This window comes from Pinus tabuliformis, chromosome 8 (assembly GCF_031772625.1).
Source record: "Pinus tabuliformis cultivar Carrire ecotype Pingquan chromosome 8, CPIR1, whole genome shotgun sequence".
NCBI classification, from domain to species: domain Eukaryota; kingdom Viridiplantae; phylum Streptophyta; class Pinopsida; order Pinales; family Pinaceae; genus Pinus; species Pinus tabuliformis.
This window is the reverse complement of record NC_142294.1, coordinates 318,191,242-318,335,420: the sequence shown is the minus strand read 5'-3', so window position 1 is coordinate 318,335,420 and position 144,179 is coordinate 318,191,242. Positions and strand designations below refer to the sequence as shown.

The 144,179-nt window shown below is 37.6% G+C and overlaps 2 protein-coding genes across 2 annotated transcripts; one reads left to right on the top strand and one right to left on the bottom strand.

Annotated features, from left to right (window-relative positions):
• Nucleotides 1–37,312: 37,312 nt before the first annotated feature.
• On the top strand, nt 37,313–40,184 carry LOC149235416 (uncharacterized). Its single transcript, XM_089461388.1, has 5 exons — nt 37,313–37,441; nt 37,621–37,892; nt 38,093–38,370; nt 38,744–39,082; nt 39,461–40,184. The coding sequence occupies exons 2-5, from the start codon at nt 37,736–37,738 to the stop codon at nt 39,887–39,889; spliced, it is 1,203 nt and encodes a 400-aa protein (XP_089317514.1). The 5' UTR covers nt 37,313–37,441; nt 37,621–37,735; the 3' UTR covers nt 39,890–40,184.
• A 14,328-nt stretch (nt 40,185–54,512) lies between these two features.
• Nucleotides 54,513–124,334, bottom strand: LOC149235415 (glycerophosphodiester phosphodiesterase GDPDL1-like). Its single transcript, XM_089368543.1, has 8 exons — nt 124,223–124,334; nt 56,930–57,286; nt 56,688–56,729; nt 56,221–56,535; nt 55,860–55,972; nt 55,323–55,744; nt 55,040–55,119; nt 54,513–54,631 (listed from the first exon to the last, which is right to left on the bottom strand). The coding sequence occupies exons 1-8, from the start codon at nt 124,332–124,334 to the stop codon at nt 54,513–54,515; spliced, it is 1,560 nt and encodes a 519-aa protein (XP_089224669.1).
• Nucleotides 124,335–144,179: the final 19,845 nt, after the last annotated feature.

The following is a 144,179-nucleotide window of genomic DNA, read 5'->3' as shown; positions in this document are numbered from 1 at the left end:
GGTGGGAAGGCAAGACACAAAAAGATCTCCAAAAACATGGTAAAAACATTTCAACTTGGAATGAATTTGTTTTTGCTATTAAAAATAAATTTTATCCATTGGCTTATATGCAACAAGCAATGATGAGCTGGAAAACACTATGTCAATTAAAACATCAAAGTGTTCAAAGTTATACTCAGGAATTCCGTAAGAGAGCTTTAACACTAGGCATTTAATTGGACTCACCAGAGACATTATTGAAATACATAGGTGGTCTTCATAGTTATTTGAGGCATTCCATACTTATTTTTAATCCATCTAGCTTAGATGATGTATCATTTCAAGCAACTCATCTAGAAGCTAGAGGTAAAAATGTAACCCCAGATGTTGGGAAATCATCCAAACCAATTGAAAGCAAGAATAAAGGCAAGAAGAAACTTAAGTGGAAGGAGAAGAGAACAAATACTTTGAAGAAAGATAAACCTTCATGCACTCATTATAAGAAGGAAGGACACGATGAGGCACACTGCTGGTCATTGCATCCGGAATTGGAGCCTAAGAAGTTTGGGAGTAAAGAGTGAAAGAATTTTGCTGCTATTCAAAAGGACTTGGGATCAAGTTCAGGTGACGAGACAATGGTTACAACTACAGGTATAAAAGGTAAATATTTTAAAGCATCTACAAGTACTTCTTCACATTTTGTTGATAATGATAATGATGAGAGGAAAAGAAATGAGCTATTTCACATAAGAGTCAATTCCAATCATACTAAAATTGATACTTTATTTGATAGTGGATCACAAGTTAATTTGATTTCCGAAGCAATTGTAAAGAAGTTGGGTCTAGAAACAAAACCTCATAAAAATCCATATCCGTTAGGTTGGGTGTGTGATAAAACTAAGCTACAAGTTACGAAACAATGTAAACTTTGTTTTGCTATTGGGTCAAAGTTTGTAGATGAGGTTGAGTTAGACATAGTCCCATTGGACATATGTGGAATTGTATTAGGAAGTCCATACTTGTACGATAGAAATTCTATCTTCTATCGAACTAAAAATAAGTATCAACTCACTGAGGATGGAATTGAATATATTGTAAGGGCTCATAAACTCAAAGATAGTTTCTCTCTCATAAATTCAGGACAGATGAAAAGAATTGTAAATGCAAGCAAACAATTTTTACTTATGATTGTAAAAGCAAAGGATATTCATAAATCCCATGCATTCTAAGGCTGTAATCCTAAATAGAAAGCAGATCTAGTTAAAGTTGTTTCCAATTATCATATTTTGTTTCAAGAGCCTAAAGGGCTTCCACCCAAGCGAGAGATAGAACATGAGATCTATTTGCAGCAAGATGCTCCACTACCTAACATTGGAATGTATAGGTTATCAACTCTAGAGAATGCAGAGATAGGGATGAAGGTACAGGAGTTGCTCGATTAAGGGTTTATTTGACCAAGAAAATCACCGTGCAGATCACCTATTGTGTTAGTGCGAAAGAAAGACGGTTCGTGGAGAATGTGAATTGATTTTTGATCATTAAATAAAATCACAGTAAAGAACCATTATCCTCTTCCTCATATTGATGATTTGTTAGATCAGTTAAAAGATGCAGTTTTCTTCTCTAAATTGGACTTGCGAAGTAGCTAACATCAGATCAGAGTTGCAGAACAGGATGTATGGAATACTACTTTCAAAATGAAGCAGGGACTCTATGAATGGATGGTTATGCCTTTTGGCTTAACTAACACTCCAACTACATTCATGCAAGTCATGAATGATGTATTTAGGCCATTCATTGATGATTTTGTAATAGTCTATTTAGATGACATTCTTGTTTTCAGTAGAACATGGGATGAACATGTAAAGCATGTAAAGTAGATTCTAGATGTTTTGAAAAGAGAAAATCTCTATGCAAAATTGTCAAAATGTGAATTTGGCAGAACATCTTTAAATTATTTTGGTTATATTGTAGGGGGTGGTGAATTGAAGATAGATCCCTCTAAGTTCGAAGTAATTATAAATTGGCCCAAACCCAATACTGCTACAGAAGTTAGAAGTTTCTTAGGGGCAGCGTAGTATTCGAGAAAGTTTATTGCTAACTTTTCTTTGGTTGCAGCTCCTTTACATGCTTTGACAAGTGTGAAACAATTGTTTCAATAGGGAGGAAAATAGCAAAAAGCCTTCGACACAGTGAAAGAAAGGATTAGTACAGCGCTAATACAAGTACTACCAGATCTTCAACATCCATTTTAGATCGAGACAGATATAAGTGAATATGCCATGGGGGCGGTGTTAATGCAACACGGAAAGCCTATAAGCTTTCATTCTAAGACATTCACATCAATAGTAGTTAACTATCCTACATATGATAAAGAATTATTTGCTTTAGTTCAGACTGTTAGAAAGTGGAAACATTACATAATGGGTAAAGAAACAACCATACATACAGATCATCAACCACTTCAATATTTACACTCACAAACTAAATTACAAAAATCACAACATTACAAGCGGATGGGTTTTCTACAACAATTTCATCTTGTTATCAGATATAAGAAGGGAAAACATAATAAGGTTGCAGACATGTTATCAAGACCAATCATAAATGCATCCACAATACTTAAGCATAATTCGGTAATTCATGAAAATTACATTGAACAATATGCTCAAGACATGGATTTTAAGGATGTATATGCAAATTTAAGTCATGGAAAGCGGGTAGAAGAATTGGATTATTTCATAAAGGACAAACTCTTATGTCATTTGGGAAAGTTATGCATTCCACAAACTGAAATAGTTAATATAATTTGAGAAGCACATACTTCTGTCATATTAGGTCATTTTGGTGTAAGAAAAATAGTTGCACAATTACAAAGATTTTGCTATTGGCCACGAATGAATGAGACAATTTCTAGATATATTAAAGGATGTACTATGTGTGCTACAAGTAAGCCAAGTAATAGAAAATTAGGCTTGTATACTCCATTGCCAATTCCTTCTCGTCCTTGGCAAAGTGTTTCCATTGATTTTGTTGGGGGATTGACAAAGTCTAGAAAGAGTCATGATTATTTTTATCTAGTTGTGGATAGGTTTAGTAAAATGTGTATTTTGACACCATGTAATAAACAGGTCAGAGCTGAACAAACTGCAAAGTTGTTCTTTCAAAATGTATGGGTTCATTTTGGGTTACCCACTTCTATTATATCCGATTGAGATTCTCGATTTGTCGGGAAATTTTGGTCAAGTCTATGGGAGTTAATGGACACAAAGTTAAAGAAGAGCACGACATTTCATCCACAAATAGATGGTCAGATAGAAGTGATCACCAAGAAAGTGATACAGTTTCTTCGAAGATATTACAACAAGCATCCCAAACTTTGTGATGAGCATTTATGTTATGTGCAACATGCTTACAACCATGCAAAACATTCTTCTACTCAAAGATCTCCTTTTCAAACTTGTTTTTGTTTTATACCGAAGTATCCCTTGGAGTTTTTCATTGGTAAAGACATAGCAGTTAATGGACACAGTGATGTGGAAAAAGCGACCAAGTTCATTGAACAAATCCAGGAAATTCACCAGGCAGTACAGGAACAGCTGGAAAAAAGTCAAGAAAAGTATAAGGGGCGACATGATAAGAGTCAAGTTGAGCATAGTTTTCAAGTTGGTGATCAAGTCTGGTTGTACATCAGCAAAGAAATACTATAAGGGGAAGCTAAAAAGTTTAAACCAATTAGATATGGTCCTTTCAAAATACTTGATAAAATTGGTGAAAATGCATTCCGCCTAGATCTACCAGCTTATATGCAGATCTATTCCATCGCAAATGTTGAAAACATGAAATTATATGAACCTTCATTGATTGGAGATCCCGAAGAGCAAGTTCAGCTGCCTTCCATTGAAGATATTCTACCCAAGTATCTCAAGGAGCTACAACAGGACACAGTTCTTGACAGGAGGATAAGGACTTCACGACAGGTAAATGTTGAGTATATTTGAGTTGGACTCAAAGGTGCAAATCCAAGTAAAGCACGATGGATATAGATTGGAAAAGTGAAGGAAGTTTATCCTCACTTACTCAACAGCTAAAACCAACTTTTGGTGGTCCAAAAGCTTCTAGTGGGGAGGAGTGATCCAAAATGGATTCAGTTTCACCTCTGGATCAAAGTCTTCAAATTCAGTTAAAAGTTGAATCAAATCGAAGTGCTCGTTAATACGATTCCAATAGTGTGAATGACATGTAAATCTGAGTATAGATGAAGATGTTAAGGCCAATCAAAGTTTCAAGGAAAACTAGGGCAAAAGAGGAAAAGTCAAAAGTCGAAGGAAAGTCAAAATCAATAGGTCAACAGTCAATGCTTACGTCAGCAGGACACGTGTCATCTCGGGAATACGCCATATGTCTTCAATGATGTCAGCAGAGAAGGTGACGTGGCAGTTTTTGATTGGTTCACATGGGCCAATCTGGTGCTGACACGTGGCAGCCTGGATTTGCCCAATATTGGCATGAAATCCCAAAATTTGGGGCTCAGGGAGGATCAAACCCCTAACCTCCCGGAATGCTTAAGATTTCACCGGCTTCTGCTCACCGGATGAGCTATGTTATCGCTTATTTGTAATGCTGCGAATATGGTATTAATGGTGAATAGGATGCATTGACGGAAAAGGGTTGGATGGTTGGGGTCAACCCCACAACTGTTGGACCCTTAACATTTATTATCGTCATAACCGTTGGACTGATAACATTTCATGGCACTGAAACCGTAACCATATCGCACCAAATATCAACATATATATGGCATATAATATATGTGTCAGTGCATATAACTCAACCAAAGGTAGAAGGGTAGGGCGAAGGTTTCGAACCTCTGACCTCCCAAACCATATATATACAACGTTTTCACACAAGTCTGCTAGCCAACATACCAGGCAGTGGAGCTTGGTATTCAAGACGCCCAAAGGTTATTTATGTTTATGCAGGTGTAGAACCAACCAAACCCATCAGCAGACTTTGGCAAGGGGTTTTTGATTGCAAAGATTGGTTTTCTTGCAGGAAGAGGTGGTTTTTGTAGGTACAGAGGTAGTTTTTGACTTTCCAGGGGGTCTGGAGGTCACTGTGGCCAAACATGGTTGAGTTTCTTCTTGTTTGACTCAAAATTTCGAGTTGGACGTAGTGGTGATGTCCATTTTCTAATTTGAGACTCTGTTTTCGAGATCATACCTATAACATCATTTTGAAGACAAAATAAAGAGGTTAGCACTGGAAGTGAAAGGACCAAGAGATGTATCCAGAAAGTCTGGTAAACTCCTTTATTTAATTTGGCTATGTTGATGTGTTTAATTGTGTTTTCAAATTGTTCATGTGTTTATGTTATTCACAATCTTTTCAATCTATTGCACTAAGTAACATAAGCGAATTCACACATAGTCTATAATACCTTTTTCATTAACGGATCAAGGAGGTAGAGCACATAGAGAGGATATGTGCACTGTAGCAGCCCATAGGCCACATGCATTACTTCTTTGTACATACAACTATATTTCAAAATAGAGAAAGAGATCAAAGTGACCTCACCATCCAGTTGGGTGTTCCCCCAAAAGGGTTTCATAGAGAGAATATCTTATGTCTTATGTGCGTGTGAGCTTATTTTGTAATTCTCTATTTTTGTTCTTAATTTCCTTTTACATGCATGCACTAATTAAAGTAAAAGCTACATATCTAGTAATTAAAAAAATTGTAATAGTGTAGAATCTCAAATTGATAATATAATATTATCATATTGATTGCTACGAACTGTCAAGTGGAATATCCATGGCAGTTTATGGATAATTTTGTATCAAAGTAGGTTTCTTTGGGTATTTTCTGGATATTGCAAGGATCTAGATAGACAAGGCTGAAAATCGTAAAAAGCTAATCATGGGCGACGAATTTGTAAAGAAACCTCGTGATCCTAGAGGTGAGGTTTCCGTAGCTTCAACAACAAGTCACAGACATAAACCACAATGTAAGCCTCCTCATGGAGGCCCTAAGAGATAAGTCGAGATACTTGGAGAAGATGGGGGTTTGAATGCAGAGGACAAATCAGAAGGGTGTTTGGGAGATAAGGAAGACATGGAAAACTGGCCGATGAAAGAACCCGAAAAAGATCAACCCAGTTCAAGTGCCATGAATCCATCTCTGTTTAAAGTGGAAGAAAAATTCAATATCAAGTCATACCATGGTGAGATCGATGCTGTGAAGTAGAACCATTGGTTGTAGTAACTGGAATTTTATTTTAGTGTCCCTCAGATCGAGGAGGGGAAGAAGATCTCATTCACATGGCTAAAATTGGAGGGCCATGCACTGACTTGGTGGGAAAGCCACAAGAAAACACTGAGGCATAACCTCCAATGACTAAGTGGGAGGATTTCAAAACCCTCATTATGTAACAGTTTTATCCCATAGGGTATGTGGAGGACCAGTGGATCTGGTGGCATTACTTTAGGCAAAAACCATGCCAAAGGATGTAGGAGTACACCACCGAATTCAAAAATATGGCTCTAATGTTGGGTATCTCTCCAAAGAACCCAAATTTTCTCCTCAAGTATTTAGGGGGTTTGAACTGACATCTGTGTGAGCAAATGATGTTGTTCAAGCCCAAATCGATGGACAAGGCTTTCGTACATGCACAATACCTGGAAAAATAGGCCTAAAAAGAGCGCAATCATGTGGCTTGAATTAGAAGGAGAAATAGGAATCTTCTAAGGGGAAGATGAAGAAAAAAGGAAGAAAAGATAAAATGACGATAGCCACAACACACCATTTCGAAGATCCTAGTAACCACTGGAACCACTACAACATTGATTTCCATACAGACGTGAAGTGTTGGAAGTTGCATCCAGAGCTAAACGTGAGGAATAAGAAGAAGAATTTCATGGCCACTGATTCGAGCAACCAAGTTGAAAGAATCTGAAACGTGGATGAGAATATCATTTGTACATTAGTGCAGAATGAGGTGAATCTGAGAAGCCTTTAGCAACAAGAATAGAAAGAAATGAAAAGACTCTTCCATATAAAGATACACATCAAGAAGACAAAGATTGATGCTCTCTTTGACTCAGGATAATAGAAAAATCTCATTGCAGCAAATGTAGTCGAGAAGTTGGGGATGTAAGTTCGTGATCATCGAAACCCATATCCACTGGGATGGGTAAATAAGGATGCAGAGCTGAAGGTAACAAAATAGTGAAAAATTATATATGCTATGAGTTTTGATTTTATTAATGAAATAGATATGGATGTGGTTCCCCTTGATTTATGTATATTCATGTTTGGGAGTCCATACATGCACAAGCATGATGCAATATTCATGAGGATAGCTAAGTAGTACCAGCTCATCAAGGATGGAAAATCATTCATCATGAACGCTGACAAAGGAAAGTAAAAAAATTCAATCGTAAGGGCCAACCAAGCTAATAAATTGATCAGCTCCAGAAAGAAGTATGTTTTTATTGTTTTGAAGAGAAAGTCAATCTAAAGAGGAGCTAATAATATGAAACTCATCCTTTGAGGGGTGTACTAAGAAACATAAACAAAAATGGAAGGAGTTATTACAAGCATACAAGGATGTGTTACAAGGGCCCAAAGGGTTACCACCTAAGAGAGAAGTGGATCACGAGATCCAACTATTGTTAGACTACCCATTTCTAAATATTGGATTGTACATGGAGTTTGTTAAAGAAGAAAGTGAGGTGAAGAAATAGTTGCAGCAGTTGTTGGAATAGGATGCCATTCGACCAAGTACATCACCAGGTGGGTCACCCATCATCAGTGTGCCAAAGAAGGATGGGAATTGGAGGATGCGTATAGATTACAGGGCATTGAATAATCCTCTATCTTATAATGGTCACATTAACTGTATAATATTGATAAATAGTCCTATTGGAGGTATTGATAATATTAATAAAAGATTAGTAAAATATAATGAAATAAAGTATTTTATTTTGGATCATTCCTAACAATAGTTTTCAACCAAATACATATTGAATAAGTCACCCCTAAATAATAATAATTTTTTTTCGTTAAGCTTGACAGGTCCATTCCATTTTCTATTATATTAGGAAAATTTACACCACGCAAATTAACCAGGTGGACTCAACTTGCCCTGAGGGGAAACCAGGTCTGTTGTCCACTGATCAGCATTATAAGCCATCCAAAAACAAAACTGTTTCATTCTTTCTAGCCAAGATAGATAAGTCTCAATCTCATGTCTAGGTACTACAAAACTGTGAAAAATATCATATGTAATAGGGAAATTAAAAGCTAACCGCATAAACCAAAATTATGCATGGGGGTATATAGTCTTTATGGTCCTTAGAGGAATATGCAACAGGAGCAGGATCTTCAGCAGTAGCCCTTGGCATTACATACAACTCTAGAATGCGAGGGATGTGGCAATCAATCCTATCCATCCTAATGTTAGGTTTGTGCAGTTGGAAGAGAATTTTCTCCATATATTTTTTGTAATTCATCAGGCCCTGGACTGTAACAGCCATCCCCACATAGATTTGTTCCATCACCTTTCCAAGAAGGCTCTTCATTAAGTAATAGAGGTAGAGAGTATGTTTAAACTGAGTAATTCTCCCACGAGTATTCCCTGGACCTGGTTCCAACAACCTCCAATTGTCAAGCTCATCCTCTGATTCACTTTCTTGCTTAATCTTTGCTTCCCAGTCTTCCATCAACTTCTGAATTCCCTCGTCCGTCCCGTCTCGGTATGCCATTGCTACCTCTATGATGAGATGCTCTATAGATTTACTACCCCTGCGAGCTTCCGACATGCTTAGCCCCTTGTTTGCCCGAGGGGTCGGGCCTCTCCTACTGCGCCTACATCCTCACGCTACTCAGGCCATAACCTATGCAGTAGAGCACTATTGACACCCAAACAAAGTTAGATTCATCGAACTTTTCTCAACACACCACCTTTTCCATTCATGCATTTCCTCTCTTCCATACTTCTCTGACTGAGTGTAAGGGTAACCCAGAACCCGCATCTGCCTGAGCGGGGTGGGTTTCAGACTCTTCTTCTAGGGCCCATCGTAGTACCCCTCCCCCTTTCTATGTATTATATGTCGGATGTCTTGTTGTGTCTCAAGACGAGCCCACAGGCCCTTCCAGAGCTTGGAAGGATGCCTGCAATTACTCCATCTTCTTGCACCCTCAGCCAGTAGATGAGAGTCATGGCTTCGCTTGCCCCTCCAATCCGTTTGCCAAACAGGGTTGCTATCTTTTCCTTCAATGCCATGTGGGTTTCCATTCTCCCAAAGGTTTCTCTAAATCCTACTGCCATGGTTGTAATCCCATCCCCCTGCAATCGACTCTTTCTTGCCTCTCTCTTCAGCTCCCAACCCCCCTGGAATTGCAATATCGTTATCCCTTGTCCCCTGGCCCTAGAAACTAAGCATAGAACCGCATAGCTTCACAGGCCGCCCTTACCCACTCTGCATCCATGGTTCTCGCTCAATTAGGAGAGAATAAAAATGCAGAACCAGGCCATGGCATGCCCTTGGCGCCACCATTGCCACCCATACAACCCCTAACTAATAATATTATAATTAGTTATTTTTAGGTATTATTATTATAGAAATTGATAATTAATTTATAATATTGCATTTAATATATTAAATTATTACATAACAACTAATTTTCAACCAAATATATATTAATAGGTCAACCCATATTAAATAATATTATATAAATTAATTATTTTTAATATTATTATATAAAGTAATAATTTATTATATCAAAATAACAGCTAGTTTGAAACCAAATTTATATTGAATAGGTAAACCCTAGCAAATAATATTATATAAATTAATTATTCTTAGATAATATTATTATATAAATTGATAAATAATTTATAATATTGATAAAAAAATATTTAATTATTTCATAAGCGCTAGTTTCTAAGTAAATATTAAATGATTTAACAAACATCTCTTTATCACTTATTCTTAAAAACAAATTTTCTTTTCTGAGTAATGATTTCACCAACAGCTAACCCTAAACAATGATGCATCCCCGCAATTTATTCTCTGAGATCGATTTATTTCTCAACTTGCCGTGAGGATGAACCACATTAGTTGGTTTGAAATGTCAACCCAATCCTACCAATGTGATTAATTCGAAAGACTAATTTCTACCTTGAGTCATATTTGATTGTTGATTTTTCCATGGCATTTTAGCAAGAAAACAAAGTGATTTAGCTTGGCTTGTTCCAGCCTCATCCTAAAATACAACTTGAAGACTAGGTATTGAAGGGAATTACTTTGTATTATGATTTTGAGAAAATATGACACAAACTTCTATACTATCAAGGGGACATTATCTCAAGGCATATTTTTTCCTACATCCAAGACATAAAATAGATAATGCAACATTCTCAAATTTTTGCTTGTTTTATACCTTAAGAGTATCTAGTTTCTCACTATGACTCCCACAGATATTTTTTTGAAATCATCAAGAAAAATTCCTATTTTAGCTCTACTTACTATTCCAGTTGCAGATTTACTAATTTTGGACATAACAAGGTCTCTTGGATTTTGGCCAGCTCTAGCCTTGCCCCTTGAAATTTGTTCACACAAATTTCACCAAATGAAAGTTGAGAAACATTTCCTCTTCCCATTAAATTGATAATATCAATCCATTCATCTTTGATGGATTTCAACAAAAGAAATTCTAATGTTTCATCATCTAAGTCATGCATCCTACCCCTTTTAACATTATAGGAAAATATTTCAACTAACTCTTCAAGGATTTCATCCCCTTTTTCCATCATCTTCAAGACTTCAACATTAAGGTTATGGGGTATGTAATAATACTTATATTTTTCTAAGCACACCCTTTTGATTCCCATGTCGTAATAGTATGTGTTCCTAGTCCCATGAACCATTTAAGTTCCCCATCTTTAAGAGTAGCTGGAAATAATTTCAATTTCTAAGGATCAAGTAAGTAGTCATAAGATCAACATAAAACTTCAAATTCAAAATGAATTGTTTCTGAATCCTCATTTCTTAAACCATTTAAGTCAGGGAGGATATAGGGTGAAATGTTTTTCATTGTGGTTGTGGTTTCTTCATAAAAAAAAGAAAATCCACAAGGATTTGGTTCTTCTCTACCACCTATACCACCCCATCCTCCACGTCCTCTATTTCCTCCTCTGCCTCTTCCTGCTCCATTCATAAGTTCACCATTTACATTATGTACTTCTCCTTCTCCTTCCCCTGACATTGTAGATTTCTTAGAGCTAATATGAAGTTCTATAATATGATTATCTATATCTTCTTCTGGTTCCTATACTAATGGTATATTAAAATAATTTTCCTCTTCTTCTTCACTAGGAACCTCTAATTCTAGTGGTAAAATTTGTTCTCCCGTCGAAGAGAGAAATACTACTCCTTCTATTGGGGATGTACGTTCTTTAATTACAACTTCAGTAGAAGAAGTTGGTGAATCTCTTAGTTGGATTCCATACCTATGCATCTCATGGAGACTATGTGTACCTACAAATCATGGGGTGTGAGTTTCAGTGGATGGTGTGGCACTACAAGGTCGAGCAGGGGTGAGTGGCGATGTCAGAATTGGAATTGTACCTCTACTTTCAAATCTACAAGTAGAATCCCTTTCTCTATGCATAAATGATATTTATCATGCTTTAATTATTCATCTATAAAATCAAAGTTGATTTCACTTAAAATGATATGGAAACCAAGAATGGAATCCTATATACACCTCCCAGACAACAACGCCAAAATGTTGGGTAATTTAATTTCCCTTAAATTACTTCATTAATTCTCAACCAAGTTTTGTGTACTTGTGAAGCATATGTGCACCATATATGCTAAGGAATTATACCTTTAGATGAAATTTATATAAGTAGGGATAGATATTATATGAAACTAAAGAGTTTCCATGCACATGTTCTTTCCACTAAAGATACATCGAAAAGAAATACCAAGTTGTATTGAAAATTAATCTATAACTTGAAATATCAATTTATTCTAGTTGCAGAATTGAACATCCATTTCTAATTTCATAAAGGAAATATTAATTCTGATTGCATAAAGGATCTCCTAATACTAATTTGCAGAATTGAAAGTTTAATACAACTTCGCAAAAGGAAATTGATGGGACCAGCCTAACACTTTATACACTCGTCATAAATGGAATGATTGATAATGTTTATTTGGTTCATTTAATCACATGGTAATGGCAACAAAGCAATTCAAATATTTTGGATTTTGGTTGATGTGCATTTAATTGTGTAATAATGTAAGGTACTTGCCTAGATGTTTGCGCTTCCCGCTCAACTCTTTGCTTGTTCCCTTCACTCGTTGGTATTCTCGGTCATTTGTTTTTGTCTGTCGAGGGTTTCCTCCTCAGAGTTCTGCAAGGTTCCGTGGGCAGCTATGCTACAGGTCCTGGTTATGCTTCTGGTGGCTCGTTGCTATGACTGTATTGGTCCTTGTTCCTTGGTTCGTAGCTGGTTGTGATTCGTCCTGTAGTTGCCTGGGTAAGACCTCTGTTGTGTTCGGTTTCTTTCTGCCGTGGGCTTTCAGGCCACCGTATGTTAACTCATGCACTGATATTTCTCGTCCGGTTTGGCAACTTAACGTCTATTTACTTTCAGGCTTGGCTCGATGGCTTTCTTCCATCTCCAGCATGCACAGGTAATCTATCCTTCTCTGTTTTCAACTTATGAGCCTCCTTCTGCGGTTCCTGACCTGGATCGCTCCTTGTTCTCCTCAGTCCATCGGCGCTGTCACTGGAACACTGGTCTCTGGCCTCACTGCGAACCCTCAGGTATCCGTTGGCATTCTTAACGGTTTAGTTGTTCTTTCTAGCTCTATAATTCCACTTCTGTTGCAAGATATCACTAACACCTATGTATTCTCAGCTGTGTAGGTGTTAGGGTTTGTTATTGGAGGGTTTGGTGTCACACACCTCGGTTTGTCTAGTAGGCTTTGCCTCTTCTAACTTTTGTTAGTTCTTCGTCTTGGTCTTTTTAACTCTGTTCTTCGAGTGGGAAGGGTGTGTCAAATGCTCACTATGAGAGATGCTCTATTTCGTTGGAACTCTAGTTTCCACCATATAATGATTGAAATTCCTTGTTTGTAATTGCGATTCCTTCCTAAACCCTCACCTAGGGTTTACTATTCAGGGTCTGTGTATTTATGTCGTGTTTGAATATTTTTTATTGAAACCCTCACCTAGGGTTTATGGATCAGGTTTTGAGCATACACGGCTTGGACCTTACAGTTCTGTTGTGAAATTTTTAATACACTGGACTTTGCAATATTTGGAAAGAAATGCTTCCGGGAAAATGTAATGATATTGGATTTGTATTACCAAGTTATATACATTGTTTGTTTTCTCGGAAGTTCATGGTTAGAACTATTGTCATGCACCTTCGGTTTGCTTGAAGTATAATGTATAATTTTATATGAACCCTGTAACTTTGCTGGCAATGTAATATGGTTGTCTCTTGAATTATAATGCGGAAACTGTCACTTGGCCTATAGGTGTTTGGCCTGTCTGAAGTCCCGGTTTACTTCCATTATCTGCTTCAACGAATTTCAAACCCTTGTATTGAGTCTGCTCTTTGGTCTCGCTGTATACGCTGGTTCTTTCCCTCCAGAAATGTAAGGAATTATTTGTTTTCAAGAATCTGTGAATGGTTAGCTGTGTATTCAAGCATTCATAAATCGAAAAACATAATAACTCACAATAGGCATACAGATGGACAAAACTTTGATTTCTCTGTTGTTATTTCTTAATTGAGTGCGAGAGGTATTGGACTGAACCCCTCCATGATTTTGTCCTGTTACATTTATAGCTTCTTTGTTCCAGTTAATGAAATTGTACAGTTTCTTTTCAGTTACAGACCTTTACAGTTATTTGGTTACTAGTCATTCGTTTCATATTATGACAAGATTTTCTCTTCAGGTACATTTGTCTTTTTCTTTTTAAAATAAAAGGATAATCATGACTTGTTAACAACAGATCAACATATGACTATAACTGTTCAACTACCCTTAACTAACATAAAATGAAATAATAATAAAAGTCCTACCTACTTTCCTGTCAAACAACAAAAAGACCAGTAAAAGTAAATTCAACTTTTCTTTGACCTGGCAGAGACTTCACCTGGTCATGGTGAGCTGGATGCTCTTGCATCAGGCTCTCAGGGCAAAAATAAATCATGGCTCTAGTCCATGAGCTTCTTGACTGAAGAACCTGTCCGTTCAATCTGCCTAGCGTCAAGCCACGAACTGTCCTCAATAGGACAGTTCTTCCACTTGACTAGGTATTGCAGATATTCCTTCCCGCGAGTTTGTTTAGCCACCTGAGTGTCGAGAATGCTTTCAATATTGAGAGGTTGAATGTAAGGCATCTATCTCTTCCAAGCTTCTCCTCTATCCTGGGTGTTCCGCGTGGGTCGCGTGGTTCCATCTTCTTCCTTCTCTTCTAGGTCAGCCGTGTAGGGAAACATGTCTGCTACATTAAAGATAGGCGAAATGTCTATTCCGGGTGGCAACTAGATCTCATAGGCATTTGATGAAAATTTCCGAAGAACTTTGCAGGGTCCTATCTTCTTGTACTTCAATTTATTGTATGTACCTTTAGGGAAGCATTCCTTGTGCAAATGCGCGAGGACTTTGTCTCCTACATTAAATTGTACTTCGCTTCTCTTCAAATCTGCCTGTTGTTTACACTTTAGAATGTTGTCCTATAATTTGATTTTTACCTGTTCATGCAAATCCCTCATCGCATTAGCGAAATCTTCTCCATCTACACTTCGCCTTTCTTGCAGTCCAAGATCCCGCAGTTCATGCACTTCGCGAGGATGTATGCTGTACAGGATTTGAAAAGCGCTGAAGCTTGTGCTGTGGTTGGGCAAATCTTTATAAGCCAATTCTGCCTATACCAACACTTGATCCCACATCCACGAATTCTCTCCAACCAGACTTCGTAGCAGATTCCCTAAACTCTTGTTTACAACTTCTGTTTGTCCGTCCATTTGTGGATGTTAAGCAGAACTGTAACTCAGTTGTGTATCCATTTTCTTCCACAGGGTTTTCCAAAAGTGTCCTATAACCTTCACATCCCTGTCCGACAAAGTGGACTTAGGCAACCATGTAACCTGACAATCTCTGTGAAAAACAAGTGGGCCATGTGGGTGGCATCACTAGTTTTCCTGCAAGGAATGAAATGCGCCATTTTCGAGAACCTATCCACTACTACCATCACCGAGTCAGAACCTCTCAGTGTCTTAGGTAGACCTAGGATGAAATCCAAGCTGACTGAATCCCACGGTTTGCCTGGAATAGGTAACAGTGTGTACAGTCCTGTGTTTTGACTGTGACCCTTCACCAACTGGCACACTTTACATCTGGCCACAAATCGTTGCACATCCCTCCTCATCTTTGGCCAAAAGTAGAAATGTCTGAGCTGCTCGAGTGTCTTGTCCATGCCGAAATGTCCGGCCAAACCTCCACTATGCTTCTCTCGAATAATATTCTCCCTCATCGAGCAGTCAGGTATGCACAACTGTCCTCCCTTAAACAGCAGTTTCTCCTATATGTTGTAGTCCAACCATGGACTGTTATCTCTCACCAAGGGATTTTGACACGCCTCGTAGGCTTCCTTAAAATCTGTATCCGTCTGGTATAAGTCTTTTAAGTGCTCAAAACCCAGCACTTGCACAGTACTTTCTTGCAGAAGTAAAGCTCTCCTACTTAGTGCATCCACCACCTTGTTGGCTTGTCCGCTAATATGCTTCAATACGAAGTTGAAGCTCTGCAAATACTCCACCCATTTGGCATGTTTCTGGTTCAACTTGTGCTGTTGCATTACATACTGTAGTGCAGAATTATCTGAGAACAACACAAATTCGTTTCCCAACAGATAATGCCTCGAGTGTTTTAATGCCTGTATAACTTCATAGAATTCCTTATCATACGATGAATATTTCTATTGACTTTCATTCAGCTTCCCACTGAAAAATGCTACAGGCTTATCCTCGTGACTGAGTACAGCTCCAATTGTTGTCCCGCTAGCATCACAGCAAACCTGAAATAGTTTCTTGAAATCTGGCAATCTCAGGATGGGCCTCTCAGTAATTTTCTTCTTTAACAACTGGAAACTCCTCTTTGCTGCATCTATCCATCAAAAAGGCTGACTAGCCTTTTTAATGGTGTCCAACATTGGTGCACAAATTTTTCTAAAATTCCTTATGAATTTCCTGTAAAAACTCTCTAACCCATGAAAGCTACGTACCTCGAATAATTTTTTCGGAGATGGAAAATTAACTATCACCGCCACCTTCTCCGAATCCATCTTCAGTTCATTCTCTGCTATTACAAAGCCCAAATATACCAATTCCTTCTACAAAAAAGTATATTTCTTCAAGTTTATTAGCATTCTATTCTGTTGTAATTTTTCCAGCACCTTACGCACATGTTGAAGGTGTTCTTCCCTTGTCTTGCTGAAAATTAGTATGTCATCCAGGTATACGATCACAAATTTCCCAATGTACTCCTTCAGCATCTCATTCATCACCCTCATAAATCTACTGGGCACATTTCTCAGTCCAAAGGGCATGACTAGCCATTCGTACAACCCCTCATTCGTCTTAAAAGTTGTCTTCCATTCGTCCCCCTCTCATATCTGAATTTGATGGTACCCACTCTTCAATTCTATCTTAGAGAAAGACACTACCCTGCTTAAACAATCCATCATGTCATCCGTCCGTGGTAGTGGAAACCTGTACCGGATGGTGATCTTGATGATGACCCTTGAGTCAGTGCTCATCCACCACTCTCCTCCCTTCTAGGGGGCGAGAACCGTTGGGACTACACAAGGGCTCAAGCTTTCTCTTATCAATCCCTTGTCTAAGAAGTCTTGCACCTGCTTTCTAATATCTTCATTTTCCTTAGGGCTCATTCAATATGCCGCTTTGTTTGGAAAACTGGCTTCGGATATGAAGTCAATATGATGACTTATGCTCCTTTTGGGGGGTAATTTGTCTAGCAAGTCATCTACCACTATATCTATAAACTCCTGCAACATCTCCTGGATTTCCACAGGTAAATCTGATACCTCCGTATGCAACAATATTGTCCTTGCTTTCTTTACTACTGCGTAACCCATCTCACTATCCTCAATTTGTTTCAAAAACTGTTTTCCACTAACCAACAATGCCCTTGGTTCACTTGTCCATGTTGTCCCTTCTTCCTTGATGGGCACAAGTGTATGCTTGATTCCATCCTTAACAAATTTATAACAGTTCGTCAATCCATCGTGTACCACTTTCCTGTCGTACTGCCAAGGCCTGCCCAGTAGTATGTGACATACATCCATTGGCATGATGTCACAAACAACTTTGTCCTTATATCTACCTATTTGAAACTCCACCTCGCACTGTTCATCCACTAGCAACTGATGGCCCTTTTGCAGCCATGAAACTCTGTAAGGGTTGGGATGTTTCAAATGCTTCAACTCCAACTTTTCTACCATCTCTATGGACACTAAATTATTAGTACTACCACTGTCAATAATTAATTTACAACACTTACCTCGTGACTTACAAACTGTTCTAAATAAAGCCTTTCGCTGTGTATGTTCGATGACCTCCTTGACTGGTTTAACAACACCTTGTGCAACACTAAAGCTTCCCGAGTGTCTAGAGTATTTTCTGCTTCTTGGGGAGGTGCCGTTGCCTCTTCTGGTTGTGCAACATATGCACCCCGCTGTCTAGCTTATTCTGCTTCCAAACATGCAAACGATCTGTGTCCCCATTTATGACACCTATAACATTGGTAACCAGTCCCTCTTCCATGGCCATTTCCTCGGCCCCGCTGTGATGACCTACCACCTCTTGCACTATCACCTCTGTCCGCTAATCCAGAAGCTCTAGAACTGCTACCTTCCTCATTATTACTAGCAGTCTGCCCTCTACCATATGACTAGCCTTTTCCCCTACCGGCTCCTCGTCCTCTCTGGGCATTCCGCCTTCTAGTAATTTTTTCTTCAGCTTTCATCGCACTCTGATACACTTCCCCTGTGTTCTTTGGGGATAAAATGTTGATTTCATCCAAAATTTCTAATATTAACCCATTCACATACCTGGTTGTTCTTTCCGAAGTATACTCTATATATCAGGCTCGCAAATTCACTCGATAGAACTCCTTCATGTACTCCCTTACCATCAATCCTTTCTGTTTCAGATTCTGCACCTGTCTATGCAGTGCAATCTGATAGTCCTTCAGCAGAAATCTGCGCTTTAACTTCGCCACAATCCTTGACCAGGTTCTAATCGGCAAATTTTTCAATCTTCTCCTCTCGTTTTGGACACTATCCCACCACAGGGCTGCGTGTCCCTTCAATTTCGTCACAGAAAACCTAACCCTGTTGTCTTCACTGATTTCCTGGCACTCGAAATACTTATCCATCTCGCTGATCCAATCCAATAAAACCTCAATAGACAGACTGCCATCATAGGTTGGGAGTTCTGGTTTGGGTTTACTGCTTGCTACTAAAATAGATCTCAACAATCTCACTTCTGGGCTCTCACCTTCTAGTCCACCTGCTGCTGCTTCAGGTTCCTCCTTGCTCTCATCACCTATCTCTGGGTCTCTTCTTCTCCCCGCCTCCAATGCCTCCAAATGGGCAGCTAGAATTCGAATCTCCTCTCTCAATCCTTCCTCTGCCAACCTTCGAGCACCTCTACCACAGCTTCACCTTCCTACTTCCATATCTTCAGTCAATTTAACCTACTCTGATACCACTTTGATGGGACCAGCCCAACACTTTATACACTCGTCGTAAAGGGAATGATTGATAATGTTTATTTGGTTGATTTAATCACACGGTAATGGCAACAAAGCAATTCGGATATTTTCGATTTCGATTGATGTGCATTTAATTGTGTAATAATGTAAGGTACTTGCCTGGATGTTTGCACTTCCCGCTCAAATCTTTGCCTGTTCCCTTCACTCGTTGGTATTCTCGGTCATTTATTTTTGTCTGTCGAGGGCTTCCTCCTCAGGGTTCTGCAAGGTTCCGTGGGCAGCTATGTTGCAGGTCTTCGTTATGCCTCTATGGCTCGTTGCTATGATCATATTGGTCCTTGTTCCTTGGTTCGTAGCTGGTTGTGATTCGTCTTGTAGTTTCCTGTGTAAGACCTCTATTGTGTTTGGTTTATTTTGCTTCGGGATTTCAAGTCGCCGTATGTTAACTCATGCACTAATATTTTTCGTCCAATTTGGCAACTTAATGTCTATTTACTTTCAGGCTCGGCTCGATGGCTTTCTTCCATCTCCGGCGCGCACAGGTAATCTATCCTTCTCTATTTTCAACTTATGAGCCTCCTTCTGCGGTTCCTGACCTGGATCGCTCCTTGTTCTCCTCAGTCCGTCGGCGCTGTCACTAGAACGCTGGTCTCTGGCCTCACTGCGAACCCTCAGGTATCTGTTGGCATTCTTAACGGTTTAGTTGTTCTTTCCAGCTCTATAATTCCACTTCTATTGCAAGATATCGCTAACACCTGTGTATTCTCGGCTGTGCAGGTGTTAGGGTTTGCTGTTGGAGGGTTTGGTGTCACACGCCTCGGTTTTGTCTGGTAGGCTCTGCCTCTTCTAACTTCTGTTAGTTCTTCGTCTTGGTCTTTTTAACTCTGTTCTTCGAGTGGGAAGGGTTTGTCAAATGCTCACTATGAGAGATGCTCTATTTCATCGGAACTCTGGTTTCCACCGTATAATGACTGAAATTCCTTGTTTGTAATTGTGGCTCCTTCCTAAACCCTCACCTAGGGTTTATTGTTCAGGGTCTGTGTATTTATGTCGTGTTTGAATATTTTTGGTTGAAACCCTCGCCTAGGGTTTATGGCTCAGGGTTTGAGCGTACACGGCCTGGGCCTTACAGTTCTGTTGTGAAATTTTTAATACACTGGACTTTGCAATATTTGGAAAGAAATGCTTCCAGGAAAATGTAATGATATTGGATTTGAATTACCTGGTTATATACGCTGTTTGTTTTCTCGGAATTTCGTGGTTAGAACTGTTGTCATGCGCCTTCGGTTTGCCTGAAGTATAATGTATAATTTTATACAAACCCTGTAACTTTGCTGGCAATGTAATATGGCTGTCTCTTGAATTATAATGTGGAAACTGTCACTCGGCCTGTAGGTGTTTGGCCTGTATGAAGTCTCGGTTTACTTCTGTTATCTGCTTCAACGAATTTCAAACCCTTGTATTGAGTCTGCTCTTTGGTCTCGCTATATATGCTAGTTCTTTCCCTCTAGAAACGTAAGGAATTATTTGTTTTCAAGAATCTGTGAATGGTTAGCTGTGTATTCAAGCATTCATAGATCGAAAAACATAATAACTCACAATAGGCATACAGATGGACAAAACTTTGATTTCTCTATTGTTATTTGTTAATTGAGTGTGAAAGTTATTGGACTGAACCCCTCCATGATTTTGTCCTATTAGATTTATAGCTTCTTTGTTCCAGTTAATGAAACTGTACAGTTTCTTTTCAGTTACAGACCTTTACAGTTATTTGGTTACTAGTCATTTGTTTCATATTATGATAAGATTTTCTATTCAGGTACATTTGTCTTTTTCTTTTTAAAATAAAAGGATAATCATGACTTGTTAACAATAAATCAACATATGACTATAATTGTTCAACTACCCTTAATTAACATAAAATGAAATAATAAAAGTCCTACCTACTTTCCTGTCATGGTGAGCTGGATGCTCCTGCATCAAAAATATTAACACTATTTGCAGAAAAGGAAACTTAATGCAGAAAAGGAAATTCTAACTCTAAATTATAGAAAAAAACACTAATGCTACTTGTTTGTAGAAGGAACTAAATTCGAATGAATTGTAGCTTCAAGTCATTACTAATGTGCACTAATAGTATGAAAATTCATCAACTCATCATCGACAAGATTTAACTAAGTCGTAAAACTAAATTTCTTGAACAAGATACATTCTAGAAACAAATATCAATGTATTTTACGTTTTTATGAGCTCTTTGAAATAAAACAACATGTGATTACAAAATAACTAAAATGTAACTATTCATATTGAGAGAGAAAAATATATATAAGAATTTATAATTAGATGTAAACTATCTACGAGAAATTTCAAAGTAAATAGAAACTAAATATCCTTACAACTCTTGAGGGGGACCTCCCACAAGTGCAAGTTCGTCACTGATCAAATGATTTCTCAACCACGCATCTTAAAATAGGAACAAATTATTATATTAATCCGCAAACGTTTCTTCAACAAATCTTGCAAATACTGAAATAAACAATGACTAATCATTTTATCGGTCTTGCTTCACGACTTTTATACAATTATTTGTGAAATTGATCCAAGATTCCAATGTCGATAGGAAATTAAACTTGTCTTCCATCTAAGAAGTAAACGTAAATGAAAAGTCTATCTCCTCATGCTTTGCTACTAGAAGAGAAAATCATGAGGGATTCTTCTCGAACATGTCTTCTCATTCGAAGAAATAATCTCCACGCTCGCCATTATCTCCTGCTAAACTTTGCTTGACTGTTGAAACATCATAGCTAGAGTTTGAATTTTGATTTAATTTTTAGATCGTTCGACCTCTATATCTTGGTAGATGATGACGGTAGGTGGAAATCTATGTGCCATTTTGTTTTCATCTACATGTACCTTTCATTCCTTCATTTATGCATTGAAACATGTCTACCCATGGAGATGGCTTGCAAAATTTGCTATTAGCTACAGAATGAGCAAGATTATGTATCTGTAGAGATGTTTTAACTATATTCCACAAAGAAACAATAGATTTTAAAACATGTATGATTAATACCTTTTATATGCTTAATTGAGTATGTGATGACCTTGATTGAGCAAGATGGTCACAAAAAGGTAAACGAGAGGGAAAAATAGTAGTAAAAAAGAGAACAATTTCGAAATTGAACAGCACCCCCCCCTCGAAAAAAAAGGGGGAAAACTTGGTGAAAAGAATAAAAAAAAGATTATCTTAACTAGAAATGTTGGTTAGAGAGAAAGACCACACATTCTAGTTGAAACTCAGATAAATACTGATTTTGAACCTGGAAATCTGCATGACTTTTCTCAGGGTTCAGTGGGTGATACAACAAAGTCTTTTTGCTAAAAAAAGATTTACTCGCTATAATTCTATATCCTGTTAGTCACAGGAAAAGTGGAGGGGTAGCCAGTGAGGAAGTTGACTTACGATTGGGTGGAAAATAATAGTTCTTTATGCATTTCCATAGAAAAATAGATAAGTTCTCTATTAAGTCTTCCTAATGATGAACAATTATTGGAGATAGGACACAAAAGAAATTATAAAAAATAAAAAATAAAAAAATGGATAAAAATAATAGTAGAGTTCTTGCTTCGTTTCAAAAAAAAAAGAAGAAGCTAACTAGTCTTACAGGAAAGAGTCCAACTTCAACATTGAGAAGGGAAAACTCAGGTAAGATATTTGAATTTCACGGACATAATGGTCTTTATTATCTACTTTTTAAGCAAAATACTAATGAAAAGCTTTCTTGAATTAATACCATGAGCATGTATCACACTTCCATTCTTCTTTGTATGTATCTGTTGGGGTAACATTTTTAGAAAATTTAGTATCGATATATTATACTTTAAGTAATTGCATAAAATAAAGTTAGAATTGGGTTAGCTGCCATACGCAGAGAAAAATATGTTATTGACACCAGTTCCGAAGCTACCACATTAGGAATAGGAAAAGCCCATAACAAATATTTCCGTGTCCACATGTAGGTGGAAATGATGTATAAAAGATATTTTTTTTAAATAACGACTGAAAATTATTTTCAATTAAAAAAAAAATACTCGAGATCAGGGAATATATCACTAAAGAACATTACAATAAAAAAGGAGAGTTTTTATTTTATTTGGAGTTGTCACATTAGCAGTCTTAGAAAATAATAATAATATCTCGCGCACCAAAACCTTAGAAGCATAAAATGGCATTAATGATAAAAGAACAATTGTGCCAAGAAAACTTTCTATTATGCAAAATAACCGAAAGTGACATTTCCTTTAACTATTAAAAGTGGGTTTGAAAAACTCAAGAACAACCACAATGTTGATATTAATAACAGGTGAAGAGAATAAACATGAAACTCAAATAGACATGTTTCATGCTACGTGGAAGTAGAAAAATAAGATCACTATATAACTTCCATAATATCTATATAGACATAAAGGAGTTTCAAAATGATCTACTTCCTTTAATGCCAAAAACAAAATTAAATGTAATTTTCTAGACATAAGTTACAATGTATCATCGTCATTCCTAAAAGAAAGGAGATAATAACAAAATTCAGGATGAACCAAAAATGGTTTTGTCGAGATAAATTAAATATTTCTAATTACAGATACAGTGATAGGCTTCAACCACCTTTCCTTTCTATTGGAAATAGTCTGAAGACATTCTTTTAACATCCTGATAACCATTATTTACAAAGTCAGGGACCCATGGGAAAAGGTTGATTCAAGAGATTAAAAGGAAAAACCTAACAGAGGAGAAAAGTTAGGGTTAGGAACGAAATTATTGTGCGGAAATACTGGCTAAGAGTAAACTATTGAGAAACCCTTTATTTCATCAAACGAAGTTTCTCACTTCCAGGTTTTATCGTTTATGTATAGAACAAAGAAAGGGAAAATTAAATTAGTAGGGATTATCATAAACCTTATGCAGATAAACAACAAAAGAAGATTTCCGCTCATAATGACTCAAAGGAAGAAATTACCTCAAGGCACACCTTGTCCACCCCTGTGCTCGACATGAAAGGATTGGAAAAAAAGAAAGAAAGTGAAAAGCCCTTTAGACTCAAGCTGGAGAAGTTAAAATAAATTAGTGGCAATTATAAGCCAAGCAAGAAAATTCACCATTTAAATTGGAAATCTGGAAGGAACGGTGAAAAATAGATAAAGAAAATGAAAACGATAAAGTGAAAACCTCGAAAGAATGCTGTGAAAAAATGAGAAAAGATTACAATCAAAAGGGGAAACCCTAGTAGAAAAAAGGTTTAAATTTGCGGTTGAAACCTTAAGGGCGAGAGAAAAGGAAAATTTCTAAAACAAAATGCAGGTTAGGGATCTGGTAAGCTTAAAGAAAAATCTATACAATACCAGAAAAATGTTAAGAAAATTCGTTCGAGTCCTTACCCTTACGAGAGTGAACAAACTTTGGAACAACAAACCTAGCAATGATGTGACAGATATTGGGTAAGGGATCTTTTGAGCGTTAATTATCAGAAGCAATAATAAATAGAAACTGGGTCAAAACTTTAAAGTTTAGAGCAACTAAAATTTTAAGAATGGAAAATTATATTGAAGTTTAAAAATATTGGCGAATTTCACTTGTTTCTAATATGAAAACTATAAAATATTTATTGATATATTTGTAAAATTATTCAAATTTATAATAATTTTATATATAGTCTCTATATAATATTGGTGATTTTTAAAGTAAACCACCTGCAATATTAGCCACTAAAAATTTTCCATAGTTCCAAGCAATACTAAAAAAAGGAAATAATGAATGGGCTCGTCGTCGTGAGAGAGACTGGGTGGTTAGTAACTAAACTAGAAAATTTGTGACCGTCGATCTCTTTGCCAAAATCAAATATCATGGATCGTATGACATGTTGCATTACCATTTCCGAGGGTGTCAGATCAGGGAGAGAGCCAAGAGATACGTACCCATTCAACAGAAAAATGTTGGAGAGTTATGTGACTACCGTTGCTATGTATAGTATAAAAATAACAAGTTTATTAAATCTCATGTAGTTTGTGTATATGTATCCAAGCCCAAAGTTTGCCATAGACATAGGTATGCAACAAAGAATTTGGTACCAGAGAAATAAAAAAATAATTACAAATTAAACATAAAGCACAATTATATAGTAATCGACATATGGTTTGAACAAGAATGTTGTCACATACACCCTCAGTACAATAGCACAATTTCGTATTGTACAATTTCGTTCTATGCTTTGCTGGATTTACGATGTGGATTTTTAGATTCAATTAATAGACTTACGTTCCAGATAATCTCTCAAGCATAAATTGTATTGTACAATTTTGTTCTATGTTTTGCTGGATTTATGATGTGGATTTTTAGATTCAATTAATAGATTTAAGTTCCAGATCATCTCTCAAGCATAAATTACAACTTGGATAACAGAATAAACCATGGAATTCAATCAATAAGATTTGAACATCGAGACTTCATTTCTATGAGGATTCAACAAAAGCATTAATGCAATGTTATCATGAATATTTTGTAACTAGCATTGCCATAATCATGATCATAGTCCTATTGGCATAGTTGAAAGTATTACTTATGCAATATGAATAATTATCTAAACAAGCCTCAGCAGATGCAATTCACCTCATGAATAGTAATGCATAGCATAAACAACCTGAACACAGACTATACAGTGTCACACCTTAAACACATAATTACTCCTACATAGTTGTATCATGCATAATTATTCACCATTATTCCATCATCTCAAGAACAAAGATTATTCATGCATCATACACTCACAAATTTGACAACATCAAGAGTAATGAATCATAAGATGGCACATGCAATTGTACTCATAAGTTTAAAGATGAGACAACAAAAAGAGTAAGGGGCCACATACAATACATCCCAAGCAATTGAAGTAAACTAGCTTAGCTGAAGAGAGTCACTTGGAAAACCGAGCACCGCCACCCAACCTAGAACTAACTTCCTCCAGTTCACCCCCGAGCCGAGAGTTCTTGCCATGGATCAACTACCTCTTGTTGATATCTTCAATGGGTATTTAATATCCTCTTTCATAATATTGTTTACATTAGCGATGTCCTGCTTTTATGGATCATTTTATCTATTTTCCTAGGATTTTCACATAAACGCTTGCCTTATCTCTCGTGAGTCTTTTCCTCATAAAATCTTTTCTTTCTCTCCCACAAGGCTTTTACATTTTTCTCAACTTAGCACCTTTCTCCAGCTAAGTAGTTTAATGGATATTTATCTCCAATTCATTATGCTTATGTAGAATTGGATCTAGAAATCTTATCATGAAATAATTACCCTTTCCCATTCACCAATGGGATTTGGCAAGAAATCTCATCTCTTGGTGTCTCGCTTTCCCAAGTGGTGAAATTATTTTATTTATTTAATAAAGTATTTACTTTTTTTGTTACACATCAGAACTATCTTTTCTTAGCTTAGGTTAGCAGAGTTTTACATATAATGAAGGGGTGTTACAAAATGATGGCGCCCAGCCCAAACGCCCCTTGCAATTATATGATAGGTAATATGTTTTGGTGGTTTGACAAATATGTATGGAAATGATTTATGCAATCGTTATATGGGTGATTAAAACAATCAATTGAATGGACACGCGTATGAAATGCACGGGTTATACTTTGCATTTGGTATGACAATTAATGAAAACTTTAATACAGTCCTTGCCTGGGTAAATGTAATTCCCGCTCGTCTCTAGACTCTTCTCCCGGTTTGTCTGCTCGTTGGGTCATTTTTCATTGTTGGCTATGAATTTGTTGCCGAGCTCTGCAAGTCGGGATGCTGTGGTCATGCGTTAAGCTGTGGTTCTGTTTGTCTGTCTCGGCGTGCATGCGGTTACTCGTTCCTCGGTCCGTGGCTTGTTTTATTCCACCAAGCAGTGGTCTGGTGAGTTCTCTGTCGGATGTTGGTTCCTCTCTGTTACAACATTTTCAGGTGGTGCATGCGAATTTCGACAGTGGCATTCTTACTCCAGTTGGCTTCTCCAACGATGGCTTGTCCTCAGGTTGGCGCTATGGTTCCCTTCGACCTTCCAGCTCAGTCTTCAGGTAAATTATCCGGTCCCTGTTTCAATTTCCAATGCCTTCTTCTTCAGTTTTTAACCCGGCTCGCCCCTTGTTCGTTACAGTCGATGGTTGCTATTCTGGGATTGTTTTTCCTCGCTGCTCCTGCGAGCTCTCAGGTATGGTCACGTCCCTGGCTCGTCCTCTGTATTTGTTTTCCTTCCAGTCGATGTTTATTTTAACTTTGGGTGTATGCTGTCCCTGCAGGTATTGTGGGCTTCAATAGGAGGGCTCGTCCAAGACTCTTTCCGGCCCTATCCGGTAGGCTCTGTCACTATGTGTCTGTTGGCTCCTTGTATGACTCTGTCAACTATTTCCTTAGTCTGTGTCAGTTAGGCCTTCAAACCCTCGCCTAGGGTTTCACCGTTCTTGCTCGGTGCTTGCCTTGTTGTATTGGTTAGTCGAACTTGGAACCCTCCTCCAGGGTTTGCAAACTATGGCCTTGCGCTTATACAGCCTTCGGTACCTTGTTCGGCTGTAACTCTTTTTTGTGATTCTGGAAAGGTTGGTCGAAATCGAAAACCCACTTCCAGGGTTTGCAAACTATGGTCTTATGCTTGTATGGCCTTCGGTATGTTGTTCAGCTGTAACTCTTTTTGTGATTCTGGAAATGAAAAATGACATTTACGATGTAACATTACATAAATATGATTACCTAAGTTTTCTGTGACTCGTATTCATCATTCCGTCACTGTAGCTATTATTGAATATCGTTGGCTTATTTAATTAAGTTGTTTGGACTCGTTCTCCTAAACGTTGTTGACGTGTTACCAATAGAATGATACTCTGGATTGTTTTCTTATCCGGTAACGGCTCTGCTCGTATCTATGGTTTCTGTCCCGTAGCCGCAACCTCTTTTTTTTTGGGACTATTCTTAACGCAATTAAACAAAATGTTTGTTTCTCCTGGTTAACACAACCGAAAAGATTTGATTTACAGAACCTGTAGCTAATGGTTATTCATGCATAGATTATCCTCAGTCAGATTTCTTAACAAATAGAAATAACATATAGATGGACAACTGCTTGGATTTCTTCTGTTAATATTTTTTTTTTTATTAGAGTGTGAGTGGTCTTCAACTGAACCCCTCTTTTGTCTTGCTCCGTTACATTTATAGCTACTCAGTTCCAGTTAATGAAACTGTATGCCTGTTCTTTCAGTTGAGTTTTTACAGTTATATGGTTATTAATCAGTTGCTCTATACTACGGCAAGATTTGTTTTTCAGTACATATGTCTTTTCTTTTCCTGCTAAAACAAAAAGATAACCCTGATTTGCTAACAACAGACAACACCAGATCCTAACTATGTAACCATTTTTAACTAAATGAGAGTAAATAAAAGTAACAATCCTACCTAATTTCCTGTTGACCATCATAAAAAAAGACTAGTAAAAGTAAATTCACTGTCCTTCGACCTGGCTGAGACTTCACCCGGTCATGGTGAGCTAGATGCTCCTGCATCAGGCTCCCGAGGCAAAAAGAAATCATGGCTCCGGTCCATGAGCTTCTCGACAGAAGTACCCGTCTGTTCGATCTGCCTGGGATCAAGCCACGAACTGTCCTCAATTGGACGGTTCCTCCACTTGAGCAGGTACTGTAAGTACTCCTTCCGCTGAGTTCGTTTCGCCACCTGAGTGTCGAGAATGCTCTCGATCTCGGGAGGTGGAGCGTAAGGCATCTGTCTCTTCCAAGCTCCTCCTTCGTCCTGAGTGCCTTGTGTGGGTCGCGTGGTTCCTTCATCTTTCTTCTCTTCTGGGTTGGCCGTATAGGGAAACAAGTCTGCTACATTAAAAATAGGCGAAATGCCTATTCCTGGTGGCAACTGGATCTCATAGGCATTTGCTGAAAACTTCTGAAGAATTTTGTAGGGTCCTATTTTCTTGTACTTCAACTTATTGTACGTACCTTTAGGAAAATGTTCCTTGCGCAAATGTGCGAGGACTTCGTCTCCTACTTCATACTGTACCTCCTTTCTCCGCAAGTCTGCTTGTTGTTTGTACTTTAAACTGCTATCCTGCAACTTAAGTTTCACCTGTTCATGCAAATCCCTCATCGCATTAGCGAAATCTTCTCCGTCCGCGCTTCGCCGTTCTTGCAGTCCAAGATCCCGCAATTCATGCACCCCGCGAGGATGCATGTCGTACAGGATTTGGAAAGGGCTCAAGCCTGGGCTGCGGTTAGGTGAATCGTTGTAAGCAAATTCTCCCTGCGCTAGCACTCGATCGCACATCCGCGTGTTCTCTCCCACTGGACTTCGCAGCAGATTCCTTAAGCTGTTGTTTACAACTTCTGTCTATCCATTCGTCTGAGGATGGTAAGAAGAAATGTAACTCAGCTGAGCATTCATCTTTTTCGACAGGGTACGCCAAAAATGTCCCGTGAATTTCACATCCCTGTCTGACAGGATGGATTTAGGTAATCCATGTAACCTGACAATCTCGTCAAAAAACAAGTGGGCCACGTGAGTGGCATCACTAGTTTTCCTGCAAGGAATAAAATGTGCCATTTTCAAAAATCTATCCACCACTACCATTACCGAGTCGTACCCTCGCTGTGTCTTAGGTAGGCCTAAGACGAAGTCCAAGCTGACGGAGTCCCATGGTCTGCCTGGAACAGGTAACGGTGTATACAGTCCTGCGTTCTGACTGTGCCCCTTTGCTAATTGGCACACTTTGCATCTGGCTACGAATCTCCACACATCTCTCTGCATCCTTGGCCAAAAATAAAAGTGTTTGAGCTGCTCGAGTGTTTTATCCACGCCGAAATGTCCGGCCAAGCCTCCGCTATGCTTTTCTCGAACAATGTTCTCCCTCATCGAGCAGTCTGGTATGCACAGTTGTCTGCCCTTGAACAACAATTTCTCCTGTAAACTGTAGTCTAACGAAGGGCTATTATTCCTCACCAAGGGGTTCTGGCATGCCTCATAGGCCTCCTTAAAGTCTGCATCTACCTGGTACAAATCCCATAAGTGCTCAAACCCTAGCACCTGCACAGTGCTTTCCTGCAGAAGTAGAGCTTTCCTACTCAGCGCATCTGCTACTTTATTAGCTTGCCCGCTAATGTGTTTCAATACGAAATTAAAGCTCTATAGGTACTCCTCCCATTTGGCATGCTTGTGGTTCAGTTTGTGCTACTGCATTATGCACTGTAATGTAGAGTTATCTGAGAACAACACAAACTCATTTCCTAACAAGTAGTGCCTCCAGTGTTTTAGTGCCTGTACGACCGCATAAAACTCCTTATCATATGATGAGTATTTCTGTCTACTCTCATTCAGCTTTTCGCTGAAAAATGCTATAGGCTTATCCTCTTGACTGAGAACAGCTCCAATTTCTGTCTCGGTGGCATCACAACAAACCTGAAATAACTTCTGGAAATCTGGTAACCTTAGGATTGGCCCTTCAGTAATATTTTTCTTTAACAACTGGAAGCTCCTCTCTGCTGCTTGTGTCCACCGAAAAGGTTGGCTGGCCTTCTTAATAGTATCCAGCATTGGCGCACAAATCTCGCTGAAATTTCATATGAACTTCCTATAAAAACTTGCTAATCCATGGAAGCTACGTACCTCAAACAAGTTTTTCGGAGATGGCCAATTCACTATCGCCGCCACCTTCTCCAGATCCATCTTCAATTCATTCTCCGCTATTACAAACCCCAGGTAAATCAATTCCTTCTGCAGAAAGGTACATTTCTTTAAGTTTATCAGCAGTTTATTCTGTTGTAATTTCTCCAGCACCTTATGCACATGTTGAAGGTGTTCTGCTCTTGTCCTGCTAAAGATAAGTATGTCATCCAAATAAACTATCACAAACTTCCCAATATACTCCTTCAGCATCTCATTCATTAGTCTCATGAATGTACTGGACGCATTGCTCAGCCCAAATGGCATGACCAGCCATTCGTACAACCCCTCATTCGTCTTAAAGGTTGTCTTCCATTCGTCCCCCTCGCGTATTCGTATCTGATGATACCCGCTCTTTAAATCTGTCTTGGAGAAATACGCAACCCCGCTTAAACAATCCATCATATCATCCATTTGGGGTAGTGGAAACCTGTACGGAATGGTGATCTTGTTGATGGCCCTTGAGTCAATGCACATCCACCACTCTCCTCCTTTCTTGGGGGTGAGGACTGTCAGAATAGCGTAAGGACTTAAGCTCTCTCTTATCAATCCCTTGTCCAACAGTTCTTGCACCTGCTTCCTGATTTCTTCATTGTCCTTGGGGCTCATTCGGTATGCCGCTTTGTTCGGCAAACTAGCTCTGGGTATGAAGTCAATGTGATGACTTATGCTCCTTCTGGGGGGTAACTTGTCTGGCAAGTCATCTACAACTATGTCCATAAACTCCTCCAACATTTGTTGGATCTCCATAGGTAAATCTGTTATCTCTGTATGCAATAACACTGTCCTGGCCTTCTTCACCACTGCGTAACCTATCTCGCTGTCCTCAACCTGTTTTAGGAACTGTTTTCCACTCACCAGCAATGCTCTAGTTTCACTTGTCTCAGCTACCCCTTCTTCTTCTTTGATGGGTACAAGCGTATGCTTGATTCCATCCTTCACGAATTTATAACAGTTCGTCACTCCATCGTGTGTCACTTTCTGATCGTATTGGCAAGGTTTTCCCAACAGGATGTGACAGACATCCATTGGGATGATGTTGCAGACAACCTTGTCCTTGTATTTACCTATTTGAAATTCCACTTCGCTCTGTTCATCCACTAGTAACTGATGGCCTTTTTGTAGCCACGAAACCCTGTAGGGATTGGGATGCTTCAAACGTTTCAATTCCAGCTTTTCTACCATCTCTGTAGATACTAAATTGGCGGTACTACCGCTATCTATAATTAATTTACAACACTTACCTCACAATTTACAAACTGTTCTAAATAAAGACTTCCGTTGTGTCTGGTCGGTGACCTCTTTAACTGGTTTTAACAACACTTTATGTAGTACTAAAGCTTCCCCTGTCTCTGGAACATTCTCCGCTTCTTGGGGAGGCGTTGTCGCTTCTTCTGGTTATGCCATGTATGCACCCCGCTGTCCAGCTTGCTCTGCTTCCGGACACTCAAACGATCTATGTCCCCATTTATGACACCGATAACATTGGTAACCAGCCCCTCTTCCTCGGCCGTTACCTCTGCCCCGCTGGGATGACCTTCCACCCCTCATATTATCACCTTTGTCTGCTGAACCAGAAGCTCTGGAACTGCTGCCTTCTTCATTACTACTAGCAGTCCACCCTCTTCCATAGGACTGACCTTTCCCTCTGTTGGCCCCTCGTCCTCTCCGGGCATTCTGTCTTCTGGTGATTTTCTCCTCAGCCTTCATTGCACTCTAATACACTTCCTCAGTGTTATTTAGTGATAAAATGTTGATTTCATCCAAAATATCCAACCTTAATCCATTAACATACCTAGTTGTCCTTTCTGTTGTATCTTCTGTATATCCAGCCCGCAAATTCACCCGATAGAACTCCTCAGTATATTCCCTTACCGTCAACCCTTTCTGCCTCAGATTCTGCACCTGCCTGTGCAGCACAATCTGATAGTCCCTTGGCAAAAATCTGCCTTTTAACTTGGCCACCATCCTTGACCAGGTCTTAATCGGCAATTTGTTCATTCTTTTCCTCTCGTTTTGGACACTGTCCCACCATAGGACTGCGTGTCCTTTCAATTTTGTCACACCGAACAAAACCCTGTGGTCATCGCTGACTTCCTCACACTCAAAATACTTGTCCATCTCACTAATCCAATCCAGTAAGACTTCAATAGACAGGCTGCCATCATATGTCGGAAGTTCCGATTTGGGCTTACTACTCGCCACTAGAACAGACTTCAACAATTTCACTTCTGCCGACTCACCGTCCTGTCCATCTGCTGCTGCTTCAAGTTCTTCCTCACTCTCATCGCCCATCTCAGGGTCTCGTCGTCTACCTGCTTCTACTGCCTCCAAACGGGCAGCAAGAATTCGAATCTCCTCTCTCAATCCGTCTTCTGCTAATCTGCGAGCACCTCTGCCACCTCGGCCACGATCTTGTCACCCCACTTCCATATCTTCAATCAACCTTGCCTGCTCTGATACCACTTTGATGGCACCCAGCCCAAACGCCCCTTGCAATTATATGATAGGTAATATGTTTTGGTGGTTTGACAAATATGTGTGGAATTGATTTATGCAATCATTATATGGGTGATTAAAACAATCAATTGAATGGACACGCATATGAAATGAACAGGTTATACTTTGCGTTTGGTATGATAATTAATGAAAACTTTAATACAGTCCTTGCCTCGATAAATGTAATTCCCGCTCATCTCTAGACACTTCTCCCAGTTTGTCTACTCGTTGGGTCATTCTTCATTATTGGTTGTGAATTTGTTGCTGAGCTCTGCAAGTCGAGATGATGTGGTCATGTGTTAAGCTGTGGTTCTTTTTGTCTGTCTCGGCGTGCATGCGGTTACTCGTTCCTCGGTCCGTCGCTTGTTTTATTCCACCAAGCAGTGGTCTGGTGAGCTCTCTATCGGATGTTGGTTCCTCTCTGTTACAACATTTTCAGGTGGTGAATGTGAATTTTGAAAGTGGCATTCTTACTCCAGTTGGCTTCTCCAACGATGGCTTGTCCTTAGGTTGGCGCTATGGTTCCCTTCGACCTTCCAGCTCAGTCTTCAGGTAAATTACCCGGTCCCTGTTTCAATTTCCAATGCCTTCTTCTTCAGTTTTTAACCCAGCTCGCCCCTTGTTTGTTACGGTCGATGGTTGTTGTTCTGGGATTGTTTTTCCTCACTGCTCCTGCGAGCTCTCAGGTATGGTCATGTCCCTGGCTCGTCCTCTCTATTTGTTTTCCTTCTAGTCGATGTTTATTTTAACATTGGGTGTATGCTATCCCTGCAGGTATTGTGGGATTCAACAGGAGGGCCTGTCTAAGACTCTTTCTGGCCCTATCCGATAGGCTCAGTTACTATGTGTCTGTTGGCTCCTTGTATGACTCTGTCAACTATTTCCTTAGTCTGTGTCAGTTAGGCCTTCAAACCCTTGCCTAGGGTTTCACCGTTCTTGCTCGGTGCTTGCCTTGTTGTATTGGTTAGTCAAACTTGGAACCCTCCTCCAGGGTTTGCAAACTATGGCCTTGCGCTTATACAGCCTTCGGTACCTTGTTTGGTTGTAACTCTCTTTTGTGATTATGGAAAGGTTGGTCGAAATTGAAAACCCACTTCCAGGGTTTGCAAACTATGGTCTTATGCTTGTATGGCCTTCGATATGTTGTTCGGCTATAACTCTTTTTGTGATTCTCGAAATGAAAAAATGACATTTACAATGTAACGTTACATAAATATGATTACCTGAGTTTTCTGTGACTCCTATTCACCATTCCGTCACTGTAGCTGTTATTGTATATCGTTGGCTTGTTTAATTAAGTTGTTTGGACTCGTTCTCCTGAACGTTGTTGACGTGTTATCAATAGAATGATACTCTGGCTTGTTTTCTTAGCCGGTAATGGCTCTGCTCGTATCTGTGGTTTCTGTCCCGTAGCCGCAACCTCTTTTTGTTTGGGACTGTTCTTAACGCAATTAAAAAAAATGTTTGTTTCTCCTGGTTAACACAACCGAAAAGATTTGATTTACAGAACCTGTAGCTAATGGTTATTCATGCACAGATTATCCTTAGTCAGATTTCTTAACAAATAGAAATAACATACAGATGGACAGCTACTTGTATTTCTTCTGTTAATATATTTTTTTTATTAGAGTGTGAGTGGTCTTCAAATGAACCCCTCTTTTGTCTTGCTCCATTAAATTTATAACTACCTAGTTCCAGTTAATGAAACTGTATGCCTATTCTTTCAGTTGAGTTTTTATAGTTATATGGTTATTAATCAGTTGCTATATACTATGGCAAGATTTGTTTTTCAGTACATATGTCTTTTCTTTTCCTGCTAAAACAAAAAGATAACCCTGATTTGCTAACAACAGACAACACCAGATCCTAACTATGTAACCATTTTTAACTAAATGACAGTAAATAAAAGTAACAATCCTAACTAATTTCCTATTGACCATCATAAAAAAAAAACTAGTAAAAGTAAATTCATTGTCGTTCGACTTGGCTGAGACTTCACCCGGTCATTGTGAGCTAGATGCTCGTGCATCACAAAAGTCCTAAAAATCCCTCCAGAAGGAGAGAGTCAAATATGTTAGAGAGAGAAATTTTGTGATGAAGCTTAGGGAAGCAAAATTTCCATGTTGGGCATAGAAACATTTACAAAAAATTATAAAACAAAATACATTATAGGTTATGATATCCCAACCTTGTTTTCCTTGTATTTTCTTTAGAATGGAAAGTTTTTGTTGCCAATTTCCGATACAAAGTGAGTCTAATAGTAACTCACGTTGAAGGAATTATGGTGTATTTTCATTTGTTGTTCAATAACTTGTTATGGATAAAAAGTAGTGGATTTAAATGTGTTGTTGTTGGAGCCTTATAGTCAACTTTTCTTTAGTGTGAGTTGTGAGTATCTCAATTTCAAGATGTTCATTCTTCTTTAGTATGAGTATAGTTTCATGATGTTCATTGTCAAGGATAAGGGGCACAAACCACTTGAATTACATAATGTCCAATTGGCACCGATGAGAAATAGCATGTAGACTTCCCAAAAGCTAATTCCTAAGTTCAAGTTCCTAATCAAAAATAGAACACATAACTAATGAAGAATTTGCCACAATGAATGATGAATTTCAAGCTTGGTTTCATGATAACTTTCATTTGACTTGACTAAAAAGATTCCCGTTTCTAAATGCTAGAGTTCACCATGCCTTAATGCTACAATCAAATAAAGACAAAGATACCTTTTATGTTGATTTTTGTCTCAATTATCCTATCACAATTGTAATTTATCAAAAAAAAAAAATTATTAGAAAAAGGACTACATAAATATGTAACATAATGAAAAAGCCTTTTTGGCATTTTCAACCCTACATAAACATGTAACCTAATGAACCAGCCTTTTTGGCATTATCCTTGATATGTGAGAAGAGGTTGATATGTGCCCAACCATTTTCGATAGTGATTCATCGCCAAGTAGATTGTTTGATATTGAATGTCGTATTAAGAGATAAGATAGAACATCTCCCTTTTTTGTTAATAATTAAAGTCCCAAATATTTTCTTAGTTGTCATATTAGCTTTTGAATAAGTCACATAAGTGTGCTTCCAAAGAACATGAAACCATTAGACGATTTCAAATGTGCCATAAGTGTCTCAAATCTTTTCCAAGATAGAGACTAGACCAATGTCTAATAAAACCGTGTGTGAAAACATATGTTTTATGAGAATACTGAGTCTCCGATCACTATCAAATTTATCAAAATTTTCATACATAACATGATAAGTAATTTTAAACCATATAATAAAACATAAGCTTCTATTGTATTATTAATTATGAATCTAGAACTCCATACACATTATATCTATTCACTTAAATATATAAATAAACACTTCTCCACTTACGACAGTAAAATGTGGATATTTTAATAAGAGATGAAAGTTATATCAACGTTAAGACATTGAACCTCTATGCCAAAAAAGGGTTCTATAATCCCTTTACAACTTATTATTCCTCATTGTCATTCTTGAAAGTGATGATATGCTAGGTTGAAAATAAAATAGGGTTTCACACGATTGTCCCTTGCGAGCTTCAAGGATGCACTATCTATAAAAGGATAAAGTTTTGATAAAAGAAAATAAGGTAGGTGGCCTAAGATTGAATAAAAGGAAATAAGGTAGGTACCCACAGAAACATGGGAAGTAACCTTAAAGGTGTTTTAAAGCAATTTTCTATGACTATTCTTTTGCGTTGCTCACATGCAAACATGCCGGCCACACGGGCCGTTCGCCCTTTTTCATGAGCATTAAAAAAGAAATTGATCCTAACCACGTATCACTTTTAGTCATCTTAATCATTAAGAATACTAACATACAATGATATAAAACAAGGCGTGTGATATAGGGCCATGTAAATGATAGTTTTAACGTCACTGAAAAGATGAAATTTGATTTTTCCAAAGAACAGAAACAAGTCACCTTATTCCAGCCGGCTATTTGAGACGCTTTCGGGCCACATTACGGCCAAAAGCCCCATATTTTGACCACGCTCCCTGGAGAAACCTCTTTCACACTGCAGAAATATATGAAATGACTATGACGATACGTAAGACCATGCGAGTCCATCCATCCTTGCGTTCTTTCGAAAAACCCATACATGATCTACCCGGAGTATGTACGTCTATGTGCCAAAGTTTCCCAGCGAATGTATTAGGGTTTGCGAAAGGTATAAAGAGTGGCATAGAGTGCTTCAAACCCCACAGCCTCGACACATTCCACATCTCTCCTGTATAATAACTAACTGCGAATTCCGCAATAACGAGATATTCTTCATATTTGGTTCTCGTTACTTCGGCCTTGTATTGGCCTTATTTTTTCAGGACCTTCAGCTCATTTTGGTAAGTTATTTCGTATTCTGCTTGATATCAACATCATTTCAATTTCATTTTAGAATTCTTGTACAAAAGCTGTTTCGTTTCTTCGCAGGCGAAAAAACTCAAGGAACTAGAAGTATTTGTCGCGTTTTTTTTAAATGTTTAATATGCTAAAACATTAGAGATCTGTCGATGTTTTTCAGAATCAAAAGAAGTCCGGCCAAATCTAGCTGAAAAATCCATAGCCTCTACCTGGTTCCGTTCCTTCTTGCATTTTTGTCGGGTGAAACAGTGAACTTTGGTTAAGATTTCGCTGTAATGGCCGCGAAGTCTTTGCCTCCAGGGTTTAGATTTCATCCCACGGACGAAGAACTAGTAGGTTATTATTTGAAACGGAAAGTTCATGCTTGGAAGATAGAGCTTGACATTATTCCCGAGGTTGATCTATACAAGTGTGAGCCGTGGGACTTGCCTGGTAAGTTAGATTATAATCGTTGTTAACTGCGAATTGCATTCTGAAGATTTAGACATGCCTGTTCAGCAACGAACAACCATAAAGAAATTAAGATTATTGGGTTCAAAAATCTGTTAATTAGTTTGCTAAATATGACCTTCATTAAGTCACAGCTCTAAAATATTTAACTTACTATTCACCCTGCGATTTTTTGAATGCAGACAAATCCTTTCTGCCTGGACGTGATCTTGAGTGGTATTTTTTTTCCCTAAGGGACAAGAAGTATCCAAACGGATTAAGGAAAAACAGAGCCACGGAAGCTGGTTACTGGAAGGCTACAGGGAAAGATCGTAAAGTTATCTCTCATATGCGTTTAGTTGGAATGAAGAAAACGCTTGTTTTTCACACAGGACGGGCTCCTCATGGCTCTCGAACAGACTGGGTTATGCATGAATATCGTCTAGAAGAGACCGAATGCGAAGCCTCAACTTCGTTTCAGGTACCTCAAATATTATGAATGTTTAACTTTTTCTTTTTGTAGAGACAACTTGATTGTGAATATTTCCCAAACCATTACTTTTACAGTTTCAATAAGGATATTTCCATTTCTCATGTTTTGCATGCTAAACTCTCTTTGATAGGCTAATTATTGCACTAAGAGATCCCCTTTTACTTTCCTTAAGAAGATTAGACTCGGGAGCACGAATTTGTTGACCAGATATTTTGGGCCGAGCAATTTACTCTACCATTTGTCATAATTTGACTTTTGGTGAACAGTGAATAATTATATAATATATGATAGGTGTATCATCTCTATTTCTTGACGTATACGTAATATTGTCGGAATCTTTGATTTGATGTAAAATTCGCAGGAAGGTTATGCTTTATGTCGTGTTTTTAAGAAAAGAGGGCTCGGGCGAAGGATTGGAGTACAATACAGTGCACTTCCTGATAATGATTTCTCAAGTGGGCAAAGTAATACGTGTAATAAAAGCTTGCTTTTATCGGTGGAAGAGCAGTCCGAAGAGAAGGCGTCGCTATCATCACCGGGAGATGACGAGGATCAAACCAACTCAAGAGAAGCATCATCCGAAGCTATAAACACCATGAATGTGGATGATGGAGTTTGGAAGAGATGGCTGCAACCAGTGAATGATGATGCTGCTACCTGCAATTTCTCCAGACTCAATGAGTCCATAAGCCATCCCAAGGTTTGAAACCCATTATCATCGATCCAAGAAATTGTTTGACTTTTGTGGGGAAAACGTTTTTCAATGTCTACCTGTTGGAGAATCTAATCCCAACAACTTGTTAGGTGTTACAATTGTCTATTTCAAGTGTTATGGTCTGTTTTAGTCAGATTTGTGGAATTAGGTATTACAATTGCCTATGCAAGTGTCATAATCTATTTTAATTAATCTGGTTCTTGAATTCAGTTCAGTGTCACTATAGTCATTTATTATGGTTGTCTCCCCTGTAATCTTATTCAACTAATTATTTAATATTGAAGAAAGCAACTTCTGCTCCGCGGTTTTCCTTTCTTGAACACTTCGGTCTTTATTGATATGTTTGATCTTTCGTTTTCGCAGGTTGACCATAACGAAACATCAGGCTCACCCTTGAAGGATGGTGGCTTTCCTCATATTAAAAGCTGTCTAAGCCTTTCTGACTCGACAACGCTCAGCGCGTATTTACTTGGAGAGCATGTTCATCTGTCTGTGAAAGAAGCAGTAATAATAGGGCAACATCATCGATATGAGCAGAATACTGATATACCAAAAAATGAAGATTATCTTCAAGATGATGATTTTGTCCCGGGGTGGAACATACAAAGCGATCATAAAAACCCTAGCAATTATAATGCACAAGAAGAAACTGATCTATTTCTATTGAGTAGCTCTGTTTCACAAAACTGTAATATGGAGAGTTTCTATGAGCAACAAGAACAGCTTCTCTTCTTTAACCATTTTCTGAGGCAAAATTCAAACCCTGAAAATTTAGCGTTCATGCTAACATAATCTTGTAAAGGCTAGAACATTTATGGCAAAAACTTGCCAAATTTAGTGTTCACTGTGAATTGTAAATTATTGGTGTATGATGAAAATTTTGGCCAATTCATTGATGTCAAGATACATCGAATTGTGTCCGTGATCAAGAGAATATAAATACGATGTATGGAGTACAGAACGACTGAAAAGCTTTGTATTGGAAGTTCTTCTAAGATGAATAAGCTCTTCCATAGATGATATGCTTCTAAAATTGCATGCTTCAGTTGCACCTTGCACATAACAAGCTCTTCCATAGATGATATGCTTCTAAAATTGCATGCTTCAGTTGCACCTTGCACATAACAAGCGAAATATAGTTTTCATATATTCATGTCTGTGTCGTAATTATAAGCTTACCTGCTAAGCATTTAAACATTTGTCATTGAAATATTTGCAGTGCGTATAAAGATTCGAGGAACAACTTTGTAAAAGTCCCATGTCGTGTTTGTTCGCTTCATTTCACTGTTTATTCATCTTGGTCGGAGGATTTGTGCTGCTGTTTAGAAAAGATCCTTGTTGGAATATGTAAGTTCTATGTTTGTGGAAAGCATTTTTGGTTGCGATAAGTAATCTGTGTGTGGAAAGCATTTTTGGTTGCGATAATTAATCTGTGTGGCTTAAGTGTGATTATGTTTCGTAGATTATAAAGATTATTAATAATTGCTTAAGATATTATTATTTAACAAGTTTGTAATTAATGCATATAGAATTTGATAAATATTTTCAAATTAATAAATATATAAATAAATTAGCATAATCAAACCACGTTTACAACAACAATAACATTATATATTTATATGCTTATTATATTAATATTATTTATATTATATTAATATTAGTATTATTTTATATTATATTAATATGTTAATAGTCATATTTAAACTATAACATAATTAACCTATAATATAATATCAACGATCATATGATTATTATTAATAATAATTATTTATCTTTCACCATATTATACATATCTTACTTTGACATTTTATTTTCCAGGCTATATTCATCTTGTAACATTCTTCATGTATATTGTTTGTCGTAAACATAAATATGCCTTCTACAAGTGGATGATGGAAAGTTGCCACCTTAACTTATATAAGCAATATGTTACTTTGACATTTTATTTTCCTGGCTATATTCATCTTGTAACATTCTTCGTATATATTGTTTACTTTGACATTTTATTTTCCAGGCTATATTCATCTTGTAACATTCTTCATATATATTGTTTGTCCTAAACATGCATATGCCTTCTACTAGTGAATGATGGAAAGTTGCCACCTCGACTTATATAAGCAAGTTCTTTAGTATAAAATTTGTGTTCCATTTGAAACATTGCTGTATCTTTATTTAACGTTATTTCTTCCACCTGTATCAACTTATTCTAAATGAACATTTTACTTGACGTTTACTATTGTTCTACAATGTAGCCGATAATTCCATGGCGCACCTATAATTTACACTCCGCTTATGTCACATGCTCATGTAATACACTACTCTTTGGTCTAGCTTTAATAATGCATTCGACTTTGTATGTTTTGACTTAGTTTGTCGTCCTTTTATTGCCTGGGTTTTCAGAAATGGCGCATGTGTGGGATAAGAGGGACTTGCTTAAGGTTATTTTTTGGCATATGATTACACTCGGCGACCTCAGAATGGCCACGCGACTGTTGTCCATGTGAAGCTGGTACTGGGTCTTCTCCAACGGTAGAGATCAACTTGGGTTCATCCAACCTTTGAAATTCAAGTTGGACAAACCCTAATCATATGGCCTCATTTCCCTTGCTTCATTTGACCCTTTTGTCTCTCTCATTCCACAGGGCAGCGCCTTGGGGTTTGGAAGTGTTTACACTGCATATATTTCATTTTGCAGAGGCCATTTGGGCCCCTCCTACACTCGTAACTTTTATACTGTGGCGTTAATCATCTACAAGAGGAAGTAGGTATGCTTGCATAGGTATTAATTTAGCATTTCTTTCATACATACGTTGTATTTCTTGTCAAATTTAGCTTCCCCATCTGCCCTAAGCTTAATTAATTTTTTCGAGTGACTTGCAGATTTTGAGTCGTGGTATTAATTGCATTGATGAATCTAAAAGGAGTTACAACCCTGGGTAGTTATGTGGCTTTGGGTTTGAGTTTCGGCGTTTCCACCACTGACCACAGAGGTAATTCTTGAAATCATTGTGGCCTTTTATGGTAACTTCATTCAAATATTAACTCAAGAGTTGGTAGTCCCCAGCTTAAATTTTACCATTCTCAATTTGTTTCAGATGTTTGGCGAAGGTTAGCTTGGAGGTTGACTTCACCATTAACACGGGTAAAGAAAGAGGGTTTTTTTTAAAGCTTTTGTAACACCCCAGTGAAAAGTAAATATTTTGTTTACTTTTATAACATAAATTTGGTAAATCATGGGCTAAGTGGATTAGCCTAATGGAAAGTTTTAATCTTTAAAATTTTAATTGTATTCTCAAAAGGTTATGACAAGTTTTGGAATTCATAGGGAAAAGACCCTAGATGAAAATATTCATTTACCATACAGTTAGAGGATAATTACTTCCTTCCCTTGAGATAAATCATCTTAGTGGGAAAAATGAATGCCAAGGAAGGCCAAAGAAAAAAAGTTGGAGGCGCCTTGAAAGAAGCTAGAAGACATCGAAAACCATGAACAAGAGGTTGTTAAGGTGAGGCAAGACGCTGCCAAAAGAAGGGTATTCTTGAGCTAAGCTCGACTAAGAGTGAGTGGAAGCCCTAAAACAAACTTGGGAGTCTATGGGTTCTTAGATGCACTAGGTAGTCTTGATGTGAGAGAACGAACCTTGTTAGTTCATTGTCCATCTACTATTCTAGAATTAAAAGGGATAGGGGGGAGAATTGGATGTAATTTCCATGCCTATTGGCTGGGAGGTGTGGTCTTTCCCCTAGTTGAATTCCTTGATTGTCTAAATTGAAACAATACGGATAAGTGTAACTTTATCTCTGTAAAACTGATGAAGTTTCTGCAAATAATGTAGGAAATGTGTTTCTATGAATCTTACAGGATATATGAATGAAATTGAATGAGATCGTAGTCTGTAATTGAATGGCATATGTACTGTGCAAAAGGAATTGTTACTTGGTATTTTATTTTCTTGAAGTTGTAATAGTAAGGAAAGAAATAAAGAAAGTTATGGAACATGTGGAAAAACAAGATGTATACAAATAGTACGAAAGTGGTGGCAAATGTACTACCTAAAACTAAGGTTAGTCCCAAGGGATAACTATTTCCTTTTCCCGGACCAATCCTTATTCTATCAATTAATAGAAGTTTGGTTACAACGACAAGTTCCTCAAAACCCCAAAAATTAATATTGTTACTTACATGCGAAAAAATAGTTTTCCATTGCTGGGGTAAGAACTATCAAAAAAAATTTATTGGAACACATAAGAGTGAGGAAATTACTATAATCTATGACCATATTGTATGCAAGAAAATAACCAAAAAAATGACTGTATAAGCCTACTTATCAACATAATATAAAACATAACGCAAACGTTCTTGTTAGAATTTAAACTATACAAATATATATATATTTTTTTATAGAAATTCCTCAGGAAAATAACAATAACTCTAATTCACTCAAGAGTAATAATAATAATATTACATTTAATAAATTTAGGTGGACTTAATAACTAGAAGAAAATCCCCCTAAAGAAAAGTTGGAGGGAAATGTAACCTTGTTGCGTGTAATCAAAATGTTGCCAAGAACTAATCAAAACTGCGGTTTTATACAAAATCATTTAACAACTCTGATTAGCCTGGGGCACCGTATCAAGTTCTGGGTTTGCTCGATTCTCTTTCAAGAAACGCATAGAAGGGTAGAAGACCGTAGGAGCTGTATTAATATTTGCAACTAAAATTGAGATTACGTGGGTGGAAGCTTCAAAATACGAGGCAAACCAAAATTGAGGTTTGTTGTCACAAATCTCAAAGCATCTGTTAAGGTACCAACCTGGAAAGGCACCATAGAGTCAATCTAACCGAAATTGTAGGAATTGAACTTATACCTAGAAACCCTAAGGAAACAAAATATACATGAATTATTAAGAGTCACCCAGTGCGCTGAAATGCATGTATATCACTAGAATGAGAAAGGGAATAAGAGAAGTGTGAACTAAGTTACAGAAATATATAGTATATTTTGGGGTTACATTAACCTATGAAAAGGAAAGAAGACTAAAGGATTCCAATACCTGGTTCTTTAAGAGAGCTAGCCCAAACCGAGGAATTGATGAAGTCCAGTCAAAAGGGAACCACGGAAAACCCTTTCTGCTTTCGTTTTTTTTGTCCGAGTAAAAGGGTCTCTAGGGTTACATGAAGACATGTAAGATTGAGGTTAGAATAACATAAACAAAATGATTGCAAGTTAAAAGAAAAATGAAAAAGTAAATCATTAAATGGGTAAAGTGAAACTGGAGCAATATTTTTACTCCAATAACCATAAAAAGGGAAAAATAAATAAATGGAAACTATGTTTCAGAATCGGCTGGGGAAGCCCTACTGTAGCAACCTAGTCTAATAAGTGAACTGAGCCGACCCACCAAGAGGTTTAGGAACTAGCCTAACTCATGGTGGCTGATTTTCTCGGGCACTCAAGCTCCTCCGTCTAGAGGCAACGACGAGAATGAGGGTGTAGGGCGACTATAGTAATGGTTGGTTACCCTACATGCCCCTGACGATATCCTCATCGTAGATATCATGCGAAGCTCATTCACCGTCATATCTCTACCCAATAACGTATGGAAAATAGTTTGCATATGAAACCACCTGGGAACAGTAAGTGGGATGTACATTTAATATCATAAGGTAATTACAACATGTTTAATGGCATCGAACCGGAAGCATTAAAACATTCCAGTAAGCCTAGAACCTGTTGACTCATGTATACATGTAATGCTTAGTGCAAGAATGGTGAACAACTAATCATGTGTCATAATGAGATTGCGCATAAGTGAAAAAATAACATGCGGAAAGGTATCAACGCTGAAGGGTTCAACATTGTGGCCTGTTTAAGGGCATAAGGAGAAAAAAAATGCTATGAGTACTTCCACTACGTGAATTAAGATATCAAATATTTGTTACTCATAGTACCCTTAACTATAGGAACTAATACGTTGAAGAGAAAACAGTTGTGTGGTCGATCTAAGTATTAACATTTGTTAGGTACCAAATCATGTGGCGTGACTTTGGGATAATGAATAGAGAAGAAATGTATGGTCTCTACTAAAAATAAGTATATGGCTAAAATGTACATATGTGTGTAAATTAAGCATGGTATCATCCTATACGGATAGATAATAACCAATTATCAAATGTACTTGTGAGCAGGAGGGGTGTTGCCCCTGAATGGCTTAGAGTTATTAGTATAATGACTACATGTTTAGCTGCAAGACCCCTTCGATGAGTTGTAATAATTGTGTTTTGATCCATAAATAATAATATTAAAAAAAATATGTCAACGTGTTTTAAAGTTAAGTATATAGCATGGATTGTTGAAGAAAAAGAATACAGATATAAAAGAAGGAAAGAGATTCGTGCAACATTGTAAAACCCTCACCCTAGTAAATACACTTTATGTTAAAAGAAATATTGGAACCCATTATAGGATAATAAAAAAATTGATATTTATAATCGATTGAAAAAGAGGGAATCATATATAGAAATTAAAACTTAAAAGAGTTGATAACCCTCCACTACATAAAAGAAAAATATAGTGTAGTGGTATACTCACGGAGGTCGATTGGCATAATTAAAGATAACTCTCGTAAACAATGGATGGAGATACATAGTGTTCAAAATTAAAAGATAATGCATATGTATGAATCAATGTTGAGTGATGGAGGGGGTTGAAACCATGTCACTAAATTTTAAAAACTAATACTGTAGATGTTAACAGTAGTGACAATAAAAGAATAAAATAAATCTATATGTGCACAGAATACCTTAGGTGTAAATAAGTCCAATGCAGCGATACTCGTTGGTACAAACCTCTTGATTGAAAAAAAATTGTCTAAACTTATAAAGAAGTAAATGAACTCTTACATTGAAAACTTCTATAATAAAGGGAGGCATAATAGAGTGATTGACACGACCCATCAATAGAAAGGATTGTGACAATCAAGTGAGCGTGAACTATAATGAAACTGCTAAATAGAATATATGATCAAGGACCATTGAAATAGAGATAAGTTGTGACAAATGGTGAAAGAAGGTTAGTCTCAGAAACAATAAAGTAAATAGTATGATTGAGGTTTTTGTCAGAAGCAACTTGGCAATTGTATCTAGGTTATTCCCCAACACGAAATAGATATGGAAGCACATCATAATAGTACTACTAAGACCCATAAAGATACATGTTGAGCAAGTGTAAAGTGAGTAAGATAAGAACTGATTTCAAGAATATGAAATGTACTATAGAAAGAGAGTAATGGCCGTAAAACATAGGAAGAAATCCAGATATTTTTTTCTTTTTGAAAAATTTTGTACCTTGTTACAAGCTCATAATATTGAACCATAGAATTATTCACTCAAATTTGAACAAATCATTCAAGGGAAGATAACAAGGGAAAAAAAGATAATTTATTTTTTCCTCGCAATTGGAAAGGTTAAGTATGATGGAAAAGAAGATAACAAGGGAATTTTGATTGATCAAAATGATTGTTAATTTGATTTATGGTACCTAGGGAGTTGAGATAAGTTGATGTGATAAGATGAACCGGATTTGTTGCACACTAAATTTCATGGTTAAATTAGTAGAACTGCAGAATATATATATATATAAAAGTGTTAAAGCCACATAATACAATTGCAAGCTACAAGGGAGAACTCTTAACCTAGTTGTCGCTGATTCTATGCCTTCCCTTTAAAGTTTTGGAAGATAACAAATGTTAGAAAAGGATAACATATGAAATATGCTTGATAACATAATATACGACAATGGATGTGGATATTAATACTATGAGAAGGTTGTTCCCTAGTGTGAATGGCAGGATTGACAGTGGTTACAAGTAAAAACAAGAAATGGGGTCATTAGAAATACATAGATGATTCAGTAAGTAGCTCAGAAAATGTGGTATAACAAAAAAAACTATGTTAAAAGAATTTTGGTATGCTTTTGGGAAGGGCAACATGATATCACTCAAGGGTACCCTAGAAAAGTACCTTAGAGAACTTCGAAATGACTTTTACAGGCACAAATGAAGTCTTATAAAAGGATTTATTAGAAATAACATATGCATACAAACTCATTACGTCAAGAACACCACAGTAACATGATATATTGGAGTTACTGAAAGACACAAAAGATTAAAAGGGGGGATAGGACCCCACGTAACCTACAGACACCTTAATCAGTAATTTACCGAATAAGAATGGATGTAAACCTCAAAGAGAGAGTTGAAAGGAAATCATGGGTAACGTGTGTTAAGTACCGAATAAGAATGGATGTAAACCTCACAGAGAGAGTTGAAAGGAAATCATGGGTAACATGTGTTAAGTACCGCTGTAAGGTTGGTGATGTAAAATTCATGTTATCTTTTATTGATTTTAAAACATGTATGTATTACTCTAGGGTATTCCCTTGAAATTTCATAGTAGTTCTCTTAGTATTACCTTGTGCTCTAAGCCTCAATGGTTTATTGGTAAAAGAAAAAAAGAAAAGGAATTAAATTAAAAGAAAAAAGAGGGAACTGAGTCATAAAACCTTGATTTTGAATTCTACGTAGAAATATTAACAAAGTGGACAGGATGAGATCTACTTGAATATGGACAAAAATAGTATTTTTCGTAGAAGAGATAAGTTGTTGCGGCATGTTTGATAATGTAAAATTATGATAATACCTAAAGAATAGATCATTGTTTTGTGAGAAAGCATGGAGACAAGTAGGAAAATCTTTCTTGAACCAACTATTAAAAAGGGGAAGAAGGAAGAGATTACTGTATGAATGGTACAATAAGATAATTGGCTATTCTTAAGTTGGGATAAAATTGTTGTTATTAACCTTCAAAGGACCTTAATTGTTAAATTTATTACAGTAAGATGCTTTTAAAAAAATATAATATATGAATAAGACACTGTAAACCATGATGTAGGAAAGGAAAAATCCTATTGATGAAGTTGGGATAGTCAATATGCCTATGAGCGAAAGGGGAAGAGAATTTTGACTGCACACAAAAGTAAATTTACATAGAAATTTCATTAATAACCTGTCATAAACTGTAATGGAATATGGAAAGGGCCAAAATTATAGCAATGTTGCAAAGTCGGGCTCTTGGTTTTTCCAAACAAATAATAATAATAATATAGTAAAATTATGAGCAAACAACCCAAAATGGGCATAAATGAGCTAATTTGGACCCATAAATAACAATATAACCACCTTGAATAAGGCAGCGACAAGGAAGTTATCATAAACTTACTAGTTTATGCATGATGAATGCATATGTAACATTTGAAATCAAGATGAAGGACATAATAATGCTACTAAGTATGATAATGCACTAGCTACAATTTATCATGAGAATGAATAGTTGGTGGTCACTAAAACATTATTATCTTTATGTAAATAAGTGAAAATGGAATTTGTATGAGCATGGTCTAGAATTTACAGTAGAACCACACTCTAGCATTTTTTTCGAGTAACATACCCATTGGTAAGTAAAAAGGATTTATTACTACGGTAGATAAGGTTGTAATGATTTTGCTAACTCCTATGGATGCAGGGTGTAGTCATTACTAGCTTTCATGGGGTGTGGTTGTTGATCCTTGTTGGTTTGTGATGCATATTGATAAGCATTGTTGCGTACATAAATAATTGTTGGTGCCTATTGTGAAGTGTAAAATGACTATGTATATGCTTTTTAAATGACGATTGATGGATAATTAATGACATATTTAAGATGGTGAATGTAGGTCAAACTGGATGAAGCAATCCTGGTTGAACCTTGATGCATTTTAGATCAAAAAAATAATTCTACAAAAGTAAGTCGTTGCCCTTGTTTCGAAGCACTTCAAGAATGAGAGGCCATCTCAGAAAATAAGGATAAATAATTTATGCACAAAGCATATTCAAGACTATTATAAAAATGAAAAAAAACATAGAGGACATTATCTCACTTGAGCGCCGGGAAGATGTAACACCTTTGATTGAAAAGTAATTATTTTATTTACTTTTGCAACAAAAATTTGGTAAATCATGGGCTAAGTGGAAAATTTTAATGTTTAGAATTTCATTTTAATTTTATTCGAGGCAATCCTTGGAATTCACAAGGAAAAAACCCTAGATGACAATTTTCATTTACTAAACAATTAGAGGGCAGTTACTTCCTTCCCTAAAGATAAATCTTCTAAGTTGGAAAAGGGAGTTCCAAGGAAGGATGGATAGAAAACGTTGGAGGCATTTTGAAGGAAGGTAGAAGACATCTTCAACCTTGAACAGGATGTTGTTAAGGTGAGGTGGGATGCTGCCAGAAAGAGCGTAAGAATCTAAGTTGGAAAAGGGAGTTCCAAGGAAGGATGGATAGAAAACGTTGGAGGCATTTTGAAGGAAGGTAGAAGACATCTTCAACCTTGAAGAGGATGTTGTTAAGGTGAGGTGGGATGCTGCCAGAAAGAGGGTATTCTTACGCTGTGGAAGCCCTGAAACAGACTTGGGAGTCTGTGGGTTCTTGGCTGGATTGGATAGTATTGATGCAAGAAAATAAAACTTGGTATGTCAATGTCCATCTATTGTTCTAGAATTAAAAAAGCTCAAGGGGAGAATTGGATGCGATTTCCATTCTCAAGAGCTGGAGGAATGGTATTTCCCCTATTCGAATTCCCTAATTGTCTAAGATAAAAAATACATACCTTTATGTTTCGAGAACTCATGAAGTTTCTGCGAATAATGTAGGAAATGTGTTTCTATGAATATTGCGAATAATGTAGGAAATGTGTTTCTATGAATATTACCAGATATATAAATGAAAGTGAATGAGATAGTAGTTTATAATTGAACGAAATATGTACTTGGCAGAAGGAATTTTGAGTTATAATTTTATTTGCTTGAAGTTGTAATAGTGAGGGAAGAAATAAAGAAAGCTATGGGATATGCTGTGTAAAACAATATGTATACAAATAGTATGAAACTAGTAGGAAATGTACTACCTGAAATAGGGTTAGTGCCATGGGATAACTAGTTCCTTTCCCGAGAACAATCCCTATTCTATCAATTAAAAGAAGTCTGGTTACAACGATAAGCTCCTCAAAACCCCATAAATTAATATTGTTACTTACATGGGAGAAATAAGTTCTCCTTGGATTGCGTAAGAACTATCAGAAAAATTACTGTAACACGTAAGAGATGGAGGAAATTACTATAATATGTAACCATACTACACGCAAGAAAATAACGAACAAATGACGGTATAAGCTTAGTTATCAACATAATATAAAACAGAACTCGAACGTCACTACTAGAATTTAAACTGTAGAATAATACTATTTTTATTATAGAAATTGCTAAGGAAAATAAAAAATAAGTCTAAGTCACTCGGGAGTAATTACAATATTACATTTAATAGATTTACGAAGACTTAATAACTGGAAGAAAATCCCCTAAATGAAACTTAGAGTGAAATGTAACCTTGTTGCGTGTAATCGAAACACCGTCGAGATCTAATCAAAACCGTGCGTTTATACAACATCATTTAACGACCCTGACTAGACTAAGGCACTGTATCAAGTTCTAGTTATGTTCGACCCTCTTTCCAACAATGCAGGGAATGGTAGCAGACCCTAGGAGTTGCATTAACATTTGAAACTAATACTTAGATTACATTGCTGGAACCCTCAACATATGAGGCAAACCAAGATTGGAGTCTGTCGTCCTAAATACCAAGAATCGGTAAAGGTACCAACTTTGAAAGGCACCATAGGGCTAGAATTAATGCTATTATTAGAGTTTCTAGTAAGAATTTTTCCTGGTAAGAGAAACCTTGAAAACATACTTGGTGGAAAAACAATACTATGAAGGAATTAGCAGGTGGATTCAATCCAACCCAAATCATAGGAATTGACCTTATACCTCGAAACCGTAAAGAAACAAAAAATACTTGAATGATTAGCAGCAACCTGGTGCACAGAGATACTTGTATATCACCGGAATCAGAAAGAGAATAAGAGAACTATGAACTAAGTTACATAAAGAGAATAGATTTAGGGGTTACATTAACCTATGAAAAGGAAAGAAGAGTAAAAGAATTCCAATACCTACTTCTTTAGGAAATCTAGCCCCAACTGCAAAATTGATGAAGTCAAGTCGAAAGGGAACGATGGAAAACCCTCATTGTTATTTTTTTCTATCCAAATAAAACGGTCCCAATGGTTACAGGAATACGGGTAAGAGTGAGGCTAGAATAAAATATAAGAAAAGATTGCAAGTTAAAGAAACATGTATAAGTAAATCATTAAATGGGTAAAGTGAAACTAGAGCAATATTTTTCCTACAATAACGCTAAAAAGGGAAAAAAATAATTAGAAATGGTACTTATGTTTCATAACCGATTTTCGAAGCCAACCTGTCGCAACCTAGTCTAATAAATGAATCATTCAGACCGCCGAGAGGTTCAAGAACTAGGCTCAACTCATTGCAATCGATTTTCACAGGCGCCTGAGCTGCTCTGTCCAGAGGCAACGATGAGAATCAGAGTGCAATGCGGTCATGGGGATGGCTGGTTACCCTAACTGTGCTCGAGGATATCTTCATTGTAGATCTCATGGGAAGCTCACTCACCATCGGATCTCTGCCCATTAAGGTATGGAAAATAGTTGGTAAATGAAACCACCTAAGAGGAATAAGTGGGATGTATATTTAATATGTAAGGTAATTACAACATGTTTAATGTCATCAAACTTCCCAGTAATCCTAGAACCGGTTAACTCATGTATACATGTAATCATTAGCGCAAGAATGGTGAACATCTAATTGTGCATTATAATAAGATTTCGTATAAGTGAAAATGTAACATGTGGGAATGAAAATTTAAGTGTTTTCATATATGTTTTCCTTCATAATTCTTTTTCATCTTTATTACTTAATGTTTTTACCTTTGCTAGTATAGTTGTCCATGGGAGTTGTTACATATTTCCACTTTTGGTTGATTAAGTCATTGCTTTTGTATACACATACACTCTGTGTAAGGGTGTTAAGTAAAATAAACATCGTGTGACTACAATCATGATTTGCAGTGAAATTTCCTTCCATTCTTCTATCCAATAATGAATTCATTTTAGCACCAATGGTTTCTTAAGTACCTTGTTGCCACCTTGTTTCTGGCCTCATTTTATTTTCTTGGGTTTTCCTTAAAATCCTCATTTTATGCTTGTGAAACACCACTCGAATTGTTCTGAGCTCTATTGTGTGTAGGGTTTGAACGTCGATCGATTTTCCTTATGACATGTATAGCATACTCTTCCTCTCTTATGAAAAATGTAATTTTTTTTACTTGTTTTTCACTAGAGATTTCTAATCACCTCTCCATGTATGAAATTAAAAGTATATTTTCGGTTCAAAGGGTGCATTTCTCACTGGCGTTTCACTTCGCCTTCCAGTTCTAACATTCACTCACTACGCTACAGGTCGGTTACTTCAAGTGTTCATCCCCCGGGTACATAAGAAAATATTCCACGAATTTCTAAATTATATTTTCCAACCAGATCAGGATTTCTTCAATTTCATTTGAGCATACCTTACGAGGGTCTTAATTCCAATTATACAATGGATATATTTTCAACTATTTTTACTTTTATGGCCTTAGGCCTCCACTTCAATGGAATATTTTCGATTGGATTTGAGTTAATAATTATATGAAAGTTAATTTCAATATGGTTACTATTCTTTGCGTGAATGTTCTGTGTATCTAATCCTTTCTATTATTATTTAAGATATTGAGGGTTTATGGTCTCAAAATTATAATTGTAGGTTACAACTCCTTATAAGTAAATCATGGGAACTTCCTTTATTGGCTTATTTCTAGAAAAACAAGGGCAGCTGCGAGGCAGCGAGTCCCTGCATCAAGTTAACATTTAAGGTCTACTGACTCCCGGGCACATGAGATCTGCATGCTTAATCAAGGACATGTTGAGCAGCGTGTTTTCTATAGAGACGTCTGCCTGAAATCCCGTCTGAGCCATGTGGGCATGGACGCGTTTACCATCTGCAAGGGCTTAGCAAAGAAGTATAAACAGAGGAGTCACACTGGGTTAACATTTAAGGTCTACTGACTCCCGGGCACATGAGATCTGCATGCTTAATCAAGGACATGTTGAGCAGCGTGTTTTCTATAGAGACGTCTGCCTGAAATCCCGTCTGAGCCATGTGGGCATGGACGCGTTTACCATCTGCAAGGGCTTAGCAAAGAAGTATAAACAGAGGAGTCACACTGGTCAATAGTATTGAGAATTTGCAGCGCTTCATTGCACGCTGCTCTTAGTTCCTCACTCATTGATGATGAGAGTTGCGTTGCCATTGGTTTTAAGAGAAGCTGTGAAAGCAGTTGAAACAAGCAACTTATATTGATATCATATATGGTCATAGTAATGGGATTTATACATAACCAATACACGTGAACAAGTATAACACATGAGTAACCATGATGATTACAAGAAGCGGGCATACTTCCAAAGCTAATGTAATCTTCAAGCTCAATGTTTGACTAAAAGGATAAACTGACTGAAGCAACAGACAACAGCTGTCGAGCTTGAAGCAGATTTGGTCTAATCTTAACACGGTAACAGTGTGATGCCTGGTAGTTAATGACATTTGAAAATCTCATTTATGACATTTGTTTAATATTGCATGAAAGCCAAAATGGAGTAAAATGCCGATTATTGCATGATCAAACTAATGGAAGGAGACACGAGTAACATGATAACTAACAGAATCCAGGTCTCTAATAAACCCAAAAGAAAACAAGAAAAGCAATGGAATTCTAACTTACTGTGTCGAGGTCCCATGAACTCCACATAGAAATTATTGCTTGAATCCTCTACATTCTTCATTTTAAAGCCTTTCATCATACTGCCCATTGACCAACACTTTCCAGTTAGCCAACGCACAACGAACTTCGTATGATTTCATGTAAAAAATGTTATGAAACCCCAAGAATTTCATAAAGCTTGTAGTATCTTATGAAGGAGAAGGGAGAAAACCATGATATGGCATTACTTTACAGTAACTCCAAGCCATAACAGATTCCCAGATGAACAAAGAAAAAGATATATCATATATTATGGGATTGGCTTTGAAACTTACAGCTTCATGATATCTCTATTCCTGCGGTTGCCTGGTCGACTGGACATGGTATTCAATTGAATTCAAAACCCAACTGTGCCTTTCTGAGGTATTAAAGATTTAGTTGGGGCATGCAGCCTATAATCCACCACAGCGTTCCAAAAGATCCTTTCCGCTTACAATAACATTTTCTTCAATACGTGACCAAAAAATTAAGAAGCACAGAACTTTAAAGCAGAACAAATGAAATTATTGACTAAATTATATATGAAGTGGCAAAATACTACATCTCAGCAATGTTGGGATGGTAGATCCTATTCATAAAACGAATAGCTGGTGGTGTGAATGGATAAGCAGTTGATAATTCCACATAAACCGTCCACACTCCATCTTGGTAAAGACCTAATTAGATCATGACAAACAGTGAATTGACAACGCCATTAAGACTTAACAATAAGTAAATTCATATATGAACTCAGGGATTGAGACAAAAGCCGAAGCAAACAACCTACATGCAAAATGGCAATGGGTTGTGCCAGCGCTAAGAGATATGTACAAATTTTCCAATCTTTTCAACTGGGAAAACTTTAGCAATGTAATTTTTTCTTGAAGTAGCTCAGCTTGTCACCTAGAATAATTCGAGAGAAAAAGAAAACAGTTAACTCTCAGTTCATTGTAGCTTCAATACAATGTAACCTAATTTACTAAATTATTTTCCCTGGCGTGGGGTATTTCCTATTATAACTAACAGAATCCAGGTCTCTAATAAACCCAAAAGAAAACAAGAAAAGCAATGGAATTCTAACTTACTGTGTCGAGGTCCCATGAACTCCACATAGAAATTATTGCTTGAATCCTCTACATTCTTCATTTTAAAGCCTTTCATCATACTGCCCATTGACCAACACTTTCCAGTTAGCCAACGCACAACGAACTTCGTATGATTTCATGTAAAAAATGTTATGAAACAGAAAACTCTGTTCAGATTCTCGGATGCATGATGAATTGTTTGTGTTGCCTCCCATACATATATACAGTAAAGTATAAACCATAGACTAAAAGGATAGACTGACTGAAGCAAAAGACAACAGACTGCACAAGAATGAATTTGAAATCCACAGTCAATGCACACTTAAGCAGGAATAGAGGAATGGAAGCCAGCCAGAGAAGAAAGACGAAAACTGACATATTATAGAGGTGCAGTCGCTGGACAATATCTGTGTACCCTACAAGAAATGACTGAGAAGCCGGGAAAATCACATTCCTCATTAATACTACGGCATGAGAAAATGTTTTCATCTCATCAATGGTAGAATCTGGAATGCTGATAGCAGTTTCGTCCACAACATAAACAAGCTTAAATTTTGTAAGTTGATTGAACTCTGTTAGCACAACACTTTCATCAGATTGTATCATGATTCTATTGGTCATGTTGTTGTAACCACTCTTAGTTAGAGCTGAAATAATGGGCTCCATGATACTAAGATTCCTTTTCAATGATATAGCTCGTGCATTCTGTGAAAAAAAGCAAGAAACAAGATACACTTTATAGTATCATGAGTTAACATTTATTTCATGAGCTAGTTTATATTTAACTCTTCAGATTTCTAATCAGATTGAAGAACTGTACCTCTATGTTGATGATAACATGAACATTTCCTTGACTCTCTGCAAACTCTAAAAAGGCAGACAGATTTCTTAGAAGATTATAACCCTCTATATTAAACAGGCTGTAAATGTTTGCTGCACAGTACAAGAAATTCATATCACAGTATTACATCAGTTGCCCTCTGAAATACTAAACCTGTTATATTTTAGCAGAGTTAAAGTTCTCCATTATTATTGATAAAAAGAGGGAGAAGTTAGCAATGTACTATCATTTGAGGAACAATTCAAATGATTACACTTTTGAAACTTTGGAAATTAACAGGTGTGCGAGGAAGAGATTTTCTATTATTTTGACTGTTTCAGCCAACATGGATCAGACTTACGTGTCAAGCTTTGAATTTCATTCCATGTGAGATCAAACGTGAAGATGCCTGGCCGGTTATTTGGGGTATCTAGCACCATTTTGTTGATGCCTGGTACGGTTGTTAAGCGAGATGGATAAAACACTGAATTTGATACGATATTTGTTCCTATCATAAGGTCTGGTGATTCCCTACAGATAGGAACACCATCTTTTGTTATTTGAACAGAGCAATCAATGTAGTCATCTCCATCTCTTATTGCAGCCTGATAGGCAATATCCGTACAACCTGGGTAGTCACCGCTAGCTCCATTGTGAGAAATTATTAATGGTTTTCCTGGAACCACCAGTTGAAGCACAGTTAATGTTAGCAGTCCATGTACAGTACTCCAGAATTTCAATATTTCCAGCAGCAACTATATCAGAGAGCTAAACGACGCAGTTAAAAAATGGCTAAAAGGCAAGCAGGATATGAAGTGAACTGTGCACCTACGTTGGAGGATGTACTGACATTGCTCTGAGCATAGCAAGCTGTATTGTCATTAATCCACAGAAATCCAGTGAGTTTATAGTTTTAAGAATCTTGATCAACAAAGAAATATATTCAGAAAGAGATACATACTTATTATTATAAAAACATTCTGGCCTTGAAAGACATAAGAAGAATTATAGCCCTACATGGGTAGGGGATTGTACAAATTGATGGAGGTTAAGTAGCAAGAAAGCCATACCTATAGCCTCTGACGTTGTTACAGAGAAATCGGTTAGGATGCCATCAACTGTGAAATTCTTGTTGTCCACGAACTGAAGATATTCCCTTATTGGATCATAGCTATAATTGTAGCTCATGCCATATTCATCATTGGCAAAATTAGCAGCAAATATTTCCAGCCCTGCAGAGTGTGCATCTTGTACAATACTTGTAGGTGCTTGTAAATATAAGTTTGTACCGATAGGCCAAATGTAGTCCTTTGGAACCATGATTCCAGCAGCAAATGTCTTCACAAATGTTAAATTTTTTACGAGGGAACCATATGTTGCATTTGTTGATGGGTCCACATCTTCTTTGCCCAGAAGCATCAGTATTACTCAGATGTAATGGCAATTAGCTGTCTTTTATCACGATCTGCCACTAAAAGATGAGTTTTCTAACCTAAAATGATTATCATATGTATTATCTCACCCTATTTCAATGTCCGTGATAATGTTATGAAAAGCAATATAATATTGAAAAGCAATAAATCATGTTATTGAAAAGCAATATATCAGTCATATATAAAATAATAATATTATTACAAATAGTAACATATGATATATTTTGATAATATAAAGTTATAACACGTGAAACGAGATCTTCTAAGTGATTTATTGATAGAACAACCACGTGTACCGAAATTTCTTCGCCAGATGCCTAACACATTCATTTCTATGCTAACACATTCATTTCTATGTGTCCATAGGATCTTGGCTTGTTCTTCATATAAGTTGTTAGTACAATAGCATAGAAAAGACAATAGCTACAGTCCACGAGCGCTTACGCATTAAGTGAAATAAAAAACGCTGGGAGAAGAGGTGGGCTAGGATAAATACCTGAAATTTCATTACTTATGTGCTTCGTGTTTGCTCGCTAAACAAACACGACTGTGCAACTCATTCATCCCCTCCAGCCATTCATCTTTCGAATCTGCAAAAACTGAATGAAGTCGGGCTCCTGGCAAGGAGCAGTATAAGGTTCATTATGAGCCTTTCATTGGCCTTCCATTGGGTACTTGTGAAGTTGCTAAGGTCTCTGTGAAAGGGAGTGGTGCTGTTAAGAAGCAGCAGAAGAAATGTGTGAAGCGGAATAGGAAGCCGGGTGCAGCGTCAGCTAAAAGATGAGCTTATGTTTATGGAGAATGATGAGGCTGGTTTCATTGAGAATAGTCTCAAATTGATTAAGGGTGCAGCCTTGGGGAGTGGTGTTGTTAAGAAGCAGCAGAAGAAATGTTCTGCTTTGCTACTGTTAAGAAGCAGTAGAAGAAAAGTAGAAGAAATGTGTGAAGTAGAATAGGAAGCCGAAATGTGTGAAGAGGAACAGGAATTCCCCTGTAGTATCAGCGAAAAGATGAGCTTATGCTTATGGTGAATGATGAGGCAGCTAAAAGATGAGCTTATGCTTATGGAGAATGATGAGGCTGGTTTCGTTGAGAACAGTCTCAAATTGATTAAGGGGCCAGACTTGGTGGAGAATACGCATAAGCATAAGCTGATGGAGCCGCACTGAATGCCAATGGAGCTGTAAAATTCAGTAAGTACCAGCAACCCCAAAAAATTTAAGATGTTTTGTTTACAGTTTTGAAATTTTGATGCTTTCAACAAATATGTAAACTTATGTAAACTTCTGAATGGAAATTGATCATTCTGCAGAAAATTAGAATTCAAAATGTTGTGAATTAATATCCTGAAAAAATGAGATGAGATATATTACATGTAGAAGGTCAAAAATACTGATTAGTAATTTCACCTTAAGAAGCAGGCCTCCATCCAGGAAGCAGACCTGCGTCTTGGAGAGTGGTTAATCTCATAGGCAGAACGTCTTCGACCAACGTCTTGGACAGTGGTTAATATCACAGGCAAAACGACTTTGACCAAACGTCTTGGACAGTGGATCTCCTCCCTCAAAGCAAACCTGCATCTTAAGTGCCATGGGTTATTCTCCTCCCTCACAGGGCGAAACAGGTTTGATGAATAGTTCTGGTAAAGACAGTGGAAATAGGTTTGATGAACAGAACAGTTTCGATATTAGTTTGCCACTTGTATCCTCATGCATAACCATGCCACTTGTTTTATTTTCTGTATATCTATGAGATCACTGAAAAAGCAATATTAATCTCTAGCATTTGTACCTATCGAATTAATGTTAACATTAAAACAAGCCCGTTGACGGTTAGCGAGAATGCAGCAGGCGTAAAACCAATTTAAGCTATGCTCGAGCCTCTTCCGCCTCGGGAAGAGGCCAAATAAGATCGCAAAGTCTCAGGTGGAAATGGAACTTAGGTTATCTGGGCACATCGGCGCACAGGGCATTTGCAAACCTTAGCATAATCACCGAATAACCCTCAACAGCGACTAAGAACTAATGCTATATCCCACCCGAACGATTACTATAGTCCCTACCGAATCCCAGATGGCAGGGACTAATAATACAAGATTTTATCATGACATAAGGGTATCGGAAAAATAATACAAGATTTTATTAGGACATAAGGGTATCCGATTTTGGTGTAATTGTGACTATATTTTTGGTTCTCTTCCACCATCTTTTGGAATGTTAGCTCGTACTATAACTATTAAGTGGCTTTTTTCTTGAGTTTTATGGTGATCAATATTTAGGTATGCTTCTTACAGTGTTCCCATTCGTATTTATATGTATGTCCTTGCATTCGTGCAATCTTTGCGCATTACTATTATATAAATAACATATATATCCTACACAATTTATTTAGAGTTCGTGGAAGGATAAGCTATGAGCTATTTCGCGTTAACTAGGATTATAATGCCTTCCATACATTATTTAGGGTAACTTTGTTTATCCTTGACTACAGGATTCATTCCATAGTGATATACCCACTCTATATATCGATACAAATTTAATACAGGTTTTGTTCCTTTATATCTTGAAAGCTGAGTTTTAATTTATTTGTAAAATCTATATACGAATCTACTAGAGGGTCTTGACTTTTCTAAATATTGTATACCATATTTTCTGGATATATAGAAAATCGTTGTTGTTATTGTCAAGAACATTAACTTAGTATATTTAGAGTTTATCTCTCTTATCGATTTCTAATGAATCGTCTAGTCATGTGTGAGGTTGTTCCTATATTTTTTATAGTATTGAGGGGAGTTGTGAACCTTGTCGACCATACACAATTATGTAAACTAGTTTAACTAACGTGTAATAGACCCGTGTACACAATCTTATACAATTACAGGGTTAATATAAGCTTGTGTTATCTTCCATTTATCTCTATAGCTAATTTACAAATAGAATGTTCCATATTTACACATAAAAGAAAACTTAAGGATTTGGTAGATTATCTTTCTGTTATGATTACGTATGTGCTCTATATGACATAAAAAATTATAACATGGCTTCTATAAATTTGATAATGATAACAAATTCCACCTTATTTGTGTTCCTAACGTTCTTTTATCCTTTTCGGGTAACCTTTCCTAAAATTGAATGCATCTCATTCATGCATATAGGTTCAACAATGAAGATAATTTTTTTACAAGGATGCATGTCTATGCTTTCAATCTAGTTTTATCAACACATAAAAATTGAATAGAGGATAAATTAAATATGAATTTACAATATAATTTTATTTTATTCTTATAACTACATAGGCGATACCAAATTCACAATTCTACCTTATGAAAACAAGATAATGTCTCATGCAAACTTATTCCTCCAAAACTCTAGTGTTTACATAATCACTTACGTGCATGCATAACAATTTTTTTGTTTGGTAATTAATGATTATATTCTCCACTTTCCATGTAGACATTAGCATAAATTTCATACAGTTATTATTAATAGAATAGAAATTTTTTATACTAAGACTGCAAAACATGACATATAAATATGCTAGAGACATGCATTTCTTTCATTAAAATACAACCTCCATATCATTTACAATTTTACGTCGATAATAGAACATAACGATGAATTCTAACCATATTTAATTCTTGGAAAATACTCGGGCACTGAGCATGTTCCTCCAGACCATGAACTGGTTCTGCTACTTCCCCCCGGAGCTAAGATATTCTTGCCACAAGAGTCAATGACCACCTTAATTCATAGGCAATTTCCTTTTATAATTTTCTTCTTAGCAAAGTTTTAACAACTTCCCATGTTAAGGCATGCAAACCTTTTTTCCTAGCCTTTTTTTCTAATATTATTTTCCTTTTTGTTTAAAGCCTTCCTTTTTCTCCTACAACGCTTTATTCCACCCTACTTAGTATCTTTCTCCAACTAAGTGATTTGACATGATTTTTCTCTCCCATGATGTTAAATCAATTTCTTTCTAATTATCTTCTCCTAGTGATTTTTAGGAGATTTTATGGAAGTTCCATCACATAGAATTTACCACCAACATCTTTCTCCAAGTTGGTAAGAAATCTTCTAACACTGATGCTCTTTCCAGAATTTTCTAAAATAATTTATTTATTATATAAACAATAATTAAAATAATTACATTACATCATCACAAAAGTCTAAACATGTCTTCCATGTCCATTCAATCCAATAATAGATCCATGTCTAAAATTGTCAATATTAAAAGGAAAAAGTGTAGAGGTGTTACATCTCCCCCCACTGTTTATTAAACATCGTCCTCAGTGTTTGTCCTTAGTTCTTTCCTTTTTGGAATGGGGCTAGAAAAGCTTTTCACATCTTTTCATCCATCTCCCAAGTGGCCTCCTCTAGGCTAAAGTATTTCCATTTCACCATAACCTAGGAATGGATCAATTTCAAAGGAAAGTTTCTCTCCAATCTAATATTTGAAGTGGTTCTACCTATAAATATCCTTCTAGTTCCACCTGTATCAAATTCAAATCAATAATATGAGATTTATCCTGAACGTATTCCTTTAAAAAATATACATGAAGAAAATTGTGTACTTTTATATGGTTAGGAAATGCCAGTCGGTATGCTACTGGGCCGACTCTATCTAGGATTTCAACATGACCACAAAACAAGGACACTAATTTGTCACAAGTTCATAGTATTAGAGTGCCATTTCTTGGTTTAACTTTTACATACACATGTTTTCCTACTTGAAACTCCATGCTTTTATCTTTTGGTCAACATAATTTGTCTTTCTATCCTATCAAATTGTTAGTTTATGTATAATTTATCTCAGCACTTGTTCCATTTCCTATAGTGCATCCTGTCCTAGGATCAAACTATATTTTAGTTGACTCCAGCTGAGGGGAGTATGGTGATTTCTTCCATACACATACTCAAACTCATTTTTATAGAACCTTGGTAACTTTTATTACAAGAAAACTCTGCTAATTGTAAGAAGTCCTTCCACTTGGTAGGTTGGTCCATGACATACATTCTTAACATGTCTTCTAGAATCTAATTAGTTCTTTCTATTTTTCCATCAGTTTGGGGGTGATATGCAGTACTAAAATTAAGTTGGCTTCCCATTCCTCCAAAAAAGGTTTTCCAAAACTTGGAGGTGAATTTAGTGTCCCTATTAGATATTATCATTTTCGGTATCCTAGATAACTAAAAAATTTCCCACATGAAAATGCCTGCAATTTGTGTTGTTCCAAATGTAGAATGTATTAGTATAAAATGTGTTTCCTTGCTTAGCTTTTCTACAACCACCATAATAGAGTCATGTTGCCTTCCTTTTCTTAGTAGTCTTGTAATAAAGTATCGAGAGGTCACTTCCCATTTCCACTCTGGAATGGGTAGTCAATTTTACAGTCCAAGTAGGTGTTGGTGTTCTACCTTTACCTGCTGACAATATACACACTTATACAAATATTCTTCCACTTATTTCTTCAAGCATGCCAATAAAAAAAAAATCTTAGTGCTAAGATCATTTTTTGATATCTAATATGTCCTGCATACGATTTCTTCTAAGGCTCATTTAAGATAAGGTTTTTCAAAACATTTTCATTTAGGATGTAAAGTCTATTTTTGTGGGTCAATAATTTTTCTGAATTTCCTACATAACATGGGACTTCTGTTTGTTGAAATTTTTTCTAAATTTTCTGATAAATTTCATCTTCCTGTATTGAATTTCTGATATGTTCAACAAAATTTGTTTTAATGTTTCTAATAGAAATTTCCATTAGTTAATTTGCATGTGTACTTAAATAATATTCTAATTTATTTTCTTTACCCATAATGTGTTTTATATCAAATTCAAATTCACTAATGAAGGTCATCCATCTAACTTGTCTACTATTTAGATCAGATTCGCTAAAAAATATTTCAAGCTAATGTGGTCTGTGACAAGTGTGAACATTCTACATAGTAAGTAGTTCCTGCACATTTTTAAAGCATGTATGACAATAAATAACTCTAAATCATATATTGCATAGTTTTTCCATGTGTTTGTAGTTTCCTCGACTCATAGGCCTCTACACAATTGTACTCCATTAGAACACCACCTAGTCCTTCCAGACATGCATCAATACACACTGCAAACTCCTTTTCCAGATATGAAATCTTACAAATTGGTGCTACCACCAATATATGTTTTAGTTTGTCAAAACAATATTGAAACTTAGTTGTCCACTCAAATTTTGTCCCTCTATTCTATAAGGAATTCATAGGATAGGCAAAATTTTAAAAACCCTCAATGAATCTTCTGTAATATCTTGTAATTCCCATGAAGGCTCTAACATCTGGCTCATCTTTATGTATGGGCTATTTGAAAATTTCATTGACCTTTTCAATAGCTAAATATATTCATGCTTTTGAAATGTCAAGACCCAGATATTGTATTCTATCTTTGTAAAATTCACACTTACTAAATTTTCCATATAATTGATGTTCTTTCAAGGTTTGCAGTACCATTCTTAGGTGTTTTTCATGTTCCTCTTCATTTTTGGAATAGATTAAAATTGCATCTATGAAAACTAGCACAAATTTATGTATGTACTTACTAAACACACTTTTTGTTAAACACTTTAATGTTGCAAGTGCATTTGTAATACCAAATGGTAGTACTACAAATTTGTAGTGACCATATCTAGTTCGAAAATTTGTTTTGTGAATATCTTCGTCATTTATTCATAACTGGCGATACCTTGTTTACAAATCAACTTTTGAGAATATAGTTTCCCCCTTCACTTGATCAATCAAATCATCAATGTGGGGTAGAAGGTATTTATTTTTTATATTCAATTTGTTTAGTTGTCTATATTATATGCACATTGTAAATAAGCCATCTTCCTTTTTAACAAATAACATTAAGGCTACCTAAGGTGAAACAATGGGTCTAATGTAACCTTTATTGAGCAATTCTTGTATCTACATTTTCAGATATAATAATTTTGGAACACTCATTCAGCAAGGATCCCTAGACATCGGGGTGGCTCCAGGTACTAAATCAATAGAGAAAATGATGTCTATGTGGGGATATAGTCCTGGAATTTCTTCCAATCATACTTCTTTAAACTCCTTGATTATCGGTAATTCATATAATGGTTTACTTTCTATCATCTAATTATTTTGTTCAATATGGATAGTAAAGTGTTGATGTCCTCTTATTGCACTTCTTTTCAACTGGAATGTTGAATTTTGTCTTACTAACATAGGTTTGGTACGCTTTTTATCAGTTATATTATCCCTTGTTTATTGACACAACTCATTGTCTTTTCTAAATATTTTACTACTACTCCATGCTTTTCTATCCAATCCATACCTATCAATAAACCATACGAACCTAAATGAAATGTGTTTAATTTCACTTCAGTTATACAACCATTTAAATTTACTGAACACTATTTTACATGGTCAATTACTTTCCCTTTTGTACCCATTGCTAGTGTACTAAACATGCATTCTTAAAAAAATTAGCCTTTCAATTTCACTTTTACACTATCTGGGGACTAATATATCTAAGACTAGCCCTTGGATCAATAGTACAAACAAAGGATGCTTCAATATATTACCTTCAATCTTAATCATGGTGGATTGGTTCTACACTTATGTATCTTCCAGTGTTGCACTTATCTTTGGGATATTTCTTGTAATATCATTCACTGTTGTTGCTTTACAGACAACTTGTATATTTTCAAGAGATATCATGTTATGTGGATAATCGCTCAATAGGTGAGGCCCTCCACATCTCCCAAAATTTAAAGGGTCTATCACTTTAACACCACATATATTTTTATTATTCAACTCCATTGGTTTTGACTTGGTTTGAGATTGAGTAGATTGGGGTGGATTATTTCTACTAAACTTTTTCCCTTCGTGACGCCTTCCAAAATTCTTCAAATATGTAGGCTTTTGTCTCTTCATTCCACTTGCCAATTTATTTTTGTCCTTACTTTGTCAATATTTGGACCCTCTTCCTCTATTTTTAAATTGTTGATAGCACAATCTTACTTTCCTCACTACTTCATCCATTATTTTAAGATTATCGCACTCAATCCTTTCTTTATAAGATACTTGCAAGAAGTTTAAAAATATCTATACATTGGCTTTCTCTTGCTTGATTTAGGTGACAGCACATAATATAATGGTGAGTTTTGAAACAAATTCATCCATAGTTAGTTGTCCCAGCCTAAAATCTTGGGACACCTTTTCCTTATCATCATAGTATTGTTCATTTAAGTGTTTAGACTTAAATTGTTTTTGTAATTCCTCCCATGAAACTTTCTTCTCCTTTAGGCCATGCATTATTTTGACCTACTCGTACTAGAGAGAAACTTTCCCCTGCAACTCATAAATTTTGAATTTGGCCTCAATTTCTATCATAATCATAGAATTGGAAGTACTTTATCGTATTGAGAAGCCACAATTCTACATCCTCCTCTTTTTCACCATAAAATGTGGGGGGTTTATTTTCTTAAATTACCGTTGTAACTCCATTTTCCTTTTCATTTTTTATTTATGTGCCTTTGGTAGGTTTCATTAGATTCATTACCACTTTCAGAATTTTTTTTTATGATTCAATGCTTTTCCTTTTTAGGGGATCTACCATATCTCCATCCTGCATTGTCCCCATAGGCTTATGCTCTTGACTTTTCAGTCAACTCCCTTATCAACTTTTCATGTTCCTTGCTAGCCTTAAGTAATCATTTGTGACTCATTCTAATATTGACCAATTCTTGCTATAAACTTATCACAATATCCATGGATTGTGTTGCTCGAGGTGTATTCTCTCCTCTGAATTCCACATAAATTCCCCCTCCTTCCCCAAGAGGTGGATTTGGAGATTTTTCCATCTGTCTTGCAATGTTGATTTACTTATGTACCTTATTATCAACAACAAGACCAGTTAGTTTTCATTCATTTCATATAATATTATATATAATCCCATACATGTCGTTCTCTTGCAGTGGTTCTACATAAGACTAGTTTTGAACCTACAACTCTAATACCATATGTCACAAAACTCACTTTCCCGTTTTTATTCTAGTCTATATTTACTAATCTTGTAAAAATTTTCATGTATACTATTATGTCATAAAATATCATATTCCCTCTAATAGTGAATGATGGAAAGTTTCCGTCTTGACTCATATAAGCAATTTATTTAGTATAAAATGTGTGTTCCATTTGCAACATTATTGTATATGATTTTAATGTTATTTCTTTCATTATATCTACTTGTTTTATTGAACATTTTACATCATTTTTACCATAGATCTACTGTCGGGTCGATAATCCACAGTGCACCGATAATTTACAGTTTTCCTATGTCAAAATCTCATGTAATAGAATACTTTTGGGTCTAGCTTTAATAATGCATTTGAATTTGTATCCTTTTATTTGGTTTCTAGTCTTTGTATTGCCTAGGTTCTTAAGAAGTAGTGCATGTGTGGGATAGAAGGGACATTCCAAAGATTATTTTACAGTATATGATATCATTTGGAAACCTCAGAATCGCCATGTGACATTTTTCCATGTGAATACCATGTGAAGGTTGTACTAGGTCTTCTCCAATGGTAGAGATCAACATGCATTAATCAAAGGGTTGAAATTGAAGTTGGAAAAGCCCTAACCATATGTCCTCATTTTCCTTGGATCATTCGCCCTTTTATTTTGTCTTTCCATAAGGCATTTCCTTAGGGTTGTGAAGTGTTTACACTCCATCTATTTATTTTTTCAAAGGCCATTTGGCCCCTCCTACACCTATAAATTTTCTACCATGGAAATCATCATCTAATGTAAGAAGTAGGTAGGCTCACGCAAGTATTAATTTGAAATTTCTTCTGTACATATGTTGTATTTCTTGTCCCATTAAGTTTCATTGTCTACCTTAAGTTTATTTTTCTTTTGGGTGACTTGCAGGTTCCGAATTGTTGTACTAATCACATGGAGGATTCTAAAAGGATTTACAACCCTGGGTGGGTCTAAGGTTTTGCATTCAAGTTTGGGATTTCCACTAGAGACCCCAAAGGTAACCTCTTGAAATCATTGTCGCATTCTACAGTCACTTCATTACAATATTAATTCTCAAGTTCATAGTCCATAACTTGAATTTTACCATCCTCAATTTTTTACAGATTTTTGTTGAATGTTGGTTTGGAGGGTGGATTTAGCGCAAACAAAGTTAAAGAAAGAGGGTTTTGCCTCATCTTTCCCCCTTTTGGTTGAGAAATTCATGGCTTTTGTATACACATATGTTCTCTCTAAGGGCGTTAAGGAAAATAACCCTTGTGTGACTATAGACATCATGTTGTGTGAAATTTCCTTCGATTCTTCTCCGTAATAAGAACTTTATTTTAGCACTTATGGTTTCTTAAGTACCCTTGCGTCCACCTTGTTTATGGCCTCTTTTTTCATAGGTTTTCCTTAATACCCTCATTTTATGCTTATGCAATGTTACTCTAATAGTTCTAAACTCTATTGGGCAGAGGGTTGGAACACAGTTGAAAATAATTAATATTATTTTGTATTAATGGAGAAAATGGTTACAAAGTTGTAACGTATCTCCCTAGTTTAGGATTAGTTCCTAGAGTTTAGAAGTTTGATTACAACTTCCTAATTCCTAGTATTGTATTTAATGATGTAATCTTTCACTGATGAATAATAGAGTGTACGAGAGTGATCTCTCTGTTCTAAGTGTAGTCTCCAGGTGCAGGCCTCACCTGTGAGCTACATCTCCTTCTTTTTCAATTCTGTTCACAATTTATCTTGGTATCGGAGCTAAGATTGGGTGAACATGATCTTGCATCACCTCTTGTGACTGATGTGACTTTGTGGCCAGCTTGCCTTGTGGCAGAATTGCCTGTGTGGTGTGAGGTGCCTCTGTGGCCATGTGTACACAAGGAGCTTTGTGCTCAATTGAGCGGGTGGACTGCAGAACACCTGGATCCGACTCGGATGTTTTTTTTTTTCTGAGTAGAATGGAATTGGTGCGCTTTTCGTGCTGATAGTAGTGCCAGGAAGCGGAATTAGCGCGACTGTTCAACTATTAATCGTGCCAGAGCGCCAAAATACCCGATTGGCACGGAATTTCACGGATTAATCACTTGGGAACGCGCCAATATGCTTGGGGATGCACCAATCCACCTTCAAGGAGATCTGCAGGAAGCCTCATCTTCGTTTGGCAATTTACAAAGGCAGCGGATTGGAGAAGTTGCAGATCTATCCGGGAGAGGCAGATCCGTTCAGTTTTTTATCAGATCGATTTTTTGGCTGTATTGAGAAACAACGGATTTGCTCATCGGAGCGCGACTGATTTTGCTGAGTTGTCAAATATTGGCGAATCTGAATCGGTGACAGATCGATTTGACAAGTATCGATTTTTTGTTACTGTTGGGTAGATTCATTTCTTAAATCTGATCAAAATGAGTAATACGATGGAATATTACCTCCACGAGTCTAGCAAACTCGATGGATCTAACTTCACGAACTGGAAGTTTAAGATCCAGACCTTGCTTGAAGGTGCGAATGCTTGGTCCATAGTTATAGGTGATGAGCAAAGGGTGAATGTGGGACGTAGGAGCAAGACTGGGATAAGTGAGAGAACAATGCGAAAGTTTTGCTGAAAATGTCCATGAAGGACAATGTTATCCCGCACATTAGAAGTTCGCGGAGATCTAGACGACCATCAAAAATCCGTATCAGAACCAGAACACAAGCCGAGTTATGGCACTTAAAAGCAAGCTATTTTCAATGAGGACGAACGAAAATGAGACTTTTTCTGCATTTGTTGCGTGAATCAAAGATGTGAAAGATGCATTGGGGAACATTGGATAGGCGGTGTCTGACTCTGATCTTGTCTCATTCACACTGAATGGGATGCCAGATGAATTTCAAATGTTCATCACTGGTTTGGCAGCAAGGGAGAAAGCACCCACATTTGATGATCTGACAGGGGTCTTGCTGCAAGAGGAGGAGCGGCGGTAGAACTTGAACCCCCAGAGTGATGATCTTGCACTGATGGCGAAACGACAGTCATTCAGAGGGAAGCAACCACAGCAACAATCACAACAGAAAGGAGGAACATCGAAGAAGCATTCACATAAAGGTATGATTTCAAATGATTCCGTAAAGAAATGTTATTATTGTGGAAATAAGGGCCATATAGAGAGTGTATGCTTTAAGAAGCAGGTTGATGATGCAAAGAGGAAGCAGAAAAAGCACAGAGGATACTTTGTTGAATATGTTGAAGAAGATAAAGATTTCAGTCATGAATTTCGACTGTTCATAGTCAACCATGCCCTTTCAGCATCTGATGAGGACGATATATGGTATGTTGATTCCAGAGCATCCTCTCACATGACAGGTAAAAAGGAATTTTTTGATAGTCTTGAAGAAAGTACATATAGATCAAAAATCTATTTAGGTGATGATAGTGGATACGAGATTAAAGGTTATGGGGTTATTCCAGTCATGTTACCAAATGGAAAAATTAGTCATCTTCAGAATGTTTTATATGTTCCTGGAATTAAGAAAAATCTGATATCTGTATCCAAGATAACTGATCAAGATATGCAAGTCGAGTTCTTCAAGACTCATTGTGTGATAAAGAATTGCAGGGAAGAAATAGTTGCAACAGGCGTACGTGTTGGAAACCTATACAGACTAGATGTATAGACTATATCAAAGTGAGCCATGGTTGCAGGAGGATCGACAGCCGAACAACTCTGGCATCAGAGATTCGGTCACTTGAATTTGCAGGAGCTCATGCTATTGCAGAGAAAAGGTATGGTTGAGGGGCTCCCTATCTTTCGTAATATTCAGTTAAATTGTGATGGATGTGCCTTAGGTAAAATGCATAGAGAACAGTTTCCCATGCATGATAGGAGGAAGGAAACAGATATTTTAGAACTAGTGCATGCTGATATATGCAGACCTACGCAGACAAGGTTGCTAGGTGGAGCATATTATTTTTTATTATTTACTGATGACTGCACTAAATATTCATGGGTTTATTTTCTGAGTAAGAAGAGTCAGACTTTCCAGTGCTTTAGAGAATTTAAAACCTCGGTGGAAAAAAAATTTGGTAAGAGTATAAAAATTCTCCAATCCAATCACGGGGGAGAATACAAACTAGGGGAATTCATGAAATTCTGCAAATCTCACGGGATTTTTCAGTAGTTTACAGTGCCACACACACCACAGTAGAATGGAGTCGTAGAATGCAAAAACAGAACCTTAGTGGAGTGCGCAAGGAGCATGTTACAAGGTAAGGATCTATCTAAAAGCTTTTGGGCAGAGGCTTTGAACACTGCTGTATATTTGAAGAACAGAAGTCCTACTAGGTATCTTAGCTTCAAAACCCCTTTTGAAGCTCTATATTGATTCAAACCAGCAGTAAATTATCTAAGAGTATTTGGGTCAAAAGCATTTTCCCATATACCCAAAGCTGATAGGAAGAAATTAGATCCCAAAGCTACGAAATGCATCTTTGTTAGTTATGGCACAGAATTTAAAGCATATAAATTGTTCAATCGTGAGACTCATAAGATATTTGCAAGCAGGGATGTAGTGTTTCATGAATAGGTACAGGAAGGAGAAGATGACATTGTGATGATTGGCACATTCCATTGTTGATGGATGAAAGTAGCGAGGATGAAAGAGAGCAAGAGCAGAAAGAAGAACAGGAAAAAGGTGATAAAGCAAGCCCATTTAGAGCTGACAAATTTGAGGTAAGTCTCCTACCAAGGAGATCTAGTAGGAAGACTCAATTACCATAAAAATTGAGAGACTATGCTTTGATGTCAAATGTTTTGAGCATTGTAGAGCCCACTAATTTCAAAGAAGCTAGTCAATTTAAGGAGTGGAGAGCTGCAATGAATGAAGAGATGGAATCAATTCTTAGAAATGATACTTGGGATTTAGTTGAACTGCCTAAGAATAAAACATCCATAGGATGTAAATGGTTTTTTAAACCAAAAATGAATGCAGATGGAAGTATAGAGAAATTAAAAGCTAGGCTGGTTGCAAAAGGATATTCATAGCAGGAAGGTATAGATTTTGATGATACTTTTGCACCTGTAGCAAAGTTAAGTACAATCATAATTCTTATTGCTTTAGCTACTAAATATAATTGGGAGCTACACGAGCTTGATTTGAAATCTGCATTTTTAAATGGTGAATTAAAAGAGGAAATTTACTTAGTACAACTAGAAAGGTTTGTAAAGCAGGGGTAGGAACATCTTGTTTGTAGATTGAAAAAGGCTTTATATGGTTTAAAACAAGCACCCAGGCCTTGGTATGAAAAGGTTGATTCTTTCTTTTTAGAGTATGGCTTTCATAGAAGTTTGAATGACCCAAATTTGTATACCAAGTACAATAAGCAGGGCCATATTATTCTGATTTCTTTGTATGTAGATGACATGATTATAACAGGAGATGCAAATGATTTAATCAGAGGAATGAAAAGGCTTATGGCACAAGTTTTTGAGATGAAAGATCTTGGAAGACTTCATTACTGTTTGGGATTAGAAGTATGCAAAGATACTGGGCAAAATTTTCTTACCCAAGGGAAGTATGCCAGAAATCTATTAGAAAAGTTTGGTATGGATCAGTGTAGATCAACAACGACACCTTTGGAGCAGAATCTGAAGTTGAGCAGTGACGATGGCACTAAAGAAGTTGATGCTACAATGTATAGACAACTCGTTTGCAACTTGATATATTGTACAACAACCAGACCTGACTTAGCATACTTTGTTAGTGTGTTGAGCCAATTCGTGTCAAAACCGCTTGAAAGTCATTGGGTAGCAGCAAAAAGTGTGTTGAGGTATCTTTATGGTACTTTTAATTATGGCATTTTATACACTGATGCATCTGATGTTATTCTAGCAGGTTTTTCAGATTCAGATTGGGCAGGTAACTTGGATGATCGAAGATCCATCACAAGTTACGCATTCAGCATAGGATCCGGGGTCATAGCATGGAGCAGCAAGAATCAGAGTACTGTAAACATCATGTTGTGTGAAATTTCCTTCGATTCTTCTCCGTAATAAGAACTTTATTTTAGCACTTATGGTTTCTTAAATACCCTTGTGTCCACCTTGTTTATGGCCTCTTTTTTCATAGGTTTTCCCTAATACCCTCTTTTTATGCTTATGCAATGTTACTCTAATAGTTCTAAACTCTATTGGGCAGAGGGTTAGAACACTGGTCGATTTTCCTTATGAAAGGTCTACCATACTGTTCCCCTCCTACAAACAATGTAGTCTTTTCTCTTTTTCACCGGAGATTTCTAACGCACTCTCCATGTCTGAAATTACAGGTATATTTTTCGTTCAAAAGGTAAATTTCTGACTTAGGTTTCACTTTGTTCTCAATCCCTAACAGTCGCTTGCTTTTCTACAATTCAGTTACTTCCATTGTTCATCCCGTGGGTACATAAGCTAAGACTATGAAAATTTCCAAATTCTTTTTTCCAGCATTATCACAGTTTCTTCAATTTCGACTGAGCATACCTTACGATGGTTTTAATGCGAATTGTACCATCGATATGCTTTCCACTATTTTTACTTTTATGGCCTTAGGCCTCCACTTCTATGGAATATTCTCGACTGGGTTGGAGTTTAAAATTATACGAAAGCTCATTTCAAATTCGTGGTTACTATGCTTTGCGTGAAAGTTTTGTGCATCTATTACATTTGATTATTATTTAAGATGCTAAGGGTTTATGGTTTCAAAATTCTGGTGGTAGGTTACAATTCCTTATAAGTAAATCATGGCCACTTCCCTTATTCTCTTATTCCCAGAGAAAACATATAGAAGTTTATTATCGTAGAAGGGTACCTAGTTTTGGTGTAATCGTGACTATGTTTTTGGTTCTCTTCCACCATCATTTGGAATGTTGGCTCGTCTTATACCTATAATTAATGGGTTTTATTTTCTTGAGTTTTATGGTAGTCGATGTTTACGTATGCTTCTTACAATGTTTCTATTATTATTTATATGTATTTTCTTGCATTTGTACAAATCTCTGCACATTACTGGTATATAAATTATGTATATACCCTACACAATTTGTTTAAAGTTCTTAGTAGAATAAGCATGAGTTATTTCGTGTTAACTAAAATTATAATGATTTCCTTGCACTATTTAAGGTTGCCTTGTTTATCCTTGACTACTACATCCATTCCATAGTTATACGTCCACTCTATATATCCATACGAATTTAATACAGGTTTCGGTCGTTTATTTCTTGAAACCTAAGTTTACAATTTTGTATAAAACGTATATACAAATCTACTAGAGGATCTTGTTTTGTTTAAATACTATATACCTTCTTTTCTCAATATATCCTAGCTCCTTCTTGTTATTGTCAAGAACGTTAACGTAGTAAATTTAAAATTCATTACATTTATCAATTTCCAATTAATCGTCGAATCATTTGTGAGGTCGTTCCTAATTCTTTTATGGTATTGAGGGGAGTTATGAACCCTTTCAACCATACAGAATTACGTCAACTAGCTTAACTAACAGGTAAAAGACCCTTGTAAAAAATCCCGTATAATTACAGGATTAATATAAGGTTGTGCTATCTGTCTTTTATCTCTATACCTAATTTACAGATAAAATGTCCCATATTTGGTAGGTTATCATTATGTTAGGACTAGGTACATGCTCTATAAGTCATGCAGACTTATATCAAGACTTCAACATTCCTTCTATAACTTCGATAATGATAACAACTTCCTTTTTCTTCATGTTGCTAATTTTTTTTTATCGTTTTCTGATAATGTTTCCTAAAATTAAATTCATCTGGTTAACGCATATTGGTTCAACAATGAAGATAAATGTTTCATAAGGATTCCCGTCTATATTTGCAATCTAGTTTTATCAATACATATAAACATTGAAGAGAGGATAACTTAAATATGCATGTACAATATACTTCTCTTATTCTTATAACTACGTAAGCGATGCCAAATTCACGAATCGACCTTACGAAAATAAGATGTTCTCTAATGAAAATTTATTCCTACAAGACTCTTGTGACTACGTAAGCGATGCCAAATTCACGAATCTACTTACGAAAATAAGATGATCTCTAATGAAAAGTTATTCCTACCAGACTCTTGTGTTTGCATAATCCCTTATTTTCATGAATAAAGAATTTCATATCTAATTAATGATTATATGCTTCGTTTTCCATGAAGGCATTAAGGCAATTTTCATATGATTATTATTAATAGAATATAAAATCTTTATATTAGGAATGTAGAACTAAACATATACATATGCGAGATACATGCATTTCTTTCATTAAACTACAATCCTCATATCACTTACCGTTTACACCGATAATAAAACATAATCGAGAATTCTAACCATATTTACAACTCGCAAAACACTCAGGGACTCAGCACGTTCTTCGTGACCATGAAGTTACTGTACGAGTTCCTCCTAAGCTAAGATCTTCTTGCCACAAGAATCAACAACGCCCCTAATTCTTCCCACAAGAATCAACAACCCCCCTAATTCATAGGTAGTTTATTTTTATAATTTTCTTCTCAGCAAATCCTTAGCAGGGTATTTCTTTAAAGTATGTCAACTTTTTTTCCTAGGATTTTTATTTTAGTTTTTTTTGAAAAATATTATTTTATTTTTTCTTTAAAGCATGCATTTTTCTTCCGTAGTGCTTTATTCCACTCTAATTAGTATCTTTCTCCAACTAAGTGATTTGACATGATATTTTTCTCTCATCATGTTAAATCAATTTCTTTGTAATTATCTTTTGCTAGGTATTTTTAGGAGATTTTAAGGAAGGTCCATCACATGGATTTCACCACCAACAATTTTTTCCAAGCTAGCAAGAAATATTCCAACTCTAGTGTTATTTTCTGAATTTTCCAAAATAATTCATTTATTATATCAACAATAATTAAAACAATTACATCACATCATTACAAAATTCTAAATGTGGCTTCCATAGTTGTTCAATCCAATAATAGATCACTGTCTAAAAATAGTCAATATTAAAAAGCAGAAATGAAAGGGTGTTACAAATTTTTAGTGCGCGCGCACACACTCATATATAATTAATCATTATTATTGCTAAACATAGGTATATATTTATTATTTCCCATACACAAACACACATATATATGTATAAACCTAATATTATAAACCTCAATATAAACTAAATATTATAATCTACAACATTATAAAAAATTATTATAAATACCAACTTTATAAATCACATATTATAAACTAATGTTAGAAACCCATGATAAGCCCCAAATATCATAAACACCAATCTTATAAATAAAAGATTATAATCTCCACTATAATAAATAAAAGGTTATAAACTCCATTATTATAAACCAAATGTTATAAGCCAATATTATAAACTCAACATTAAACCCTAATATTAAACCGAATATTGTAAAGCCTGATATTAAACCTTAATTTTGTAATCTTGAAATGTAACGTTGGATAAATTGCAACATAATGTAACGTTGACATAATTATTGTCGCATTGCGATAATGTTTGGCAATGGTTAACAAGTTAAAAAATGATTATAAAGGTTGAATTTGTTGACTAACGTGGTTGACTATGTTTCACTGTAATATTAATCAGTAATAATAATAGGCAATTATGTTTGAGTGAAGTTGAAAAGTATTGACTCGCAAACATAGTCAACAATTCCAATAGGGGATAACTTTGGTGCAATTCGACAAACATTGTCGCAAGTTGTCAACATCGTAATATCACATTATGACATTAGATAAATTGTAATGTAATGTAAAATTACAACAATGGTTCTGACATTGCAACAATGTTTGTCACATTGCAATGTTTGATATATTTTTTTATGATTCCAATGTCATAATATTATTATCATTATTACTTAACCTTAATAATCTTGATATTTTTATTTTCAAACATTTTTAAATGTTGATTATGATTGATCAAGGATGGCCGTAGTTGATAAGGTTGACAGTGAATCACTTTGGTCAACCATGGTTGAATATAATTGAATATGGTTAAGTTACATTGACTAAGCACTACTTTGAGTGAACAAGGTTGACTATTGTCAACTATGGTAAATGTAGGATTGACCAAGTTTAATCATGGTCAACTATTTAAACATTGACTACAAAGTGTGAGTATTTTAAACCTAATTTTGGTCAACCATGGCATATATCAACTACATTAGTAAATGTGGTTGTGGTAGTTATAGTTGACATGTACGAGGTTGAGTGATTGACGACGTTTGACCATAGTTGATGAGGGTTTATGAGGTTGATCTATGTATATCAATAAAATTAGTAAATTTCATTGACCATTGTTGATGAATTTGATAATCGTATATCAATTGCATTGGTAAATTCCATTTACCATGGTTGATCTTTGTTAACCATTATGGTTAACCATGGTTGATTATGGTTGGAATTAGTGAATGTGCTTAATCTTATTTGAACATAATTGATCATGGATGACCATTACAGTTAATCATGGTTGACCATGGTTGATCACAGTTGACCATGGATGAACATGGTTGGCCATGGTTAGCCATGGTTGATAATGGTTTGCCGTGGTTGACAATTCTAACCATATCTGACCATTCAACCACACTGATCATAGTTCACCATATTTTCCATTATAACCATAGAGATCTTGATTAATGACCATGGTTGAGCATTATATATTTTTAATAATAATATTTTTTTAATAATATATACATAAGCACTACTATTAATGATATGTATATCGATAATAGTATTATTATTGTTGTTAATAATTTTAATATCATTGTTAATAGTAATACTAACATATTCCCCGATGCGAGTGAGAATCTCAGATCACGTGGCCATTGAGCCCCATGATCGTTAATAGTTGGCATGTTGGCAAAGGACTAGCCTCGCGGTCCTTTCATCTAAACCGATGCAACACGAGGTATAATTTCAATTGTAAATGCGATCGTGTGAAACCTAGTCTTGTCTCGGTGAATGTGGCTAGTGAAAGCTTAACGAGCAGGATGGCTCAGCAAGATGACATTTGCGTTTATGTTTCATTCTTGTGTTAGGCTCTTGGTCGATATTCTGCAAGCAAGTGCAAGAGTCGGTTATGGGATTTTAGCCTCGGATGGCAGCATCTACTATTCCCTTGTGACTCTTGGCTGTGTGAATTCATTATCATTTTTCTCCAAAGGCGCACCGGGTTTCATTGTGCTTACATAGTGTGGCTGCAGGTAATTGGGGGAACTTGGTATTTCTCATCGATGGATTTTGGAAGGTCTGAGTAGTTGGTCCGTTGGAGGCATCTAGAGGAAAAACTATACAACATATGAGCTCTTTAGGTTGTGTTGTTATGGGTGGCGGTGGTTGTGCGATGGATTCTTCATTTAAGGTGCTTGGTCTGAAAATTGACGCACCCAGTGGTTTCGTGGGTGTTTATCTATGTGCGGTGCAGATAGAGGAGCCACCTTTCGGGAGTATTCAGTGTTGGAATTTTTGTGTGGGATACACAAGGCTTCTTGGTGAGCATCAACCTTGGGTGAGTTTCTCCCACCTTCTCCTTTTCAAGTAGCTCGTGTTCTCTCTAAGGTGCTTAATTAGTGGCAAGGTTGTAACCGAGTTGCAGTGTGTGCTTGTTTGTAGACAATTGTGGGTGAAGGGAGATCTGATCTTTGGGTGTGGAGGTCTAGATAAGTTTCAGTGGGTCAAAATTTGAAGACTATTGGCGGATTTGGCTCTCTTGGACTCTTCAATATGCGACCTTCCTCTCATCATGGGTACTCCTCCCCCCCTACCAAACCAGGCTCTACAGGTTGCAAGGACCATGTGAGGTTGGCTGCTTCAAAATATTTGGCAATGGTGGCAAGATTGTTGGCTGCTCCTGGCTATGGGGTGCTGGAATTCGTTGTGGTCATGGTGGCAGAAAGCATGCTTCTCATGGAGTTGGTGGTGGGATTTCTCATCAACCTCAATGAAGTGGCGGTGTGTGGCGAGGTGGAATGGTTAGTCGGGGTCTGGTCGGCGTGCAGCTCCCAACCCACAGATAATTCAAGATTATTGTCTAGAGAATTTCCCTAAACTAATTCAATCTATGCTAGATGAGGCAGAATCAAATTAATCGAGATTGAGAAAGGAACACAACAAATTATAGAGATAACCATAAATAAAAATATGCAGTAGAAACAACACTTCATTTCATTAATATCAAATATTGAAATATGCTTACAAACAAAATGGAAATAAGACTAGCTCGAGCGATGGTGGCTTATCTCTGAGAAGAGATGTGGTGGCTACATTCCTTTGAACTGCATTACAATGAGGCTCAAAGGCCTATTTATTATTGAGAAACAAAGGAAAACCCTAAAAATCTGAAAACCTAACCTTATGAGATGAAGCGCCAAACTATCGGCCCCGTTTAGGTAAATTTGTACATCAACTTCTCGGGGTCATAACTTTGGCATACGATCTTCGTTTGAGGCACACAATACCTTGTTAGAAAGATCTATTTGAGGACTACAACCACTAAAACAATCAATAATGGGCAATGGCATATTTTGGTCCCATTTTTCGCCAAAAAACGTCGTTTAGGGCCTTAAAACAGCTCCGGAAGTTCAAGACCCAAAAAACTGCCAAAAATAGTAAATTGTGCTAGAAATAAGGAAACTGAAAAACTGAAACAAACAAGGGTGTGGGTCCAAGTGGAATAGGAGGAAGGTCACCAATATCCACCTGGATCATTCCTCCCCCCTTAGGAAAAAATGGTCCCCATTGCCTTGAGTTCCTCCATGAGATGAGGAAACTTCTGCTGAACTTAGTCCCTCGAGAGCCACATGCCCTAGTGAAGGAGTTGGCCTACTTTGATAACTCAATATAGTTGGATCTTTTGATGTTGATTGTTCTTCATCTGCATGTCCATGATTCGATCAGTTGTGGCGTGTTCCATGCAATCTTGATTTAACTATGTAGGTGTGAGTTATTCTGCAATGTATGATGTGTCCACCAATGGTGGGAAGTATGGTCAAAGCCGGTCCATATTGAACACTGGGTGTAGGCCAAGGAATGGGGGAACGCTAAGTTCAAATGCATTATCTCACACAGCCTTGGAAATTGTGTAAGGACCATATTAGAGTGGTCTGAGTTTCCGATAGGCTCCAATAAGGCGTTCCTTCGGCAAATGCAACGAGACTTTGTCGGCCATCTGAAACTTGTGTGGCACCCAATGTGATCATGTCACTCCTTATACTTAGCATTTCATTTCTCCATAATTTCGTGGACCTGCTGGTGAATAAGTTGGATGTGCTCAATGAATTTTTTTTCCCTATCAACTTCAGACTAGACATGAGATGAATATGCTTGAGTAGCTGCAAATGGCATGGCCACATCAATGGGACATAGCGGTTGGATTCTGAAGCCCACATAAAAAGGGATGTGGCTAGTCAAGCTGTGGAGAGCCCGATTATAGTTGTGCTGGACATAGGGGAGGCTCTCATCCCATGTGCGTGGATGCTTTTAGTTGTACATGCATAAAATGTGTACGATCATCCTGTTGATGACCTCTGCCTGGACATCAACTTGGGGATGGAGAGTTGTGGACTTAGTGATCTTGGTGTCCAGCATCATCCATTGACTGGACCAAAATATATTAAGGAACGTTCTGTCCTGACCTGAGATGATAGACTGTGGGATCCAAAAGTGTACCCACACTCATTCAAAGAAGAGTTTAGTAGTGGTTTCTGTTGTGATATTCTTCTTGCAAGGCGTTATAATGGCCATCTTTAGGAATCTGTCGATGACCAAAAAAGCACAATCGGTGCCATGCTTAGTAGAAGGGAGGCCTGACATGTAATCCATGGAGATGGATTTCCAAGATTGACTAGGGGTAGGTAGTGGAGTATAGAGGCCTTGCTTCTTAATGGTTTGTTTGGAAATAGCACCGGTAATGCAGGATTTGATGTACTTCCCGACATCCTATCGAAGATTCGGCCAATAGAAATACTTCTATAGTACTGCCACCATTTTCTTGACCCCGAAGTGCTCAGTGGCACGGTTAGAGTGCGCTTCCCAAATCATCTTGGCACGCTCGCTTGAAGGAACACAAAGGTGTACCAGGTGGCATAATAGTGCATTCTAGTGGTGAAAATTAGGAACTTGTTGACCCTCCAAGAGCTTCTGGTATGTGTGGCTGAATTCTGGGTTGCTTTTGTAGAGAAGTGGCCAATCAGAAGTCTCATGCCCACAAGAGTTGAGCATGGTGGTCAAAACAATGATCAATGATCCACTGAGGTAGTCTACAACATTATTGGTGCTTCCCTTCTTATACTTGATATTCAAATGGAATTGCTGCACACATGTGGAGTACTTTTGATGCCGATCATTCTATAACTCCCTTTGTGTTTGTATGAACTGTAGGGGTTGGTGGTCTGTGTGGATGATTATTTCCTTCCCCAAAATGTAATGCTTCCATTGTTGGCAGGCCTACACAATGGAATACATCTCTTTTTCATAAGTGGTATACTTCTAGACTATGTCTCAAAATGTCTCACTATGATATGCCACTAGATGCCCCTGTCGAGTAAGTACTACCCCAATAGCATAGTCAGAGGCATTTGTCTCTATCTCAAATGGATGTTGCAAGTCTGGTAAAGTGAACACTCGTGCAGAGAAGAGGTGATGTTTCAACTCTATGAATGCCTTATGTTGAGATTCAGACCAAAATAATCTTTTCTTTTGCTCCTCCCTTGGTGACTTGACTCAATGGCCAAGTGATATGAGAGAATCCCAACCCAAAGCTACGCTAGAAATTGGCAAGACCTAGAAAGCTGTGGAGCTCTGTCAGAGTGGTTGGGCCTGGCCAATCCCGAATGACTTGGATCTTGGCCGGATCCACAAGCACCCCCCGTTCATCAATAATGTATCCTAGATACTAAACCTGGGTCATGCCAAAAGTGCATTTCTCCAAATTGGCACACAAATTGTGTTGCTGCAGTGCTTGAAGAACCTCTCGGATGTGGTGGACATGCTCTTCCCAACTCTCACTGAAGATCAATAGGTCATCCAAGTATACCACTTCAAATGAGTTGGTGAATGGCCGCAATATGTCATCCATCAACCTCATGAAGGTTGCAGGAGCATTCTTCAACCCGAAAGGCATAACCAACCATTTGAAAAGCCCCTCCTTGGCTTTGAAGGCAGTCTTCCACACATCGAAGGCTTCAATTGGTACCTGGTGATATCCAGACTTCAAGTCGATCTTGCCAAAATATTTTCCCCCCTTGAGTTGGTCTAGAAGGTCATCCATCCGTGGGATTGGGTACCTATTCCGGACATTAATCTTGTCCAGTGCCCTATAGTCAGTACAAAGTCTCCAAGTCAAATCCTTCTTCTGTACCAACACGATCGGGCTCCCGCAGGGCAATGAACTCGGTTGGATGTGACCTTTCTGCAACAACTCCTTAATCTGCCTCTTGATTTCGTCGTTCTCTAGAGTGGAGTGTTGATAGATTGTTCCATTTGGAAATGATGCACATGGGGTTAGATCGATGGAGTGCTTGACATGACAGTGAAGAGGCACCCCTTCAGGGGAGGTGAAGATGTCCTCGTACTCCTCCATGGCCTTGTCCAGTAGTTGGTGTCATGTGAAGGGGCCCTGTCTGGAGGTTGTGGCCACAATCTTATTCTTTCCCTTAGGGCATATCATCAGGAAAACAAATTAACCGGTTTTGGAAATGAGCTTACTACATTGTTTTGTAGTAACCAAAGAGATGGCAGTAGGTAGTGCTACCTCTAGTATCCTATACAACTTATGTCCCAAAGTAACAATAACAATGCGCGGCCTTGACTCATATACAACATGTCGCTTCCACAAGTATGGTTGGCCTAATAATACATCACAAACATCAAGGGGAGCAATGTCAGATAATACTTCATCCATGAAGGGCTAGATCCTGTATGGGAGGCAGCACTACTGGCTCACATGAAGATCTTGTCCTTGGTGAAGCCACCCGTTGGTGTACAATTGTGGGTGTGTTGTGGCTGGTAAGCCCAACCGATTCACGACCTCTACCGAAATGAGGTTATTTTTTCTCCCACTGTTGACAATGAACTTTAGCGAGGAGCCCTTTACCCACATATGGGAGTGGAAGATGCCCTTCTCCTCCTATGCATCTTCAGGTTCCTCCTTCTAGATCTTTGTGGTGGAAATGGGGGAATTAGGCTCTGCATCGATAATTTTCTTATCTTTTTCCTTCCCATTGTCAGGTTCTGACTCAGAGTCGAAACATGCATCTGATTCTGAAGCCTTCAGCTCAGCCTCTAGTGATGGCTCGTCCTGACACTCACTTTTGTTGTAAGTGGAGCTCTTATGGAACTCACACCACTTTCCCGTGTGCTTCTTCGGCTTCGTAGTTTTGTTCTTTGATTGTGGCTTTGGCAGGTTTTCCTAGGCCACCCTGCCTTGGCTTTGGCTTCTGTTTTGTGGTTTGGGGGCACCATTCCCTTGCTTCAGATTCGGAGATTAAAGTCCTGCTTCTTTTGTTTGAACTTCTACTCGATCTCTACGGTGTATCAGTATGTTGTGCTAAGCGAGGAGATGTCCAGGAACTCCATATCATCCTAGATGTACCTGTGTAGGCAGTCGCAGTACTTGAGTACCAAATGTTTCACAAAATCCTTGATACCCAACTTCATGCGATGGGTATAAAAAGCATTGGTAAACTTTGGCACATCTTGGTCCCTTCCCTATCATAGCGTTGTCCAATTTATGTATATATCCTCGTAGCTGCCGACAGGGTAGTACTACTCCTTGATGGCATCCTGGAATGAATTCCAAGTGAGTGCAGCAGAAAAATGTGAGGTCGTACTTTCATCCTTCTACTCAAAGTAGGTTTCCCACCAGTCCTTGACGTGGGTGGCGGCTTTGAGAAGAGAAAAAGTATTATTTTCTCGAATCAAAAAATCATGAACAAAAAAATATCTTTCTAACATATTTAACCATTTATCTACGGTGTCTCCATCTATTTGGCCCTCAAATATGGGAATGTCAAAGTTTACTTGTACCTTAAAAGGATTCAAGCCTCCAGAGTGGCTGTTGGATGTGGATGCACTGCCAATGGGCAACCATTGAAGGATCTAGGTAAAGTTACCCATCATCATGTTCCTTTGTTTCTCAAGGGCCTCCTCAAGCAATATGTTGATAGCATCCCTTGCCCCCTCATCTTTATTTTCTTCTGCCATGGGCGACCGTCAAGATTTGCGAGGTTGATCTTGCGAAGGTTCAACTAGATCGAGCCCTAACTCCTTATATCCTGACCTTGTTGGGGACATGCAAAGAAAAACAAAGAAAGAGAAGACCTCTGTGATACCACTGATTCTAATTTAAACAGGAACGCAAAAAATTACAGATATAACCATGAATTCAAATATGCAGTAGAAACAACATTTCATTTCATTAATCTCAAATATTGAAATATGCTTACAAACAGAATGGAAATAAGACTAGCTCAGGCAATGGTAACTTATCTCTAAGAAGAGATGTGGCGGCTACATGCCTCTGAACTACGTTACGATGAGGCTCAAATTCCTATTTATTATTGAGAAATATTGGAAAACCCTAAACATCCAAAAACCTAACCCTAGCAGATGAAGCGCCAAACTATGGGCCTCGTTTGGGTAAATTGGTATATCAACTTGCCAGGGTCGCAACTTTGGCATACGATTTTCGTTTGACGTGCACAATACCTCGTTATAAAGATCTATATGAAGGCTACAACTTTTGAATGACCAACATCAATAAAGACCTATGTTGGTCGCACTTTTCCCAAAAAATGTCGTTTATGGCCTCAAAATGGCTCCGAAAGTTCAGGACCCAAAAAACTGCAAAAAATAGAAAATTGCGATACAAATAAGGAAACTGAAAAACTGAAAGAAACAATGGTGGTGTTCCAAATGGAATAGGAGGGTGGCCACCAATATCCACCTGGATCATAGCTAAATGGGTTCGAAGGGAGTAGCATGCTTAATTGGTGGCCACCTTGGATAAGATGCACTACTTTCAATGCCAGGTCAAGGAGAGAGTGGTGGCGTTCTAGTGAGGCCAAAATGACATGGCAGAAAAAGTGGAAAAGTTGGAGACTTGGCAGGCGCACTTTGAAGGGCACGGCCAATGCAGCTTCCACCCTCTTTCAACTCCATGAATTTCCCTAGATAACCCAACTTCCATTATGTCGGATGACCAGTATGGTATCAGGTGCTTTTTCATGTATTGTCTATCTTTTGGTGCATTTGGCCCTTTCGTTTATGGACGTTGTCCTTAGCCTCCTTTTTATATTTTTATCACTTGCTACAAACATTGGTCAAAAAACCCGGTGAAGAAGTTTAGGCTCCGTAAATATGCTTACAAACAAAATGGAAATAAGACTAGCTCGAGCAATGGTAGCTTATCTCTAAGAAGAGATGTGGCGGCTACATTCCTCTGAACTGCATTACGATGAGGCTCAAAGGCCTATTTATTATTGAGAAACAAAGGAAAACCTTAAAAATCCAAAAGCCTAACCTTATGAGATGAAGTGCCAAACTATGGGCCCCCTTTGGGTAAATTGGTACATCAACTTCTCGGGGTCGTAACTTTGGCATATGATCTTCGTTTGAGGCACACAATACCTTATTAGAAAGATCTATCTAAGGACTACCACCATTAAACAATCTGCATTGGGCAATGGCATATTTTGGTCCCATTTTCCCCCAAAAAACGTCGTTTAGGGCCTCAAAACGGCTCCGGAAGTTTAGGACCCAAAAAATTGCCAAAAATAGTAAATTTTGCTACAAATAAGGAAACTGAAAAACTGAAACAAACAAGGGTGTGGGTCCAAGTGGAATAGGAGGAAGGTCACCAATATCTACCTAGATCATTCCTCCCCCCTTAGGAAAAAATGGTCCCCATTGCCTTGAGTTCCTCCATGAGATGAGGAAACTTCTGCTAAACTTAGTCCCTCGTGAGCCACTTGCCCTAGTGAAGGAGTTGGCCTACTTTGATAACTCGATATAGTTGGATCCTTTTATGTTGAGTGTTCTTCATCTGCATGTCCATGATTCGATCAGTTGTGGCTTTTTCCATGCAATCTAGATTTAACTCTGCAGGTGTGAGTTGTTCTGCAATGTATGATGTGTCCACCAATGGTGGGAAGTATGGTCGAAGTCGGTCCATCTTGAACACTGGATGTAGGCCAAGGAATGGGGGAATGTTGAGCTCAAATGCATTATCTCACACATCCTTGGTAATGGTGTAAGGACCATATCAGAGTGGTCTGAGTTTCCGATAGGCTCCAATAAGACGTTCCTTCGGAAAATGAAACCAGACTTTGTTGGCCACCTGAAACTTGTGTGGCACCCAATGTTGATCATGTCACTCCTTATACTTATCATTTCATTTCTCCATAATTTTGTGGACCTACTGGTGAATAAGTTAGATGTGCTCAATGAATTTTTTTTCCCTATCAACTTCGGACTAGACATGAGATGAATATGCTTGAGTAGCTGCAAATGGCATGGCCACATCAATGGGACATAGCGGTTGGAATCCGAAGCCCACCTAAAAAGGGATGTGGTCAGTCGAGTTGTGGAGAGCCTGGTTATAACTATGCTGGAAATAGGGGAGGCTCTCATCCCATGTGCGTGGATGCTTTGAGTTGTACATGCGAAGAATGTGTACGATCATCCTGTTGATGACCTCTGTTTGGACATCAGCTTGGGGATGGAAAGTTGTGGACTTAGTGATCTTGGTGTCCAGCATCATCCATTGACTAGACTAAAATATATTGAGGAACCTTCTGTCCTGACCTGAGATGATAGACTGTGGGATCCAAAAGTGTACCCACACTCATTCAAAGAAGATTTTAGTAGTGGCTTCTGTTGTGATATTCTTCTTGCAAACCGCTATAATGGCCATCTTCGAGAATCTGTCGATGACCACAAAAGCATAATCGGTGCCATGCTTAGTAGAAGGGAGGCCTGACATGTAATCCATGGAGATGGATTGCCAAGATTGACTAGGGGTAGGTAGTGGAGTATAGATGCCTTCCTTCTTGATGGTTCGTTTGGAAATAGCGCAGGCAGTGCAGGATTTGATGTACTTCCCGACATCCTATTGAAGATTTGGCCAATAGAAATAATTCTATAGTACTGCCACCATTTTCTCGACCCCGAAGTGCTTAGTGGCTAGGTTAGAGTGCGATTCCCAAATCATCTTGGCACGCTCGCTTGAAGGAACACAAAGGTGTACCAAGTGGCATAACAGTGCATCCTAGGGGTGAAAATCTGGAACTTGTTGACCCTCCAAGAGCTTCTGGTATGTGTGGCCGAATTCTGGGTTGCTTTTGTAGAGAAGTGGCCAATCAGAAGTCTCATGCCCACAAGAGTTGAGCATGGTGGTTAAAACAACGATCGATGGTCCATTGAGGTAGTCTGCAACATTATTGGTGCTTCCCTTCTTATACTTCATATTCAAATGGAACTGTTGCACGTATGTGGAGTACTTTTGATGGCGATCATTCTACAACTCCCTTTGCATTTGTATGAACTGTAGGGGTTGGTGGTTTGTGTGGATGATCGTTTCCTTCCCCAAAATGTAATGCTTCCATTGTCGGCAGGCCGACACAATGGAATACATCTCTTTTTCATAAGTGGTATACTTCTAGACTATGTCTCAAAATGTCTCACTATGATATGCCATTGGATGCCCCTATCGAGTAAGGACTACCCCAATAGCATAGTTAGCGGCATTTGTCTCTATCTCAAATGGATGTTGCAAGTCTGGTAAAGTGAGCACTGGTGCAGAGAAGAGGTGATGTTTCAACTTTGTGAATGCCTTATGTTGAGATTCAGACCAAAATAATTTTTTCTTTTGCTCCTCCTTTGGTGACTTGACTCAACGGCCAAGTGATATGAGAGAATCCCAACACAAACCTGTGCTAGAAATTGGCAAGACCTAGAAAGATGCGGAGCTCTATCAGAGTGGTTGGGGTTGGCCAATCCCGAATGACTTGGATCTTGGCTGGATCCACAAGCACCCCCCGTTCATCAATAATTTATCCTAGATACTGAACTTGGGTCATGCCAAAAGTGCATTTCTCCAAATTCACACACAACTTCTGTTGCTGCAGTGCTTGAAGAACCTCTCGGATGTGGTGGACATGCTCTTCCCAACTATCGCTAAAGATCAAGAGGTCATCCAAGTATACCACTACAAATGAGTTGGTGAATGGCCGCAATATGTCATCCATCAACCTCATGAAGGTTGCAGGAGCATTCTTCAACCCAAAAGGCATAAGCAACCATTTGAAAAGGCCCTCCTTGGCTTTGAAGGCATTCTTCCACACATCAGAGGCTTCAATTGGTACCTGGTGATATCCAGACTTCAATTCGATCTTGCTAAAATATTTTCCCCGCTTCAGTTGGTCCAGAAGGTCATCCATCTGTGGGATCCGGTACCTATTCTGGACATTAATCTTGTTCAGTGCCCGATAGTCAACACAAAGTCTCCAAGTCAAATCCTTCTTCTGTACCAACACGATTGGGCTCCTGCAGGGCGATGAACTCGGTTGGATTTGACCTTTCTGCAACAACTCCTTAATCTGCCTCTTGATTTCGTCATTCCCTAGAATGGAGTGTTGATAGATTGTTCCATTTCGCAATGATGCACATGGGGTCAGATCGATGGAGTGCTTGACATGACAGTGAAGAGGCACTCCTACGGGGGAGGTGAAGATGTCCTCGTACTCCTCCATGGCCTTGTCCATCAGTTGGTGTGATGTGAAGGGGCTCTGTCTGGAGGTTGTGTCCACTGTCTTCTTCTTTCCCTGAGGGCGTATCATCAGGAAAACAAATTAACCAGTTTTGGAAATGAGCTTACTACATTATTTTGTAGTAACCAAAGAGATGGCAATAGGCAGTGCTACCTCTAGTATCTTGTACAACTTATGTCCCAAAGTAACAATAACGACGTGAGGCCTTGACTCATACACAACATGTCACTTCCACAAGTATGGTTGGCCTAATAATACATCACAAACGTTAAGGGGAACAATGTCAGATAATACCTCATCCATGAAGGGATAGATCCTGTATGGGAGGCGGCACTGCTGGCTCACGCAAAGATCTTGTCCTTGGTGAAGCCACCCGATGGTGTACAATTGTGGGTGTGTTATGGCTGGTAAGCCCAACCGATTCATGACCTCTATCGAAATGAGGTTATTTTGGCTCCCACTGTCGACAATGAACTATAGCGAGGAGCCCTTTACCCACATCTGGGAGTGGAAGATGCCCTTCTCCTCCTATGCATCTTCAGGTTCCTCCTTTTGGATCTTCGTGGTGGCAATGGTGGAATTAGGCTCTGCATCGATAATTTTCTTCCCTTTTTCCTTCCCCTTATCGAATTCTAACTCAGAGTCGAAACATGCATCTGATTCTGAAGCCTTTAGCTCATCCTTTAGTGATGGCTTGTCTCGACACTCACTTTTGTTGTAAGTGGAGCTATTATGGAACTCACACCACTTTCCCATGTGCTTGTTTAGCTTCGTAGTTTTTTTCTTTGATTATGGCTTTGGTGGGTTTTCCTAGGCCGCCCGCCTTGGCTTTCGCCTCTGTTCTACGATTTGGGGGCACCATTCCCCTACTTCAGATTCAGAGATTAAAGTCTTTCTTCTTCTATTTGAACTTCTACTGGATCTTTACGGCATATCAGTATGTTGTGCTAAGCGAGGAGATGTCTAGGGACTCCATCTCGTCCTAGATGTAGCTGTGTAGGCAGTCGCGATACTTGAGTGCCAAATGTTTCACAAAATCCTTGATACCCAACTTCATGTGACGTGTATGAAAAACATTAGCAAACTTTGGTACATCTTGGTCCCTTCCCTACCACAACGTTGTCCACTTTATGTATATATCCTCATAGCTTCCGATGGGGTAGTACTACTCCTTGATGGCATCCCAGAATGAATTCCAAGTGAATGCAGCTGAAAAAAGTGAGGTCGTACATTCATCCTTCTACTCAAAGTAGGTTTCCCACGAGTCCTTGACGTGGGTGGTGGCTTTGAGAAGAGAAAAAGTATTATTTTCTCAAATGGAAAAATCATGAACAGAAAAATATCCTTCTAACATATTTAACCATTTATCTGCAGCGTCTCCATCTATTTTGCCCTCAAATATGGGAATGTCAAAGTTTACTTGTACCTTAAACGGATTCGAGCCTCCAGAGTGGCTACTGGATGCGGATGCACTGCCGATGGGCAATCGTTGAAGGATCTAGGGAAAGTTACCCATCATCGTGTTCGTCTGTTTCTCAAGGGCCTCCTCAAGCAATATTTTAATAGCATCCCCTGCCCCCTCGTCTTTATTTTCTTCTCCCATGGGCGACCGTGAAGGTTTGCGAGGTTGATCTTGTGAAGGTTCAACTAGATGGAGCCCTAACTCCTTATATCCCGACCTTCTTGGGGAAATGCAAAGAAAAACAAAGAAAGAGAAGACCTCTCTGATACTAGTGATTCTGATTTAAACAGGAACGCAAAAAATTACAGATATAACCATGAATTCAAATATGCAGTAGAAACAACACTTCATTTCATTAATCTCAAATATTGAAATATGCTTACAGACAGAATGAAAATAAGACTAGCTCGGGCAATGGTAACTTATCTCTAAGAAGAGATGTGGCGGCTACATGTCTCTAAACTACGTTACAATGAGGTTCAAATTCCTATTTATTATTGAGAAATATTGGAAAACCCTAAACATCCAAAAACCTAACCCTAGCAGATGAAGTGACAAACTATGGGTCCTGTTTGGGTAAATTGCTACATCAACTTGCCAGGGTCGTAAATTTGGCATACGATCTTCATTTGACGTGCACAATACCTCGTTAGAAAGATCTATCCGAGGGCTACAACTTTTGAATGACCAACATCAATAAAGACCCATGTTGTTCCCACTTTTCCCAAAAAAATGTCGTTTATGGCCTCAAAATGGCTCTGAAAGTTCAGGACCTGAAAAATACCAAAAATAGAAAATTGTGATACAAATAAGGAAACTGAAAAACCGAAAGAAACAATGGTGGTGTCCCAAGTGGAATAGGAGGGTGGCCACCAATATCCACCTGGATCACAGCTAAATGGGTTCGAAGGGAGGAGCATGCTTAGTTGGTGGCCACTTTGGTAAGATGCACTACTTTCAATGCCAAGTCAATGAGAGAGTGGTGGCGTTCTAGTGAGGCCAAAATGACCTGGCAGAAAAAGTGGAAAAGTTGGAGACTTGGATGGCACACTTCGAAGGGCATGGCCAATGCAGCTTCCACCCTCTTTCAACTCCATGAATTTCCCTAGATAACCCAACCTCCATTATGTCGGATGACTAGTATGCTATCAGGTGTTTTTTTATGTATTGTCTATCTTTTGGTGCATTTGGCCCTTTCGTTTATGGATGTTTTCCTTAGCCTCCTTTTTGTATTTTTATCACTTTCTACAAACATTGGTCAACAAACCAGGTCAAGATGAGACCACCTGCTTTCTATTTTTTGCTCTATTAGATGTAAATATTTTTTACCATATGAATAAAATATCGACTTTCAAAAAAAATTGATAACATTAACATATGATGTTACATATTATATTATTTTTTAATAACACGATATATTAAATGTGATGGATAATGTTATTTATAGTAGTAATATTAATATATAATGTTACTACATTAATAATAATATTGTTAATATAATAACTTATTAATGTAAAATTATTATAGTTACTAATAATGATATATAAGTATTAATATCTGTATCAATGATATTTAATGTTAAAATATCACTAATAATAAAAAATAATAATATTACTAACCATTTAATTATAAACAAAATATCAAATTATTATGAGTTGTACTATTATTATTAATTTAATAGTATTCGATGTTAAATATTATTATATTTTTGTTAACATTGGACTACATCGTCATCATGTCCAATATATCACCCAAAATGAATAGAAGACTTAACAAGTGACTTCACATCAAGGAGTGACTCAACACATCACCCAATCATTGTCTATCAAAAACCCTATAAATATTTTAAAATATTATTTCAATATAAATATTAAAACAAATATAAAAGTAAGCCATTATAAAACTAATTCCAAAAAAATTAAAAATAAAAATCTAACATTATTATAAACATAATATTCATATCATAAAACTACTAATAAAACCTAATATTACTATTATAAAACTTAATAAACCTAATAATAATAAAAACATAAATCTAATATTAAAACTAAACCTCAATTTAACAATAGACCAAAAATAAAAATCCTATCCTATTGTATTAAAACCTCATAATAAAAAACCCTCAAAAATGTGAAGCCGTGTAATATTTTATTATATTAACACATTAATGGATAAAAACAGATATTATCTTAAAACATTAAAAATTAAACCCACCATGGAGAGTGTGGTGGTCATATATTATATTAAAACATTAAATATTAAAGCCAACAAGGAAAGGGGATGCGTTATAGCGAGGGCATTATGGCTATGACCACAAAGGAATTTTGATGCCCAAATCTTCAATAACCGTGGCTCATGGGCATGGCTCGAATGGTAACGCACATGTTTTAATGGGTATAGCACGATTTGAATTCTAAGACACATTTTAGGTTAACAAGTAGATGTTTGAGAGGAATCCATATTTCAATGTATTTTTCATTTTTCATTTTAATTATAGTTTTTTCTAATTTTCATAAGTGATTTAATTTTCCTCTAATCTTTATGCATGGTAAAAAATAGAAGTCTAAATAAATTTTTAATTATAATTGGTAACAAATTATGATTTAGACCTTTTACGAAATTATTTTCATTTATAATATTATTGATGTACTGGTGATGACGAAATTTTGTTTACATCTTTTAATTTACACAATTCGAAAAAACCAACGTTTAATTAAAAAAAATAAAAAATTAAAATATCCCATTCCAATAAAAAAAACACGTAAATTTTAAGTAATTAAAAATACAAAATAATTAAATTATCATAAAACAAAAGTTATTATATTTATATATCATTAAAAACTAAAGTATTATACATATCATAACATTGTTTTCAAGCTTTACACAATAGCGGTTGGGGTTAGGAAAATGTAGCGTGTGATGGTACACTCATTGAAGGACTAAATTAGAGTACATGAAGGCTAGAGGCACGTGAGACAATTTGGCCTCATTGTGTTCCTTAGGCATGTGAGAGGTTATAGCTACAGATGAAGGCTGTTAGTTCTCTGATTTGGTGGAAAGATCAGATCATGTAACTTGGTTTTCATGGGAAGCTTCTTGAGAGGGACATTTATCAAACTTTGGCTCCCCAGATTTGAATTGGTTAGGCAACAAAATAAGTCTTTGTCTTCGAAATTTTGGGCAAGAACGCAACCCCATATCTTCTTAGAGACGAACTGTGTGATCAATCCTAGCCCCATCCATTTCAGATTTACTTTGGAACTAACAAAGATATTTCCCTTTGTAATCTGTCCTTAAAGAACTATAGGTTAGGAGAGACTTATCATTAAGCTACGTTGAAGTGTTATAATATCTTGTTAAATAAATATAGGTTAGGAGTGTTTCATCACTGAGAAGCGTTGAAGTGTTGCAAACGGAAGCGAGAGATCTTGGTGGTTTGATTGGTTGTAGTCGTCAGTTAATTGATCTGCTGAAGAAGGTGCAAACAGAATTAGCAAAGATGTCACTGGCATGAGGTAATCTAGTCACAGAAACAGAGGACAATAAGCAAGCATTTTATAGCAGAATGATAGAGTTTCTACGGTTCTGTAGTGACTGCTACTACTTGATAAATCGAAAGTGTCAAAAAAGGTGATTAAGTGGAAGGTCCTCAGCAGAGCATAGACATTTGTTATGTTGGTCCTCCAAACATGGTAAGGTTCATTTAGTATTTCAATGATGGTTCTATTGCCCATGGGGAAGGTGGAGATGTGGATAGAATATGAGATAGGATGCACAAAAGTGCTGACCGTTTTTCAAAATAGCATGACAAGAAGTTCTTTTTAGCGAGAAACATGGAAATCGTCAAAGTGAGGTTTTACGATAGTCCTGCTGCAAGAAGGTAGGAATGTAGTCTTATGGTAAAAGGAGCTGAGATAATCAATGTTTTAAGGTGTCACGGTAAATACCTACATTGGAGTGTAAAGGAACAATCCGAGAATTGAGTAACGAAACATGCGAGAGCATGGCTTGTCTGCTCATCCTTTGTTCAAAACTACAACACGTATTATATGAATAGAGAAATGCATTGAAAAGTGTACTCAACATGTCATCAATACATTGAATAGTGTGACATTTTGCATTATTTTGTCATTAATACATTGAATAGTGTGAAATTTGCATTATTTTGATCTTTGAAATTGGAGGATTCAAAGTGATCCAAGAGGATATTAGTGGCCACCCACCTATACTATTGGCTTAAATTACAAATTTTCTATTTTAGTAGTGTCCAGGGCTTGAACTTTTGGAACTGTTTTGAGGCTTTAAACAATATTTTTTAGGGAAATAAGCCAAAGGTAGTCATAGACTATATCACTAGTCATAAATTGTACTCCGTGGATATAATTTTCCAATGGGCTATAAGGCATACCAAAGAAAGATTGTATGCCAAAGTTATGACCTCAAAAAATTAATGTTCCGAGTCACCCCTTTGGTGACCATAAACCTTTGGTACTTCATCTCCTAGGGTTAGGTTGTTGTATGTTTGTGGTTTCTCATTGCTTCTTCATAATGAAAATGCCTTAGAGCTTCATTGTAGCACAATTTGGAAGGGCATAACCATCACATCTCTTATTACATATAAGCTCTCACCATTCAACATTGTTTACATTCATTCTACATGTTTATAGTTTCAACATTTTCTATTTCTTAATTGAAGTTGAGTTTCATTTCATTCCCTTTATAAATTACAATCAATCATATCAATCAATGTGGTATACTCTTTCTCTTTTTTCGTATGCATGTCCCAAGTAATGTCAAGGTACAAGGAGTTTGGAATTGAATTGACTAAGCCCTTGCAAGAATGTGCTCTCTAACCTCAATGGCCTGCCATGGAGTGAGAAAAGAAAGATGAGGGATAAGGATATTTATCAAACTCTTGCTTGAAGAATCCCTTGAATAACAAAGGAATAATTTTGTAGATAATTTTTTCCCAAGTCCTTCCATAGATAACAATAAGCGATGCATCTTCATTCAATGACCACTTTAGAGGCACTACCCCAATTAAGGTACATGTTAATTTTGAATTCCTATATTTGAGGGTCAGATAGACATAGATTATCTCGATAAATTGGTATATTTGCTAAAATTGTATTTTTCGGTCCAAAAAATTTCCAATAGAAAAAGTATTACTTTTATACTCCTTAAGGTTGACCTGCATGTCAAGGACTACTGAGAAATTTACTCTGAGAAAAGGAGCATGGACAAATATTCACTAATTTTATTGGCATGCACTTGAAACTCTTTAGGGATGTTATTAAAGAACAATATTACCCTAATAGAAACTACGAATACGAACATGAGATGGACCACACTACCACAGAAAACAAACCAAGAAACACAATAATTCACAAACATCTTTCATATCTTGCACACCAAACTAGGTATTAAGGACTTTAAGTGGCATTGCGTATAAGCCTGAATGGTTTCCTCTTCTATGAACTACATTTAAAAGAAAAAACACAAAAACATTATAGAAAAATAAATCCTAAAATATGAAAAATTTAAAGATAATTTTGTTAAAGTGTATATGTATGGGAAAGTTAATTCTTAAAATCGAAATTAGAAAATACTTTATTTTTATAAAAATATTTGTTGATACTTTTATAAAATATTTGTTAATGTTCTGAAAAAAATATTTAAATTTCTTAAGAGTTTTTTTTTTAAATACTTAAATTTTTTAAAATACTATATAATTTTTAATGCTCTTGCTAAAACAAAATAATTTTAATTTTTACAAATTAGATGATTTATTTTTTTTAAATGTAATTTTTTTTTTCATTAAACTTGAAAATAAAAGTAAAATATTCTCTCAATATTTAACTAAAAATATATATGAATTAATTTTAACTAAAAGCATTATAAAATAGCAATAACCCCAAGCTGACTATGATCACTTAATTTGTTCCGGGCATTACAACCCAATGGTGTAAAAGTATTTCACTCACTTTCAATAATAAATAAGATATTTCATGTCCATGTCACCAAATATAACAAGTAAAAGAAGTGTGAATAAATGTTTAAGACTTATACTTTTCAAAAATATTTTATTAGCCTAGATCCATTTAGCTCTAGATCTAACAAGCCCCAAAGTGATAAAATATCTTTTCACTCTAAAATTGCTTTGATCCTAAAGAGAATTGACCCCTCTGATGTTTGGTAAATCTAGAGTGAGTGATCAAATCTCTTTTCACTCTAAAAGAGGTTTGCTCCTAAAAAGAATTAGCCCCTCTGTATGCTTGGTAAATCTAGAGTTAAGATGGATCTAGGCTCATTTAATTATTAATTATAATTATAATTATAATTATTAAATTTAGTTTTTACTTTATATTATTTATTTTATTTTTATTTTATTCTCATCTAATTTCAGTACGTCAAATTTTTTTAATTAATAATTTTATTTTATTTTATTTTATTTTTAATTTTATGTAACTCTGCCAATTCAAAATGTTTACCTAACGTAACAAGGCATTGCAACACCTCTTTCATATTGCATTGAAGAGCGCTTGTCAGAGTGAAAAAACTTAATTTAAATAAACTATTTGAAGATTTTCATTAACTAACTTATTTTGATATGAACCTCATATATATGAAAATGACAAAAGAAATTATTTTAATGTTGTATATAATAAAATATTCAATATCAATATATAACACTAAAAATAGGAATGAGGAAACACTCTACTAGGGTTTCCTCCTGCAAACTTTGAATCACCATCTCAACAACCTTTATGCATGACAAAATAGACACCTTCCTTGCAGATAATAACGGTGGGGATGGCAACACACGTGGCGAGGGGAGCGATCCCCTCCTATAGAAATATTGCGGCGGGAGAATCAAGTTCTCAAGGAGCGACGACGACAGTTAGCGGAGAAATCAGAGGAGCCAAATGAACCCCAGTGTTCACAACTCAATGGTAGAACTGAATCAATGGACAATGTATGCCAAGAGTAGTTAAGAAACTCCCATTGGTAATTCCTAATAATAAATTGGAAACACATAGGAAGTTTATGAAAGACCATGCCCTGATCTATAAGTTCATTTGTATATGGCCCTCTAAATGAGATTTGGTAAAATGGATATAGTTAAAATGATATCCAGAAGTACATATGGATCTAAAGCTGGGTGGTCAAGGGTTCTTCACAGTGATCTTCAACAACCTAGAAGATAAGAAAGGAACTTCAACAAAAGATTGTATTTCTACTACAATGTGGCAGTCTTCATGCGACATTGGGAGGAATGATACAATCCTGACAAGGGGAAATTTATTGTCGCCCAAGTATGGGTCTGATTGTTTAGCCTCCTAGTGGATTTTTGGGATATAGAGTTATTGGAAGGTATAGGAAATTCTATTGGGTTCTTTGTCAAAGTGTTTGACCCAACCAACAGAGCAAGGTATACCTCCTACGTACAAATTTATGTATGTATGAACATTATTGAACCCCTCCAATGATTCATAGAGTTAGAGTTCAAGACAAGGTATGGTAGCAACCCTTGAATTATGAACACATTCATTTTTGATGCAAAAGATGCCATGAGTATGGGCACCTTTATAAGGAATTCCCTCTAAATAAAGTTGAACTGACAAACTCGCCAAAAGCCAAAGATCCAGTAAAAGGATAGGACGAGAATGATGGATTTCAGGAAGACCAAAAAAATAAAAGGAATGTGAAAGATCTAATAACCACGACGCATCCGCATCTGAAGAAAGGATCGACCCAAAAAAATCACTTTGAAACACTCTTAGAGGAGGAGGAGGAGAGTACCAATGGATCCAATGCCCTGACCAACCTGGAAAACCATAAAAAGCAACTAAAGGGTGGACAAAAACCTAAGAAAAAAGTTGAAGATGAATACCAGGAGAAAGAAGCCCAAATAATGTAGGTAGAAAAAGGAAATATGGAAATATATGGATCTAAAGAAGAGCTTAGCACAGAGGAACAAGTTATGAGAATAATGTTGAATGAATGGAAGAACCTAGATGAAAAATTTATCCCTAAAGACCAAAAGCAACTATATTGTGAAACCTTTCAACAATTCCAAGCCAAGAAGTGATCCATAACAACAAATCAACCCAATCATCTAGGATCTCAACAAGGATAGGGAGTGGAATCAACTATGGCTAGCAAAGGAGGCAAGAAAAGAGGACGCAAGAACCTATAAGAATCCATATAGATGGTGGGTGACTTGCTAGATAATTTAGGAAGGGTGGTATTGTTCCATATGGTTTTCCACCATCTTAATAACTTTCTCAATGATAGTTACATCCTAGAATGTTCAAGGCCTCAGCAATAGAAGCAAGAAAAGGTATTTGAAATACTGGATCAGAAAAGATCATTCAAGTATCATGATTATTCAGGAAACAGAAATATCAGAATATAGGTTGAAATAGATTGTAAGAAGCCTAAAAATTCAATACGAAGTGATGACCCAGGATTACAATGGTAGTGTCGATGGGCTCGCTATCCTTTGGAACCCGACAAAGGTGATATTTGAATATTCGGTCAGCCTTCCCAGATTCTATCAGGTAAGTTTCACCACATTGGAACCAAAGATTGGGCTCTTCTAACTGGGGTTTATGGGCCTCACATTCGAAGAGAAAATGGGGTTTTCCTCTAGAATTTAGGAAAACTAAAAGGGTTATATGAAGAGGAATTGTGGATTCTTGGCAGATATTTTAATGTAATTGAGTCACTAGAAGGGAAAAAAGGAGGTATTCGTTAGATGGATGCATATATGGAAGCATTATGAGACACAGGTGCATAACTATAGCTAGTGGATATGTCTACAATAATTGGAGCATTCACCTAGAATAACATAAGGGAGGGCGCTCATTAGATAACATCATGCTTGGACCAATTTTTTGTTTCTGAACATGTTATCAGTAGATATATATTTTTAGAATCATATCCCGGCCATGGGATAAAACCATTTGCTGATTAGGATGGAGATTGATTTAAATGTGGGGCTGAGAAACCGACCGTTCCAGTTTGAACCTTTTGGTTACGAGATCTGTTATTGATGCGAAAAGTTAAAGCCTGGTGGAACAGAAGCATTGTGCAAGGACAAAATCATATGCACACATTTCAGCTCAAGCTAAAAGACCTCAAGCTCCAAATTAAGAAATTGAACTAGGAAGAGTTTGGTAACATCTAGAAAGAGAAAAGGAACTTCAAGATAGAATGCAAGAAGTCCAACAAAGAATCATTCTAGAAGGCAGGTCAGAGAGCTTGGCTGAGACTCAAGGCAGCTTGTTGAATCAGTTAGAATAAAGAAGGAAACAAGAGGAAATTCTCAAGAAACAAAAATATTGAATCTAATGACTTTGAGAGGGAGAGCATGACATATGGTTTTTCAATAAAGCAATGATCCAACACAGACAACATAACCGCATATTCTCTCTTCAGGATGGTTCAAGGAATTGATTGGTTCAACATGAGGAGATGGAGGATCTGATGGTTAATCATTTCCAAACCCTCCTCTTTCAATTGGCTTAGGATAGATCGAACGCTATTCAAAGAATCACTAGACACATACCTCAGCTAATCTCTTGGGATCAGAATAGGCTCCTAATGCGTGTTGTGACTATGGAGGAAATAGAGGATGTTGTCAAATAAGTGGCCAAGAACAAAGCTCCTAGACCTAATGGGTTCACAGAAGAATTTTATCAAGCGGCATGGAACTTCATTAGAAAAGATATACTTGAAGTGTTTGAGGAATATAGACAGAACCATCAGGTATGTCCAAGCCCCAATTCAACTTTTATTGCTTTAATCCCTAAAACCGCCAAATCATAGGATTCACAAGGTTTATACCTATCTCTTTATGTAATGTTATATATAAAATTATTTCTATTATTATTTTCAAACGCTCGAAGCCTCTTCTCCTTTCCCTTATCTCTTTGGAGCAATCTAGTTTTTTGGAAGGCCGCAAAATCCTCGATGGCATGATTACTTCTCAAGAGATGGTCCATTCCCTAAAGCAACTCAAATCCCCTGGTATGATGATAAAACTGTACCTATCCAAAGCATATGACAACCTTATTTGGTCCTATCTGAAGAGTACCCTGAATTCATTTAGATTTGATAAAAGATGGGTGAATTGGATTTTCTCCCATGTTCCTCCTTGGTCTTCTTTATTATGCTCAATGGCTCCCCATCGAGAACCTTTAATCCCTCTCGTGGCCTCAGGAAAGGAGATCTAGTATCCCCTTTCCTATTCATCTTGGTAGCTGAGGGATTGGGTATATTCCTGAAATCAGTTGTTTTCACTTCTCATCTTAAGGGTCTTCAAGTATGGGGAAATGATTTATCCATCACCCACCAACAGTTTGTGGGTGAAATCATGGTGTTTTTTCAAGTTTCCTTGAGAGAAGCTAGGAAAATAAAAAAAAAAACTTCAAGAATTTATGATGCCTTCGGGTACCTTGATTAATAATGAGAAATCCAACATTTTATTTTTTAATACCCCAAGGTCGATTCAAACATTCCTAGCCCGACTGTTGAGGTTCAGTATACAATCTTTACATATGAAGTATTTGGTTATTCCTTTAGTGTATAACTCTTTAAATACCTCTTGTTGGCAAGGTATCCTTCTTAAAACCCAATTGAAACTCAGTGGTTGGGCGTTTAGAGCTCTCAATCTGACTGGCATAATTGTTCTCTTAAAATCTATCCTTTAGTATATCACTGTATAGCATATCTTAGGTATGGACACTCCGAAAAACTCATGTTCAACTATGGTCAATATCTTCAAGAATTTTTATGGCAAGGTGCCTAGAAATTAAAGAAATGGGCTTTCGTATCCTCGAGCAATCTCACCCTTCCAAAGATGGTTGAAGGCTTAAGTCTCAGAGACCCCTATACCATGAACCAAGTTATGGGAGCTAAGATCTGGTGGAGATGGATAAAATGGGGACCAGATTTATGGAAGAAAATTTGGACCCGAAAATATAGTATGTTGATCAAAACAGAATATATCCTAAGATATAGGGATCCCCCCCAAGTATTTGCAATATGGAACTTCGTTGTAAATAACTTGGATCTTATAAATCAACATTTCTTCTTGGAAATTTGAAATGGTTGTACATACTTATTCTGGTAGGACTCTTGGTAGTAAAGAGAAAAATTGTTCAGTTGACCAGATCTAGGGGGCATTTTCCTTTACACAACTAGTAGGAACTACTATATTATTGACCAATTCTATAAATCCTCTCATCCAAGTTCTCAATGGAGAAAGTGGAAAGAGGTGGCAGATTGGCCAAATCCTCCTCCCTCTAAGCAATTGAAATTTATGGATAAAAAACTTAAATCAAGGAAAATAACTTAACAAGAGGGAGAGGATAGTTTGTGATAGGGTTACTGGACACGGGGTTCATTTACCATTAAGGAAGCATACATGCTTAGATCATAAGAACCCCAAACTCACCAGTGTCCCATATGGAAGAAGATCTGGACGAGTAGATTATGGACAACAATAGCTCGCTTTCTATGGTTGTTATGTCACGGGTGAATTCGTATTTGGGACCAGATCCAAAAGAGAGGCTTTCAAGGCCCTTAGTTTTTCTTCCTATGTGGTCTACACAATGAGCACCTTGAACATTAGTTAAACACTTTCCATTTTGCTCATCTGAAAATGGCATAAGCTAGGGGATATGTTTGCCCACTTAGATAGGGATCTTCAGAGCATCAAGGAGTCCATACTCCTATGGCATAAAGGCATTTTCTCGAGCCCTATTTTAAACCAAGCATGGGATTTATCCTTGAGCTTCCTTTTGTGGTCCATCTGGAAAGAAAGAAATAGAAGAATATTTAAAGACATGCAAACATGTCAACAAGTAATTTGGGTAGGGATTATCTAGAATATTCAAGAGACCATTCTCATGGAAAAATGACATTCGAATGATTCACATGTAGCTCCTCATGAAGCAAGAATTCTTAATCTATTGAAACTATCTGCAAGTATGATAGCCCCAATCTCTTGGAAAATTTTGACTCCTCCCACCTTGTCACCACAACATTTCACGTGGCCACTACATGGATTTATTAAATTAAGCTTTGATGATGCTTCAGATGGAAACCTAAGGAATGTTGGGTATGGTGGTCATTCTAGGGATTATCAAAAGAAAATCAGACTTTTATTCACTATAGATTGTGGTTATCATAGTGACAATGACGCAGATTTGACTCCGATCAAATAGGGCCTTCTTATTTCTATAAGAACCAGTTATAAAAGGATAGTGATTGAAGGACATTCAGGATTGGTGGTGGACACAATCATGAAGCTAAACCAAGGAACCTTGTGGGAAAATCTCAGTTTCAACTGGCGTATTGCACATATGGTGCAGGAAGTTAGAGAGCTCCTTCCATCGTTTGACTACCTCCTGACTTCTCATGTCCGAAGAGAAGGTAAAAAAGCTATCAATTTCTTCACAAACTGAAGTTGGGGACATCAGGGGATAATTGTAGAGATGGTATGGCCTCCACACTCCCTGGAATATGATATTCTCCCCCTCCAATGTATTCTTAAGCAATATAACAAAGATAGTTAGAAACGGGAGGTGAGTCACCACCACCTCCATAGATCGGGGTGTGAGCTGGGCTCATTGTGCTCATCCTGGCCCATAGTTTAATGCATATCTCCCAAATCTTTTCAGCCACTCTCCGCATGCATGCTACACTTGGAGAGGTGAAGGTGCCATGCGAAGTTTAATTTCCAACCTTGAGGGTGTTAAAGCCATTACGATGGCCATTAAGGCGAGGTTTCCTTCCACTGTGTTGGGTAAGTATGTTTGTGCCCTTCATCTATTGTGGATTTTCTCTGAGCTAGTCGTTCTGGGAAACTCGAGGTCATCATCTACTCTGGGTCTTAGAAGCAAAAATTGGTATGTCTCCACTCTTAATTTATCTCCCTCTGCATGTATGTATTAATGTATCTACCCTATGATCTATGAGATGCATGGTTATATGGTTTGTTGGGACTGATATCAGAATTTTTGTCGAGTGTGGCATCATATGGTTTCTGGTTTGTGATGAGTCTTTGGTCTTGTATGTCTCGATGTCTGTGTTGTATGGGATTTGGTTGTCCTGCAAAGGCTCTTGTAGGGTTTGGCTGACACATTGTTTTGTATGTCAGGGTACTTCTTGCTTTGGTTACTGTGCAACTGTAAGGGTTTTGGGTCTATTGTAAATTTTGTCTAGTTCAAGGGTATTTTCACTTTGTGCAAGCTCGAATTTGAGTCATGGTTGTCTTTATTATTCACCTCAACCTTAGTCGTTATAGGGTCAAGGTATAGGGAGCCATGTTGGATTATTTTGGGGATAATCTTGGCCTGTTGGATAGGCTATGTCAAGTTCGGCTGTCTCAACTGGTTGTGGGTTAGTCTTGGTCAAGGGACAACTCTTCGCTTAATTTCTGGCAATATAGGCTTGCTTCTGGACAACTTTGTTTGGTTTTTGCAACCCAGGCTCCCTCCTTATGGTTTTGATTTAAGAGTGTTTATGGGTTGCGTGCTTGGAGCAACTATTGACTCGAATTCTTTTCTTTTTTCATGTAATGTTGAGTTGGTTGATTATGAGACTCGCCTGGAAAGTTCAGGGGTCTTGATTGTGGATGGTGTTGTTAGTCAGTTCAATCTCGTTCTTGGGAAATGGTGGAACAATGATAGAAGTGGGCTCATCAAATGGTGTTAGCAACCAATTGATAGTATGATTCAAAGCTTGTTCCTTACTTGGTTGGTTTTGTTTGAAATTTCTTTGACAAGTTTGCAGATTCAGAACAACCATTGGTAGTGTCATGCTTCTAAGTTGCGACCCTATTTGGATCAATCTATAAAGATTCAAACAGACTAGCATATGATTAGAAGAAGTTGAATCATGGTTTGGCCCTTTGGTAAAGGCAAAAATGGTCATGGGGGTTGTGGTGGTGGGAAGCATAGGAATGCCTCCCCTTCTCAGACCAGTCCACCCAGTTCTTCCAGTGGGACTGGATGTGGGCACATGGCGACCTCCCATATTATATAGGAATCTACTCAGGCATATCACTCTAGTAGTTCTAATCCAGTCAAGAAGCATATTGCAGATTGGGAAGCAGAGATCTAACAGATCAAGGAGGATTTTGAACTTGATTTAGGTGATTGGAAAACCTTGATTATGGACACAGGCCACACTCATGGTAGATCATCTCAAAATAAGTAGACAATTAATTTGCTTTGGATGTTGAAGAGCATTTTGGCTAAAGTGATACAACATTTTCTTCCTGATATACATTTTCCCTCCCATAGACACTCAGACTAAACAAAAGAGTTTCAAAAGGTTCAATTTCAATTATTTCAGCAGAATGGTTGACTCAACCGAATAGAGCAGCACATACCTTGCATTCCCCACACAAAGCTACTAGGTTTCACTGGGAAGGACCCTGCATTGGTAGATTCAGTTGATCATGTGTAGTGACAATGTATCTTCGATTATAGTTTTGTATGAAACAATTTCAAATTTCCAAGCATATTAGTAGTTATTTTTAGAGATATTTAGGAAATATTAAGAACAAATACTCTCATACATACATAGCGTGGCTGGTTAGACTCATTATTTTTTGTTTCTGGATGACATATTTTGTGGTTAGGTGGCCAACAAACTTGGTTTCCCTCAGGGCAGGTTGAGGCCACCTAACCTTCAAACATATGGATGTAACCCAATTTATTTTCAAAAATTAAAGGAAAGGTACCAGCAAGCTTACAAAAAAGAAAAAATTATTCAATGTCCTAAGAGAAAAAGAAATTGAATGTTAAACAATAAAATTGTGTAATGTTATATAAGAAAATATTCAATATGAGAAAGGAAAAAATTGATTGAAAGTTGAAAACTAAAATAAAAAATATCAAGTACTTTCTACTAAGAATAGTAAGAATAGATGTGGCATTCATTTAATTATTAATATAAAATTTATATGTCATCTTTTAAAATATTCATAATAATAAAAAACTTCAATGTGATTTATGAATAAACTATTTTAATATACAAGATATTTTCTTGGTATAGTTAAAAGTATATTAATAACAAAAATAAACTATTTTAATTTTCACAATGTAATCCATAGATTAAATATCTCAATATACATATTAAGCAAAATATTTTAATATAGATTATTTATATATTATATATTGTTGAGAGAAAATTATGCATATACCATATAAAGCAATTAATAAAATAACTTTTTTTTTAATATGTATATGTAATATAAAGCAAATATCAAATAATTAGGTATATATCATATAAAGTAATTAAAAAAATAAATTTTTTATAGCTAAATTTATTGATATTATTTTAAATTTGGTGAATTTTTTAGCTAATTTTTTTTTAATATTTCATCAAATCCAACAAAAAATATTTTGACTTATAGATTTAAATTATATATATGGCATATAACATTAAAAAAAAAAAAATAGTCTTTCGAAAATATAATTATATAAAAACTTGGCCCAATATAAGTTAGTGCTTAAGAAAGGTATATACTAGTTTACCTTCATACCCAATAAACTAAAAAAACATAAATACCAATTAATTATAAAGTATATCGTTTTGCATGGTTTAAATTGTATATTTATAACATTCAAAAGATTATTAATGACAATAATTTAGTAACACAATATATGAATCTAATAATGTGAAGTTATATGAATCTAATAATGTGAAGTTATTTAGCATAAAATTTACAAGTATCAAATAGAGTTAAAATTAAAAAAAGGAAATAAATTCTGAATCCCAAAGATCGTAATAAAATAAAGAAATTGTATACCAATAGTTATGAATTGATATTGTAAAGCACGCATGAAAATACAATTACCCATATGTTTTAGATGTATGAAGAGATATTTATTTAGTTGTATTAGAAATCTAGAGATTCAACAAATCTGAGCTTTTCAGAAAATGGTATACTGGTATTATTTAGAAGTAAATTATGTCTGTTTAATTATTATTAATAGAGATATAAGAGAATTTGAAGATTTAAAATGAGAAATGTATGCCTTAGTTTAACTAGTTGGAGGAATTGCTCAAAAAGTTATGGAAATTCTAGTTATATTTAGAGAAAATCTAGCAAGAGTTTTTATAAATCTAAGTTATAGTTCTTAAACTTCGAAATTTTAGGTGTTTTAGAAGTTTTTGATGGTGCTGAATCTATTTCCACCATCAAAAACACAATTCAAACACCGCCTCTACAAGATTTTTTGAATGTTTTTTACACAGATTCCGACCACTTTTTGTCGTCCAAACAATTCCTTGGCCTCTCTAAACAACTCCGAAAAGTATTATTTAAAAATAGATTATAAAAATAAAACGTATTTTTTTAATGTAAGGAAATTTTTAAAATTCAAAACAATATTTCTAGTTAATAGTATTATTTACAGGTAATATTTTAGGATTTACTAAGTTATTAAAAAAAAACTTCGCAAATGTAATTTTCTATTTTTTAAATAATATCGATGTTCAGAAGGTTATCTGAATATTTGTGCTCTCATTAAGATTAAAAATTGATATCTAAAGAGGCTTATATTTTATTTAAATTCCAAATGAAATATTTAAAAATTTAATTATAAAATTTATATGAATTTTAATTATATTATTTTCATTTTTAAATTATAAAAAAAATATCTCGTACATTTCACTAATGATATTAGTGAATTTTCTATGTTATAAAAAAAAAAAAAATTGCAAATATAAAAGTTAACTTAATTTTTTTTAATGGTGATGATATGGGGAAAGTTATCTCAATATATTTTTTGAACTATAAAAAACAAAATTGCAAATATAAAGATTAAGTTTTATTTTATTTTTTATTTTATATGATAATGATGTTGGGAAAGTTATCTCAATAATTTTATTATCATTAAAAATAAAAATTGACATCTAAAAAGGTTTACATTTTTACTTAAATTCTAAATGAAATATTTAAAAGTATAATTATTCAGTTTAAATAAATCTTAATTAAATTATTTGAATTTTAATTATACCATTTTGATTTTTAAATTAAAATGAAAAACGATCTCATACGATTCATTAATCTTTATATAAAGTATCGAAGGAATTGTTATTAATAATTGTAGTTTAGATAATGAGATTGTAATGCGGATTGTAATGACAACATGTAAATATTCATGGATATATCAAAGTGGCTAAGTAGGTTAACGTCAAGGCTCAATACCGGTAAGAACATTCTGAAATACTATTACGTTCAGAACAACTTTTTCCAATTTAAACTTATCAAATTTTATTTGAGCAAAAGAATTACATATCTTAATTATGTAATGGCTATTACATATGTTTTTCATATTTTTCAATAATATAAAGTATATTATTAAAAATAATTAGATACATAATTTTATTTAAATTATATCAAATTAAAATTAAAGTGATACATGCTCGTAAAGGTTTGGTCTCGTGGCCAGTGGATGATCTATTAAACATAGGTTTGGTCTCGTGGCCAGCAGATGATCCGTTAAGTCGTTCATGCCACTGTGCAGGTCACAAGTTCAAGTCTCGTCTTTTCCGAGGGCTGTTCTTACGAGTTGGGTTGTTCCTCCTAGAGGTTATAGTGGTAGCCGGTGGGATTACACACCGAGCCATTCTTGCGGGCTGGGCGGTTCCTCCTAGAGGTTATAGTGGCGGCCGATGGGATTCGACCCCTTGTTTCACGCCCCTAGGCCTACGGTAGTCTTTCAACCGTACTTGGCGAGGTGCTGCACTACCAAACACTTTCTTTTCACCAATACATATGTTCATGGACTATGCCTAACCTCTTGTCCTACTTAGTTTGTGTTTCTCAACCAAGTAATTATTATGTTTCCTTCATACCAATGAACACCCATACACATTCATTATCATTAGCAATTATAAATGAAGAACACAATTGCACAGTATAAAGGGAGGGGCAACTCCCTAAACAATGAGTCTGCCCTAATATATTATATTAATCAACTTTCCAATATTACAAAGCTTTACACGTATACTTGGAAACACCAAGTCTCATACTTAGCCAATTTAACAAAGGCCACACCTTCGTGTGCCAACCAAAGTTCCTTGCCCAAGTTGGGCGGGTGCGCCCTCACATGGACTGCCAACCGCACTCCTCAACCAAACTCCGTTCACCTTGCACGATGGGTGGGCGACCTCACTCGAGGCCCCCGTTCACCTTCACTTCACCCAGCGATGACCTCATCTAAGTCTCCACTGCATACGTTTGCACAACGGGCGGGCGACTTACCCAAGTCACCGAGATACCCCTCATTTCTTCTTGCACGATGGGCAGGTGACCTCACACAAGTCGCCACCCACGCTCCTTCACCGAATATCGGGCACCTGCCTACCCACGCCTTCGTCCGAACGGAGGGCACCTTCACCCACGCCCTCGCCTTTCACCCAAGTCTATGTGCTACCGTGTGCCTTTGCCCAAGAGTGGGCGCATCAACTTCTACGCCTCCTTGTGACCTGCACCTCGCACTCCACTTGATCACCGAAAGACTTCTCCAATCCGTGATGCCAAAATGCTCCACCATCGCACATATATATATGCTTCCATGGTGCGGTCGTGCCACCCCTTGGCCGACCTTTGTTTATGTTAACCGACGCCCTTCGCTTGTTATTTCATTCGATCAGCCCATCGCCAACACTCCAAACAACAACTCTTCCACCGTCGGCTCGCCAAGGATGAACGCCCTCACTCATCCCCTATATACACATGACTCGCCCTTCACTTCTGCATAAGCGCATCAAGTGTTTTCTATGTCACTTTGCTTTCTCAACCATGCGCTCGTTTGCCTCCAAACTCATCGCATGTCTCGACGGTGATGCCTTTGGACCGTAGGTCCTTACATCCTCCCCCACTTGAAATCATTGTCGTCCTCGACAATATCTCATCCCGACAACTATCTATCACCAAGATCACCATACCAAGGCATACACCCCATCGGTATGTCATACATCAGAAAATCATCTCAATCCATGACCAACAACCACCCTGTCACAATCTCCACATGCTGCTCTCCATCGTGGAAAGCTGGTCCCTCCATCTCAAGCTACATGCTTCCTGCAACATCTCGTGTTGACCTCATCATGCGTCGTCCTCATGTGAACTACTGTCATGATACTCCAACATAATGCTAACACATTACTGTACACTTCCAAACCCCATGTCTGAACTAGTTGGGTAGCTAATCCAACTGTCATGCTCACACCATGAGAGTGAACTTCCTCATGCCATCATCAATCGTTTCTCTGAACATCTCGTCACATTCTCAACTCGATCAAGAATCCATCTCCATATAATTGTAAGCCATGCTCAGGTCCATGAAGTAGTCCTCATCTCATCTGCAACATGATGTGCATGATGTTTAGTGTCGATGTGCTGCATGAAATCAGCCGCATCTATCCCAACATCATCCATCGATATGTGTATCTCCTCAATATGAAGATATCATCTCATCAAACTCCAACTCTCGATGTGCCACATCCAGGTCCATGAAGCAACCTCCATCATCTCTGTAATGTGCCATTCCTCAAGTCTGCCATAGAAACAAGTATACACCTATCTCATCTATCCATGTGCTACCTATGATCATAGATCAATCAGCTCCCATGTGTCAAAAGTGGTTAAGTCTCGGCTCAAACCATGCCCAAGTGTTGCCACCAAGTCATCATCATCGTTGTAACTCCATCACTCCAAAGTGTCTCATATCAACCTTCCTCAATGCATCAGATCCTCCAAGTCCACCATATATGAAGTGTCCAAAAGTCACAACCTCATGTGATCATGAGCTCCATGAGTCATCTCCAACCAACATCTCAGCAAGCATACAAGTCTTGGCCCAAAGGTCTTTGCAAGATGCCTCAGCTCTCCATGTAGTGGGAATGCTCCATGGTCTACTCACAACTCCATCCAAGTCCATGGTCTTGTTGTACAAGAGTGCAAAATCTCTCCGTCGGCTCATAACTAATAAGTCTCCATGTCACACCAGCAAATCCACCTGCACAACATCCCTGCCTTGGTACTCCTCATTGGATGGCCGTAAGTGACACCTCTACAAGTTCTCCTGCATAATGTCCCTGCATAGACTACCATGCTCCATGTCTCCAACCTAATGTCCATGACTAAGTTGTCCATGTAGTCCAACTAAGTAGACCCATCACAACAATCGGTCATCCCCATCCAAGCTTGCAACCTTCAGTCTAGTGAACTCCGTCACCCAACCATATCATCATCATCACGAGTCCCTTCCATTATAGCTCCCCCACTAAAGGTTCCACCAAGACTTACTCTTGGTCTCGGCCATGAGAATTCCACCCAAGTATCATCATATCCAAGTGTGTGCCCTCCAATCTGTCCATGAGTCATGCTGGGCCCTTAACTAATTCTTCATGTGGGTAAAGCATGACCCAATCCTCTGCGATGATCATCATGTTCCTCCCTTGTCATAGGCCTTTGTACCTTCTACCATAAGGTCACAAACAACCCCAACAAGTCCTGCAACAGTCAACAATCCTTGCTTCTCCATACAAGGTCTCATCATAGACATCCATGGTAAGATGTTCCCTTGCATCAGCAAACTGACTTTGCTCTTCCCTGCATATGGTTCATCTACCAAATGCTCAAGTGAAACACAAGTTTTAATAATACATACTTCATCATCATGAGGCTCCTCCATGTGAGCATCCTCATCTATCCATGTCTGCAAACTACACGATCCTGGTCCAACTTGATCATTCTCAAGTTCATCCTCCATCGTTGTCACATTTGCGACATCCTCAAACATCCCGCCTTCCTCTTCCTTGTTAGCACAATGTGCAACTTCATCCTGCTCCATTATCCAACCAAGTTGAAGAAGTTCGTCTTCAACATTCTTTTCCAAGACTTCAAGTTTCTTTCGAATCTGGGGGTTCTCGTCTTTCATCCGCTTCAACCTATACAAGGTAAGCAAGAACTTCCCTTCGCATTCTTCCAAACCTTCCATGCCTTGTCGTTCATCTTGGCCCAAGCACTAAGCTTCACCTCTGCCAATCCTATCACAAAGTATTACACTTCTTCTACCATTCACTTGAATCACCGAGTTCCTTACAACAATGAATCTGCTCTAGTTCCACTTGTATGTGAAACCAACTTCCTTCATCTGCAAGTATTTGTTTCCACTATCACCAACTGTCAAGCTTCTTCAACCATGAATCAACTTCAATGCTTCAACACCATCGTCACAAGTAACCTTGCTCTAATACCAACTATCATGCCCCTAGGCCTATGGTAGTCTTTCAACCATACTTGGCGAGGTGCGGAACCACCGAACACTTTCCTTTCACCAATACTTATGTTCATGGACTACGCCTAACCACTTGTCCTACTTAGTTTGTGGTTCTCAACCAAGTAATTATTATGTTTGCTTTATACCAATGAACACCCATACACATTCATTATCATCAGCAATTATAAATGAAGAACACAATTGCACAGTATAAAGGGAGGGGCAACTCCCTAAACAATGAGTCTGCCTGAATATATTATATTAATCAACTTTCCAATATTACAAAGCTTTACAAGTATACTTGGAAACACCAAGTTTCATACTTAGCCAATTTTACAAAGGCCACACCTTCATGTGCCAACCAAATTTCCTTTCCCGAGTTGGGCGAGCGTGCCCTCACATGGACCACCAACTGCACTTCTCAACCAAACTTTGTTCACCTTGCACGACGGGCGGGCGACCTCACCCGAGTCCCTCGTTCACCTTCGCTTCACCCAGCGGCGACCTCACCTAAGTCTCCACTGCATATGTTTGCATGACAGGTGGGCAACTTAGCCAAGGCATCCAATATACCCTTCGTTTCTTCTTGCACGATGGGCCGACGACCTCACACGAGTTGCCACCCACGCTCCTTCATCGAATGCCGGGCACCTGCCTACCCATGCCTTTGTCCAAACGGCGGGTGCCTTCACCCATGCCCTCGCCTTTCATCCAAGTCAGTGTGCTACCGTGTGCCCTCACCCAAGAGTGGGTGCATCAACTTCTGTGCCTCCTTGTGACCTGCACCTCGCACTCCACTTGATCACTGAAAGACTTCTCCAATCCGTGATGCCAAAATGCTCCACCATCGCACATATATATATATGCTTCCATGGTGCGGTCGTGCCACTCCTTGGCCGACCTTCATTTATGTTAACTGATGCCCTTCGCTTGTTATTTCATTCTATCAGCCCATCGCTGACACTCCAAACAGCAACTCTTCCACCATCGGCTCGCCAAGGATGAACACCCTCGCTCATCCCCTATATACACATGACTCGCCCTTCACTTCCACATACACGCATCAAGTGTTTGCTCTGTCACTTTGTTCGCTCAACTGTGCACTCGTTTGCCTCCAAACTCGTCGCACGTCTTGGTGGTGATGCCTTTGGACCACAAGTCCTTACACTGTGTAACCCAAGTACGATACCACCGTCGTTGCCGATTCCACAAGTCACCGAAAACAAATTGAAATAATAAATTACAAAACTTAGATTATTTAAAATATTTTCATTATATCTATATATATAACATAATTAATAATTTTTCCCCCACAATTATTATAGTTTATTATAGTTTAGATAATGAGACTGTTATTCATGTATTACAACATGTTGTAAATATCCATGGGTGTATCAAAGTGGCTAAGTAGGTTAATGTCAATACCTTTAAGAACATTGTGAGATACTACTATGTTGAGAACAATTTTTTTCGAATTTAAACTTACTAAAAAATATTACACGTCTTAATTATATAAGGCCATTACATATGATTTTCATATTTTTCAATAATATATTTATAATTTATAAATAATTAAATACATATTTTTATTTAAACTATATTAAATTAAAATCAAAATAATACATTATTAAACATATATTTAATAAAATACTTATAATTTATAAATAATTAAATATATATTTTTATTTAAATTATATTAAATTAAAAAAAATAATACATTATTAAACCTATATTATTTTAGATAATTTTGATTATATATATAACATAATTAATAGTATATTTTCTTCGAGATTAGAAAGAAGAATACAAAGATAATACAAATCACTTTGATTATATTTCTATTAATAATAAAAACTATTCAAAAAAACTATTATAATTATTAAAAATAAACTATATTCATAAATGCTATATATCAATAACCAACAATTATTAAAAATAAACTATATTCATAAATGCTATATATCAATAACCAACCAGAAATTTATATTGATAATTGAAGAAATTTATATTGACAACTAACATGAAACTATAGGCTTATATAAAACGGGATTCCAGTAAGATTCATATGTCTTATTAGTTTTTCAATGACATGTTTATGTACAAATAACATTCAAAAGATGAAATAGTTTTCATTTTTTTTGTTTGGAATGAAATGATTGTAAATATTAAAGGAAAATTATATATTTAAGAACATAAAAATTGGAGCTAATATATTTAGACATTATTTAAATGCAGGGAAAGACTTTCAGTATAGCTTTACTTGCGTAATTTACATACCTAATGCTTATTGGTCCATCACTACTATGTACAACTTATGGTGTTGGTCTTAGGAATTAGTTGAAATTTTTATAGTCGTAAGAGAGATTCCATGGAATGTGATTTTTGGAGGTTATCTGTTTTAGGAAAATTTGTAAGAGGACATAATTATTGAACCATTGATTCCATTCTGCTCAATTTTCTTTTTTGTTAGAGCAATATACCTATAATGATGTTCAGCTTCAAATTAGAATTACTTTCTTTCTGAATTGATTTGTTAGTAAGGGTATGGAAAGAGTCCTAATATTTTATAACACCCATAATATCTTGCAGAGGAAGCATGTTTCTTGAAGCTCCCCAAAATCCATCTTCTCTCGAGATGGGATCATAGTTTGGATTTTTGATGTTAATGTATGGGGCACAAACTACTTGAATTACTTAATCCCCAATTCACACCAATCAGAACTATCATCTAGACTACCCAAAAACTAATTCTTATGTAGTGATACATAATTCAAGAATGGAACAGATAACTAACAAAGAATTTTCTTGCTTGAATGATGAAGTTTCAAGCTTGGTTTCTTGATAAGTTTCATTCAACTTGGTTTAATGGGTGAGCATTTCTAGATGCTAGAGTTCACCATACCAAATGACACAATTACAGACAGAGACAAACAAATAAGGATATATTTCACATCAACTATTATCTCCATTATCCTATCACAATTGTAATTTACTAAAGCAAATAATTAATTAGAAAAGCAAGTGCACATAAGCATGTAGCATAATGAAAAAGTATTATTGACATTGTGCTTGATATGTGGGGAGAGGTTGATTTCCACATAACCATTTTCCATAATGATTCATCATTGTGTGGATTCAATTTTATATTAAGGGATATGATGAATATGCTCCTATTCATTGATAGTTAAACTTCAACCTTTTTCTTAGTTGTGATATTAAGTTTTGAATCAACCATAGAGTTGGCCTCCCAAAAAAATCAAAGCATTAAACTTTTTCAAATGTCCCATGAGTGCATCACATCCTCTCAAAAATAGAGACTACAAAAATTTCCTATAAAAAAGCATGCGAAAATGTATGTATAATCCATATTAAATTGTTGAAAAGTAAAAAAGTCTCAACTTGAATTTTCCTTTGTAGAATTCAGAAAATTCAAACTTCCACATCAATAGACAACTTGGATGTAGTTATATTGTGTGACATCACTAATCTCACCCATTTTACTCAGTGAATTCAAGTTAGAGGAATTGGAGTTCAATTAAGCATGTGTGATTTCTAATTTGTAGCAATCAAGGTCAATTATTTCAAGTTGTTTTCAGTTAAACTAGTTATAACTGTTACAGGAACTAGGGGAAGGTCAGGTGTGCAGTGAGACTTCTATCTAATTCAGTGATCATCTAGTTAACTAATCAATCAGCTCAAAATTTCAAGCGCATGCAGAGAATTTGAGTTCCCCAGTTGTGGTGGAGATTTCAAAGCACTGTAACACCAATTGTAGAATAGTCTTGATCTTGCAGGTGATGCTTGCAGTCAGATGATCAAACATGAGAATTGTGTAAGAATTCTGGAGAAAAATACTAAATAATAGGGGCCTAATTTCCTCATGAATTGTGCAAGGAAATAGGGGTCTAAGTAGAGGAATAAATTGACTAAGTATGGGTCAAAGCTTCTTGGCGAGCAGAGAGATAGGTTACTCACTTGCAGGATGAGCTAAGATTAAGCTATTAATTTTAATACATCTATATTCATCATATTAATGCAAGCAAGCATAGGGGTTTTTAGTATATTTCTTTCACCTGGAAAAAATACTATGTACATGTGTGTTATTTCCCATTGCATGTTTGTGATTGATGTCTTAAATTGTGAATTGAATTTCACAGAGGAGTAGAGTAGGTATGTGTATTGTAATTTGATTAAAATTTCATGAGAATTTCTAAATATACACAATAATTTCTACATGGTATGAAAGGTTGATTCACATGAGCATGGGAATTTCGATGTTTTTTCTCAGGAGGAATGAATTTCTAGTTCAGTGTAGCAAGACCTCTACAGAGTTGGGAAGATGACCTTCAAGGGGCTGAGACTAAAGTATGCCTTGGAAGGCAACTATAATTTCATTACATGAAAGGATTGCATGGAGGCATTGTTGGATGAAAATGGATGGCTATAATATGTCAAGAAAGATATTGCAAAACCACAGGCATCTAATGCACATAACCTAGCCCAATGGAAGAAAGATGTCACCAAGTCAAGGAGAATAATATTGGAGGGAGTGTAAGATCACATTATCTAAAATATATATGGGAAAGAAACTCATTACCAAATGTTGCAAGCACTAACATATCTATTTTTAATAGTATCGACCATAGCAAGCAAGCCCTCAAGGACAAACTTCGAAAAATGAAGATGTAGAAGAATGACACTATTCTACAGTATCTCAACAAGTTCATGCAAGTTCATGATGAAATTTGTGGGGTTGGTGTTAATGTTATAGAAGATTTCTTGGTAATATTAGCCCTTGTAGACCTTCCCAAAAGTTGGCATAACTACCAAGATTCGGTGAACGGGAGGGTCAGACTATTGAAATGGGAAACCTTATGGTTTGTAATGGTATAGGAGGAAATAAGCTAGAATACTAGAGATGGGACTTCATCCATGCACGAGGATGAAGAAAAAATTGCATTGATTAGAAAGGGAAAGAATGGAAAAGGGAATAAATCTCAACCCAAACTAGAATCTAGCCAAGGGAGCAAGAGGAAATATTTTTCCAAAATAAAATGCTTAAATTGTCATGAATTCAGGCACTATGCCACAAAGTGTCCACACAAAAATTCAAGCAAGAAGACCTCAGGAGGAGAATCAAGTGAACCGTTGGCTTCACATTTTGAGCTTGACTTCATCCTCATCGCATGTATGACCAACACAATGGTGGGGAGTCTGTGGCACTTGGACTCAGGTGCATCACTCCACATGACAGGGTGTAGAGTGTTTTCCAGTGACCTCGAGGAGAAATATCTATATATGCACATTGAAATCAAAGATGAAATAAGGTACAATACGACTAGGATCAATACAGTCACGTTTCAGAGGGAGTTAGGATCCCCTCTCAGATTCAACGATGTCATCTTCATTCCAATCCTAAAGAAAAATACCATTTTTGTTGCAGTTTTGAAATACCTTGGTTATGATGTGATCTTTAGCAAAGGGAAAACTTTCCTTAGACATATTGCCATGGGGCATGTGAACAAGAATGGGGTTCATGTCAAGAATGTTTGTATGCTATATTTGGAATATTGTGCTATATTGAGTAGTAAGGTGAAGAAAGTGCAGAGTTGTGATGTCAGTGAAATTTGGCACAAAAGAATTGGCCATTTGCATCATGGTTCCTGGAAGATTATGCAACAAATAACCACTAGCCTCCCTAAAGGAGGAATTGATCAGTAAGATATATGTAAAGGATATACCATGAGGAAGTATGCAAAATCCATATTACATGATCGAAACAATAAAGAATAGACAGTCTTGGAAAGGATCCACTATGATGTCTGTTGACCTTTCTCGATAGCCTCCACTGCTAGACACATATATTTTCTCATTTTATTGATGACTTCTCAAGGAAATGTTGGATCTTCTTCATGCAGAAGAAGGATGAGACATTCTCCAAGTTTGTAGAGTTCAAGGCACTGGTTGAGAAATAAATCAACAAAAGGGTGAAGGCTCTCGTGAGTGATAATGGAGGTGAGTATGTTTCGAATGAATTCAACAATCTATGTGCAAAAGAAGGAATTCTAAGAAAGCTGACAACCCCCCAAAAACGCCAATAGAATGGGGTGTATGAGAAAAATAACTGTAGCATTGTGGGAGATGCAAGGGCTATGTTGCTTGACCAAGGCCTACCACTGCATTGGTGGGAAGATGCATGCAGTGAAATAGCCTATTTGTAGAACCAGCGTCCTCATCGTATTCTTGGCATGATTACATTGGAAGAGGTCTTCTCAGGAAGAAATTTGGATGTGTCACAGTTCAATATTTTTGGAGCCTTTGTTTACTGCCATGTATCAAAAGAATCAAGGAAGAATCTTGAGCCTACAACTTAGTTGTGGGTATTTTTTAGTTACATAGAAACTCCTCACAACTACTGTGTGTACTTACCTTACCTTAGAATGACAGTTGTGCAAAGGGATGTAAAGTTTGATGAGGAGAAAGTGATGTGGTGCTATCTTGAGAGGGAGATTTAGATCCCACTAGAAGAGGAGATTTTAGATCCAAAGGAGGAGCCTCAGGAAGTTTTGGAGCAACCACAAATTGAGGACCAGAGAGTGGAGACATCCACTCAGGTGGAACTATCCAGAGAAGGTAGGAAAAGAACTAGGAAATATGATAGACTTGTGCCAGATGTGAGGGAGAATGTCAGAGCTCCTTTAAATTTCTGTAGGGAAAGGAGGTCCCTTAAGAGGTACACTATCTACATGGTTTTAATGACTGAGCTTGTAGATACTGAACCATCCTCTTTCGAGGAAGCAATAGAGAAACCTACATCGGTTGATGCAATGGTGGAAGTCTACAAATCCATTGTAAATAACAGTGTTTGGGGAGTGGTCCTAAGACTAGCAGATAAATTAGTTGTGCATTTGAGATGGATCTTTAAGGTTAAGCATGTAGCACATGGAAGCATAAATAAGTATCAGGCCATATTTATGGCCAAGACATACTCTCAAGTTGAGGGAATTGACTATGTGGAGACCTTTTCTGATGCAACAAAGTACTCATCCATTACACCAATTCTTCCATTGGTTGCCCAAATAGAGTGGAATATCCACCAGATGGATGTAAAAACACCATTTCTCAATAGAGTTATTGAGGAGGAGGTGTACATCGAGGAAAGAGGAGGTGTACATCGAGGAACGAGAAGGTTTTAAGACATTTGATCAAGAGTCTCTTATGCAGACTCAAGTAAGCATTGTACAATCTCAAACAAGCACCTTCTGCTTGGTTCACCAGGATTGATACTTATCTCACTAGTTTGGGCTTCACCAAAAGTGAAGCGAATGAAAACCTCTATGACATATTGGTAGAAATTAAATTTCTTATTATTGTCTCATATGTTGATGATTTGATTTTAACTAGTGATGAGCAGTTGAACATATCTTTCAAGGAGGACCTTTCAATGGAATTTGAAATGAAAGACAGGGGTCTCGTGCACTACTTCATCATGTTCGAATAATGGCATGGCGATGGGGAATTTTTTATTTCTCAAGGAAAGTATGCAAATGAGATACTACATAGATTTTGCATGGAGAGTTGTAAACCCATGCAGATACCTCTAGTGACCAACTGGAGCAATGAGGATTCCACTTTAGGTGAAGAAGTGGAAGCTACCATTTAACGACAGCTATTGGGTTCACTAATGTATCTTATGAACACGTAAGCAGATCTATTCTATTCAGTGAACCAACTAAGAGGAGCTATGGTTAGGCCAAACCAATTATATTGGAAGGCAACGAGGCATGTTTTATGGAACGTTAGAGCCACTACCTCGTGTGGATTATGGTATAGATGGACGTAGAGAGTGAAGTTGTGTGGCTTTACAGATGTAGAATGCACGGGAGTCCATCTGATCGAAATAGTACATAAGGTTGAATTTTCAGTGTTGGTTCGACAATTTTTTCCCAGTAAAACAGGAAGCAAAGAGCTATGGAACTCAGCTTGAAAAAAGAAGAATACATGGCTGCAAGTCAAACAACATGTGAAGTGATCTAGATGAGAAAGATACTTGTGCGACCGTTTGGTCAGATAATGGATCTAACTATGATCTATTGTGATAATCATAGTTTCATCAAGCTCTCTGAGAATTTGGTATTTCATCATCGATCCAAGCATATAGATATCTGGTATCATCATTTATGGGACTATGTGCAGAGGAGGATACTGTTGCTACTTTACATTCCAACGGAGGAACAAGTTGTTGAAATTTTGATAAGGGTTTTTTCAAGAGGGAAGTTAAAGTTCCAGATGTGTAGGATAGGGGTCATTGATAATACCTTTCTTGCTGAGAGGGAGTGTTGAAAAATCCCCAAGAAAGTCTCAATTTTATTTTACCTTCGTCAAATTGAAAAAAAATCAATTTCCACATCGACAGACAACTTGGATGACGTTTACTTGTGTGACATGGATTGTGTCAACTAGTTTACATAGTAAATTGAAGTTAGAGGAGTTGGAGTTTAGTTAAGAATGTGTGGTAGCTAGTTTGTAGCAATCTAGGTCATTTATTTCAAGTTGTTTTCAATTAAACTAGTTCTAACAGTTGGATGAAATAGTGGAAGGTTAGTTGTGCAGTGATACTTCAATCTAACTTAGTGATCATCTAGTTAAGTGACCAATCAACCCAAAATAGCTAGTGCATGCAAAGAATTCAAGTTCCCCGGCTGTGGTGGATATTCCAAGGCATTGTAATATCAATTGTAGACTAGTCTTGAGTGTACAAGTGTTGCATGCAATTAGATGATCAACCTTGGTAATTGCAGAAGCATTTTGGAGGAAATTCCTAAATAATAGGGGCCTAATTTCCTCATGAATTGGATAAGGAGATAAAGGCTCAAGCAGAGGAATAAATTGATTAAGTATGGGCTAGAGGTTCTCAGTGAGCAGAGAGATATGTTATTCACTTGTAGATTGAGGTAGAAATTGTAATACATCTCTATTCATCAAATTAATGCAAGCAAACATTGGGTTTTTTACCATATTACATTCCCGTGGAAAATATTGTGTTCATGTGTGTTATTTCTCATTTCATGTTTATGATTCATGTCCTAAATTGTGAATTGAGTTCGGCAAAATAGTAGAGTAAATTTGTGTCTTATGATTTTGATTAAAATTTCATAAGCAGTTGCAAATCTACACCATAATTTCTGCATGAATTTTCAATACATAACAGGATAACAAAATTTAATCTTAACCATACAACATAAACTTTCATTAAATTATTTATTATGAATCCAAAAATCCTCCCCATTATAACTATTCTCCTCATTATATAAATAAACACTTCTTCACCTACCACTCTAAAATATAGATATTTTAATAAGTAATGAATGTTAAAAATCAAAGATAACACATTGAACCCATAAAAGGGTTCTACAATCCTTTTACAATTTATTCTTCCTCATTGTGATTCTTACATGGATTTAGTGAGGCCATTGAACAAAAAATAGTGCTTCCCACGACTGTTGCCCATCGATTGTTTCCCTTAGCTCAAATGTTGTGTTATATATAAAAGTAGATAGTGTTTCAATAAAATAAAATAAGTAAGTTACATCAGATTCAATAAAATGGAATAGAGTAGTCTATTGAGGCTTCAAATTAGTTCGGAAAATAGTGGAAATTTCGTATGATTTTTGTTAAAATCTGGCATAAATTTTGGAAAATCTGAGTTGTAGTTGTCAAACTTCAAGATTTTGAGTACCTATAAGGTTTTTGATAGTGATAAATCTATTTCCACCTTAAAAACAATTAAAACATTTATATGATTAATTTTTTTGGAAAAAAAAATCGTTGAATTTTTAAAAAATATAACTTTAGAGGCAAATATGTTGCCTTAGTGGACAACGCGAGAGGAAATAAGGTCCATGCCAAAAGGAACTCACAAAATAACCTTAAAATTGTTCTAAAGCATTTTTCGATGACAATTGTCTTGCGTTGTCCACAACATGCTAACTCTCCGACCACCTTGGTTGTTCACGCTGTACATGAGCTTAAATAAAATTTTGATTCTTACCACATATCACTTTTAGTCGTCTTAATTACGCTGATGGACATCCCTTTTGAATCTGTTCACCTCAGATTTTCATCTACTCGTCGAATATACCTTCAAGCAGATTGTAGGAAAAAAACAACATGATTTTATTTTGATAAACCTTGTCAGTCTACTACCGATTTTGCAACACCTTGTTACACATATCACCGTTGATTTTGCACTGCCTTGTTACACATAACAAGGTTTTATTAAATGTTCGGTTTTAACTGTCGATGTTACAACACCTTTTTACGCATAACATGGTTCCATCCAACGCGTTGTTACGCGTAGAAGGTTTCCACCACTGAGAAAAATGAGATAGATACTGCGTATGCATTGGAGTGGAGCAAAGCAGCTACTACTTTCGAACCAGAAAAGCCAGAGTGGCAAAGCCATGCCTTGGAAACTATGTTCATCAAGGTTTAACACAGGGATTCCTTGGAAACTATGTTCATCAAGGTTTGACACAGGGATTTACTTGTTATTCACCCAATCTTACATTGGATGAAGCAGAGGAGCTGCGTTCATATCGAAAACTAACTTCTTTAATGAAATAAGTAGGCAAATGTATGTTTTTGAAAAAGGATATTTGTGGGGACATGAAATCTGGGAGGTAAAGCGCCCTGCAATAGCTTGATTTGGGATGAATGGTTGTACATATCAAGTCCAGTAGACATCTATATTTTGCGGTATCAACAAACTCCGCTCATTACTTTCAAGCCTTCAAGATGGACAAATCCTTGATAATGATTTCTACATTACAATTTTTTGTTTTTGGGAATAAGAGGATATCATTTAAAACTCTATTAGTTTGAGAATTAAATTGAACATTGATAGTTTTTATTAAGGTTTCCCCAATTGCGTCAAAAGCCTAACAATACGATGTCTTTATGTGGATTTTACGAGGCTTTAAAAAATATTCCCTTTAAATGCACGAAACATTTTAGGTAAAAGAACAATGGTCTTGCTTCCAAATTTCTGACCCTTATTCAGCAAACACTAAAGGATTCAGGAATAATCAAGAATAGAAATCGATGCACACGCTTATGACATTATAGCGAAAAGTCGGCGGAAATTCTAGAAGTCTTTTATTGTTTGGACTGAGATTGTGAATGCTCTAAACAACATGAGAGTTCATATTTTTCGAGTAGAAAGTATTTTATGTAGTTGATCATCCTTTCTAAGCCACATTATGAATATGGAAATGTCCCAAAGACCATAGGACCTTTAGGTACTCGACTGTTAAGGATGCGTAAGCAGGCTCGACTGTTAAGGAGAGGACCTTTAGGTACTCGACCATAAGCCCCCCACCCAAAAAGTAAACTCAAGAGGGAGAGGATGCGCAAGCAGGCTTTCAATCTAGGGAAAGTTAGAACATAAATGTAGCTTCGCTGACCATCTCCTTCTAGGAATATCGTTTCATAGGGTGGATTTCGGTTCTTCTTTTTAGCTTCATCCTTTCATCAAGGATGAGTATGATTTGTGTAAAGGATGGCCTCCCTCTATTGTTTTCCACTCTCCAATGTTAAGTAATACATTTTTAGATAACTCAGACTCAAATCGAATGAATAACAAGTTCAAATCAAACAAGGGAGGCTGCATCGCAGCTAGTCCCTGCCTCGGGGATTTTGTTAGAAAATTTTGGAAGCCTCTCAAGTTCATAGTGATAGTGCTGGTAGTGTTGTTAAATCGTGGGAAAAGCAAGTTAATAAGCCGGATGTCATCCCTTTCCTCCGTTCTGAAATCATTTGGGTGGCCAGCTCTGACTGTCGCTGAATTATCAGCAAGCAAGAGACTGGTTCCGTCAGTACTTGACGGGCGAGTGCCGAGAAGGACATCCTAAGCCTGAGTATTGGCTGCTGAGCTCAAAGTAAAGGAACCCATAACTACGAAATACAAGTCAAACTTTCCAACTATAAGTCAAACCTGAAAATACTCACAGGTTATCCACTGCCTGGTGAGTCCAACTTGTGTGTAGATAGAAAAAATTGCCCATGTAAAAATATACATGCCAAACGGGCACAGACGGGCAAGTTGTCATGCAAGATGAAGGGGGTTTGCAAGCAGATGCATAACACTCTAAAGGCCTTGATTTTGTCTTGTTTTTGGGGCAGGAAGCGACAAAAGCTCGATATAGTAGTAACTCAGTGCAAAGGATGGAATACCCTCTGTTCCCAGATTATGTATGCCAGATAATTCATAAATCTTCTTCTGGAGCATAAACTTCGAAGAAGTAGCTGCCCGGGGCGGGGCTTGGCCAGCAATACTAAAGTAGAAACCTTTTTCGAACACGTTTGGAAAACAGAAATAAGAGCCCTAAACAATACCATGAATTCTTTTCACTATATGGTATATACCTTATACAAAGTGATGAAACTCAGTATAAAATGTGTGAGGGACGAAGTCGGAGCAGCACCCATGTGACTTGGGTGATTGTACAACAAAGGGAATTATAAAGGTCGTTTCTGATAAAGCTAATGAGTTGTTGCACATTGGTGCACGGCGCATAACATAATAAGAGAAAAGGCCAAGCACTATAGCTCAAAAGGAAGCTAAGTTCTTTGGGACTGCCCGCCCCCGTTCTCCACCATTTGATTTGTCCGGGTGGCTGGTGGACATAGCCAGCTCGGACAGCAAATAAACTACTCTTTTTTTTGGACGGTGCTGCCTTCCTTCCTGCTAATTGAACCTTTGATTGAACCATTACCCACCCCGCACCAACGGTTGAACTAGTTGAATTCCAATTAGACCTTCCGGGGTTCGTTCCTATTGGATGGTCCAGCCCATCCTTCACTGGGGGTGTTCTGTTCAGTTAGTGGCTATTCTGGCAGGAGCACCTCCGTTGGGAGGCAAAAAGGAAAACTCAGGTAGGATCTAAGGCCATTAAGTTGTCCTGGAAGCAAGAGGCTCCAACTATTGGGAGGTAGGCCGGGACTGACTCCCTCCCTCATGAATTATCTGAAAGCATGCTCCTTCACTCTGTGGGAAGGCATCAAAACAAAGGATGGATATAACTGGCTGGATGGAAGGCCTTCCGGAACTAATACCGTAGCTATGATGGCAGCCCCGGGTATAGAAAATTAGTTGAGGTCCCTGATCAAACTCCCTGATCAGGTGTTGAGGGAGCAGCCTTGGCATCCTTGCCTTAGCTATTCTCCCCGGTAATTGAAGTTCAAGTCTTATTGCAGTTTCATACTCATGCTTTAATTGATATAACCAGTTGTTGCATTTGACCAAATGAAAGCACCAGTAGCATCCCCAGGACCAATCACAAAGCTATCAGCTAGAAGGGCAGGAGTCGATCCACCAACAGCATAAGAGTCAGTTGAACGAGTGAAAGCACCTGTTGAAGAACCCATTTCTCCATGAAGTGATTCATACTAAGTGGCAGCACGAGCGGAAATTCCTGGCCCACTAGTAGTAGTTCCTTATGACCTAGTCATAGCAGTTCCTTACCCAGCAGTAGTTACATACCCAGGAGCTGTTCTAGGTCTAGCTAATATTGCGTCAGTAATCACTTTGAAAGCATGTTGGCTTACTTATTCATTATTGTTATTAAGACTGTATAACCAGGTGGGGCCAGTAGGACTGAACGAAAGCACACACGGCTTATTGGAAACAATATAAATACTATACAAGAGAATAAAAAAATTCCGATTAAGCCTATTGTGGACCCGGGTGCTCTAGAGGAACACCAAGAAGCTGTAATCAAGCTCTATAGTCACAAGTTAATTATTAATCTCGCTTTTAATTACAAATGCCATAATTCTAACAAAATGAAGAACATATTGACACGCAGAAGCACACCGACACATGCCCACAATGACACATGCAGAAGCACATGACATAGAGGTGGCCGGGTGAATAAGGAGTATAGTGCCAGTAAGACTCGCATGCATAGAGGCGCAGGGAGGCAATGATTAGGAAGTGTTCTCCCTTACCTGAGCAAAGCGTAAGGGGCGTCGGCCCTACCTAAATGAAGAAGAGATCAAACCCGGAGAGCATTTTCTCTCTTCTGTGTATGCGGTGAAAGGAGCTCTGTCGCCAAGGGTGCTCGAATCTGTCATTCGAGGGGCAGCGAAAGATATAGTATTAAATTTTTTGATGCCAAAATGCACAACATCCACAGTTCAGTAGCTCAGTCGACTCAGCGCCTGCTATTACTCGTATCAGAGGGTTTGTCATTTGAACTGTTTCTAAACCTCTTGTTGGAACACTGTCTTTAGAGTCAGAGAAAGTTGGAGAAGCATGTCAAAATAAACAAAAGCACATCAGCCCATATCAGAAGCACGTCAGAAGCACATAATAAGAATGAAGATGAGGAATATCAGAAGCACATCAGCCCATATCAGAAGCACATAATAAGAATGAAGAAGAGGAAAGGGCAGCAGTAAGGACAGCCCATATCAGAAGCACATCAGACCTCACTCACTGTCAGGTAGATTGACAGTGCTTCATCCAGGTTAGTTACCAGCTCTTGGGGGTAGTCTCGACTCGAAGATATACTCTATCTATTCTTCCCCGATATCCGGTCGATGGTCGACTCCATATCTCGGACCATCGCACACCAGCTCAAGACCCGGAGTCTTTCGTGATCGTATCCCTCTTCTCGTATGGAGGAAGGTCTTCTGCCTGCGAAGATACAGATAGCAGCAGTATCCATAGCTGTTGCAGAGCTGAATCTCCATCTCGATAAGTATCTGCATCTGGATGTGCTGCTGCTTAAACAAGGTAAATTGTTGATTCAACCCAGGCTGCTAGCTTTCGAATGGGTGAGGATGCTGGATCAAGTTTCGACTAGTTGCCAGATCCATATGCAGATCGAATTGGACCCGTTAAAAGATCTCGAGTTCGCAACCATCAGAGAATCGTTCTATGATGTTGAAGCTCCTAATAATATGCGGAGATCCGATGTAGGTCAAGAGGACGACTCTCACACAACAATGGAGCCACCCAGGAATGATGAACATAAAGGCAATAATGCAAATTCTGAAACTGCCTCGCCTGATTCTTCTCCAGTCCCTGAGAAAGAAATTGTGCAGACAACTCTAGAGGTTGAACAGACCATCGAAACCCCATTGAAGAAGATCCAAGCAGGTATGGTTGAATGTGGCCTCGATTTCTAGCTTACAACTTCCGAGAACAATTTTTGTTAGCTGGCTAGTCAGCTTGTTCTTCTATAGAAATTCAAGGCGGATGTGAAGACTACCATCACGATAACCAGTCCAGCTCCTTAGAACAACCAGATGTTGAGGTAATTATATTCTTTATTTCTAAACTAGCTTCTGTACTTATTCTATTATGTTTCTAAACTAGCTTCAATCCAGCTACTACCAAAATAATAAACATGAATGAGTATGTTTTCTTGTGGGATCGCCGAGCGCGGGGCAGATTGAGATTTGATTTGGTAATCAAAGTTCCCTTGCGCGCTCAAGATTCTTTTGTACTTCGGGCAGATTGAGATTTGATTTGGTAATCAAAGTTCCCTGATTCTTTTGTACTTCTTCTATTCTGGGACTGCAGATTGTAAGTCTGCACCTCACCAACTGGGAGTGCAAAACTGCAGAACAAACAAATGCGGGAGTGCAAAACTGCAGAACAAACAAATGCAAAAGTGCAGAACAAACGAGGCAATAATCCATTTTATTAACAGGATGAACTAGAAGGGGAACAACCCTATGTGCTAGCCACCGAGGTGTTACAAAATAACCAGATGGCAGTGTCAAAGTACCAGATGGCAGTGTCATGTAACCAGATGGCAGTGTCAAAGTACCAGATGGCAGTGTCATGAAGACAGCAAGCAATCAACCAACTTTGATATTGCATTCGGTTGCATTCGATACCTCCCATAGCATTTAATGCTTCGAACTAATACTAACATTAGTTTAACACTTTCAAAATTCAAATAAAATGTAAATGAAACCGATGAATATGAATGAATATAGTATATAGTTTGGCCTCCCCACCTCGGGAAGAGGCCAAATAACACAGTAAATTACCATGCACTAAAAAACATTCAATATACTCCATCAACCGCTATTAGGAAACAGCTCACAAGCAGGTTAACTAATGCTAGCATCGAGGTTTTCGATTACTATGGTCCCTGGCCATTGCTAGATGGCAGGGACTAATAAGGAGAAGTACTATTCGGCAATTGGAAAGCGGATGGTTGGGATTTTTCGTTGTATTTTGGTATATAGAGATTTGAAACATGTATGAAATTCATGATGATTTGTTACCTTGGCAAAAAGACTTATACTAAGGATTTTTGGGTTTTAGGTAATGCATTTTGTCTAATAGAGTAAAGTCTATGACCTCATATAATGTTCTCGTGTGCATTGGTTCATTCGTAAGTTCAGTGTCCCAAGTTCATGGGAAACCATAGAAAAAGTTCTATGGTCTTATGTTGGTTCTTTGAGCATGTTTGGGTGATGCTTTGATTACTTAAATAACTAGAATTTCAAACTCCACTCTTCAACCTTAATTTTGGGTTGCGCATGGCATTCTTTGTCCATTGGGTTTAGTGTGCATAGTTTATCTCCTTGGGGTGAGATTCTTTAGCCCTATACTATATTCATCATTAAGCTTTTCCATTTTTGGCCTTGTTAGTTTTTTTCTTTCTTCAAAAACCAAGAAGAAAAATTTTCAAGCTTCATTGCTTGTTGCCCTATTTGCATATTTAGATTTCATTTTTAGCTCTCTTCTCTAAGCTTCAACAAGGTGATTTTTGTTGTTTTTTTTGGTATACTCAACAATAAAAAACTAGCCCTATTTAATTTATGTTTTTAGATTCATTTATATATCTCTTACATTTTGCTTTAGATTGCGTTTTTAGCCTTCTTCTCCATACTCAACAATTTTTTTTAGCTTTTCTTAAAAATGCATTTTCAATCCTCTTCTATAAATCCATGGATGTAATTTCACACTAGCTGAAGACTATATTTTTATTTTTCACTAGGTTGTTTATTAATGAAAAATTTAACCCATACATGCAAGATTCAAAGTACATTTACCAATCTATTTTCACTTGAATTTAAAATTATAGCCTTATTTTTCAAGCCTCAAATTTCATTTCCAAAGCTCTATTTGAGTTTAAAGATTTCTACTTAAAGTATGGCTTTTGTGTAAAATTACATCCTTCATTTCATTGTATGGGAAAACAAAATTTGCGCTACTATTTGCTTCTTTGAGATGGTAATATCTAGCTTTATATGCTTTCTTGAAAGATGATTTACATTCATTTTTTAAAGAGAGATTGTCAAGTACAAACTATGCTTTGATTGAGACATCAAAGGTGAAGTGATTGTATGTTGGATTTTATGAAAAAATTAAATGAAAAGAAAAATCATTTATGCAAATTATGTGTAGGATAGTGAAATTGAAATTGAAATTTCTATCTTATTCATCCCAACACTTTGAATATCCAAAATTAGTTTTCACAAGAGTTTTCATGACAACTAGGCAATGAAGTAATGCAAAAATTTTCATGAAGTAATGAACTTGCATGAAAAGTTCCGTAAACTAATGTTTCCAACAACTTTAATCAAATAACATGTGTTATTTCCAAGAGTTGATGTCAACAAACTTGTGATAGGCAAAAGAAGCCATTTCTCATTCCATGATTAGCGTGCCTACTAGAGAGTGAACAATTAAAATCAATGTGTAAGGGAAGACTCACTTGGGCTAAATTTAGTCATTGTCTAATTTTGAAACATTGTTTAAAGGTATGTACAAAGATTATGAAGCATAAGTCCTTAAACTTTGGCTTGTTTTTATATACACTTTAAGAATCTTATGCAAACTTGTCTGTTACAAGGCTAATTTATTCCACTTATTGGCCACTTAATGCCGCTAAAGTTGAGATTTTTTTTTGAAGACCCTAAGAGATAAACAATTTAGGTTAGCGTGAGATTTCTAACTTGTTTGAAAACTTTCTTTTACGTGTTATAAAATATAATGGCTAATTTATTCCACTTATTGGCCACTTAATGCCTTGCTAAAATTGGCATTTTTTTTGGAAGACCCTAAGAGCTACGGAATTTAGGTTAGCATGAGATTTCTAAGTTGTTTGAAAACTTCTTTTATATGTTCTAAAATGTAGTCCTTAATCTATAATTTTCGACACGTAGCTTTGAGATGCAATCTTCAACGCTCTTTTCCCTTTTGCCTAAAAACCAAAAACTTATCCCTCTTTTGTGTGCTTAAGAATGCATCTCTAACTCTTTTCCAAACTTTAGATGCATTTCTATCCTCATCTAAAAGACAGGGAATTCTATTTTTTCAATATTTTATATACATTTGCTACCTTAGTTCACTTGGGTGAAAATTCAGATTGTATCTTTCATATTCATTTTTTTTGTTTTTTTAACCTTTTATGCTGGGTTGAAGTGTCATTAACTCATTTCCTATGTTTGAAAATAAAAATTATAATTCAAAAGATCAAAAATAGCTAATACATATTGATATATAAAACAAAGAAAACAAATTTTTTATTCAAATTTAATATATTAATTATTATTGACTTAATTATAAAAACCAAAAAAACAAAGTTTCAATTTAACAATCCTATAATCTCCTTTCGGAGCCATTGCTGCAATTACTAGTCTTTAATAATCCTAACATGCAATAATGTAAACGAAGGATAAAGGGTCATACAAATGATAGTTTTAACGTCGCTTCCACAACAGCGGAAAGATCAAATTTGATTTTGTCAGGAACCGAAATGCCTTATCCCATCCGTCTCTCTGAGACGGCTTGGGGCCACATTACAGCCGAAGGCCCATATTTTGGCTGGAGGGAAATCCCTTTCAGAACTATATGAAATGTCCTTTACGACGCGTGAGACAATGGGACGAAAGTTCAACGTTTCTTGTGGAATAGGTCACCTTGTCGGTTTCATCTCTTTGTTCGACCACTGATTACACTGACCGTTGAGTTTTCCCAAAAACACTTTCATCAAATACCCGGCGTATCTACGTCTAGGTGCTTAACTTTCCCAGTGAATGTATTGGGGTTCACGTATAAATAGTGGCATACTGTGCCTTGAATACCATTCCTTTGTCATTTCAAAACGATCATATCCGTACTGTATAATAAATAACTTCAAATCTGAAATAACAAGATATTCTTCGATATATGGTTACTTCTTGTCCGTGATTAACGGTGTACTTGGATTGGCCTTATTTTTTTCTGGACATTCAGCTCATTCTGGTTACGTATTCCGTATTTTATTTGACTTGAATGCCATTGCAATTTATTTTAGAAATTCTTGTACAAAAATTGTTTGTTTCGTTACAGGCGAAATAATTCAAGGAAGTGAAAGTGTTTCCCGTGTTTCTTTAATTGTTTAATATGCTAAAAAATTAGAGATCAGTTGAAGTTTTTCAGAATCTATAGAATCTAAAGATGCCGAGTGAAATCTAGCTGAAATATCCATAGCTTCTACCTTGTTGCGTTCTGCTTTTCATTTTTGTCGGGTGAAACAGTGGACTTTGGTAAAGATTTGGCTGTAATGGTCGCGATGTCTTTTCCTCGAGGGTTTAGATTTCAATCAACAGACAAAGAACTCTTAGCTTATTTTGTGAAAAGGAAAGTTCATTGCTAGAAGATAGAGCTTGAAATTATTCTCGAGGTTGATCTATACGAGTGTGAACCGTGGGTATGGGCGGGTATGTTAGATTATAATTAAGGGTTTGGAACATTTACCAACACTTGCGGGTTTTGGTTTAACGGAAAACCTCTTCATGGTATTATAACCAGGTTCTAGGTTCGATTCCCCCGAGTTGCGTTTGAAGGGGTGTTGGAAAAATCACCACACCTCTATGGAATCCGTAATTTCCACCCTCGATGTAAGGACCTGCGGTCCGGGTCACCTTCACCGTGCGAAGGACAGGTGAGGAGCTCATGCAAAATGCGAAATGAACAAACCAAGGGCTAGTTGAGAGGGAGGTCCCACGAGTTGGGCGGACCGACCCTCCACTCGGGCGAAGGCAACATGTTGAACGAGTCGGCTTTGGGCATTGGGCGTGGGTCGGCCAAGTGACACAACCCGCCACCCGCCCGTAAATATTAGTGGACGGTTTGTGGAGGCAAATCATCATTCGATCATCACGAGTTCGATCAAAGGAGTTCTGCAGTGCGTGGATGAGCCCGCACGACAGGCAGTTCCTGTGTCTTTATGTGCTTGATTTATCTGCTGTGTATTTTGTTTAATTAGTTGTGCATCTGATCTCCAACAAAAAACTCGTGCAGAGAAGTCAGGTAAGAAACACGGGTGAGAAACTCAGGGGAAAAACGCGTGCAGAAAACTCAAGCGAGGTCGTTGGGCAAAAATCGGGCAAGGTCGTTGGGCAAAAATCGAGCGAGGTCGTTCAGGCAGGACTCGGGCGAGGTCATTTAGGCAGGAAACTAGGGCGAGGTCGTCAGGGAAGAAACTTGAGCGAGGTCGTTTGGGCGAACCAGACGAAGTCATTCGGGCGAGTTGGGTGAGGTCGTCAAGCGACCCAGGTGAAGTCATTCAAGCAAACCAGGTGAGGTCGTTGGGTGACCCGGGTGAAGTCGTTTGGGCGAGTTGGGTGAAGTCGTGTGGCGACCCGGGTGAAGTTGTTCGGGTGAACGAGTTTGGATGAACGGGTAAACGTGCAGACGGGCAGCCGGGTGAAGGCGTGCTGTGCACGATGAAACGAAGTATCATGCAGACGGGCGACTTGGATAGGGCGCGTCGTGCACGACAAAACAGTGGAAATGGTGAAGTGTTGGAGTTATGAACGGAGGTGTGACTCGTGCGGAGGCGCCCGTGTGTGGCGACTTGGTTACAACGAGGCACACCCAAGTTGGGCAAACAACACGATCATGCGACGAGGTGAACGAAGGGTTGGTGAGTCGTGCGGTGACCGTGTGGAGGCGCCGACAAGCTGGGTAATTGAGTTTGCCGAAGTTGGAAATTTGGCTAAGTGTAAATTTGGGGTTTCCCAAGATTTAACTTGTACTTATAAAAGAAGATTATATATAATGATTCGGACAGACTCATATTGCAGAGAGTTGCCCCTCCCTTTATACTGTTGTGCATTTTCTCTTGTATAATGCTGTTTATGTGAATGTTATGGGCTTTCACTGTATAAAGGACAAAGATAATACTTGGTAACAAAAAATAAACTAAGTATGGAATGTTAGGCGTAGTCTACAATCACAAGTATTGGTGAAAAGAAAACGGTTGGTAGTGCTGCACCTCGCTATAGTGCGGTTGGAAGAATACCACCAGAGTAGGGGCTTGACAGGTGATATCAGAGCTAGTGCTAGGGAGCTGGTGCTAGTGTTGAAGTGTTGAAGCTGATACACACTTGCACTTTGTGACAGGTGGTATCAGAGCTGGTCCAAGTTTTGCAATAAACTTGGTGAACTGAATCAAGGAGCTGATTCTACGAAGACCGAAGACTTAAAGGAAGTTCAAGTTTTGCAGGTAACAGGTGGACTATCAGGGTGATTCAGGGGAATGGTGAAACATGTTTAGCAAAGGTGAAGCCTTGTGCTTGGGCCAAGCTAAACAACAAGGCATGGTAGGTTTGGAATAATGTGAAGGGAAGCTCTTGCTTACCTTATACAGGTTGAAGGATTGAAAGAAGAGAACCCCCGGATTCAAGATAAACTTGAGGTCTTGGAAAAGAATGTTGAAGACGAATTTCTTCAATTTGGTTGGACAATGGAGCAGGATGAAGTTGTAGATTGTGCTAACAAGGAAGAGGAAGTCGTGATGTTTTAGGATGTTGTAGATGTGACAACGATGGAGGATGAATTTGAGATTGATCAAGTTGGACTAGGATCATGCAGTTTACATACATGGATGGATGAGGATACTCACATGGAGGAACCTCATGATAATGATGTAAGTACTATTGGTACTTGTGTTTCACTCGAGAATTTGGTAGATAAACCGTATGCATGGAAGTGCAAAGTCAGTTTGCCAATGCAGGGGAGCGTCTTACCATGGATGTCTATGATGAGACCTTGTATGGAGAAGCAAGGATTGTTGACTGTTGCAGGACTTGTTGGGGTTGTTTGTGACCTTATGGTGAAAAGTGCAAAGGCCCGTGATAAGGGAGGAACATAATGACCATTGTGGAGGATTGGTCATGCTTTAGCCACATGGAGAATTGGCTAAGTGACCAGCATGACTCATGAATAGATTGGATGGCACACACTTGGATATGATGATACTTGGGTGGACTTCTCATGGCCGAGACCAAGAGCAAGTCTTGGTGAAACCTTTAGTGGGGGAGCTATGATGGAGAGACTCATGTGACGATGATATGGTTGGGTGATCGAGTTCACTAAGATCGAAGATTGCAGGCTTGGATGAGGATGACCGATTATTGTGACGGGTTTACTTGGTTGACTACATGGCCAACTTAGTCATGACATCAAGTTGGAGACATGGATCATGGTTGTCTATGCAGGGACATTATGCAAGAGCACTTATAGAGGTGTCACTTATGGGCATCCAATGAGGAGTGCCAAGGCAGGGATGTTGTGCAGGTGGATTTTCTAGTGTGACATGGAGATGTTTTACTTATGAGCCGATGGATAGGTTGTGCACTCTTGTACAACAAGGCCATGGACTTGGATGGAGTTGTGAGAAGACTATAGAGTAGTCCTACTACATGGAGAGCTGAGTCATCTTGTAGAAACCTTTGGGCCGAGACTTGTATGCTTGCTAGATGTTGGTTGGAGATGGCTCATGGAGCTCATGATGACATGAGGTTGTGACTTTTAGGGACTTCATATATGGTGGACTTGGAGGATTTGATGCATTGAGGAGTTGACTTCAAAGACATTGATGCAGAATGGGATGCATACTTTCAAGTACATGTATGGGTGTGGCTTGGAAGAGTGACTTGATGTGGAGGATCGATATGAGACACTTTGGAGTGATGGAGTTACAATGATGATGATCCCTTGGTGGTAACACTTGGGCATGGGTTGAGTCGAGACTTAACCACCTTTGAGACATGGGAGTTGATTTATCTATGATCATGGATATCCCATGGATGGATGAGACATGTGTATACTTGTTTCTATGGCAGACTTAAGGGATGACACATACAGATGTGATGTAGGTTGCTTCACGAACCTGGATGTGGCACATCGAGAGTCGGAGTTGATGAGATGATCTCTTCATATTGATGAGAGGGATTTTTTGCAGATGGATGATGTCGTTGGACAGAAAACATCATGGACAACATGTTGCAGATGAGATGAGGACTACTTCATGGACTGAGCATGGCTTACACTTATATGGAGATGGATTCTTCATCAAGATGAGGATGTGATAGGATGTTTAGAGAAACGACTGATGATGGGATGAGGATGTACATTCTCATGGTTTAGGCATGACAATTAGATTAGTTACCCAACTAGTTCATGTCATGAGGGCATGCAGTGTGCAGAGATGTGTTAGCATTATGTTGGAGTATCATGGCATCATTTCACATGAGGATGATACATGATGAGGTCGACACGAGTTGTTGTAGGAAGCATGTAGCTTGAGATGGAGGTGCCAGCCTTCCACGATGGGGAGCAGCATGTGGATATTGTGACAGAGTGGTTGATGGTCATGGATTGAGATGATTTTGCGATGTATGACATATCAGTGGGGTGTATGCCTTGGTATGGAGATATTGGTGACAAATGGTTGCCGAGATGAGATATTGTCAATGACGACAATGAATTTAGGTGGGGAAGGATGTAAAGACCTTGGTCCAAGTCACCTTCATCGTGCGAAGGACGGGCGAGGAGCTCGTGCGAAATGTGAAGTGAACGAACCAAGAGTGAGTTTATACGATGTTGGGCGAGTTGAGAGGGTGGTCCCACGAGTTGGGCGGACCGACCCTCCACTCAGGTGAAGGCAACATGTTGAACGAGTCGGCTTTGGGCGTTAGGCGTGGGTCAGCCGGGTGACATAACTCGCCACCCTCCCGTATATATTAGTGAACGGTTTGTGGAGGAAAATCATCATGAGTTCGATCAACGGAGTTCTGCAGTGCGTGGATGAGCCCACACGACGGGCAGAACTTGGGTGAAAAAATCGTGTAGAAAAGTCAGGTGACAAACTTAGGTGAGAAACTTGAGCGAAAAACTCGTGTAGAAAACTTGGGCGAAAAACTCATGCAGGAAACTCGTGCAGAAAACTCAGGCGAGGTCATCGGGCATAATTCGAGAGAGGTCATTCAGGCAGGACTAAGGCGAGGTCATTCAGGTAGAACTCAGGCAAGGTCATTCAGGCAGAACTCGGGCGAGGTCGTTCGGGCGAACCAGGTGAGGTCATTTGGGCGAGCCGGGTGAGGTCGTCAGTGACCCGAGTGAAGTCGTTCGGGAAAATCGAGTGAGGTCGTTGGGCAACCCAAGTGAAGTCGTTTGGGCAAGCGAGGTAAAGGCGTGTGGTGATCCGGGTGTGGTCATTCGGGCAAACCGAGTGAAGTTGTGTGGCGACCTGGGCGAAGTCGTGTGGTGACTCAGCTGAAGTTGTTCGGGTGAATGAGTTTGGACGAGCGGGTGGACGTGCGGACAAGCGGCTGGGTGAGGGCACGCCATGCATGACGAAACAAAGAATCGTGTAGACGGGAAACTTGGGTAGGGCGTGCTATGCACAACGAAATGGTGGAAACGATGAAGTGTTCGAGTTGTGAACGGAGGTGTGACCGGTGCGGAGGCGCCCGTGTGTGGCGACTTGGTTACGAAAAGGCACGCCCAAGTTGGGCAAACAATACGATCGTGCGACGAGGTGAACGAAGGGTTGGTTAGTCGTGTGACGACCATTTGGAGTCGCCGACGAGCTGGGAAACTGAGTTTGCTTAAGTTGGAAATTTAGCTAAGTGTAAATTTTGGGTTTTCCAAGATTTAACTTGTACTTATAAAAGAAGATTATATATATATATATATTGATTCGGGCAGACTCATATTGCAAAGAGTTGCCCCTCCCTTTATATTGTTGTGCATTTTTCTTGTATAATGTTGTTCATGTGAATGTTATGGGCTTTCATTGTATAAAGGACAAAGATAATACTTGGTAATGAAAAATAAACTAAGTATGGAATGTTAGGCATAGTCTACAATCGTAAGTATTGGTGAAAAGAAAACGGTTGGTAGTGCCACACCTCACTATAGTGCGGTTGGAAGAATACCGCCAGTGTAGGGCGTGACACTGGGGATCCTAGTTACTAATTTGGAATGTTTACCAAAACTTGCGAGTTTTGGTGTAACTGAAAACCTCTTCACCAAAAATCCTCTTTTACTTTTGCTATAAAGAGCCGACTGGTAAGCACGAATTTGTTGACCAGATATTTTGGGTGATGCAATTTATTCTGCCACTTGTCATAATTTGGATTTTGGTTTACAATGAATATTTTTATTATAGGAATTCCTCTACTGGATTTGGCTATGCGAATCCAGCCAATCCCAGATCTCTATTTTCATTGACCTCTTCCAAATTAAAAAAATATTACACCTCTTTGGCTATCACTGTTATGCCAGCTTGATTATATTGTGACCCCTTAGAATCCTATATATAGAAGGAAGGTTTAGTCATTTGAATCATCCAAGAATTGTTCATTTGTGTAATGTAAAGGAGGTTACCCTTTCAAAGAGGCTGAATTCTAAGGCATTGATATATCTTTTCTATATTTTTGTGAGCTGGTTTCCTAACATTTGGTATCAGAGCTTTGGATTCTAGGGTTTCGCTGCTCCAAATAGGTCATTGTGGAGTTTTTGCTATAACTTTTTTCTGCGATGTTTCAGAAGCAAAAACAAAAACCCATTTGTGCCGAAATCGTTCTGAACGAATCCAAATTTCAGAGCTCGTCTCCCTATATTTGCGAAGATATTATCCGAGGAAGTTAGGGTTTTTGTAGACTCCCAAATTACATTTCAAACAGGTGACCTTGTAAAAATCATCATAACTTTTGTTTTGAGCACCATATTGAAATTTTGTAATAAGTTTAAGAAAGAGGATGACATGTAGTTTCCTGTGTATCAGTTTCAGGTACCAATGTCAAAACAGTGTCACGTGGTACGTCGAACACATTCGCTCTACTGAACTAGTTTATAATCAGGTCATCGTGGGAGATTTTGCATAACTCTTCCTTAGAGAATCCAATCTTGATTAGATTTGCGGGGTTAGAAAGGAGACTCAAAGGGCTACCACAGGACAAGATTTCAGATATTCAATATCCATAGTTACAGAGATACAATAGATTCAATATCAAGCTCTTACAGAGTGAAAAACAAAAAAAAAAGGTGTGTAACTTTTTTTAAATTTTGCATAAGATTGGTTTGAAAAATTATTTTGAAGGAATTAAAAGGGAATAGTGAAGAATTATTAGCATTAATTAATTCCCCAAAGAAAGAAAATGGAAACACCTAGTAAGCAACATGAAAGCTCTAGCATGACTTGTGAAGAAAAGAAAAAAATGCAACATGATATATCAAAATTGCAAGACCAAATACAACAAATTTCATTCTCACTAAAGGTAAATGAAGCCAAGATGAATGTCGTGGAAGCTAATATGAATGGCATGCAAGTTAAGATGGATAGCATGGAAGCTAATATGAATGGAATGGACAATAAGATGGAAGAATAGAAAATAAATTTAAATAAATTGCTACAGGAAATTGTCACTAATGGTGAAAGGGTAGTAAAGGAAACTCATGATGAGAAAAAAAGCACTGTTAATCATGATTTTATAGACTCTAATGTTTGATTGAAGACCCACCATGTTCCAAAAATCGATATGAGGAAGTTTGATGGAAAGGATCTCGGAACATGGATACTATAGATGGAGCAATTTTTCGATCTCCATAATGTGCAAAACGCACAAAAGGTATGTATTGCAACTTTATATTTGGAACAAAATTAGTTTGTATGGTATTGATGACTTTGCTCTCGTAAACAAATTGTCACATGGGCAATTTTTATGAAAGAAACGATAGCACATTATGAGGATACAAAAAAAAACACCTTTTTTATCCAATTGATAAATCTCAAACAAAAGGGTTCAATGATGGAGCACATTGAGAACTTCCAAAAATTGAACATAAGGGTAAACTATATTCCATAGGAGCATATGATTGATGTGTTCATAGGGACTTTAAAGGATAATATCCAACATGAAGTTCACCATTGGGAACTTGATTCATTGGAGAAGGCATTCAGATTAGCAAGAAAAATGGAAAACAAAATTATGGCAACCAAGAATCCTACCACTCACAACTATAAAGATGGAAGTGTTGTTTCCCCTAGCCTTCCATAACCTACAAGGTTGACACCACAAAAATTGGAAGAGAAAAGAGCAAAAGGGCTTTGTTACAGTTGTGATAGCAAATATACTAAAGGTCATAAGTGTGTTGAGAAAAAAATTATTCTACATAGATTGTGAAGAGGAGGAAGAAAATGAACAAGAAATGTCAAAAGAAGATGATATACTCTAGGAACAAACCCTAGATAAAGAAGAAATGAATTCGACCATATCTTGTAATGCATTGGCTAGAATTACCACTCCTCAAACCATCAAGCTAGAAGGACATATCAAGAAGAAAAAGGTAATAGTGTTGATTGATTCGGGAAGTACCCATAATTTTATTCATTGTAAGATAGCAAAGGAATTGAATTTCTTCCTATATCCATCACCAGAGTGTCAAGTGATGGTTGCAACTCGAGGAACCTGTTATCACTCAGGTTGTCCCTTTTGAATCCTAAAGGGATACGGCCGAGGTAACCACAAACCAACTTTGGACTGCAGGCCCTAGCCTGCCTGCAGTCAGAGAGGGCTCTCTCTTTATGATTTAGCTTTGTTTAAAGGGATGATTTTAGGCTAGATATGGTGCGCAGGGGTTTTGATTGAGTTTTGGTGGGAAAAACTGACACTTTCAAGTAGAGAGGTTGAGTATAGTCTGAATGTTTCAAACCATTGGGCGTGGAGTCGAGGAGGGGAACTGCTGGTGTCTTTCCTTAATAACAGTGAGGGGAAAATGGAGCAAGATAACTGAGGCAGGAGCAACTTTTAGGTTCAAGGGATGGCAAGAATGCTAAAGAAAGAGAGGCAGTTAAGAATCTCTCCAACAAATTAGCAGAGGAAACAACAAGGCGCTACCTAGGAGCAGTTAAGAATCCCTAGATAATTGGCCAGCACAGGTGAACTGGGGTAAACATGAGCCAGAAGGAATTCAATGTTCATAACCAATTCATTCAGAAGAAAACATCAAGAAACAACAGGAATTGAGCATAGAGAGTATTTAAACTAATTCTAGGCTATTATTTCTTCCTGCTATTTAGATAATGGCAAACACATAAACAGAGATAAGAGGCACTTATTGCTTCAGGCCACAGCGCAGGAATTCCATCTCCAACTCTTTAACACATTCATCAACAACAAGCAGTTCGCTCTCCAAGCTTTAAGCAATCTTTGATTACAGAAAAATTCAGGTATACACAGCGAGTCTCTAGTGAAAATTATCAATTGACCCACACTTAAAACTATACAGAGGGTGGTATATATAGGGCAAAACTCTCTGCAGAGTCCCTTTATTACATCTTGACCTAATTAGGTCATAAAAATGAATACTTGACCTAATCCTATCTAAAAATAAATGCAAAGAATGTCTCGGGCCGTGCTCAGGGCCGATGTGTCAAAACTGAATGAATGATGCTGTCCTCGATGGCTTGCTACAGTGCTTTCTGCAATAAATGGGTATGGGTTTATGCTTTCTTGCTGTCCTGGTGCCCTAAATGCCTTGAAGGTGATTTGAAGGCAAGGATGGGCTGATGCTTATCGATTTGATTTTCTGGGGGCTTCATCAATGTTCAGGTGCCTCGAGCCCCTAAAAATCATGACTGATTCTTTCTGGCGTCCTTTCTTCTACTGATACTCTCTGACAAAATCTGGGCTGCTGATCTGCTGTGCTGTGTGTCTAATCACCAGTAAATTGCCGTTGTTCGGCCTCTGTATCATCTGGAATTGTCTTCTGATCATTTTGGTATGCTCTGTGAAGAAAACAGATCATTTCTGCGCCTTTTCGGGCTTCCTGGGGCTGCATGGAGCGAAGATTTCTTAAAGATTCCCTGAATATTCTCCATTTTGGCCCAAAAAATCCTGCGATGAGCGATTTTCGCTCATCAAAAACTGCCTCAGAATTCGATTCCGGGGCTCCGAAGTGCAATTTTCGCGCCTCTGCGTCCAAAAAGGGCTGATGACATCAGCATGACGTCAGCATTGTACGGTGGGTGACGTCAGCATGGCGACGTGGCAGGATGATGTCAGCATGACGTCATCGCGTACGGACGATGACGTGGCAGGTACGGTGGCAGGACACGTGGCAGTGATGTGGCAGGAGGCCACGCAGGAGGGTGACTCATCGGGTGACTGTACAAGGGGGGCGATGTGGGCTGTTGATGTCACCAGGCAGTAAGCGGTATGTGGCGCACCGCTTATGGGGGATGGCGGTTTCGGAGGGAGGGGCTCCGCCACAGCCCGGTGCCTGACGCGTGGCGGGAGTACGGCGGCGAAACCGCCAAACTCCCGGACGTTAAAGGCCGGGTGCGTCGGGGATAAGGATGCCCTCCAGCCGTAGATCTGCGAGGCTGTGGATCGGACGGCTGGCGGCGGACGCGATGGGATATGGGGTTAACGGGCTGGAATATTCACAGGAATATTCTGAATTTAATATGCGCGGCGGATGGGTTAGGAGTTAGGGAAACGGATTTAAGGGGTTTAAATAAAGGCGCGGGTTAATAATTATGCACAGGAACTTTGGGTTAGGGGCGGAATGTTGGTTTTTACAGTGGTGGGGTGAAATTTTACAAGGGGGAGGTGAAAACATGGGTTTATTGGGGGTTTTTAGGTTTAAGGGAGAGGTTGCTAGCTGACCAGATGTCAAACTAGTTCCTCAATGACACGGATGGGCTAAAAACAGTGCTAGATGGACTGTGATTTCCCTGACTTAGTATAATTATGGCTATAATTCCAGGGATGGGATATTTACATAGGGGGATTTATATACATGATTTAAATAGGGGAAGGGAAAAATTAATAGGGAGTTATATAATAAGGGTGATGAGAAAAAGAGAGATGTTAGTGAACTCCCGCCTGAGTACCTCCAACTGAAAAACTGCCTCAAACCAAAAATGGATTGCCTTATCAAAATTGGAACACAACAGTGGTACTTAGACCAGCCTACTCTTATGGATATTTTTTGGCCATCTGTAGCAAATATGGAGCATTGCAGCATGCATAGCATGACATATTTGGCATGTAAAAGTGTCATTCATGAAAGATGATTAACCTGCTGCAGCTAAAGGCTAACAGTGGCTCCACTTGGGGATGGCTTTTCCTTGTGAAAAGTCAAGAACAGCAGGTCAGACTGCCTTGCATTCGATTGTTGCTGTGCTCTGCAAATTTCTCTTGGCTGGCTGCCTTATTGATCCTACCTACCTACCTACCCTAACCAGCACTTACTTTGCTGTTAGGTGAAGTGAAATAACTAATGCAGCCACTTAAGTAATAATAGCATGAGGGGGCTTTGCTGCTTGTGCCTGCTAGTGACATCAACTGAGATTTTGCAATTTGTTATGGCTTTGTCAATCTTTGAGAAGATCAGGAAGCTACTGACCTCCTTTTCGGTGTTTAAATATTGTACAAAATTATCCTGCAACATATATATACAATTTTTTGGCTGAATTAAAGAACTGTACAAAGGTTCAGGATCACTACCATGCCTTGGAGTCGGGAGATCATATTCAACTTGATACTGAGCCTTGCAGCCTGTTGATGGCGACGTGCACCGATTTCTTTCATCATTCTGCCTGCCAGCAGATAGGTCATTCAGTACTTGCAGAGGTGCTTGTAATTTATTACAATCTGGCTTGAATAGGGCCGGACTGCTCTGTGCGGGCTGTTGGTCTTCTTCTTCTTTGAATATTTCAGACAGCTGAAAACAAAGAGGCAGGGGATCCACTTGGATCATCTGGTCATATACTTCTGCTTCTGGGTCCTCCTCAATTTGATATTCAATGGCTCTATTTTTGTTTCCTCCTTGACTCTATGATGATCTTCAACAACATTTGAAAGCTGTTGCTCTGATGTGCAAGGAGGCTTTTCAACAATCTTTTCCAAAGGAAAAACACAAAAAATCTGACATAAAATCGCTTTTAAAGTACAATATGCACAGCAAAATTTGGTGCAAGAGAAAGAACATGGTCTCTTTGATGATCATCCAAATCAAGAACCTGATCTGCTTATATAATTCCTTCAAGTTCATTTCTCCAGCGGAGTCTTTATTATGAGGATGATGTGGAGTCGCCAGGTGGATGATGTAATTGAAGCGCCTGATCTCTGTCCACCGTCACAGATCAGAGCTGAACATGAAAAACCTTGAAGAAAAGGAGCACTTTCTCCAGAAAACGAGGCGAACTGGTCAAAATTGAGGATTCACACTAATAGACACATGATTCATTCCCCAGTCGAGTCGCCATTATGTTATCACTCAGGTTGTCCCTTTTGACTCCGAAAGGGATACGGCCGAGGTAACCACAAACCAACTTTGGACTGCAGGCCCTAGCCTGCCTGTAGTCAGAGAGGGCTCTCTCTTTATGATTTAGCTTTGTTTAAAGGGATGATTTTAGGCTAGATATGGTGCGCAGGGGTTTTGATTGAGTTTTGGTGGGAAAAACTGACACTTTCAGGTAGAGAGGCTGAGTATAGTCTGAATGTTTCAAACCATTGGGCGTGGAGTCGAGGAGGGGAACTGTTGGTGTCTTTCCTTAATAACAGTGAGGGGAAAATGGAGCAAGATAACTGAGCCAAAAGCAACTTTTAGGTTCAAGGGATGGCAAGAATGCTAAAGAAAGAGAGGCAATTAAGAATCTCTCCAACAGATTAGCAGAGGAAACAACAAGGCGCTACCTAGGAGCAGTTAAGAATCCCTAGATAATTGGCCAGCATAGGTGAACTGGGGTAAACATGAGCCAGAAGGAATTCAATGTTCATAACCAATTCATTCAGAAGAAAACATCAAGAAACAGCAGGAATTGAGCATAGAGAGTATTTAAACTAATTCTAGGCTATTCTTTCCTCCTGCTATTTAGATAATGGCAAACACATAAACAGAGATAAGAAGCACTTATTGCTTCAGGCCGCAGCGCAGGAATTCCATCTCCAACTCTTTAACACATTCATCAACAACAGGCAGTTCGCTCTCCAAGCTTTAAGCAATCTTTTGTTACAGAAAAATTTAGGTATACACAGCGAGTCTCTAGTGAAAATTATCAATTGACCCACACTTAAAACTATACAGAGGGTGGTATATATAGGGCAAAACTCTCTGCAGAGTCCCTTTATTACATCTTGACCTAATTAGGTCATAAAAATGAATACTTGACCTAATCCTATCTAAAAATAAATGCAAAGAATGTCTCGGGCCGTGCTCAGGGCCGATGTGTCAAAACTGAATGAATGATGCTGTCCTCGGTGGCTTGCTGCAGTGCTTTCTGCAATAAATGGGTATGGGTTTATGCTTTCTTGCTGTCCTGGTGCCTTAAATGCCTTGAAGGTGATTTGAAGGCAAGGATGGGCTGATGCTTATCGATTTGATTTTCTGGGGGCTTCATCAATGTTCAGGTGCCTCGAGCCCCTAAAAATCATGACTGATTCTTTCTGGCGTCCTTTCTTCCACTGATACTCTCTGACAAAATCTGGGCTGCTGATCTACTGTGCTGCGTGTCTAATCACCAGTAAATGGCCGTTGTTCGGCCTCTGTATCATCTGGAATTGTCTTCTGATCATTTTGGTATGCTCTGTGAAGAAAACAAATCATTTCTGCGCCTTTTCGGGCTTCTTGGGGCTGCATGGAGCGAAGATTCCCTCAAGATTCTCCATTTTGGCCCAAAAAATCCTGCGATGAGCAATTTGCGCTCATCAAAAACTGCCTCAGAATTCGATTCCGGGGCTCCGAAGTGCGATTTTCGCGCCTCTGCGTCCAAAAAGGGCTGATGACGTCAGCATTGTACGGCGGGTGACGTCAGCATGGCGATGTGGCAGGATGACGTCAGCATGACGTCATCACGTACGGACGATGACGTGGCAGGTACGGTGGCGGGACACGTGGCAGTGACGTGGCAGGAGGCCATGCAGGAGGGTGACTCATCGGGTGACTGTACAAGG

Excerpts from the sequence above, each read along its gene's own strand:
- LOC149235415 (XM_089368543.1), bottom strand. The coding sequence starts at position 124,334 with ATGGGTTCTTCAACAGGTGCTTTCACTCGTTCAACTGACTCTTATGCT. Across the intron at positions 55,973-56,220 it reads TGAAATTCAAAGCTTGACAC|CAAACATTTACAGCCTGTTT; the intron begins GTAAGTCTGATC and ends TGTACTGTGCAG. Across the intron at positions 55,120-55,322 it reads TTCAAATTCATTCTTGTGCA|TATGATGAAAGGCTTTAAAA; the intron begins GTCTGTTGTCTT and ends GTCAATGGGCAG.
- LOC149235416 (XM_089461388.1), top strand. The coding sequence starts at position 37,736 with ATGGCCGCGAAGTCTTTGCCTCCAGGGTTTAGATTTCATCCCACGGAC. Across the intron at positions 37,893-38,092 it reads TGAGCCGTGGGACTTGCCTG|ACAAATCCTTTCTGCCTGGA; the intron begins GTAAGTTAGATT and ends TTTTGAATGCAG. Across the intron at positions 39,083-39,460 it reads AGTCCATAAGCCATCCCAAG|GTTGACCATAACGAAACATC; the intron begins GTTTGAAACCCA and ends TCGTTTTCGCAG.